At 36.9% G+C, this 144,179-nt stretch overlaps 1 protein-coding gene across 1 annotated transcript; it reads right to left on the bottom strand.

Moving 5' to 3' along the window:
- Nucleotides 1-31,440: 31,440 nt before the first annotated feature.
- Nucleotides 31,441-142,691, bottom strand: Zbbx (zinc finger B-box domain containing). Its single transcript, XM_052180958.1, has 19 exons — nucleotides 142,624-142,691; nucleotides 138,982-139,095; nucleotides 135,336-135,426; nucleotides 129,106-129,154; nucleotides 127,321-127,430; nucleotides 124,097-124,192; nucleotides 95,732-95,881; nucleotides 88,116-88,290; nucleotides 77,588-77,708; nucleotides 72,466-72,575; nucleotides 72,024-72,124; nucleotides 70,396-70,475; nucleotides 68,413-68,552; nucleotides 64,860-65,149; nucleotides 55,863-56,013; nucleotides 46,876-46,983; nucleotides 41,324-41,581; nucleotides 33,250-33,385; nucleotides 31,441-31,567 (listed from the first exon to the last, which is right to left on the bottom strand). Exons 1-19 carry the CDS (start codon nucleotides 142,689-142,691, stop codon nucleotides 31,441-31,443), a joined length of 2,475 nt encoding a protein of 824 aa, XP_052036918.1.
- Between the last annotated feature and the right edge of the window lie 1,488 nt (nucleotides 142,692-144,179).

Below are 144,179 nucleotides of genomic sequence, written 5' to 3'. Positions count from 1 at the left end.
ACCATAAAGAAGGGGCCAAGGGAATAAATGTGTTAGGGATTAGATATCATGCTTTGTGAGGATCTATAATGAGATAGACCTAAGAGATGAAAGCAAACATATTCCCAAACCTGCATAAAATAAGCATGTCTTAAGCCACTTTAGAAAGCTCTATCTGAAACAGAGAACTTGTTTTTCTGAATGAGTGAATTACTTAGAATACCTAATTATCCTACTATGTAGGCAGAGCTATAACATTTGTAACATTCAATCATCCACAAAACTTGTCAGTGCAACTCATGCGTCTTAAACACCATTAAATGACCTGGAGATTTTCAGATATCATGGGCCTGTGCTTTGTACAGGACAGAGCAGTGTATCATGGTGGTCTCATCACATTTAAGCTATTGAACAAATGTTAAAAGCATTTTATTTCTATTTTGTGGAAGACCAATATGGTGATATAATGTTGTCATGTGTATTGGAACCCTGGAGTTCTAAGTCTTAGTGTTTGAAATGAAGAGTTTGAGTCAGGTGTCCCTTTGGGAAAACAAAAATCTTTAATAATGCAGAACATAAGAGGCAAGTTTTATCTGCACATGACTTAACTATGCTACTGAAGTAGAAAATGGAATGCCAATGAGTTAGGTTTCTAACACCAGTCACTCTTTGAGGCTGAGAGTAGAGCCTAGCTAGCCTGTGTTAAGGTAGTAGTTTTGAAGAGAGGCACCCCCCAAGTCTCCTGCTTTTGAATGTTTTACCCCCCAGTTGGTGGCTTTGTTTGGAGGCTTAGGTGTAGCATTGTCTAAGGAACTATGTCACAGGAAGCATGCTATGAGAATTTTAAAACTTGAACCATTTATAGTTTCCTCTCTGTGATTCTGCTTGAATTTCAAAATAGAACCTCTCAGCTGCAGCTCCAAATTTCATACCTGATGCCTCTGTTCTTCTCTGTTATTCTGCTCTAACTCTCTGGAATCTCATGAGCTCAAATAAAATTTCTTTATAAGTCACCTTTGCCATGATCTTTTACCAAAGCAACAAAAAGTAATATCAATCTGTATGCTATGACGATCTTTAGGCTGTCAATGATCTTCTCTGTTCAGGACCTGGGTTTTCCAAGAGATAAGTCCAGTAATAAAATTCCAAAGGCCAGTATTCGTGTGAAATCATTGGAACACTTTCCTAACTTGTCCTAGAGATGCAATGTGCTAACTGTAATATCCCTTTTATGGCTCAGATGCCTCTGAAATATTCAGAGCCTACTCAGTTCTACAGTCAGAACTATGTGCAGTCTTTGAAAAGTAATTTTAAGCTTGAGTTTTGAAATGAGTGATTACATTGAATCTCCTTCAGGCAAAAACTAGAATCTTACTTAGTTTTTATGTCCTCATTAGGCTAATAGCCATAGAATTAAGGAAGTTAGCTAAGTGTGTGGTTATGGGGAGCAAATGAAGGCATAATGAAGTCTCTTCACAGCGACTCTTCAGTGTCTTGTCATGGCATGTTATATTATGTAATGGGTTTAAACACATTCAGACCCCAATTGATGATAGAAGAGCTTATAAATCTTTTTGGGAACAGGGCCTCCTTAGCAGTCATAGACTACTAGGGTTGTGCTCTGAAACTTGTATTATGCCCGGTTCTTGTCTGCCTCTGTTCTGCCCTGTACTTTGAAGTGAGAAGAGTCTTGTTCATACCCTCTCTACTCTGTGAATTCCATCATAAATTTTTAGTCATAACAAATAGTAACCCTGAAACTATGGGCCAAAATAAAACTCCTCCTGTTTTAAGTACTTTCTGCTAGGAATTTGGACCAGAAATAAGAAAAGTCACAGGTCAAATTCTAAGTTCTATATGGCACATTCCATATTTCAAATTTTGACCAAAATGCATTTATGATATTTATTAGTTTAAGAGTTTCACTATATTAGCCAGGCTAGCCTATAGCTCACTATAGAGCTCAAGATACCCCACAATCTTTATGTTACAAAGATAATATATCCTTTTGGATATATTAAACCCATTGGGATAATAAAACCCATTACAGCCTTGCTTTTCACCTATAGATATAACACAATCACCTTCTCAGATAGATATTACCTTGACCAAGAGGCCAGGATCTAGCTGATCAGAAGAGTGCAATGATATCTACATATATAATAATGGCAACATATATTGTAGAAAGGAGGAGAAGGTCCTAGGACTTTCACTTGGGATGAAACGATTTTCCTCTTGCTCTCTTCATGTTACCAAAGTTCTGAAATGTTACAGTATATACAGTATATCAGCTAAAGTAACTCCACTTTGACCAAAGCAACCATCTTAGAAGCTTGAGGCCAGCTCTATTAGCAACTTGAGTTGCTAAAACAATTCCAAGGAGTGAATCTTGTTAAAAATTTTCAAGAAATACTATTAAAGCCCCTTTACCTTTACCCAGGAATGTATAACTGCTATAAAACAATTAGCCAACTGTTTGTTCTAGCTTCTGTGAATTTGCTTAATTGCTGCATGTATAAAACTTGGGATTTTATCTCATGTCTGCAGAAGAATTACTTTGTGAAAGTAATTGTGTGATTGTGAGTTTTGCCTTTAAAAGCCTCGCTATATTCAGTCTGTGTAGCAGTTCCTGCAGTCTTATTAATACCTGAAAGTCCTGGTGGTCTTTCCAGTTGTCTTGAACTTTATAACAACAAAACATGGAAGAGTATACCAATATGAAGAACTCCAGGATGCAGCTACCATAAGGGCTTCATTCACGACTCTATGAGACTTTGCTGTGATGAGGCTGATTTCAGGTTATCCACACATTTCTATAAAAAAAAAAAAACCCTCACCCATAATCTGTAAGTAACCTCAATAAACTTTTGTTGCTGTTGTTCAGAAAGTTGGACTTGGATGGAACTCCTATTTTAATCTGACATTGGAACCTTATGTGAGAGCAGACCTTTGTTCATGTAGCTCCAGGAAAAGTTAATGCAGTATCTTGAAACAAGTACATAAAAGACTGATACCATGGCTGACAACATGAAAGGAATAGGAGTGGTATAACTCCTACATGAATGAGGCACCACTTTTAGATTTCCCGAGAAAACCACCTAAATTTTAGAAATTGTATCTGGAAGAACATTTTTTTTCTTCAGCAAAAATAATATCTTTGGACAAGGCCAAGAAGAAAGTCAAAATCATCAAGCCTGAGTTAACATGCTAAAAGGAACACATTTTTCTATGTTAACAAATAAAGGGGAAAAACATATTTGACTCCAGATATCAAAATACAGACAGCCAGTAGCAGCAGGAGATATGCCAAAAGAGCTGTTTAAATAAACTCTGAAGATGTGGAGATGATACAATGCTGTGTCTATGGAATTGTGAAAACTTACATGTCAAAAGAAACAGTAAATTACTGCTCAAGGAGGTAGGCTTTTAGCTGATCTCCTTTTCCTCAGATACTACAAATCCAATCACTCTCCAACTCCTGGGTTGTCCACAGCTCTGTAACTTGCTGAGGCCTTCCATTGCTCCCAGCTCACATGTCCAAAATATCTTCTTTTTTCACTCACTCCTTCCTTCCCATCCATTTGTCCCAAATAGTGACTACTGTAGGTGAATACCTTGCAAATAACCAGAGAAGCCTGCCAGAGAAGCAAGAAAGCTAACTAAGCAGGGAGGCAAACTGCAGAATTTACTTTTCCTCTTCTCCAAATGAAATCCCCCAGACTCATTCCCAGATCTGTAGCAGACTACATGATGTGGTCTTACCTCACTCTTTACCTCACTCTGTATGTTCTTTCCTAGGAGACTAAACAGATCTTGTTGGAGCATGCTGTATTGTTTCCTCTTACTGAAGATTATGGGTCAACTTAACCCCAACCTCATCCCTAACTCCAGCTTTCAGCTAATTTCTTTTCCTAAACATTTTTTCCAATACACATTCTAACCAGAAATCCCTGGGGCCATACATGGCAGCAACCTGGAAGAATTACCTACCCAGCATTATACAGCCAACATGCACTCCTGTGTACCCAATAGAACAATAGACATCAATGAATAGAACACCAACCCAACAAACAGGAAACCAGATACCAACACCCATAATAACAATGACCCAGGTGCTAAAGAGATGGCTCAGTAGTTAAGAGAACTGACAGCTCTTCCAGCGGTCCTGAGTTCAATTCCCAGCCACCACATGGTGGCTCACAACCATCTGTAATGGGATCTTATACCCTCTTCTGGTGTGTCTGAAGATAGCAACAGTGTACTCATATACAGAAAATAAATGTATATGCTCCTCTGTTGTTTGTCTTTCATAGATTTAATTGATTTATTCATTCTTCTTTGAGGAGTTCTGTCATATTCCTAAAGGCATTATCAATTAAGATTCTTGTCTTATGCTACATGTTATGTGTCTAGGGGTGTACTATAGTAGTGTTGTTAGGCTCTATAGAAGAAATATTTCCCTTGGTATTATTGTAATTTTAATGCTGGAGTCTAGGATTCTGGGCTTGGATCATTGTTTTTTGTTTGTTTGATTTTGTCTTCTTTTTAAATTTAGAGGAGGAAAATGAATAAAGCATTTCAAGACCTGAAAGTAGAAATAGAATCAGTAAAGAGAACTCAAAATGAAGGAAGTATACAAATGAAAATTTTAGAAACTTAAAATCAGGAATCTCACACACAAGCCTCACCAAAAGAATACAAGAGAAAGATGAAAGAACTTCAGACACTGAAGACATTGAAGAATGAATAATGCCATCAAAGAAAATGGTAAGTCTAAAAGCCTCTAGGCACAAAATATCCAGGAACATGGAACACTATAAAAAGACAAAATCTATGAATAACTGGAAAAAAGGAAGGAGAAGAAACCCATGTCAAAAGCACATACAATTTTTTTTAAGATAGAGAAGAAAATATCCCTTACCTGAAGAATGAGATGCCTATCAAGGTGCAAGAAGCAAAAGAAACACCTAATATAATGAACCAAAAAAGAAATTCCCTCCACACATAATAATCAAAACACTGAAGTTATAGAAAAAAAGAAGAATATTTAAAGCTGCAAGGAAAAAAGAATAAGTAATATATAAATGCAGACCACTAAGAATAACACACAACTCTTCAAGGTAGAGTCTAAAAGCCAGAGGCATCGATAATGTTCTACAAATTTTATGAGGTTACATATGCCAGCCAAGACTAATATTATAACTAGCAAAAATTTTAATTATGAGAAATCAAAAAAGGAAAACACTTCATGATAACATCAAACTTAAGAACTATCTATCTACAAATCTAGTTCTACAGAAAGAGCTGAAGGGAAAACATCATTGAGCATCCTGAAACATCAGGAAAAGGCAAATAAATGCAACCTTGAGATACCACCTCACACCAGTTAGAAGGGCTAATATCAAAAACTCAGGTGAAAGTGGATGCTAGCAAGGATGTGTGGAAAGTGGAACACGCCTTCATTGTTGGAGGGATTGTGAGCTAGTAAAACCACTCTAGAAATCAGTTTGGTGGCTCCTCAGAAAATTGGACATAGTACTACCTGAGGACTCAGCTATACCACTCCTGGGCATATACCCAAAAGATGTTTATATAACATTTAACATATAACAAAGACACTTGCTCCACTGTGTTCATAGCAGTCTTATTTATGATAGCCAGAAGCTGCAAAGAACCCAGATGTCCTTCAACAGTGGAATGGATACAGAAAATGTGGTACATTTATACAAAGGAGTACTACTCAGCTATTCAAATTAATGACTTCATGAAATTCTTAGGCAAATGAATAGGACTTGTAAATATCCTCAGTGATGTAACCCAGTAACAAGAAAAACACACATGGTATGTACTCATTGATATAAGTGGATATTAGCCCAAAAGCTTGAATATCCAAAATAAAATTAATAGACCACATAAAGCTCTAGAAAAAGGAAGAACAAAGTATAGATGCTTCAGTCCTTCTTAGAAGGTGAACAAAATACACCTGGAAGGAAATATGGAGACAAAGTGTGAAGCAAAGACTGAAAGAAAGGCCATCCAGAGAGTGTCCCACCTGGGGATCAATCCTATAAACAGTCTCCAAATCCAGATACTATTGTGGATGCCAAGAAGTGCTTGCTGACAGAAGCCTGATATAGCTGTCTCCTGAGAGCTTTGCTATAGCCTGAAAAATACAGAGGCAGATGTTTGCAGACAACCATTGGCCTGAGTATAGGGTCCCCAATGGAGGAGTGAGAGAAAGGACTGCAGGAGCTGAAGGGGTGTGCAACCCCATAAGAAAAACAACAATGACAACGAAGAAGACCCCTGCCCCAGAGCTCCCAGAAACTCAAACATTAACCAAAGTGTACACATGGTTCCAGATGCATATTTAGTAGAGGATGGCCTTGTTGGACATCTATGGAAGGAGAGGCCTTCTTTTCTGTGAAGTCTCAATTCCCGAGTATAGGGGAATGCCAAGACAGGGAGGTGGGAGTGGTTGGGTGGATGGGGGAACACCAGCATAGAAGTAGGGGGAGGAGGCATAGGATAGAAAGTTTCCAGGAGAACCAGGAAAGTTGATAACATTTGAAATGTTAATAAAGAAAATATCCAATAAAAATTAAAATAAAATAGTTGAAAGGGGAAAAAGGAAAACACAAAAAATAAATAATTTTAGACCAGCAAATAAAAACAGGGAGGAAAAACCCCAAACTGAAAAAAATAAAAGCTAAAATAATGGAAATTAATGTACACTGCTTATTGATGAATCTTGATATTAATAATGTCAATCCACAAATAAAAAAGATCACAGACTAAGAACTTAATGAATTCCTGACTTTTAATACCTGAGTAGTACTCTATTGTGTAAATGTACTATACTTCCTGTATCCATTAATTCACTGAGGGTCTTTCCTGCTTCTGACTATTATAATTAAGGCTGCTATAAAATAGTGGAGCTTGCGGCCTTATTCCATTTTGGAACATCTTCTGAGTATATGCCCAGGAGTGGTATAGCTGGGTCCTCAGGTAATACTATGTCCAATTTACTGAGGAACAGCCAGACCGATTTCCAGAGTAGAATCCAGCTTGCAATCCCACTAACAATGGAAGAGGGTTCCTATGTTTCCACATCTCCAGAATTCGGTACCTGAATTTTTTTTTTTATGCACTAAATGTAAGGGCACCCTTATTCGTCAAAGAAACTTTACTAAAGCTCAAAGCACACATTGCACCTAACACAATAATTGTGGGTGACTTCAACACTCCATTCTCCTCAATGGACAAATCAGGAAAGCAGAAACTAAACAGGGACATAGTAAAACTAGTTGAAGCTTTGGACCAATTGGATTTGACTGATATTTATAGAACATTTCACCCTAAAGCAAAAGAATATATATTTTTCTCAGCACCTCATGGTACCTTCTCCAAAATTGACCATTTAATTGGTCACAAGACAGACCTCAACAAATACAAGAAGAGCAAACTAATCCCATGGCTCCTATCAGATCACTATGGAGTAAGAGTGGTTTTCAATTGCTGAATAGTACTCCACTCAGTATATATATATATATATATATATCACATTTTCTGTATCCATTCCTCCATTGAAGGATATCTGGGTTCTTTCCAGCTTCTAGCTATTATAAACAAGGCTGCTACGAACATAGTGGACCATGTGTCTTTATTGCATGCTGGGGAATCCTCTGGGTATATGCCCAAGAGAGGTATAGCAGGGTCCTCCGGAAGTGTCATGCCCAATTTTCTTAGGAACCCCCAGACTGATTTCCATAGTGGTTGTACCATCTTACAATCCCACCAGCAGTAAAGGAGTGTTCCTCTTTCTCCACATCCTTGCCAACACCTGCTGTCTCCTGAGTTTTTAACCTTAGCCATTCTGACTGGTGTGAAGTGAAATCTCAGGGTTGTTTTGGTCTGCATTTACCTAATGGCTAATGATGATGAGCATTTCTTTTTTTATATAGTTTTATTTTCTATATTCTTTGTTTACATTCCAAATGATTTCCCCATCCCCGGATTCCCCCTCCCCATATGTCCCATAAACCTTCTTCTCTCCATCCATTCTCCAATCACCTCCCTCTTTTTCTCTGTCCTTATATTCCCCTCCAAGGCTAGATCAATACTTTCCAGGATCAGGACCCTCTCCATTCTTCTTCATGGGAGTCCTTTGTTATGTGATTTGTGCCTTGGGTATTCAGGGCTTCTGGGCTAATTAATATCCACTTATCAGAGATTGCATTCCATGTTTATTCTTTTGTGATTGGGTAACCTCACTTAGGATGATATTTTCCAGATCAAACCATTTGCCTAAAAATTTTGTGAACTCATTGTTTCTAATTGCTGAGTAGTATTCCATTGTGTAAATATACCACATTTTCTGTATCCATTCCTCCTTCGAGGGGCATCTGGCTTCTTTCCAGCTTCTGGCTATTATAAATAAGGCTGCTATGAACATAATGGAGCATGTGTCTTTATTGAATGCCAGGGAATCCTTTGGGTATATGCCCAGGAGAGGTATAGCAGGATCCTCTGAAAGTCTCATGTCCAGTTTTCTGAGGAACATCCAGACTGATTTCCACACTGGTTGTACCATCTTACAGCCCCACCAGCAGTGGAGGAGTGTTCCTCTTTCACATCCTCGCCAACACCTGCTGTCTGCTGAGTTTTTGACCTTAGCCATTCTGACTGGTGTAAGGTGAAATCTCAGGGTTGTTTTGATCTGCATTTCCCTAATGACTAATGATGTTGAGCATTTCCTAAGGTGCCTCTCGGCCATCCGAATTTCTTCAGGTGAAAATTCTTTGTTAAGATCTGTACCCCATTTTTTAATAGGGTTATTTGGTTCCCTGGGGTCTAACTTCTTGAGTTCTTTGTATATATTGGATATTAGCCCTCTTTCAGATGTACGGTTGGTGAATATCCTTTCCCAATTTGATGGTTGTCATTTTGTCCTTTTAACAGTGTCATATGCCTTACAGAAATTTTGTAATTTTGAGGTCCCATTTGTCAATTCTTGATCTTAGAGCATAAGCTATTAGTGATCTGTTCAGGAACTTTTCCCCTGTGCCCATGTCCTCAAGGGTCTTCCCCAGTTTCTTTTCTATTAGTTTCAGTGTGTCTGGTTTTACATGGAGGTCCTTGATCCACTTGGAGTGAAGTTTAGTACATGGAGATAGGAATGGATCAATTCGCATTCTTCTGCATGCTGACCTCCAATTGAACCAGCACCATTTGTTGAAAAGGCTTTTTTCCACTGGATGTTTTCGGATCCTTTGTCAAAGATCAAGTGACCATAGGTGTGTGGATTCATTTCTGGATCTTCAATTATATTACATTGGTCCACTTGTCTGTCACTATGCCAATACCATGCAGTTTTTAACACTATTGCTCTGTAGTATTGCTTGAAGTCAGGGATACTGATTCCCCCAGAATTTCTTTTGTTGTTGAGAATAGTTTTAGCTTTCCTGGGCTTTTTGTTATTCCAGATGAATTTGAGAATTGCTTTTTCTAACTCTGTGAAGAACTGAGTTGGGATTTTGATGGGGATTGCATTGAATCTGTAGATCGCTTTTAGCAAGATGGCCATTTTAACTATATTAATCCTGCCGATCCACGAGCATAGCAGATTTTTCCATTTTCTGAGGTCTTCTTCGATTTCCTTCTTCAGAGACCTGAAGTTCTTGTCATATAGATCTTTCACTTCTTTCGTTTGTGTTACACCAAGATACTTTATATTGTTTGTGGCTATTGTGAAGGGTGTCATTTCCCTAACTTCTTTCTTAGCCTGCTTATCCTTTGAGTATAGGAAGGCAACTGATTTTCTTGAGTTGATTTTATAACCAGCCACTTTGCTGGAGTTGTTTATCAGCTGTAGGAGTTCTCTGGTGGAGATTTTCTGGTCACTTAAGTAGACTATCATGTCATCTGCAAATAGTGATAATTTGACTTCTTCCTTTCCAATTTATATCCCCTTGACCTCCTTATGTTGTCTAATTGCTCTAGCTAGAATTTCAAGTACTATATTGAATGGAGAGAGATGACTGCCTTGTCTAGTCCCTGATTTTAGTGGAATTGCTTCAAGTTTCTCTCTGTTTCATTTGATGTTGGCTACTGGTTTGCTGTATATTGCTTTAACGATGTTTAGGTATGGGCCTGAGTTCCTGTTCTTTCTAAAACGTTTAGCATGAAAGGATGCTGAATTTTGTCAAATGCTTTTTCTGCATCTATGAGATGATCATATGGTTTTTTTCTTTGAGTTTGTTTATGTAGTGGATAGCATTGATGGATTTCCTTATATTGAACCATCCCTGCATTCCTGGAATGAAGCCTACTTGATCAGCATAATTGTGGCTTCATAGAACAAGTTAGATAAAGTTCCTTCTGTTTCTATTTTGTGGGATAGTTTGAAGAGTATTGGTATTAGGTCTTCTATGAAGGTCTGATAGAATTCTGCACTGAAGCCATCTGATCCCGTGCTTTTTTTGGTTGGGAGACTTTCTATGACCCTTTTTATATCTCCGGGTGTTATGGGACTGCTTAGAAGACTTATTTGATCCTGATTTAGTTTTGGTGTTGGATATCTGTCTTGGAAACTGTCCATTTCCTCCAGATTCTCCAGTTGTGTTGAGTATAGGCTTTTGTAGTAGGATCTAATGATTTTTTGAATTTCCTCAGTTTCTGTTGTTTTATCTCCCTTTTCATTTCTAAGCTTGTTAATCTGGATACTGTCTTTGTGCCCCTTGGTTAGTCTGGCTAAGGGTTTATCTATCTTGTTGATTTTTCTCAAAGAACCAGCTCCTGGTTTTGTTGATTCTTTATATTGTTCTCTTTCTCACTAGTTGATTGATTTCGGCCCTGAGTTTGATGATTTCCTGCCATCTACTCCTCCTGGGTGAAATAGCTTCTTTTTGTTCCAGGGCTTTCAGGTGTGTCATTAAGCTGTTAGTGTATGCTCTCTCCATTTTCTTTTTGGAGGCACTCAGGGCTATGAGTTTTCCTCTTAGCACTGCTTTCATTGTGTCCCATAGATTTGGGTATGTTGTGTCTTCATTTTCATTAAATCCTAAAAAGTCTTTAATTTCCTTATGTCTTCCTTGACCAAGGTATCATTGAGTAGAATATTGTTTAGTTTCCACGTGTTTGTGGGTTTTCAGTTGTATTTGTTGCTATTGAAGACCACTTTTACTCCATATTGATCTGATAGGAGGCATGGGATTAGTTCGATCTTATATTTGTTGAGGTCTATCTTGTGACCAATTATATGATCGATTTTGGAGAAGGTACCATGAGGTGCTGAGAAAAAGGTATATTCTTTTGCTTCAGGATAGAATGTTGATATACATCTGTTAAATCTAATTGGTCCAAAGCTTCAATTAGTTTCACTGTGTCCTTGTTCAGTTTCTGTTTTCCTGATCGGTCCATTAAGGAAAGTGCAGTGTTAAAGTCACCCCCAATTATTGTGTTAGGTGCAATGTGTGCTTTGAGGTTTAATAAAGTTTCTTTTATGAATGAGGGTGCCCTTGCATTTGGAGCATAGATGTTCAGGATTGAGAACTCTTCTTGTTGTATTTTTCCTTTGACCAGCAAGAAGTGTCCCTCAGAGTCTCTTTTAATGACTTTGGGTTAAAAGTCAATTTTATCTGATATTAGAATGGCTACTCCAGCTTGTTTCCTGAGACCATTTGCTTGTAAAATTGTCTTCTAGCCTTTTACTCTAAGGTAGTGTTTGTCTTTGACCCTGAGGTATGTTTCCTGTAAGCAGCAAAATGTAGGGTCCTGTTTATGTATCCAGTCAGTTAGTCTATGTCTTTTTATTGGGGCATTGAGTCCATTGATGTTAAGAGATATAAAGGAATAGTGATTATTACTTCCTGTCATTTTTTATGTTATTTTTTAAATTTGATTGGTTAACTTATTTTGGGTTTGATGAAAGAAGATTACTATCTTGCCTTTTCCAGGGTGAAGTTTCTCTCCTTGTATTGCTATTTTCTTCCTATTATCCTTTGTAGGGCTGGGTTTGTGGATAGATATTGGGTAAACTTGGTTTTTTCATGGAATATCTTAGTTTCTCCATCTATGGTGATAGAGAGTTTTGCTGGATATAGTAGTTTTGGCTGGCATTTGTGTTCTCTTAGAGTCTGCATGAGATCTGCCCAGGATCTTCTAGCTTTCATAGTCTCAGGTGAGAAGGCTGGTGTGATTCTGATAGGCCTTCCTTTATATGTTACTTAGCCTTTTTTTCTTACAGCCTTTAATATTCTTTCTTTGTTTAGTAAATTTGGTGTTTTGATTATTATGTGATGGGAGGTAGTTCTGTTCTGGTCCAGTCTGTTTGGAGTTCTGTAGGCTTCTTGTATATTCATGGGCATCTCTCTCTTTAGGTTAGGGAAGTTTTCTTTCATAATTTTATTGAATATATTTGCTGGCTCCTTAAGTTGTAAATCTTCACTCTCATCTATGCCTATAATCCTTAGGTTTGGTCTTCTTATTGTGTCCTGGATTTCCTGGATGTTTTGGGTTACAAGCTTTTTGCATTTTGCATTTTCTTTAACTGTTGAGTCCATGGTTTCTATGGTATCTTCAGCATCTGAGATTCTTTCTTCTATCTCTTGTATTCTGTTGTTATTTGCATCTATGTCCCCTGATTTCTTCCCAAGATTTTCTATCTCCAAAGTTGTCTCCCTTTGAGGTTTCTTAGTTGTTTCTACTTCTGATTTTAGATCCTGGATTGTTTTGCTTAGCTCCTTCACTTGCTTGTTTTTGCTTTCCTGTAATTCTTTAAGAGATTTTTGTGTTTCGTCTTTCATGATCTCAGCCTGTTGACCAAAGTTCTCCTGTATTTCTTTAAGTGATTTTTGCGTTTCCTCCTTATTGGCTTTTGTATTCTCCTGAATTTCTTTCAATGATATTTGTGTTTCCCTTGTAAGGGCTTCTAACTTTTGATCCACTTTCTCCTGAATTTCTTTAAGTATGTCCTTCATGTGTTCCTCTACCATCATCATGACCAGCGATTATAAAACCAAATCTTGTTTTTCTGGTGTGATGGGGTATCCAGGACATGCTGTTAAAGGAGAATTGGGTTCAGATGCTGCCATATTATCTTGATTTCTGTTAGTGACATCTTTTGCCATCTAGTTCTCACAGGTGTTAGTTGGTCTTATCAATGCTGGACTCACCAGTGCAAGCTGCCTCTTCCCAGGTGGTCTCTGGTGCACAGCTGACCTCCTGCACTGCCTGGAGACAGGGGGCTGTGGCCCAGGCTCTTCAGATTCCTGAAGGCTCCTGCCCAGGGCCTGCTGGATTCACCAGAGCACACTGACTCTTACCAGCTGGCCTACCGGGTGCCCCTCTGGCTTCTTGAGGGACTTGGACATGTGGTGTTGCAGCCCAGGCTGTTCTGGATCCTGAAGCAGAGATCTGAAGGCTCCTGCCGGAGGCCTCAGGACTGGAACCTAAGCTCTGTGCCACAGGAGCATGCTGTGTGCTCCCAGTCTGCCTCAGGGTGCAAACCAGTCCTCTTGCACTTCCAGGAGACTGAGTGCTGTGGCCCAGGCTCTTCAGATCTGGAAGCAGATACCCCAGATGTTGAGCATTTCTTAAGGTGCTTCTCGGCCATTTCTTCAGGCGAAAATTCTTTAGGTCTGTACCCCATTTTTTAATAGGGTTATTTGGTTCCCTGGGGTCTAACTTCTTGAGTTCTTTGTATATATTGGATATTAGCTCTCTATCAGATGTAGGGTTGGTGAAAATCTTTTCCCAATTTGTTGGTTGCCATTTTGTCCTTTTGATGGTGTCCTTTGCCTTACAGAAACTTTGTAATTTTATGAGATCCTATTTGTCAATTCTTGATCTTATAGCTTGATCTTGGTGTTCTGGTCAGAAACTTTTCCCCTGTGCCTATGTCCTCAAGTGTTTTCTCCAGTTTCTTTTATATTAGTTTCAGTGTTTCTGGTTTTACATGGAGGTCCTTGGTCCACTTGGAGTTGAGCTTAGTACAAGGAGATAAGAATGGATCAATTCGAACTAATCCCATGCCTCCTATCTGATCACTATGGAGTAAAAGTGGTCTTCAATAGCAACAGAAACAACAGAAAACCCACATACACGTGGAAACTGAACAATACTCTACTCAATGATACCTTGGTCAAGAAAGAAATAAAGAAAGAAATTAAAGACTTTTTAGAACACAATGAAAATGAAAACACAACATACCCAAATCTATGGGACACAATGAAAGCAGTGCTAAGAGGAAAACTCATAGCCCTGAGTGCCTCCAAAAAGAAAATGGAGAGAGCATACATTACCAGCTTAATGACACACCTGAAAGCCCTTGAACAAAAAGAAGCTATTTCTGCATGCTGACCTCCAGTTGAGCCAGCACCATTTGCTGAAAATGCTATCTTTTTTTCCACTGGAAGTTTTCAGCTCCTTTGTCGAAGATCACGTGACCTTAGGTGTGTGGATTCATTTCTGGGTCTTCAATTCTATTCCATTGGTCCACCTGCCTGTCCCTGTGCCAATACCATGCAGTTTTTAACACTATTGCTCTGTAGTATTGCTTGAGGTCTGGGATACTAATACCCCCAGATGTTCTTTTACTCTTGAGAAGCTGGAAAGAACCCAGGTTTCCCTCAATAGAGAAATAGATTTAAAAAAAAGTGGTATATTTACTCAATGGAGTACTATTCAGCAATTAGAAACAATGACTTCATGAAATTCTTGGACAAATGGATGGAGCTATGAAGAACATCATACTAAGTGAGGTAACCCAGTCTCAAAAGATCAATGATGGTATGCACTCACTGATAAGTGGATATTAGCTTAGAAACTTTGAATACCCAAGACATAATCCACCTATTAAATGAGGTCCAAAAAGAATGGAGGAGTGGCCCCTGGTTCTGGAAATACTCAGTGCAACATTATAGTGGAATACCAGAACAGGGAAGTGGGAAGGGGTAGATGGAGGAACAGGAGGAGGGAAGAGGGCTTATGGGACTTGCGGGGATTGGGGACTCAGAAAGGGGGAAATCATTTGAAATGTAAATAAAAAACATATCAATAAAGAAAACAAAACAAAACAAAACAAAAAAATAGCACAGGACCAGACAGTTTCAGTGCAGAATTCTATCAGACCTTCAAAGAAGACCTAACACCAATACTCTTCAACTATTCCACAAAATAGAAACAGAAGGAACACTACCCAATTCCTTTTATGAAGTCACAATTATGCTGAATTTTTTATCATATCCCTTTTGACTTGTGAGAGGTAGAATCTAAGGGGATTTTTGATTTGCAATTCCGTGATGACTAAGGATGTTGAACATTTCTTTAGGTGCTTCTCAGCCATTTGGTATTGAGAATTTTTTGTTTACCTTAGTTCCCCATTTTTTAATAGGGTGATTTGTTTCTCTGTAGTCTAACTTCTTGATTTCTTTGTATATATTGAATATTAGCCCTCTATTGGGTGTAGGGTTAGTAAAGATCTTTTCCCAATCTGCTTGTTACTGTTTTGTCTCAAGTGTCCTTTGCCTTACAGAGGTCTGATTTGTAAATTCTTGATCTAAGAGCATAAGCATTGGTGATCTGTTCAGGGAATTTTCCCCAGTACCGATGTGCATTAGGCTCATCCACACTTTCTTTTCTATTAGTTTCAGTATATCTGGTTTTATGTGGAGTTTCTTGATCCACTTACTTGAGTTTAGTAGAAGGAGATAAGAATGGGTCTATTTGCATTTTTCTATATACTGACCACCAATTGAACCTGCACCATTTGTTGAAAATGCCTTTTTTCCACTGGATAGTTTTAGCTCCTTTGTCAAAGATCAAGTAACCATAGGTGTGTGGGTTCACTTCTGGGTCTTCAATTCTATTGCATTGATCTACCTGCCTGTCACTGTACCAATACTATGCAGTATTTATCATGATTGCTCTATAGTACAGCTTAAAGTCAGAGATGGTGATTAAACCAGAAGTTCTTTTGTTGTAGAGAATAGTTTTCACTGTCCTAGGTGAAATTCTTAGGCAAATGGATAGAACTACAAAATATCATTCTGAGTGAGGTAACCCATTTGCAAAAGACCATAAATGGTATGCACTCATCGATAAGTTAATATCAGCCCAGAAGCCCAGAATACCTAAGATAAAGTTAACAGACCACATGAAGCTCAAGAAGAAGGAAGATCAAAGTGTGGATACTTCAGTGCTTCTTAGAAGGGGGAACAAATTACCCATGGGAGAAGATACAGATACAAAGTGTGGTGCAGAGACTGAAGAAAAGGCCATCCAGAGTCGGTCCCACCTGGGGATCCATCCCATGTACAGTTACCAAATCTAGACAATATCTTGCATGCCAATAAGTACTTGCTGACAGGAGCCTGATATTGCTGTCTATGAGAGGCTCTGCCAGTGCCTGAAAACTATAGAGGTGGATCCTCACAGCCAACCAGTGGACTGAGCACAGGGTCTCCAATAGAGTATCTAGAGAGAGGACTGAAGGAGTTGAAGGGGTTTGCAGTCCAACAGGAGGAACAATAATATGAAACAAATAGTACCTCCATAGCTCCCAAAGACAAAACCACCAACCAGAGAGTACACATGAAGGGACCCATGGCTCCAGCTCCATATGTAGCAGAGGATGGTCTTGTCAGGCATCAATGAAAGAATAGGCCCTTGGTCCTGTGAAGGCTCAATGCCCCAGTATAGGGGAATACAAGGACAGGGAAGGAGGTGTGGGTGGGTGGATAAGCAGGAGAAGGGAAGATGGGATAGGAGGTTTTCAGAGGGTAAACCAGAAAATAGAGTAACATTTGAAATGTAAATAATAAAAATTTCTTGTAAAAAAAAAATCACAGACTAATGGAAAATATTTAAAAACAGGTTCTATACTTCTGCTACATCTATAAAACACACATTAACATCACGGATAAATATCACCCAAAGGTAAAATTATAGAAAAATGATATAAACAAATGGACCTATGAAGCAAGCTAATTTAGTAATACTCACAAATATTTGACAAAATAGACTTCAAATCACAACTAATAAAACATAGGAAAGTACATTATATTCTCATCGGAGGTCAAATTTCTCCAGGAGGATAATTTAGTTCTGAACATCACTGTACCAACACAAAGCCACCCAAGTTTATAAAAGAAGCACTACTACAACTTAAATCAAATATTGGCCCTCCTACAGTGATAATGGGTAATCCACTCCCACTGATAAACAAGCCACTTTAATAACCCACTCCCACTGAGAAACAAGCCATAATACAAAAACTAAACAGAGAAAGACTGGAAATAATATCATTCAAACTATCCAACCACCACTGGTTAAAGCTGGCTTTTAATAGCATAAACAACTGAGTGCTCAATAATAGCATAAAGAACAGGAAGCTTACAAACTCATAGAAACTAAACAACTTACTCCTCGAGTAAAAAAGGTCAAGACAAAAAATTAAGACATTAAAGACTTTTTAGAACTTAATGAGAATGAGTTACATATCTGAACGAAACAACATATACAAACTTGTGGGACAGTGCAGGCTTAGATTTTTTCCAAACCTACTTTTAATAATGGTTATTAAATTCTTTAACCTCCCTTCTAGCCCACTACCCACCAGAAAAGTGGAAAGGAAAGGTTAATAGAACAAAAGAGGATGTGCATCTGGTTAGAAATAGTTATTTGGAGCATCTCAATCTTCATTTGTCAGGACAGTAGCAATCCAGTTCATAGCAGAAAACATGAAGCTCTGCCAATCATCCCAAATCCACAGGAAGAAACCAACAGAATACCACAAGAAGCTCATTGGTGATTTTCATTTCTATGAAGTCATAAAACATGATCACCAGCAAAGAATAGTAAGACATATTGAAACCAAATAGCATCATCCACTGTCTATTGGGTGATATTATACACAGTCCAAACATCTCATGTTCTCTCAGGCATCTGCTCTAGCAAAACTAGCATGCTCTTTTTGTAGGCTGCTTCCAGAAAAGCACCAAGTGTCTATTGTCAGAAAAACATGCTCTCATAACAGTTTTCAGAAAAAAAATCACATGACACAACTGGGTTTCCAAAGAAACCAAGCATTTCCACTTAAGGACACAATGAGGGTAGGCAAGTTCACAGCAATAAGTGCCTACATTAAAATTTTGGAGACATCTCATACTTTAAGTTACCATCACAAATCATACCTAGAAGGAGTTGATGGCAAGAAATAATCAAACGTAGGACTGAAAATAACAAAAAAAAAAAAAAAGAGAAACAAAGAATACAATACAATTTAAAGGATCAATTAAACAAACAGTTGTTTATTTGATAAAATCAATAATGGTGAAAAGTTCTTACCCAAATTAACTAAAAGGCAGAGAGGGCAGATCCAAATTAACAAAGTTAGAGATGTAAATGAAAATGGGGAATAACTATAGACACTGAAGAAATCTAGTAAATTTTAAAGACATCCTTTAAAAACCTGTACTACACCTAATTGAAAAATCTAAAGAATGGAAAATATTCTTGATGCATACTACCTAACAAAGTTAAATTACAGTTGTGCTTAAATAGGCATCATGGATACAATAGCCTTCACCATTACTTAAAATTTTCTTGTGGCAATTGTCTCTAAGGAAGTGAAAGACTTGCTCTATTAAAATTCAAATATTTTGAAGGAAGAAGTTGAAGAAGCTTCCCAAAGTTGGATAGTTCTCCCTTAACCATGAATTGGTAGAACTGATAGAGAATAAATGGCTATGCTACCAAAAACAGTAAACAGATTTGATACAATCTTTATCAATATTCCAACAGTTTTTCACAGGTCTTGGCAAGACAATTTTCAACTTCATACGAAAATACAAGAAACCCAGAATAGCTGAAATAATCCTGAATAAGCAGAGAGCTTCTAGATGTATTACTATCCCTGATTCCAAATTGTACTACAGAGATAATACAAACCAAATGGACTTGACACAGAAACAGAAATGTTGATCAAGACAATCAAATTGAAGAATAGTACAAAAACCCATTCACTTACTGACTCCTGATTTTTTATGAAGAAGCCAAAATTATGCACTAGAAAAAAATACAGCATTAACAAACAGTTCTGCAGTTCTATTGGTGAAGCCTAGTTCTGAGGAAGGCCCCAGCATATTGGAAATGCCAATACCATGGGATGACCACCAATAACATCAGTGACAATGGAGTAGATCAACTTGAGCTACAGAGGGCAGAACTGGAGAAGTGACACCAGCCAGCACTTTGGAGGAGCCCAGAAGATCATGTGTGGATCCCAGACACTGAAACAAGCTGTAACATTGAAGTTGCCTTGGAGACCCCAAGATGTTTGAGATGCTAGATCTGTGTGCTATCTGTTGAGGAAAGCTACTAACAGGGAGTGGAACCAGCCCTGAAGAAAGAAGAGTTTTGCAGTCAACAAAGAATGAAAAGGAGTTGGAGATCTGAAGAACATGTTTTCATCAGATATGGAGATGCAAAGGTTGGAGTTTGCCCAGCTGGCTTCTTGTTTTTCTTTGGGGATTGGATGAATCTCAGAAGAGACTTTGAACTTGGACTTTTAAAACTATTGAAACAGAACTCTGCCTCCCACCAGTCACGAGAGACTCGCCTCCATCTTGGTTCTCAGACTCCAAAGAGATCAGACAGACTGCGGTATACAAATATAACCCGAGGCCAACATCACGGAGGTGTAAGCCCGACAAGCGTTGGCCTGCACCCAGGCCCTGAGCTGTTTGGGGGCCATCGGGGTGCCAACGCAGCCAAGAGGTTTTCCCCCCACTCCCTGACACCCACCTCCTGCCCAGAGCGCATGCCACCATTTTGCCTACAGGATGCCAGACAGCTCTAGCAGGCAAAGCCTGCTAACAGGCATAGCCCAGGGCTAACATAGCAGGGGTCTAGGCCCCAACAGGCCCTGGACTGATACCAAGAACTGGGCTGCTTGGTGGGCCATCTGTGTGTCAACCCGGCCAGGAGGTTGTTAGCCCAGCAGACTCTCCCAGAACTTTCAGGGAGCGTGCACACACTCCCCCCATCCTGGCCACCTGACAGACCCAATTAACAGTCATAGACTGAGGGGAACTTTGCTCAGACCTTGGACTCCCAGGCTTTTGCCTAGACTCAGGGCCTGAGCAGCTAGGCTAGCCTTGTGTAAACCAACACAGTTGGGAGATCAGATCACAGTTGTTAGCCCAGCAGAGTGATCAGCACGCAGAAAAGATTCCCGCAGCATACACCCTTCAGCACTCCCTGAAGGAGCAAAGAGGGACCATCTGGTTCACAGACACAATTTGGGGCAAAGCACACTAGGGCTGCAGGGGAACCAAGAGGAGGACAGCACATCAGCAATCTGCTACAGGGGAAACCCAGCCTTCCAGTGTTGCAGAAATAGCTCCAGAGCCCCTCAAGAGGCTCAAACACCAGCCAGAGACAAGACCAAATAACTCCAGAGAACAAGATGGCAAAGGGCAAATGCAGGAACACTACTAACAGAAATCTAGGCAATATGGCAGCATCTGAACCAAACTCTCCAAAATCAGCAAGTCCTGGTTATGCCAACACACCAGAGAAACAAGATTTGGATTTAAAATCACTGGTCATGATGCTGCTAGAAGAACACAAAAAGGACATAAATGAATCTCTTAAAGAAATACAGGGGAACATGAATAAGCTATAAACCAGTATAATGGAAACACAAAAATCACTTAGAGAAATGCAGGAGAATAAGGCTCAAGAGATAGAAGCTAATAAAGAAGAAATGCAAAAAAAAAAAAAAAAAAAAAAAAAAAAAAAAAAAAAACTTAAAGAAATGCAGGAGAACTTGAGTCAAGGGGAAGAAGTCATGAAAGAGGAAACACAAAAATCTCTTTAAAAAATTACAGGAAAACACAAACAAACAAATGATGGAACTAGCAAAACCATCCTGGATCTAAAAACAGAAGTAGAAACAACTAAGAAATCACAAAGGGAGACAATTTTGGAGATTGAAAACCTTGAGAAGAAATCAGGGGACATAGATGCAAATATCAACAACAAAATACAAGAGATGGAAGAAAGAATCTCAGATGCTGAAGATACCATAGAAACCATTGACTCAACAGTCAAAGAAAATGCAAAATGCAAACAGCTTGTATCCCAGAACATCCAGGAAATCCAGGATAAAATGAGAAGAACAAACCTAAGGATTATAGGAATAGATGACAGTGAAGATTTACAACAGAAAGGGCCAGCAAATATCTTTAACAAAATTATGGAAGAAAACTTTCCCAACTTAAAGAGAGAGATGCCTATGAATATACAAGAAGCCTACAGAACTTCAAACAGACTGAACCTGAGCAGAAATACCTCTCACCACATAATAATTAAAACCCCAAATGCACTAAACAAAGAAAGAATATTAAAGGCAGTAAAAGAAAAAGGCCAAGTAACATATAAAGGAAGACCTATCAGAATCACACCAGAATTCTCCCCAGAGACCATGAAAGCTAGAAGATCCTGGGCAGATCTCATGCAGACTCTAAGAGAACACAAATGCCAGCCAAGACTACTATACACAGCAAAACTCTCAATCACAATAGATGGAGAAACCAAGACATTCGATGACAAAACCAAATTTACACAATATCATTCCACAAACCTAGCTCTGCAAAGAATAATAAGAGGAAAATTCCAATACATGGAGGGAAACTACACCCTGGAAAAAGCGAGATAGTAACCTTCCTTCATCAAACCCAAAAGAAGATAACCACTCAAATATAAAAATAACAGCAAAAATGACAGGAAGCAATGATCACTATTCCTTAATATCTCTTAACATCAATGGACTCAATTCCCCAATAAAAAGACATAGACTAACAGACTGGATAAGGAAACAGGACCCTACATTTTGCTGCATACAGGAAACACACCTAAATTTCAAAGACAAAAACTAACTTAGAGTAAAAGGCTGGAAGACAATTTTACAAATCAATGGTCTCAGGAAACGTGCCAGAGTAGCCATTCTAAGATCAGATAAAATTGACTTTCAACCTAAATTCATCAAAAGAGACACTGAGGGACACTTCTTGCTGGTCAAAGGAAAAATCCACCAAGAACAACTTTGAATTCTGAACATATATGCGCCAAATGCAAGGGCACCCTCTTTCATAAAAGAAACTTTACTAAAGCTCAAAGCACACATTTCACCTAACATAATAATTGTGGGGGACTTCAACACTCCACTCTCTTCAATGGACTGATCAGGAAAACAGAAACTAAACAGGGACACAGGAAAACTAATTGAAGCTTTGGACCAATTGGATTTGACTGATATTTATAGAACATTTCACCCTAAAGCAAAAGAATATATCTTTTTCTCAGCAATTCATGGTACCTTCTCCAAAATCGACCATATAATTGGTCACAAGACAAACCTCAACAAATACAAGAAGATCGAACTAATCCCATGCCTCCAATCAGATCACTATGGTGTAAGAGTAGTTTTTAATAGCAACAAAAACAACAGAAAGCCCACATACACATGGAGGCTGAACAATACTCTACTCAATGACACTTTGGCCAAAGAAGAAAGAAAGAAAGAAATCAGAGACTTTTTAGAATTTAATGAAAATGAAGGCACAACATACCCAAATCTTTGGGATACAATGAAAGCAGTGCTAAGAGGAAAACTCATAGCCCTGAGTGCCTCAAAAAAGAAAATGGAGAGAGCATACACTAGCAGCTTAAGGACCCACCTGAAAGCCCTGGAACAAAAAGAAGCCAATTCCCCCAGGAGGATTAGAAGACAGGAAATCATCAAACTCAGGGCTGAAATCAATCAAGTTGAAACAAAGAGAAACATACAAAGAATCAGGGAGTCCAGGAGCTGGTTCTTTGAGAAAATCAACAAGATAGATTAAACCATTAGCCAGACTGACCAAAGGGCACAGAGAAATTATCCAAATTAACAAAATTAGAAATGAAAAGGGGGATATAACAACAGTAACTGAGGAAATCCAAAAAATCATCAGATCCTACTACAAAAGCCTATACTCAACACAACTGGAGAATCTGGAGGAAATAGACAATTTCCTTGACAGATACCAAATACCAAAATTAAATCAGGACCAAATTGATCATCTAAACAGTCCCAAAACCCCTAAAGAAATAGAAGGGGTCATAGAAAATCTTCCAACCAACAAAAGCACAGGACTAGATGGTTTCAGTGCAGAATTCTAACAGACCTTCAAAGAAGACCTAACAACAATACTCTGCAAACTATTCCACAAAATAGAAACAGAAGGAACACTACCCAATTCCTTCTACGAAGTCACAATAATGCTGATACCAAAACCACACAAAGATCCAACAAAGAAAGAGAACTTCAGACCAATTTCCCTTATGAACATTGATGCAAAAATACTCAATAAAATTCTTGCCAACCGAATCCAAGAACACACCAAAACGATCATCCACTATCATCAAGTAGGCTTTATCCCAGGGACACAAGGTTGGTTCAATATAGGGAAATCCATCAATACATTCCACTACATAAACAAACTCAAAGAACAAAACCACATGGTCATTTCATTGGATGTTGAAAAAGCATTTGACAAAATTTAGCATCCTTTCATGCTTAAAGTCTTGGAAAGAACAGGAATTCAAGGCCCATACCTAAACATAGTAAAAGCAATATACAGCAAACTAGTAGCCAGCATCAAACTAAATGGAGAGAAACTTGAAGCAATCCCCCTAAAATCAGGGATTAGACAGGGCTGCCCACTTTCTCTTTATCTTTTCAATATTGTACTTGAGGTACTAGCTCGGGCAATTAGACAACATAAGAAGGTCAATGGGATACAAATTGGAAAGGAAGAAGTCAAACTATCATTATTTGCAGATGATATGATAGTTTATCTAAGTGACCCAAAAAACTCCACTAGAGAACTCCTACAGCTGATAAACAACTTCAGCAAAGTGGAGGGTTATAAAATCAACTCAAGGAAATCATAGCCGTCCTATACTCAAAGGATAAGCAGGCTAAGAAAGAAATTAGGGAAATGACCCCCTTCACAATAGCCATAAACAGTATAAAGTTCCTTAGGGTGACTCTTAACAAATATGTGAAAGATCTGTATGACAAGAACTTCAAGACTATGAAGAAGGAAATGGAAGAAAACCTCAAAAAAATGGAAAAACCTCCCATGCTCATGGATCGGCAGGATCAATATAGTTAAAATGGCCTTTTTGCCAAAAGCAATATACAGAATCAATGCAATACCCATCAAAATCCCAACTCAATTCTTCACAGAGTTAGAAAGAGCAATCCTCAACTTCATCTGGAATAACAAAAAACCCAGGATAGCTAAAACTATTTTCAACAATAAAAGAAATTCTGGGGGAATCAGTACCCCTGACCTCAAGCAATACTACAGAGCAATAGTGTTAAAAACTGCATGGTATTGGTACAGTGACAGGCAGGTGGATCAATGGAACAGGATTGAAGATCCAGAAATGATCCCACACACCTATGGCCACTTGATCCTCGACAAAGGGGCAGAAAACATCCAATGGAAAAAAGATAGCCTTTTCAACAAATGGTGCTGGTTCAACTGGAGGTCAGCATGCAGAAGAATGCGAATTGATCCATCCTTGTCTCATTGTACTAAGCTCAACTCCAAATGGATCAAGGACCTCCACATAAAGCCAGACACTTTGAAGCTAATAGAAAAGAAACTGGGGAAGACCCTTGAGGACATCGGTACAGGGAGAAAGTTCCTGAACAGAACACCAATAGCTTATGCTCTAAGATCAAGAATTGGCAAATACCAAAAGGTGAATCATGGTATGCACTCACTAATAAGTGGATATTAACCTAGAAAACTGGAATACCCAAAACATAATCCACACATCAAATGAGGTACAAGAAGAAAGGAGGAGTGGCCCCTGGCTCTGGAAAGACTCAGTGAAACAGTATTCAGCAAAACCAGAACGGGGAAGTGGGAAGGGGTGGGTGGGAGGACAGGGGAAGAGAAGGGGGCTTGCGGGACTTTCGGGGAGTGGGGGGGCTAGAAGAGGGGAAATCATTTGAAATGTAAATAAATTATATCGAATAATAAAAAAAAAAGAAAAAGAAAAAAAAAAAGAAAAAAAAAAGAATTGGCAAATAGGACCTCATAAAATTACAAAGATTCTGTAAGGCAAAGGACACCATCAAACGGGCAAATCGGCAACCAACAAATTGGGAAAAGATCTTCACCAACCCTACCTCACATAGAGGGCTAATATCCAATATATATATAAAGAACTCAAGAATTTAGACTCCAGAAAAACAAATAACCCTATTAAAAAATGGAGTACAGAGTTAAACAAAGAATTTTCACCTGAAGAACTTCAGATGGAGGAGAAGCATCTTAAAAAATGCTCAACTTCATTAGTCATTAGGGAAATGCAAATCAAAACAACCCTGAGATTTCACCTTACACCAGTCAGAATGGCTAAGATTAAAAGTTCAGGAGACAGCAGATATGGCGAGGATGTGGAGAAAGAGGAACACTCCTCCACTGCTGGTGGGGTTGCAAATTGGTACAACCACTCTGGAAATCAGTCTGGCGTTTCCTACGAAAACTGGACACCTCACTTCCAGTAAACCCTGCTATACCACTCATGGGCATATACCCAGAAGATTCCACAGCATGTAATAAGGATACATGTTCCACTACGTTCATAGCAGCCTTATCTATAATTTCCAGAAGCTGGAAATAACCCAGGTATCCCTCAACAGAAGAGTGGATGCAAAAAATGTGGTATATATACACAATGGAGTACTATTCAGCTATTAGAAACAATGAATTCATGAAATTCTTAGGCACATGGATGGACCTAGAGAACATCATACTAAGTGAGGTAATCCAGACTCAAAACATGAATCATGGTATGCACTCACTAATAAGTGGATATTAACCTAGAAACCTGAAATACCAAAAACATAATCCACACATCAAATGAGGTACAAAAAGAACGGAGGAGTGGCCCCTTGTTCTGGAAAGACTCAGTGAAGCAGTGTAGGGCAAAATCAGAACAGGGAAGTGGGAAGGGTTGGATGGGAAAACAAGGGTAGGGAAGGGGGCTGATGGGACTTTTTCGGGAAGTGGGGGTCTAGAAAAGGGGAAATCATTTGAAATGTAAATAAAAAATATATCGAATAAAAAAAAACTATTGAAACTTCTGTAGATTACAGGGACTTTTGAAGTTGGACTAAATGTATTTTGCATTATGATAAGGTATGGCCCACATAAACTCGTGTTTGAACAAGCCAATGAGATCCAGGGAGAGGAATGTGATGGTTTGTATATGCTTGGCCCAGGGAGTGGCCCTATTAGGAAGCGTGACCTTGTCGGAGTAGGTGTGTCACTGTGGGTATGGGCTTAAGACCCTCACCCTAGCTGCCTGAAAGTCAGTCTTCCACTAGCAGCCTTCAGATAAAAATGTAGAATTTTCAGCTTTGCCTGTACCATTCCTGCCTGGAAACTGCTAAGCTCCCACCTTGATGACAATGGACTGAACCTCTAAGCCTGTAAGCCAGCTCCAATTAAATGTTGTCTTTTATAAGACTTGCATTGGTCATGGTGTCTGTTCACAGCAGTAAAACCCTACCTAACACAGTTAGTTTGTAGAAAGAAGCAGCCATATTTGAAAGTGAACTCTAATTGAGGGACAAAGTGACAAATCAGTGAAATATTTAATACGATTAATCAGAGAAAGTTTATGCTCAACCCACATAAGAACAGCACAAGAGAGGACACTTAAAAAAGAAAGAGAGAAAAAGTATAGTTATTTGTATTTATGGCAGTATTATGATGGCAGGTTGCAGAGAACAAGTTAGAGGTGAAGACAGAATGAGCTAGAGAATGAGAGGGAACCAGAAAATTACAGCATACTGCCAACCTTAGTAAGAGGAAAAACAGAGCAAGTTAGGCAAAAGCATAAGGAAGTTATATTGAATCAGTCAACTTGGAAGATTAGATTGTATGGAGGCTAGAAGCCCAGGGATAGTTAGAACAGAGATAGAAGCACTCTGTCCACAGCTCAAACTATGTGTTTGCATTTCATCTCATTCCTACATCTGAGTGCCAAGGACCAGCCTCAGCTTGGAAAGGTGTTCAGAGAGGAGGCGTGTTTGCCAGCTAAGAAACAAATGACTGAATATCAAATCATGTGTTACAAGCTGGTGGCCTATGTTCTGCCAGAGACAGGATTTCCAGACTATACTCTGTTCTGCTTTCTCTGGGGAATCTCTAGACCTCTCTGGGTTCTGCTCTGCTTCAGACAGCTTTCTCTTGCTATTCTAAAATCTCTCTGAATAGTTTACTTTCAGATCAAAAGCCCAGTTTTTTATGCTACGTATCAATACAGTCATTAACCTTGGTCCCCTTTTATTATCCCACAAATTGGCATCCCATGCCTCTAGCTTCTTGATTTTCAAAAAAAAACATAGCATCATAGCAAGCGCAACTGAAGATAATAAGATATCCAAGAAATTAACATTCCTACTACACCTGGACCTAAAGTAGCTCTGTCTCAGGCTGACCTAGAACATAAGAGTCTACCTGCCTTGGTAACCATAAAAATAAAAAAAATAAAAAACTTAGTTGGTTGGGATCTTGACTTGAAATCACCACTCTCTAAATCCCTTAATCTCCTTCCTTAGTATCCTCCTGACAAGGTAGCTCAATGGACAACTGCTTCTTTTCCTTTAAGTCTGTGAAACTCCTTGCACAATTCATATCGTATCCTTATATTTTGCATACTTGAGAAATTATATATTTTCAAATTCAGGTTTTCAACATCCTTTCCCATAGCATTCAGGGCTGTCCTGAAGGCCACAGATTTTTATCATTTTGTTGAGACATGGATATGTCCTTTTTGATCATCATGGAGTCCTTAACCTTGGCAGAAAGGGCATTCCTTGAAGAAGGAACATAAACATATGTACACTGTTTTAGGAACAAGCCTTATGCCCATAGCAACCATCAATATTCATGGAGGCCTGTGCCCTGCTGGACCAGTTCCAAGGAAAGGAAATCATGTCACACTGCTCCTTACATGGCCAACTTGGTTTCAGGATTTGAGGAAATAAAGGAGACATTTACAGACAGTTTCTGAGAAAATTGACAATCAGTCTATATCAAGAAGCAGCTATACTGCTCACTCTGAGCTCTAAGGCATATACTAAAAGAAACCTCGCCAGACCACAAAACACTCTATCACCTATGTTCATAGATTCTTTATTCTATAAGAGGTAAAAAGTATAAGCAATCTAGGTATTCCTCAACTGAAGAATGGATAAAGTGGATATGATACATTTTCATATTAGAGTCTTTCTTACTTGGTAGGGTCTGTTATAACTTTAGCCATCTTGTATTTGTTTGCCATGTTGCTTATAAGATAAAATTAACTTCCTCTGTTCTAGGGTTTTAGGAGTTAGTACTTTAACTGACACTAAAGAATGTTACTAATGAGGCAAAAAGTTATTGCTGAATTACTTATGCTCTGTTATATTAATATTCTGAAATTCCCCTGTGCATTACCTGTCCACCAACCTCTTACTTCTTAGAACCAATCACCGTAACTTTAGTTGATAATACTTTGCCTAGTTAGCAAAAAAAATGTTATACCACTTTCTTGCCTGTCTTTTAAACATTTGAAACTGGTTTTTCCTGTAAAACACCTGGACTGAGAATAGACTGGCACCACATTTAGGCTCCTGGGTCCTTTTTGTGGTCCTGATTGTTCAGTTTGAATAAAGCATTCGATAAACTTTTTTTAATTGAATATATTCTTCATTTACATTTCAAATGTTATACCCCTTCCCTGTTTTCCCCCTCCCCCCAAAACCCAACCCATCCTCCTACCCCCAGCCTCCAAGAAAATGCTCCTGCACCCAACCCACTTCCATGACCCACTCCCCTGGATTTCCCCACACTGGAGCTTCTATTGAGCCTTCACAGGACCAATAAACTTTTATCATATCTGAAACTGGTGTTTGAGTGGTCAGTGAATAGCTAATCCTAGGCTCTATCATTACTCAGTATTAAAAACAGTGACATCATATGATTTGCAAGCAAATAGAACTAGAGAAGATCCTGAGTGAGGTAATCCAAGCCCAGAAAAACAATTCTGGGCTTGCAAAAACATATTCACTTGCAAATGTATATTAGCCATAAAGTAAAGTATAACCATGCTACAGTCCACAGACCCCCAAACAGCTAAGTAACAAGGGGTGGGGGTCAAGGGGGCACTTGAATTTCATTGAGAAGAGGAAGAAAAGTAGACTTAATGGGTAATGTCAAGGAAGCGGACCAGGTGGGGGAGAAGTGGAGGATATGAACGGGAGGGATCAAGTGGTGATAGGACTGAGGAAAAAATACTGAGAGAGAGAACTGAAATTTGAGGTGCAGAAGCATCTATGTTTAGGATGAACTAGAAACCAAGGGCAATGGTATCTCCCCCAAACCAATGATGATGATCCTAGCTAAGACTTCTAGCCATGGGTAAACAGGGCCTGAACTGGCCATCTCCTGTAACCAGGCAAGAATTCCAGTGGCGGGACTGAGACACCAACTAAGCCACAAACCCTTCAACCTACAATTTTCCTGCCTACAAGATATGATGGAGTCAATTTGTGACTAGTCCAGCTTTAGATCCATGGCATATGAGGAGAGGGAGTCTATTCCTCACACAACCCAGAGGTGAGGGTGAGGCACTGGGAGAAGATGAAGGAGGGGAAACTAAACATAGAATATAAAATAAATAAAATTAAAATTATTTTTTCATTTAAAAATCTATTTTAAATAAAAGTAAAAGAAATTAATCTCTCAACAAAATGAAATAAAGTGAGATTACTTTTTAAAATTTTGTATAACCACATTCATTTGAAAGTGTCTTTTTTTCTTCTGCAAAATATGTGGATTTCCTGATTGCTTATTCTCTATGCATTTTAATCATATTTAGTTACATATCTTTTAGTATTAATAGAAATTATGTAATCTTTACCATTACTTTATAGCCTACATGTGAGGATCTGTGTGGATTCCAGTTTATTGGTCCTAGAGTGAAATGGCAATGAAAAAAATGACACTGTGATCCTAACAGTACTATACCAGGATATCCAGGATCACAGAATAACAAAATAATTTGAACCTTTAGCTTGATATATTTGGTAGAAATACAACCAAATATCAACATTTATTTTCCTAAGACAACAAAATCCAAACTTCAGGGGAAACGCCTCTAAAACTGCTGAAAGTGCCAACCACTACACTACCATCTACGTTTATTCATACAACTTCTTAAATATGTCAATTGCAGTACTATGTAAAATCTTAATCACCCCTCCCCCCAAAAAACAAGATCTGCAACTAAAGAATGCCAGCAAGAAGTAAGCTACAGTAGTGATTGACCGCCTTTCACACAAAGTACATTTGGTTGTGTGTGTGTGTGTGTGTGTGTGTGTGTGTGTGTATGAAGGAGAGAGATGGACAGACAGACAGACAGACAGACAGAGATAGAAAGACAGAGAGAAGGAAACAAAGAGAGAGACAGAGACAGAGACAGAGACAGAGAGGTGGGGCAGTAAAAGGAGGATCAATTTATACAGTTGTACTATTAACTCCAAATTTCTGATGGGCAGGTTGGAGGTCCACAGAAGAACTAAGGGTGAATCTCTTGCCAAAGAGCATGAAGGTAGAATTTTATCTCCTTTAGAGGAAATTATTTATTCTTAAATTATGTATAAAGCTCACCCACATTATCCAGAATAATTTCCTTTACTCAATATCTAATCATGAAAGTGCTACTTTCATCAAAAATTAGTTTCCCATAAACATCTGTAATAGTGTCTGAACTCTGCAGACTAGCTGAGCTGGCACATAATATCTTCCAGTTTGTTGACCATCCCAAAGTAAAATGCTTTAAGATCTCTTTTTGAAAATTTATGGGAACTGACAAATAGTTTATCCACTTTATTTTAGGTCTTCCTTTTCCCCATTTGCATCAACTTTGAGAAGTTGCCACAGCTCCCATTATGCAATGTCAAAAAGCACTGTAATTTTAAGCTCAGTTGGTGACACTGTTATGACATGACCATAGAGAATACACTTTTTGACATAATCATGTCAAGCATAATTGAGTAAGGAACATCAATTAGCTTAAACACAGCCTGTTCTGTCCTATGGTAAGTTTCATTGACATAGTTTTACCCATTACCAATGTAATTCATAATGTATGTGAGTTTATGACATAAAATATGGTATCTAGGAAAAAAAAGAACTTAAGCTTATAACATCACTAATCTTTATTAGTTTACAGGCTTAGAAACAAAAGTGTCATTAATAATATCCAATACTTGCACAAATTAATCACTCAGTTGTTTGGTTTATTCTGAGTACAGAATGGAAAAGTAATGAACTGTTAAACCTTCTTTGCCCATGGAAGTGTAATGACATGTTGCTTGTCAAGAAAATCTTCCTCTTCCTCATCTGTACTGTAATCCCCAAGTGACAGCAAAGACTGCATTTCAGTATTTCTTCCAGAAGAGCTAAAAATGCATTAGAAGATCAATACACAGCACATGGCACCAAGTTTTAGCTTCATTTGTCTTATAATCTATATTATTTATGCTGAAGTCATTGGAAGCAGGCTGAATGTGGCCATAAGTTCTGATGCTCCTGGGATATACTAAACCACTTCATGATGAGAAATTCTCCCATTTTCCTCTTTCTGAGAAACAAAGCTACAATCATACCAAAGGAAGAGGAATTTTATGGGCTTCAATGGTTTCCTTCCCTGATGACTTTCAATGAACTTCTAAAACCTGGAAAGCCTTGGGTCATTATTAAGATTATTCATTGTGATATTGGCTGCTTAAAAATATCTTAGACAACAGAAATTCAGATAAATGATTTCTTTATGTACAGTAAATTAGGAGAATGTGTATAGTCACCCAAGATCAACCAAAGCTAAACTTTAATGACCCTAACTATTTGCCTGGAGTTTTGGTTTATTTTTTTGTTTACTAGCTTGTTTGTTTGTTTGTTTAATTGATTGATTGGATGTTTGATTTTGTTTTGGATTTTTATCTATAGGGAATGTGGACCACCCAAAAGTTTAATACATGGATACCTGACATTTAGAAATAAATATAGCTTGGGTAAACAAAATTCTCTATATCATTTAGATATTTTGGCCCAATTTCTAGCTCATGAATATTAGAAAATATGAACATATTCACCCTGTGATGGATATGGCCCTTTGATAGATTATTTCATCAAATCCAAAACAACCCTAGAATTATCAGCAATCCCTAGAATTATCTGTAAGCCAGCTGGAAAGAGAATACAAGTGCAAAGTGGGTTTTATGCTTCCCATTTACCTGTAAATCCTGCTTCATATCATATATCACCCTGTGTTTTTAGCATGAAATTTCTTTTGTGAAATATGAACACACATGTTGATTTAGTTTGGACTTTAGTAACTTTTAGGGGAGGAAAGAGAAATTCAACACTCTTCCTTTTTTTAAAGTGTAATTTGTATTGAAATGCAAATACTTAAAGAGCTCAGACTTGAAATGATTTTCCCTTTCTGAAAAATTTGAGTTACATAATCTTAATTTCCATTGAGCATGAGACTTCAAACTAATCTGAGAGACTTATAATTACAGAGTTCTTTGTTTTGAATTTATTTTCTTATTTCTAAAGCTGCCAGTGCCACCAATAGCCAAATTTATCTCTTTGTTGTAGCATTTGCCAACTTGAGCTATGTGTCTTTTAAATTGATGCCCACGTTCAAAGAAGTATAAAATTCTGCAAATTAAAATACTAGTAAAAATTCTAGAATAAATTTTAAGAAAAAAACTTCTCAATTTTTTTAATATTTATATTGGGTAAGAGTCTACTTGTATGAACAGAAAATTTATGAGATTAATTAATTCAACTAAGACAACTGTCGTTCAATATAATACTGGAGGATTATTATTTTTCACTCCGATTTAATGACACACACTATTTAGCAGAGAAATATCTTCAAATTAAAGTAATAAGTTTTTATGTCTTTTACTAAATCACAATACTAGGTCAGCACAAAATAAAAACATTTACAAAATAAAATTGTCATAAATTTCACACACATAGGCAATTTTCGTTTATATGATAAAAACAGATTGGAGGTCACCTAAGCCTGCTATTGGCCATCTTTCTGCAAAAAGCTGTAGGCTTAACTTACCTAGACTCAGCTCCATAGGGATCACTTTCACATGACATCTCAAGGAGGTCTTTGGACATCTGACTTAAGGTCAGAAAATTGTCATTGAATGCCTGTAACTCTTCTGAGGGTAGGCTGTGAGGTTCTTCTGAAGGATCTGAAACAGGTGATTCCATAGATCACTACCACATTCATTCATGAACCAGGTGAACATATATGGTGCTGAATTTGCTCAAACTGAATAAGCTGCATAAAGAGGTTCCAACCAGATTTGCCACCACCCACTGTTGTTATGCCATGACTGTCTTTCTTTTCTGCCTTCTTTGCTTAGGGGAAATGATGATCTGTATTTGAAATAAAGGCCTGTAAAACTTAAGTCTCCCTTTTCATCATCTGGCCTATGGATCAGCAGCCTAGGTGTAGACAAACAATGCACAGAAAAGAAACAGAATATTTAGGCAAATTTATACAAACTACTGTAGATCTAAGTATGGAAATTAATTAAGTATAAGCTTTCCTATGTTAGATCTCAAGGCATATTTTTACTGGCATCAATGTAACTGTCTTTTTTATATAGCTTCTCACATAGCCTAGACTGACTGAATATGTAGCCAAGAATGATCTTAAATTTCACAGTCTTTCATCACTACTAGCTGAATACTGTGATTACAGATGCAAATGACTGTGCCCTGTTTATAAGGCTCTGTAGCTTAAATCTAGAGTTTTGCGTTTTTATCTCTCTAGCAATTGAACTATATCCCCAACACATAAAGTCATCTAAATTATGATACTATATATTATAATTTGTTTAAGCTGTCACCATAACTGGGTGCTATACCCCTCCCTTTGACAAAAGTGTCAAATAAGTTAACTTCCTGGTTGAAATGAATAAACACTAACAGTGTTCTCACACTGAACTGAAAAAATATTTAGTTTTGATGATTAATAGCAACTTCCAGTTTTTCAGCAAGCAGATTTCCCCACTGAAACTAATTTACATTGTTCCCAATGAAAGACAGACCTCAATATATTTACAGATTAAAACTTCCTTTAAATTATTTAGCTCAGTGATTTTCAAATTATGGTACACTTAGATAAATTAAGTTTGAGATGAAGTTCTTTACCCACAATCCCAAAGCAATTAGAGAGTCACCTAATCTCATTTATATTTGAGGACTCTTGATAAGGTTTGCTGTGAAACAAAAAAAAAAAATTCCTAAAAATTTGGGTTATATTAAAAATAAAACTATCACTACCCTCACTTGTGAGATAGGAAAAATGAAGACCCATAGAAATATAGTCACACATCATACACTGAAAAGGCATATTTTCATTGAAGGCCAAAAATCCTTTAACTCAATGGTACTACAAGTTACTATGCTACAACTTATTCTAAGCTGTGAGCTGTTCTCTTCTCCTGCATCTAGACTTTAAGCTAAAAGAATACCACCAAATTCCAGAAGTCAGTACCAAATAAAAGACTGCTATTGTTGCAAAACTGAGGATGTTAGGTGTACTTCATATCTCATGATGAGCCCAAAATGCATAAAGTCAACATGACAAGGATACAAAGATGGTATGTGCCAAGCAGCCTTGCCCATAAAAGAGGATCCAAGAATCAAAAGTATGATCAATAATAAACGAAAGATTAACCTGAAGTCAAGTATTGCATTATATGCCTGTAATCCCAACTCTAGGAGTTTGGAGATAGAGGCAGGAAGATCCTTAGTTCTAGACATAATTAGACTATGCAGCAATCCTCAGACCAATCTGAACTATATGGCAAGACCTTGTCTCAATACTAACAATAATTAAAAATGAATTGGCAAAAAAACACATTAAGATAAAAAAAATGTGTCACACAAGTCCCTTGCCTACAAAAGAAGTAACTAAAACTATATTTAACAACAATAAAACTAATCTTAAACATCCAAAATAAGAAAAGAAATTAAATGGCCACTTATTTTTCAATTAGATCTTATACCAGAAAAATAGTGACCTCTAGCAAAAACTTGTGGACAGTACTATTAAACACATGTTCTGGAATAGAGAAGCACCTTCATCATGTTAATTGCCTGCCTCTGAGCACTGCAGCACACATGTGTGAGAGGTGTTCTTGTACGGGGATGTACACACTGATATACTTTTTGGCAAAGTCACAACGTTTGTAACTAACTATCAAATGGATCAAAACCACACAAGTACACAAACAGCATTCTTTGCTCTGCTCTCTGGTCCCCACCCTTTTTCTTCCTTTCCTCTCCTTTGCCCTCTCTCCCTCTTTTCCACTCTGTCTTAGAAGAGCCATATACACATGAGTTTGTTGCATTTTTCTTCTACTCTTTTACACATTTCTGAAAGTTTGAAATTACCACCCCCCAAAAAAAAATGTCAGTAATAGCAGAAGAAAAGTACAATGATATTGCTAGAGAATTCGTTTTAAAAATCCTGACGTAGACTTACAGCTTCAAGAACAGCATAATAAATACAGGTAGAAATAAAAGCATTCAGATCGACCATGATGGTGATTCTTGACTGTCAACTTGACTACATCTGGAATTAACTAGAGCTCAAGCAGCTGTGTATACCTGTGAGGGAATTTTCTTGATTAGATCATTTGTGTTGATAATATCTTCCTACCTTCTGGGCCACACTTCTGGTGGCTGCCTATATCAAAGAGAGACTTTTGTATTTTTCTTGTTTGCCCTCATGCTCAGCAAAAACAATCCCTTCCTTAACTAACACTAAAGCTGACTTAATTGTGATTTTGGCCTCTTCTGAAGACCAGCTGAGACATTCAACCTCATGAACTGAACAACAATCAGAATTTCAGACTTTCTGTTGGGAGACTGCTATTGTGAGAACCCCAGATAGTACTGTAGCTAAGGGACAGACTGGAAAGGCATTGCTAAAAGAGCATCCAGCTTAAGAAAATAGGGTCCTATCAGCATAAAACAGAATGTAACAGAATCCAGTTAAAAAATGCAAAAGTAGAGATTTTTGCTTGAAAATGAGGAATTTATTCTATAGTCAGAAAGGACAGCTGCCACTGTAAGAAATAGTTGAAAAGAATTTCCCTGATCCTGTCACTAAGTGGCCAAGAACTTAAGACAAGATAGGCCTGGTGGAAATATGATCATAATACAATGTGTCAAAAAACTTGAATAAACAAACCAAAAATACTTCTCCCAGGAAAGAAATGTGAGGGGAAAAATGGTGATGTCTCAAAATTAAGACAACAAAGGATTAAATCACAGAAGAATATAGGACCAGGAATGTTTCTGTAGAAGTTTTAAAAGAAACTGGAGCCACTTCAATTAATATAGTCACAAATCTCTTCCTTCCGGGGGGGGGGGGAACCAACAACAACACACAACTGGACTGTCAGGCCCAACCAAACAATGGTAAAAACAGACAGAAGATAGTGAACAGATGTCTGCTATTGTACAAAGGAAAGAGAATTCAGATCTACTAATTACCTACATTCAGGACATTCATTATAACTGACATGTCTTAGGGGCTGGTCAAGCTGGCTATCCAGGCAAACCTCTTGCCCAGCAAGCCTGACAGTGTGAGTGTGATCTGCAGATCTGTGTAAAGGTATGAGAAAGGTGTCTTGGCAAAGTTGTCCTCTGCCCTTTGCTCTTGCCATGTCATACCTGCCACCCTCCTTCCCCACACATCATTCATATATCCATACGCACACACAATATGCAGAGATATATTTAAAAGATATTTTAAAGACAGATCATGTCAAGAATACCATTATCAAACTTTTAAGATGAATGAAAACCTGAAGATGGGTCTTTGTGTATGAACAGAGAACTTAATGCACAGCAATTTTGAGCAAGAACGAATCAAGAATAAAATATTAAGATAAATTGTAACTCACTGACATGTACTTACTACTCTTGATTGGCATGTGTAATAGCTTTTCCATAGCCACTATGCCTCAAGAACTCCATGTCAAGATCCAGGTCAGAATCCAGTGTCTTTCAGACTCGATATCTAGATAACAGGTGTGCCTTCCATTTCTGGATTGCAGTTCGTTCCAGAATTGCCAATCAAATTGACAACCAGAAAATGCCATCATGGCAAGTGATTTAAGAAAGTGAGCCGGGCAGTGGTGGCACACGCCTTTAATCCCAGCACTTGGAAGGCAGAAGCAGATAGATTTCTGAGTTGGAGGCCAGCCTGGTTTACAGAGTCAGTTCCAGGACAGCTAGGGCTATACAGAGAAACCCTGTCTCAAAAAACCAAACCAACCAAACAAACAAAGTGAGCAAAAGAAATGGTCTTCATTGTTTATTTTCATAATGAATTAATGCCAAAAATTTAAAGCAAAAAGAAACACTTTCAATTTCCTAGGTTTTTGTTTTGTTTTGTTTTGTTTTGTTGAATTTTAAGAAATACACACAAAATTTAGAATGAACTGTCAATATTTTACTGTTTCTGGTCTAAACTGTAGAAATTTTATATAGTTAATTTGGCAGTCATATTCTGGTGAAAATAATTTACAAGAATGTATATCTTCATTCTATTATGCTTCTAAATGTTTATGCCTGTCTAGCTACAATCTAAAAGTACTATGCAAAGTAGCAGAAATCTGTTTTTATGATGTTACAGTACAACTCCTTCCTTTTAATCTGTACATCCATCTTTGGGTAGGTGTTTACTTCAAGATTGAATTATTCCCTTTTGAAAGGAGGGAAAATCAAATTGTTGGAAGATGATTTTGTGCACTGTGTATTCTGATGCTGATTGCTGTACCCAGAGACCTGGTTGCAGCCTGAAAATTGTCATTGTCATTATTGAAGCATCTCCTGTCCTAGTGTTGTATATAAATTGTTCTCCTTCACCTCTGACTGGCTAATAAAGATCAGATCAGCCTATAGCTGTGAAAGAGAGTTAAGGTAGAACAGCCTATCCAATGAGGGGGCCCCAAGTGGAGGAGTCACCCTGGGGGTCAGTATGGGGGAGTTGCTATCAGGGCAGGGAAGGATCAGGAGCAGCCTAGGCAAGAATAAGATGGCAGATAACAGATAACGGGGCACATGTTTGGGAAGTTGCCAACATAGTCAGGTTAGAATAGATGAGTATTTTGCCCAGCTATAGTGCCAAATGTTATTACAAAATATAATGGGTCTCAATGTCATTATTGTTGAATAAGGGAGTCATAAAAAAGCCCCAAATAACACTTTTAGATCAAAGCATAGGGGAAAGTTACAAGACTCAGGATGAGAACCTCACAAGACTTGTGAGATCTCTCCACACTACATAAACAGTAAGAAGAAACATTTTCAGCAGGTGGGAATGGGAGCAGAAGACTTCCTCAGAGAAGCTACCTAAAAGCTCAGCAGAGAATTACAGCAACAGAACTCGAGTAAACATTCATTCTTGCTAGACTGGGTTTTACCATGTACAAAAGTCACCGATACTTCTAAAACCCAATTAACCTCCGTATTTCCACAAGCAAGACATCTATGGTCTGTCACTAACTTCTTTCTGGGGTGAGTATATATACACCCCAAGGTAGATGTTTTAAGATTAGTAAGATTTTGTGATGTTCTGGAATTTTTGTTGTTTGTTTGTTTGTTTGCTTGCTAGATTTTGTTCTCTTAGTGTGGTTGGTTGTGTTCGTTTGTTTGTGTTTTTGCTTTTGTTTTTTTATTGCCTGAAGTTTTCAAAATTGAGTTCAATCATTCTTAGAAAAGTAGCAAAAGTGTCTAAACCTATTAAGAGAGAAAGAGAACTACTAATAGCAAAGGAACATGATGGAAGGGTTGGGACAAGAGTGGAATACCCAAACCCAGATAATTTTCCAGCCTCTTCATGTAGAGTTCATTTCAAACTATGAATAACTTTAAGAGCTTTGCCTCCCAGATGTTTTGTTAGCACAGTAGCACTGTTCAAGAATATAGCAGTCATTTGTCATGCTCTTTGAAGCTATTCAGGCTGGAAATAGAATCAGCAAATAAAATTCCATCCTAAACTGTAGTCTGTTACCTAGCAGCTTGGGCACTGGGGCATTGCCTTAGCCCATGGTCCCTTGTTAGATAATGAAGATACACTCACTCAGTGTGCATTTGGAGAAGATGTCAATGGATCTGTCCTTCGAGGTTGGGAAGAGCTGCTTTAAAAGTCTTAACAGTTCAATTCCTCCCATCCCCTCAAGAAACTGGGCAGAAGAGTTTACAAAGCTAAAGACATTAATCCTTCATTGCGATTGAAGGAAAGACAATAAAAAGGATTTTGCTTTTGAATTTTTTTCATTATATTTTATTTGCGTGTGCGCGCACACACACACACACACAACATGCATATGCATGCCAGTACATGAAGGAGGATGTCAGATAGAAACCAGGGGAATTCTAACATGTCTGTCCCTGTGATTAATTTCCTTCTTTCTTCCTTTTTTGTTTGTTTGAATTTTGTTTTTTGTTTTGTTGTTGTTGTTGTTGTTGTTCTTATTCTTGTTGCTGTTTGATGTAAGGTTTCTTTGTATAGCTCTTGCTATCATGGAACTCTGTAGTTCATACTGACCTGGAATTCAAAGAGATGGCCTGCTCCTGCCTCCCAAATGTTGAGATTAAAGGTATCACTACAGTCCTGCTGGAGTAAAATACTAGTTTCCAATATTGGCCAAATGACTTTATATGCTGCAACAATCTGCTGGGCCCAAACATGAAGGTTCTTATGTCACAAGTTATTTGTGTGTTGTTTACATTGAGAAGGACCATATAAAATACTTAAAATATGTGGTTCTAAGTATTTCTGTGTAGTATTGGGGATATCTAAGGAGATAAGACATAAGGGAAAAGAAGGCCTTTGTGTTTGTTTGTAGAGTAAGACATAAAGATGAGTGGAAGCCTATCTCTGATATTGCCTGGAAGGCCAAATCCCAAAGGCTTAATTGCACAAAGACTTAGAACCAAACATGACTGGCAAAAAAAAAGAAAAAGAAAGAAGGAAAGAAAGAAAGAAGGAAAGAAAGAAAGAAAGAAAGAAAGAAAGAAAGAAAGAAAGAAGAAAGAAAGAAAGAAAGAAAGAAAGAAAGAAAGAGAGAGAGAGAGAGAGAGAGAGAGAGAAAGAAAGGAAGGAAGGAAGGAGGGAAGGAAGGAAGGAAGGAAGGAAGCAAGGAAGGAAAGAAAGAAAGGAAGGAAGGAAGGAAGGAAGAAAGAAAGGAAGGAAGGAAGGAAGGAAGGAAGGAAGGAAGGAAGAAGAAGAAAGAAAGAAAGAAAGAAAGAAAGAAAGAAAGAAAGAAAGAAAGAAAGAAAGAAAGAAAGAAAGGAGGGAGGGAGGGAGGAAGGAAGGAAGGAAGGAACAAAGAAACAAATAATCAAAGAAAAAGAAAAAAGAAAGAAAAGGAAAGGAAAGAAAAAAGAAAAGAAAAGAGCCAAAAGAAAAACAATAAAAATCAACCAATGGAATCATTCTGAATGACATTCTGCTGTACTCATAGACTGGTACTCATAGATGGCCCAAGTGCTATCAGAGAGGCTTCATCCAAAACCAATAGAAACAGATGCAGAGAACCACAGCCAAGTATTAGGCAGAGCTCTGAGAATCCTGCAGAAAGGGCAAGAACACTACGTGAAAAACCACAGAATCAACCACCTTGGGCTCACAGGGGCTTGAAAGACTGAACAGACAACCAGGGAGTTTTCATACAAGCATGGGTCTGACTTCAGCCCTCTGCATACATGTTACAGTTGTGTACCTTGGTCTCCCTGAGGGACTCCTAGCAGTGGAAACAGGGCTGTCTTACTCTGACTCTTGCTTCCTTTTGTAATCATTTCCCTCTACTGATTGTCTCATTTTTCCTTATTAGGAGGAAATGGGGCTAATCTTATTGAAACTGGATATGCCATATTTGATTGATAACTATGGGAAGCCTGCCCTTTTCTGAAGAGAAACAGGAGTGTATTAGGCATGGAGGAGGTCCGAGAAAGGAAGACTGGGAGGGTAGAAGGGAAGGAAAACTACAGTCTGCAGTCAGGATGTAATATATGAGGAGAGGAATAAATAAAAATACTAAGAAAAAAATAAAGCAGAGTACAGAGCTAACATTTAGTAAGCAAAATCTAACATTTACCTGCAGGGCTTCTCATTATATTTAACTCTTTCTCCAAAGTGTCTAAGGCTTGTTGATCAGCAGTGTTACCTCCAAAAAGCTCATTCTTGTCAGTGACATCAATGTATTCAATTTCTGAAATTTCAGAAGCAGCTCTGGATGGAAATTGAGCAGCTGCACTTTTTGATCGGGTGTAAGAGGAAAAAAGGCAGCTGGTGTCTCTTTGATCGGTGTTGGAAACAGGAATATTCGCTGTTGAAGGTCTCTGTGATTTCTGGCCTACAATAAGAAAAGAAAGTAAACAACTGCTTTAAGATCTGAAGTGGAAACCTGGTAGCATAGTACATGCATTTTACCCCATAATCCCAGTACTCTGGAGGCTGAGGCAGGTGGATTCTCTGTACCTTGGAGGCCAGCCTTGGCTGAACATCCAGGGCTAAAGAGAAACCCTGTCTTAAAACAAAAGAAATAAAAAAGGAAAAGAAAAGAAAAAAGAAAAGAAAAAAGAAAGGAAGAAAGAAAGAAAGAAAGAAAGAAAGAAAGAAAGAAGGAAGGAAGGAAGGAAGGAAGGAAGGAAGGAAGGAAGGAAGGAAGGAAGGAAGGAAGGAAGGAAGGAAAGAAAGAAAGAAAGAAAGAAAGAAAGAAAGAAAGAAAGAAAGAAAGAAAGAAAGAAAGAAAGGAAAGAAGGAAGGATGGAAGAAAGGACAAAACAAACAAAAAGAGATCTTATGAGTGTATGTTTAGGGGTGTATATACTTGTTTGTTTGTTTAATTGACTGTGTGCATACATGCTCAAAGGTTTGCAAACATGCACACATGTTAATGGAGACTGGAGTTCTCATGGTGAGGAACATCATTGAACTCCTTTGAGAGAAATTGTCTCTTTAGCCTAGGTTTACTGATTAGACTCCCATGTTTGGCCCATGAGCCCCAATGTTCATCCTAGAGTCCTTATCCCAGTAATGGATTCAAAAGCACACTTCATCATGCATGACATTTTTTTAATGGGATCTACGAATCAAACTCAGGTCCCGGTACTTGGAAGACAATCACTTTACTGAATGAGCCATCCTCTGTGCCCCACCCCACAGTGCACATTAACAAGACTAGTTGCTTCCCTCCTGAATACAAACCAATAGAGTTCACCAAATGATATTGGTGGGAAAGGCATGTTTTGATTGTCACTTATTTGAAGTATCCACAATTAATTAATCTCAAATTTTATCTTTGGTGACAGAAAAAAACTCCTCTGAGTCATTTTTCTGCACTCAGGAAAAGAGAATCTAAATTTAATAGCAGCTAAGATAAAATATCATATGACAGGCCAGCTTCAGACTAGCACAAAGGCTTTATTCTAGTCTACCTAAAGCCTGATGCCCATACAGGCTCCTAAAATTCTAGGAAAATACCACATTCTGCCTTGTAAAGGAGATAAAATGAGATACACATGGTATATTCCTTGACTCATCAGGATTTATTATTTATGTATTCATTTAATTATTTAATTATTCAATTATTTATTCAATTATTTATTTATTTATTTATTAATATGAAGAAAGATAGGTTAGTGTTGAGGGCTAGGCCAGGTTAGGACTTTCCCTGAGGACCTGATACATATAGAAGGAACTTAGTTCCCTATTTAAAACCAGATATAGGCCTGGCAATGCCTATGATGTCCTGGGGCCAATAACTTGTGGGAAGTGCAATTTTAGATCCTGAACACTTTGCATTTCTCATTGTATGAACATGCTGTGCTGATTTTGTCTCATTTTTCTTTTCAGAAGACCTGTACAAAAATACAATACACTGTATTTTTAATTTTTTTATTGGAAATAGTTTCTTCTTTCATACAATGCATAGTAACCACAGTTTCCCTCTCCCCAGTCTCCCTATCTCCCTTGACACCTCCCCTTTCTCCCTACACCACCTCCTTGTCCCTTTCAGAAAAGCGCAAGTTTCCAAAGATGACAGCCAAACAGGACAAATCAAGATACAAAAATACAAGGCAAAAGTCCTCATTTTGAGGTTGAAAAAGACAAAACAATAGGAGAAAGGAATCCCAAGAGCAAGCAAAAGAGTCATATACATGTGCTCCTGTTGCTAGGAGCCCCCAAAAAGCACCAAACTAGCAGCCATAATATAGGTGCAGAGAATCTGGGTAGACCCATGCAGGTTCCATGCTTGCTGCTTCAGTGTCTGAGTGCCCATGTGAGCACTGGTTACATTGCAACCTGGTGCCTTAAAGCCAGCTCTCCTACCACCAACCATAACAGGACTTTACCACCTGACAGTTCTCAGGCTTCAGTCCTTATCTAACCTTTCATGTTTTGTTTGTTTTTGTTTTGCTTTTCATCCAGACCCTAAAGTTTCTTAGTATGTAGATGAAGTATCTCCCAGCATCCCTACCCTGGTCACACAAACCTTGCCCCAGAGACCCTGGGCACCACTTGGGTGTGTTCATTGCCTGTGTTCATGCACACCAAGATCCTGCACTGCACCCACTGACACCCAGCTAAGTGTGCAACAGTCATGGCTATACTGAGAGAGAAATGGACACTGGGTGAGCAGCACAACCTCAAGAAGTTCTAAGGACAGAGTGGGATTCTGCAAAGCATCCTGAACCAAAGGCAGAACCATTTGCTTAGGCTAAAAATAAAAGTATTGCCTGCCTAAGAACAGAGAGGAGCCAGTGAGAGAACCGGGTGGGAGGAGATACTGTGAGAAGAGGTGTGGAAGAACTTCAGGTACAGTTATTCATCAGAAGGAAGATTATTGTGTAGAGGGTACCTTCTAATGCTAGTTGTGGTATGCTTTTAGGCAATTAAATGTCAAGATCTTTGCTCACATTAAAATATAAACCCCATAAATGATAAAATATATAAATTATTTTTTACAGAAAATATGATTAATTCACTCACTGATTTTAAATAATACAACTGGTTAGAAAGTTAGGAGAGTTTTACACAGTGTAAAAGTGAAACTGGAGCACAAGCCAAAGTTGGAGAGCTAGCAAAGGCTCAGCTGGGGAGTAAAAGTTGGAGTAGTTACATTTGGGCTGAGTTTTCAAAGGGGAAGCACCATTTACAAATGAATTGTTCTTAGCCAGTGCATCAACTTCTTGCTGTCCAGCTGAAGATATTCTACAGTGTTAAATTTACAAACACATGAAATGTTGAGGGAGGTTGAATGAAAAATACACTTGCCTCTAAACATGTATATATTTTATGCTTTGTACATCCACAGATTTTAAGGACCTTTCAGAAATTATCATTCCTACATACACTGGCATCAGTTCAGAGTATAAAATTTCTATAGCTTGCTGCACTGCCAAGAATATTTAATTTTATTTTAAGCCACTACCTCTGTCCAGAATCCATTTCCCAACTCTCCTAACTGGCCACTTTTATTACCTTTTAAAGACTCAACTAAATGTCCTATAATCTCTAACATCTGACATATCCATTTTATCATTACTACCCCCAAAAAATAGCACACACAGACCTATATTGTAGCTGATATATAACAAATTAATTTGTATGTTCTTATGTTTAGCAATTTCCTCAAAATAAGATTTTGGAAGAATCTACAGTAACACCACAGAGAAAGATTGACAACTGTAGATTATTGGGTGTTTTGCTTATTCCTGTAAGGATCAACATTTCTAATGAGGAGATCAACACATTTGCATTATAACGTGTTTTCTATCTGATGTTGACATTGGCATCTGAAAACCTCTGGATAGATTTCTGGTCAGGTTTCTTTTTTATCTCCAGTGGCTGGCAGTGGCTGGCCTAGAATATGTGTTGCAACAAAGGGCTTTCATAGTAAATTACTCACTGATGCATCTGCCCTAGATAGATACTTAAAAGCATCTGGGTTTTGCTGAGGAAGATTTGTCTTTGTATCTGAGTTCTCACAGGATGTGTATAAATTTATTTTTAACAATACACAGTGACTTGAGAAGCACAGCTCTTTCTCCCTGACCAGGAGGCAGGAAGCAGCAAACTTGAGGTTGCTTTTAAATTTGATGTGACAGTAAGTATCTAATTACTGTACTCCAAAAACATTATCATAAATGGATGGTCTGATACTAAAAATATTATTTCTGATGGTGAATCAACAGAAATTAATGTAGAAAAGTTCCAAGCTAGCCAAGGAGGCTTATTCATTTAGGGCAAAAGAGACTTATAAATCATATGTATATGAGCAAATCATATGTAATTAAATTTCTGCTTTGAAGAAAGGCTTTAAACCAAAGTAAAAAGCACAGTTTGTCATGTATTGCTCCTAAGTTTCAATCTCCCTGAGACAAGGGAAAATACTCATGCATCCTTTTATCCCCAGACTCTACATGGTGGTATCATGCTATACACACCCCACACCCATTTTGAGCTGATTTAATTCTTTTACCTACATATTGCATCTTCAGGTGAAACACAAAATAAAAGCAGATATACTATAGCATATATGATGGGATAAAAGAAATATTCAAATCCATCAGGGAAAAAAGCTGTGATAGATACCTAACAGTATTTTATCTGTGTACACATAACTCACAAAACTTAAATAAGTGCATTTTCAATCTTTAGAAAATGAAGTTCCCAGAATGAAAACATTCGATTGAAGATTAAATGATATTGATCCTGGATCTAAGTTGCAATCTCAGTGTAGTTTGTTGATTTCACAATTGGATACAGATAATCATAATAAGATCTCTAAGTCTCCATTGGATCTCTCCTCTCAGAGCTTCGAGAATCCAAGAGAGGAAGAGGCAGAAAGAGGCAGAGGGTATGTGGGACACAGGAGAGCATGACCCACTGAATCAACTAAGTAAAGCACGTATGGGCAAACAGAGTCTGAAGCACCAAACATGGAGGCTGCAAGGGTCTGCATCAAATCCTCTTCATATATGTTGTGGCTGTTGTTAGCGTGATGTTTCTGTCGAACAGTGAGAGTGGGTTTGTCTTGGACTCTTTTGCCTGCTTTTGAGATTCTCCTCCTGTAGGACTGTCTTGTTCAGCCTCAGCGTGAAGGCTTTTGCCTCATCTTATTTTATGTTTTGTCTGTTTGTTTGATGGCTCTTAGAGGCCTGTTCTTTTCTGAGAGGATACAGAGGGTTATAGATCCTGGAGAGATGAGACTGGGGGGTGCGGGATGGAGACAGGGAGCTTGGAGGAGAAAAGGGAAGGGAAACTGTGCTCAGGTATATTGTTTGAGAGGAGAATCTATTTTCATTTAAAAGAAAAATCAAGTAAAACAACATGAAATAGAGCACAAAAACATACCTAATATATAAGGAACTTATATAGATATTCTTTAGGATTGCTCAAAAATGTACCATATTCTGAGTTACACTTTTTGATATACTTCACCAATATGTTGCTATGGAAAATAACTAGGATTATAATTTATTATTGAGAAAAATAATGAGTTTATTTGGCAGCTTGATTATCTTTCTTTATTTTGTAGACCACAGTAAAACTGCACAAAATTTTCAGATGACTAATAGTTTGGTAAGAATGTAAAAAAAGGAAGCCAGCAACATGACACTTCTGTCTTCCCATTGACTGTACCTGTCTTTTGCTGTTGCATATTTGGAAGTGGATTTTCATCACTCTGCTGATCACTACCAGCATACCCACTTAAGCTGTTCACTGGGATCCACATTTTGTCTTCTGAAAATGAAAAATGACAATGCAATTTAAAGTATAAAGTAAGCTAAGTCCCATAATTTTCAGGGAACACAGGAGAAGAGGACATGGAGAGAATGTTACAGACAGAAGTCACAGAGAAGGACAATGAAATGCTCTTGCCCATATGACGCACCCATTGTAGTCATGGACTCTCAAGAGCTGCAGTTGTCTACACGAAGTTCAACAAGACTTCACAGGTTACCAGGGAGTCATGGATAAAGCAGGCAGTCATTCCTACTCTTTCCTGGAAATCTACTGATTAATGCTTGGATAATGTCGTTCATCTTTCATTTGTATGACCCTACAAGGCTTCAATGGATAGGAACCAACCCACAGGTACAGAGATAGTTCTATTAAAGTCAGTTGGGTCACAAAACAAAGTGAAAATACACAAACTTAGAAAAGAAATTCATGAAGAAAAAGGGTGTCCAACTTAGTTTTATGTCCGCTAGACACAATATAAAGTCATTTAGGAATAGGTAATTTTTAATTGAGAAAATACCTCAATAAGGTTGGCCTATTTTCTTGATTAATAATTGATGTGGGAAGGCCTAACTGACTTTGTGTAGTATCAAACCTGGGCTCATAGTCTTGAGTTATGTAAGAAAGCAGGGCAAACAAGCTTTCCATAAGTAACATGCCAATAAGCTACATTGTTCCATGGCTTCTGCTCCAGTTCCTGCCTCCAGATTACTGCCTTGATTTCCTGCCATGATTTCCTTCAGTGATATGGAAGTATAAAATGAAATAAATATGTTGCTCCCTGGGATTCTTTTGGCCATGATGCTTTGTTGTTCTATCTAAGTCAAAAACGATCAATACAGGTAAAAAGAAGACCCCACAATACCACTCCTGGGCATATACCCAGAGGATTCCTCAGTATGTAATAAGGACACATGCTCCACTATGTTCATAGCAGCCCTATTTATAATAGCTAGAAGACAGAAAGAACCCAGATGTCCCTCAACATAGGAATGGATACAGAAAATGTGGTATATTTACACTATGGAACACTACTCAGCTATTAAAAACAATGAATTCATCAAATTCTTAGGCAAATGGGTGGAAATGGAAAACATCATCCTAAGTGAGGTAACCCAATCACAAAAGAGCACACATGGAATGCAGTCACTGATAAGTGGATATTAGCCCAGTAGCTTGGAATACCCAAGACACAATTCACATATCAAATGATGTCCAAGAAGAAGGAAGGAGAGGCCCCTGGCCCTGGAAAGCCTCGATGCAGCAGTGTAGGAAAATACCAGTACAGGAAAGTGGGAGGGGGTTTACTGGGGAATAGGGGGAGGCAAGAGGGCTTATGGGACTTTCAGGGAGGGGAGAACTGAGAAAGGGGAAATCATTTGAAATGTAAATAAAGAATATGTGTAATAAAAAAGAAAAGAAGAAGATAAAATGGAATAGTCAGAAAGAGTAATCAGAATATGTATATGATATTTATTGTTAATGAAAAAACAACTTAAAAAATCATACCTCAACATATTGGAAAATCACATAAATCTATTGTCCATTTTTTTTAATTCTACTGTTTCCAAACAATATTAATCTGAATTGAGGAACATTTACTGAAAAGAGCTATATTATAAAATGCAATCTAAATTGTGAGATAAAACCCACTGAACTCCTATGTCCTAATTATAATAAAAAAGTACGATAAATGTCATAAGTATATACAGATGTTTATAGAAATAAAAATTACTCCTAAAGTATATGACATTATACACTAACATATAATGATTTGCTTCCAGTTTTCATCTGTGCCCAGAGCTCTCACCCTGTGCCACAGCTCTCCATATCCAAATACCGCTGGGAGAAAGCTGTTCTACCAGGAGTGCTGACACACTTGTGTGCAAAGGTAAGACCATAACTTCTGCGCTGAGGGACCTGCCCAGAACCTTCAGGACACAGGAACCAAGGATCAGTCTGGGACAGGATCCTTCCAGTTTCCATCTGTGCCTGGAGCTGACTCTGTGACACAGCTCTCCATAACCACCAGGAAAGAGTTGATCTCCCAGGAGAGCTGACACACCTGTGAGCACAGGTAACACCACTACTTCTGTTCAAATTCCCGGGCCAAGAGGGACCTTTTCAGAGCCAACAAGACACAGGAACCAAGGAAAAAACAAGGACAGCACCCTTCTGATTTCCTTCTGAGCCTAGGAGCTGACCCTGTGCCACAGATTTCCATACTCAAACTTCTCCCAGAAAGATCTAGTCTCTGAGGACTGCTGACACACAGGTTTGCAGGAGGGCCAAGCTACAGTCAGAGACAGAAAGACCAGATAACATCAGAGATAACCAGATGGCAGGAGGCAAGGGCAACAACATAAGCAAAAGAAATCAAGGCTACTTGGCATCATTAGATCCCAGTTCTCCCACCAATGCAAGCTGTGTATAACTTCACAGCAGAAAAGCAAGACTCTGATTTAAAATCTCATCTCATGTTGATGATAGAGGGCTTTAAGCAGCACTTAAATAACTGCCTTAAAGAAATGCAGAAGAACACAGGTAAACAGGTAGAAGCCCTTAAAGAGGAAACACAAAACTCCCTTAAAAATTACAGAAAAACACAAACAAACTGGTGAAGAAATTGAACAAAACCATCCAGGATCTAAAAATAGACATAGAAACAATAAAGAAATCACAAAGAGAAATAACCCTGGAGATAGAAAACCCATGAAAGGGATCAAGATGCAAGCATCCCCAAATACAAGAGATAGAAGAAAGAATCTCAGGTGCATAAGAAACACAACAGTCAAAGAAAATGCAAAATGCAAAAATCTCCTAAATTAAAACATCCAGGAAATCCAGGACAGAATGAGAAGAGCAAACCAAAACACAGATAAATCAATGCAAAGATGATGTAAACAAAATCTAAATGGAGAAACAATGCAACTAACAGAAGTTATGAACCAAATGGATTTAACAAATATCTATAGAACATCCTAAAACAAAAGAATATATGTTCTTCTCAGCACCTCATGGGACCTTCTCCAAAACTGACCATATATAATCAGTTACCCATACTATCAAATTCACCAAAGAAGAGTATCTGGCTGGAAATAATCAAACTTGGGGCTGAAATCAACCAAGCAGAAACAAAAAGAACTATACAAAGAATCAACAAAAGCAGGAGCTGATTCTTTGAGAAAATCAACAAGACAAAATCCTAGCCAGACTAACCAGAGGGCACAGAGACAGTATCCAAATTAACCAAAAATAAATAAATAAATAAATAAATAAATAAATAAATAAATAAATAAATAAATCAGATTGAAAAGGATATAACATAAACCAGGAAAATTCAAAAATCAAATCATCAGATCCTACTACAAAACCCTATACTCAACAAAACTGAAAAATCTGGACAGATACCAGGTACCAAGGATCAGATATATGTCTTAACGAAATAGGACAGTCATTAAAAGTCTCCCAACCAAAAAAATCCCAGGACCAGATGCATTTAGTGTAGAATTCTATCAGACCTTCCAAGGAGACCTAATACCAATACTCTTCAAACTATTCCGTGAAATAGAAACAGAAAAAACACTACCCAATTCATTCTATGAAGCCACATTTATGCTAATAACAAAATCACACAAAGACCGAACAAAGAAAGAGATCTTCAGACCAATTTCCTTTATGAATATCCATGGAAAAATACCCAATACAATTCTTGTAAACCATATCCAAGATCACATAAAAATTGTCATTCATCGTAGTCAAGTGGGCTTCATTCCAAGGATGCAGGGATGGTACAATATACAGAAATCGATTAATGCAATCCACTACATAGTCAAACTCAAGAAACAAACCACATGATCATTTCAACAGGTGCTGAAAAAGCATTTGACAAAATTCAACATCCCTTCATGTTAAAAGTCTTGGAAAAATCCAGAATTAAAGGCCCATACATAACCATGGTAGAAGCAATAGTCAGCAAACCAGGAGCCAACATCAAACTAAAGGGAGAGAAACTTGAAGCAACCCCACTAAAATCAGGGACTAGACAAGGCTGTCCACTCTCTTCCCTACCTATTAATTATAGTACTCAAAGTCCTAGCCAGAGCAAATAGGCAACAAAAGGAGGTCAAAAGGAAACAAATTGGAAAGGAAGGAGCTAAAAATATCACTATTTGCAGATGATATGATAGTATACTTAAGTGAACCCAAAAATTCCACCAGAGAATGTTTAAACCTGATAAACATCTTCAGCAAAGTGGGTGGATATAGAAGTCAGTCAAACAAATCACTAGCCTTTCTCTACTCAAAGGAAAAATGGGCTGAGAATGAATTTAGGGAAATGACACACCTTCAGAATATCCACAAACATTACAAAATACCTTACTGCTGCTATAACCAAACAAGTGAAACATCTGTATGACAAGAACTTCAACTCTCTCAAAAAAGAATTTTAAGTAGAACTCACAAGATGGAAAGATCTCCCATGCTATTGGATTGGCAGGATTAATATAGCAAAAGTGGCCATCTTCCTGAAAGGAATCTACAGATTCAATGCAATACTCATCAAAACTCCAACTCAATTCTTTATAGACTTAGAAAGAGAAACTGTCAAATTCATTTGGGATAACAAAAAAAAAAAAAAAAAAAAAAAAAAAAAAAAAAAAAACAGGATAGCAAAAACTGTTCTCAACAAGTAAAGAACCTCTGGGGGAATCACCATTCCTGACTTCAAGTTGTACTACAGAGCAACAGTGATAAAAACTGCGTGATACTGGTATAGTGACAAGTAAATCAATAGAACAAAATTGAAGATTCAGAAATGAACCCACACATTTAATGTCATTTGGTTTTTAACAATGAAGCTAAATCCATCCAGTGGAAAAAAAGACAGAATTTCTGGCATTTTCAACAAATGGTTGTGGTTCAATTGGCGATCAATATATAGAAGAATGCAAATTGGTTCATTCTTATCTCCGCATAAAAATCTCAAGTCTAAGTGGATCAAGGATCTCGACATTAAACAGGATACACTGAATCCAACAGAAGAGAAAAAGGGGAAAAGTTTTGAACACATGTGCACAATGGCTTATGCTCTAAGATCAATAATCTACAAATGGGACCTCATAAAATTGCAAAGCTTCTGTAAGGCAAAGGACACTGTCAATAGGACAAAAGGCAACCAACAGATAGGGAAAAGATCTTTACCAATCCTACATCTGATAGAGGGCTAATATCTAATATATACAAAGAAATCAATAAGTTAGACACTAGAGAACCAAATAACACTATTAAAAAAATGGGGAACAGAACTAAACACAGAATTCTCAATTGAAGAAACTCAGATGACTGAGAGACACTTAAGGAAAATTTCAAAGTCCTTAGGAAAGAGACCTGGAAAGTGGATAACATAATTTTTAGGCAAATGGTTTGATCTGGAAAATATCATCCTAAGTGAGGTAACCCAATCACAAAAGAATACACATGGAATGCAATCTCTGTTAAGTGGATATTAATTAGCCCAGAAGCCCTGAATACCCAAGGCACAAATTGCATAACAAATGACTTCCATGAAGAAGTATGGAGAGGGTCCTGATCCTGGAAAGGATTGATCTAGCATTGGAGGGGAATAGGACAGAGAAAAAGGAGGGAGGTGATTGGAGAATAGATGGTGAGAAGAAGGTTTATGGGACATATGGGGAGGGGGGATCCGGGAAAGGGGAAATCATCTGGAATGTAAACAAAGAATATAGAAAATAAAAATATTTTAAAAAAGACTTAAAAAATAAAAAAGAAATGTAAATAAAGAAAATATCCAAGAAAAAAGGAAGAAAAAGATACAATAATTTATAAACAATACTATTTCTATGTTTGTGCTACTAAGGTAGATCTCATGGCTTTACATTTACTACTGATTGACATGCAAAGCCCCCCAAATTCATTTAAATATATGAGGAGTGAATAATGTATATGATGTCAAGACTAAGTGCTACAAAGAAAATAACAAAACTCAAGAAACTGAGAATCTGATTTAACGTAAAACGACTGAATTAGGGGAAAACAATCTCCCTACAATGAAAAGCCCTGGAGCTGATGAGATGTATAAATCAAAGAAAAATAGGCATAAGTGCCTGTCACTAAATGGCTGAGGTTCTGTATATGTATCCCTAGCCCTTGTGTAAAATGCCAGAAAGAGAATGAACCCCAAGGATCAGAAGTCACCTAGTCTAGTTAATCTATGGGCCCCAGATCCAATGAGGGTCTTGTCTAAAAGAAAAAAGATGGACAACAAATAGAGAAAACACCTAATGCTGATCTTAGCTTTAACATTCACACAGGTACCTACCTGTACATGCCTTCATTGCATGTACACACACACACACACACACACACACACATGCACACGCACATGCACGCACACACAAATAAGTAACAAATAAATAACTACGTACATGAAAAGTAAAATAATAATAATAATAATAACCAATAATTCTCAAACATTTTCCCAAAACTTGAGAAACACAAATTATTCTATTATGCCTTGTATTATACAGCAATTTCTTCTTTAACTGGAATACTCCCTCCACAAAGGTTTGGAGAAGTTCACAAAAATTATGAAGGCAAAACAAAAAAACAAAAACCTTTACATATCTTGGAAAGCTGAAATTACAAGGTTCCTGAGCACCCCTCCCTACTTGAAAGGTCTAGTAGCCAAGAGGGCATTTCTGGACTCCTGATCCGTATGAATCACTGGAGAGCTACTCTGGTTTAGCGATTGCAGATCATCATTCATGCTAGGGTGATGACATTCAGTGATGACAAATCCATACATTGTCATATAATCACCTTAAAAAAAGAATTGTTTTCCTTTATAAACAATATGTTTACAGTGATTTTCGAAGTGTGTCCTCTAGAGTTTTGTAAGTTTATGACAGATATAAGGAGTAGATGAGCAGAGGGTGGCTCAGATATTCTAGTCTTATATTCTTATACTTTATCTTAAAAACATACAATCTTGAACATGATAAAACTTGAGACACTATGCTAAGTGAAATATGCTGCTCCTCTTACATAAATGAGTTAAATAGAATATGAAAAATAATAAAAGGATATAGAAGAATGCTAGTAACTGGGCGCTGAAGAGAGAGGATAATGAGTTAACATTTAATGATAACAGAGTCTTAATCTAGCAAGATATGCTCTAGAGATGAATGGCACTCAATTTATATAAGAATATGAAAATAAATAGTACCACTATGTCATACATTTAACAACACTCAAAAGTAAATCCAAGTTATATTTGTTTTAGCATAATACAAATGATATAAAGATTACAGAAAAATTGAAATCACAGATAAATCTTAGAAATTTAGGATACCCTCGTATTTTTTAAATTTGTTTTAAAGACAAATTTTAAGGAACTATCTTATAATTCTTAGCTAGTGAAGTAATTCAAAAAGATTTACTAATTTGTGAACTTTCGAATATTATTATTGTCTTTTTCTTACTTTCTGATAGCTTCAAATATGGCAACTCATATGACTTCAGTACTTTCAGATAAACAAAGAGAAATTTTTTGTCACTGAATAGAAATTCCCAACAGTAAAATAACTTCTGGGGGAATCAGTATCCCAGACCTAAAGCAATACTACAGAGCAATAGTGTTAAAAACTGCATGGTATTGGCACAGTGACAGGCAGGTGGACCAACGGAATAGAATTGAAGACCCCCAGAAATGAGTCCACACACCTATGGTCACTTGATCTTCAACAAAGGAGCTGAAAACATCCAGTGGAAAAAAGATAGCCTTTTCAACAAATGGTGCTGGTTGAACTGGAGGTCAGCATGCAGGAGAATGGAAATTGATCCATTCTTATCTCCTTATATTAAACTCAACTCCAAGTGGATCAAGGACCTCCACATAAAACCAGACACACTGAAACTAATAGAAAAGAAACTGGGGAAAACCCTTCAAGACAGGGGAAAAAGGGGTAAAGTTCCTGAACAGAACACCAATAGCTTATGCTCTAAGATCAAAAATTAACAAATAGGACCTCATAAAATTACAAAGTTTCTGTAAGGCAAACGACACTGTCAAAAGGACAAATCGGCAACCAACAAATTGGGAAAAGATTTTCACCAACCTTACGTCTGATAGAGGGCTAATATCCAATATATACAAAGAACTCAAGAAGTTAGACCCCAGGGAACCAAATAACCCTATTAAAAAATGGGCTACAGATCTAAACAAAAAATTTTCATCTGAAGAAATTTGGATGGCCAAGAAGCTCCTTAAGAAATGTTCAACAACATTAGTCATTAGGGAAATGTAAATCAAAACAACCCTGAAATTTCACCTCACACCAGTCAGAATGGCTAAGGTTAAAAACTCAGGAGACAGTAGATGTTGGTGAGGATGTGGAGAAAGAGGAACACTCCTCCACTGCTGGTGGGGCTGTAAGATGGTTGGATCTGGAAAATATCATCCTAAGTGAGGTAACGCAGTCTCTGATAAGTGGATATTAATTAGCCCAGAAGCTCTGAATACCCAGGGAACAATTAGCATAACAAATGACTCCCATGAAGAAGTAAGGAGAGGGTCCTGAACCTGGAAAGGCTTGATTTAGCAGTGGAGGGAAGTATCAGGACAGAGAAAAAGGAGGGAGGTGATTGGAGAATGGATGGAGATAAGAAAGCCTTGGGACATATGGGGAGGGGAGAACTGGGAAAGGGGAAATCATTTGTAATGTAAACAAAGAATATAAAAAATAAAAATATAGAATTAAAAAAAGTAATTCCCATGTTATTTTAAATGGTAGCAGCTTTTATAATTGCTATATGATTTGCCTAGGGTAGTCCAAAGATCATGATTCCTGATTAGAAGTTACCTGTGGATGTTATCTCAGAACATGAATGGCTGCCTTTTATGCTTGAGGAAGGGAGGGCATCCAGCCTTTCATTTTTATTAGCAGGAAAGAACTTCTTAGGTCCTTGAAAGCGTTCATTTACAGGTTTTTTTCTGAGGGCTACTTTTCGTAACTGGAAAACAACATTTAACACTTGTTTATTTTCTAGCTCATTAAAACAAATCATGCAATCATTCATTCATTAAGCAACTTACTATGATTTTGACACCAGTTTTCTATTAACTATTATATTGTAATAGGGAGACAAAAATAATAAAAATTTATGTCCAATAAATACAAAAACTAATTATAAACTGAAATTTGTTATTAATCCAAGTAGGTTGAAAGTTCGAAAACTAAAAGTTTTTCTTTTTGTACTCATGCCTTTATCTTCTTCCCTTATTTCAGAGGTTTTGCACCCTTTTTTTTGAAGTTTACTTTTTTTTATTTGATATATTTTTTATTTACATTTCAAATGATTTTCTAGACACCCCACTCCCCGAAAGTCCCATCAACCCCCTTCCCTCCCCCTGTTTTCCCACCCAACCCTTCCCACTTCCCTGTTCTGGTTTTGCTGAATACTGTTTCACTGAGTCTTTCCAGAACCAGGGGCCACTCCTTCATTCTTCTTGTACCTCATTTGATGTGTGGATTATGTTTTTGGTATTCCAGTTTTCTAGGTTAATATCCACTTATTAGTGAGTGCATACCATGATTCATCTTTTGAGTCTGGGTTACCTCACTTAGTATGATGTTCTCCAGCTCCATCTATTTGCCTAAGAATTTCATGAATTCATTGTTTCTAATGGCTGAATAGTACTCCATTGTGTAGATATACCAGATTTTTTGCATCCACTCTTCTGTTAAGGGATACCTGGGTTCTTTCCAGCTTCTGGCAATTATAAATAGGGCTGCTATGAACATAGTGGAACATGTATCCTTATTACATGGTGGGGAATCTTCTGGGTATATGCCCAGGAGTGGTATAGCAGGATCTTCTGGAAGTGAGGTGCCCAGTTTTCGGAAGAACCACCAGACTGATTTCCAGAGTGGTTGTACCAATTTGCAACCCCACCAGCAGTGGAGGAGTGTTCCTCCTTCTCCACATCCTCACCAACATCTGCTCTCTCCTGAATTTTAAATCTTAGCCATTCTGCCTGGTGTAAGGTGAAATCTCAGGGTTGTTTTGATTTGCATTTCCCTAATGACTAATGAAGTTGAGCATTTTTTAAGATGCTTCTCTGCACCCGAAGTTCTTCAGGTGAAAATTCTTTGTTTAACTCTGTACTCCATTTTTAATAGGGTTATTTGGTTTTCTAGAGTCTAACTTCTTGAGTTCTTTATATATATTGGATATTAGCCCTCTATCTGATGTAGGGTTGGTGAAGATCTTTTCCCAATTTGTTGGTTGCTGATTTGCCCTTCCTAATTGCTGCAACCCTTATGTTGGGATGACCTCCAAACCATAAAATTACTTTGTTGTTGTTTCATAACTATAATTTTCCTATGATTATCAACTGCAATTTATATCTGGTATGCAGGATATCTAATGTACTGACCCCATTAAAAGGCCATTAGATTCCCAAAGGAGTCACAACCACAGTTTTTCAATCACTGCATTAGTATATTTTCATATGAACTATGTTGAAATGAGAAAACTCATACATTTGCCTCTGAACTATTACTTGTGTTTATTAACATAGTCTCAAAGATGAAGTAAGAGGCCAATGAGAATAAATCTGATGTGATGATGCATATAGATGAAATCCACATTACCCAGTTAAATAGCTGAAAACAAATAGGCCAAAAACAGGCAAAATGAAGAGAAATAACTTGTGACAATCATGTAGTCATAACCTAGAAAATCTAGACTGTGTCCATTGGAATTAATACCTATTCCAAAAGCCAACTCAACATTCAAATTATGATTGTGATTAAAAGGCAAAACTAAAACATGAGCTAGACTCGTTGGCTTATACTTGTATTCTTAGCAGTTAGAAAACACTGGAAGAGAAGGATTTCTGTGAGCTCAAGAGCATCTTGGGTTACACAGTGTCTTAGAGTTTTAACTTTCACAGCCACATCAATGTTCACCATCGAGGAAGTCAAGACAGAAAGCCAAGCAGAGCAGGAAAGAAACTCAACCTGGAGGCCAGAGCTGATGCAGAGTCACTGAGGGGAGCTGCTCACTAGCTTTCTCTCTAAGGCTTGTTAAGCCTCTTCTCTTATAGAATCCAGGACCACAAGCCATGGATAGCACCACTCACAATGAGCTGAGCTCCCCCTCCCCATCAATCACTACTTAAGAAAATGTCTTATAGGAGGGCTTATGGAAGGAAAACTGGGAAGGGGGATAACATGTGAAACATAAATAAATGAAGTAACCAATAAAAAATGAAAAAGAAAAAGAAAAGAAAGAGAAAATGCCTTAAAGTTTAAATGTATGAAGGCATTTTTCTCAATTGCGGTTACCTCTTTCTAGATAACTATCTTAATTCAAGTTGATATAAGAAAAGCCGTCACATATACTTAGCTAGGTCCATTCTTTAAAGTATGAATCGTAGGAAGAAACAATAATTGATAAGGATGACCTTTAGATAAATTTAGATACAGAGAGTGAGTGATTATTAGTATTTAACAATTCCATGATCAACAGAATACTTGTTCCAAAAGATGAAATAACATGAAGTGACTCTTATAACTCCAAACAAACATACAGATGACATTTAAACATCCTAAAATAAGACTAGTAACCAGTAATGTATGCCATTCAGGAATCCCACTCCACTCTCCAGGAACTTTCTTATAGCTCTCCCAATTATTGATTAGCTCTAATATTCACAGATCATGCCATTACCAATCCAAAAAATCATTTTTAAACTCTGAGTTTATATTATGGAAATTTATAATGGTGATACTTTGTTTTGTACTAATTTTTTCTCAAATCCACAAAGTTCACTATAGACAATTTCAGAACCAGAATAACCTAAGAATTTCATGAATTCATTGTTTCTAATGGCTGAATAGTACTCCATTGTGTATATATACCACATTTTTTGCATCCATTCTTCTGTTAAGGGATACCTGAGTTCTTTCCAGCTTCTGGCTATTATAAATAGGGCTGCTATGAACATAGTGCATTAGAAATAATGAATTCATGAAATTCTTAGGCAAATGGATGGAGCTGGAGAACATCATACTAAGTGAGGTAACACAGTCTCAAAAGATCAATAATGGTATGCACTCACTAATAAGTGAATATTAACCTAGAAAACTGGAATAACCAATACATAATTCACACATCAAATGAGGTACAAGAAGAATGGAGGAGTGGCCCCTTGTTCTGGAAAGACTCAGTGTAGCAGTATAGGGCAAAACCAGAATGAGGAAGTGGGAAGGGGTGGGTGGAAGAACAGGGTGAGGGAATGGGGCTGATGGGACTTTCAGGGAATGGGGGGCCAGAAAAGGGCAAATCATTTGAAATGTAAATAAAAAATAAAAAATAAAAGAACCAAGGACCTCAAACTAGTTAATTTTCATTCTCAGTATAACTCAAAAACATAATCCAATAGGAAGTGTTACTTTACAAAGACAGAAGCCCAAAATGAACAATCTTATACTTAATTTGACTTTTAGGAAACATCAGAGCCAAAATTATTCTTGATTATTGAATTTGAATTTTATTTTTGAATATAATAGATTTATACATGATTTCTGGGAAGGAAATTATCACTTTGCTAAAGGGGAGCTTATAGTTCAACCCCTTGAATATCTGAAAGCAAAAATCCATTCTTCGAACGGTGAAATATCAACATTTCTGATGTCTAATTTCAAAACCTTTCATTACTAAATAGACTCTTGTTGCTGTCTTCCTGTTACTCAAGTTCTATGTACTTATAATCCAACTCACTACTTAGACTACCCTAGACAGTTCCTGAATGAAGATACTAAATCTCCTGGCCTCTCAGAAACCACTACTAGCAGATGATGATTTCTGTGAAACAATTGCAGTTTATTCCTACATGGAGCACATTCCATGTTGTTACCTTGTTGACAAACTTCTAGGAATAACGGTTTTTTAACTCACCATGAAAATATGAGTTCAAAAGCATATTGTTCCATAAATGAGCATTTTACTTTACATGACATTGGCTTAGACTTTTTCCCTTAAAGATTGTGGATAGTCACTGCTTACTTGAGTTGTTAAAGGATGATTAGTTTAAACTGTGCCCAAATCAAGATAGCTGGAGTAGCAGATTCTTTGAGATAGATGGATAACACTAAATATTTCTCAGAGACATCTGTAAATTTGCTGAACATATTTTCTTGAAATTCAGTAACATCTTTTTGAGCAACTAGGTATGAGGCACTTTTGCTCTGTGATGAAAAATGTTACCACATATGTACACATATGACCTGACATAGATCCCATACATGTCCTCTGCTTAACATTTCAGTCTGTGAGCCCATGTGAGCCCCACTATGTTGATTGAGTGGGATGTCCTCCAACCCCTCTGATTCCTACAATGTTTTTTTCTCTCTTTCTCTTCTACTAGGTTTCCAGATCTCCAAGGGGATAGGCCCAAATGAAGACCTCCAAGTTATAATCTTTCTGCATAATGGTTGTCTGTTGGTCTGGGAAGCCCTCCCATATCCTGCCAGAGGAAGTCTCTCTGATGTTGAATGCATGGTGGTTTTTGCTGGACTCCTAATAATGGAAGCAGGTTTTTCTCCAACTCATTTGTAGGCTCTTGAGATTATTTTGCTCCTATTGGTTTGCCATGTTCATTCTTGATAAGAGGGGACTGGATTTGGGAAAAGAGGTGGGGATAGCCAAACTGGGACGAGTATAGCAATAATTAATCATGTTTTATTTTGTTATTGATATACTCTATAGAGTATGCTTTTATTATAACTTATTACTCTTATAGTGTATCTATACAAATTTATTAAAGATATTAAATATTTGCAAAGAATGACATTTTCTCTATGATTTTTTCATAATTAAACTTCAATATGTGTTGAGTTAAATTAATAAGTATAGTTTTGATTCATCTTAATACAATTATTTTTTTCATTATAAGAGTTACCTGAAACTATGGGTTTTTTTTTCAAAATTCCCTTCATTAAAGTAATAAAAGATACACTTTATTGTTTAACAAAAATATTTTAAACTTCTCAAAAATTCTACTATTCTGTTGTGCATGTGGGTTCTTCAAAGCCACTTGATTGACTTTTTATAAATAAATTACCAGAGTTTATTCACCATTATTTTCTAATTTCAGAGTTTACATACTGAAAATAGTATTTTTCAGATTTCTTCACTAAAGGTAAACTGACCTCAGGAGGTAATTGAAGAATATTATTCTTTTTCCTTTGCAAAAGAGATTGAATACTTTAATTACCTACCAGAGCCTTTCAAATACAGAGGCACATGTTCACAGTCAACCATTGGACTGAGCAGGGGCTCTCCAATGGAGGAGTTAGAGAAAGGACTATAGGAGCTGAAGGGATTTGCAACCCATAGGAAGAAAAACAATATCAACCAACTAGACCCTCTAGAGTTCCCAGGGATTAAGCCATCAACCAAGGGGTACACATGGCTCCAGCTGCATATGTAACAGAGGATTGCCTTGTCAGGTATCAATGGGAAGAGAGGTCCTTGGTCCTATGAAGGCTGAATAGATGTCCCAGCATAGGGGAATCGAAGCGGGGGAGGTGGGAGTTAGGTGGGTAGAGGAACACCCTCATAGATGTAGGGGGAGGGAGGATGGGATAGCGGCTTTCTGGAAGGGGGGAACTGGGAAAGGGGATAACATTTGAAATGTAAATTAAGAATACATTCAAAAAAAAGGGGAAACAAAATAAAAATTCTTTATTTATTAAATTTGACTGAAAATCATTCATGCCAAGTTTTTCATACTTGGGTTTATGAAGGGAAAACAATATGTTGAAAAACAAACGCATTTACTATTAGTTCAAAAATATTCATTGGGTCTTCATTATTTTGTTGCCATAATAGATTATCATGTACAGGATAATTTGCAAAGAAAGTAAATTTCCTTTCATTCTGAATAATTAAAAGTTTATGATCTGGGGTCCATGTCTTCTCAGTGCCTTCTTGCTCTACCATCTGATGGATGAATGTGGATGAAGAGGAAACACCAGAGACTTAAATGTGCCAAAACATACTGTTGTAACAAACTCTGTCAAATACCAATACCCTTTCTACAATAACAACAGTAAGTCATTCATAAGGAAAGCACACATGACCCGATCAAAACATTGTACAATCTACTTCTTGACCTTAATACTCCTTACACTGAGGATTATGTTTCCAACATAGAAACTTTGGAAAACACAATTCAATGATGGCAAATGACATCTGTCTCTTTAGATTTCTAAATTCATTCACACTAAACTTTGATAAGTCATGTTTATAGAAAATCTATGCCACTTTTCCACATTTTGAATTATTTGAATAATACATCAATCTAATAACAGTTTAAAATTATATTATGTTTCATTTTGATTCAATGTATCAAGGTTTGTACTTTTTCTTCCAGCCCATACTTCTACAATTGTGTCTTATTAATCTTTTTATATAAATAACAGCTTCTAGCATTGGTATAACTTAATTTTTATGTCATATCTTTCTTATCATCACTATTTCTTTATAAGAACATTAAATTTTCCTTATTATTGAGTTTTCATTACTTTTGTGCCAAACCTGTGATTTATTGCTTTTTACTTTGTTTCTTCCATTCATGATAATATGTTCTCTAGTGCTCAGAGTGGCTTTATACCCTAGTAAACTTAAACCTAAGTTTAAAAGTGTTGTATTTAATGAATGTGTTCAATGCACCTGAGCCATCAAAATTATACTTTATCTGTATTTTAAAAACTAGACACAACTGGGTATACAACTAAATATTCCAAGACCACAAACAATAAACTTCAAAATTGAAATATGGCTTTAATAAATGTATGTTCCTTTAATGGAATAATAAAAGGCAGAATTTGTAAGCAGAACCATGGTAAGAGCCCATCTGTATACATTTTCTAGTGATTAAATTTCTTCCTGAGAAGAAAGAAGAGACAAAGAGACAAAGAGAAAGAAAACTTGGTTGTCTAAAAATTCAACCATCTGTGAAACTTTTATGGTCTTAAGGATCCTGACAGAAGGTACCAGACAAATTTACTCTAAGGACTGGCCTTTTTTTTTTTTTTCCTTCTCAGATACACTTGATCTCAGAGCTCCACCATCCACATCAGTTCTGTGAGCCATTTTTCACTGAGAATCATGAAGATAGATCAGGATAGATTCACTGCCCAGAGAAGAACCAGCATTCCCTAAGTGTAGGATTCGTCCCCTTTATGAAAAGATACATCAAATCATCATCATGATGCCCTGTTGAATGTGGAAAAATGAATTCTCCTTTTTGCTTTACTGAAAATAAACATCATAATCTACTGCTTTCTTCACTGTGGCAGAAGAAAGATAAGCTCACTTGAAGTGAGACCTTATATTGGAAAACTTGCTGGGTAATTTGTGTGAGTTTAATTCCGAAAAGGAAATGGGTTTGTATTCCCCATGTACATCCGGTCATTCCTAGGGACTACCAACATTAGTTTATATGTTTGCTTGGAAATTGCAGTCAAGAATATACACCCAGCTTGGTAGGTACATATAGACCTGTGCAAAATTATAACTTCAATGTTCTATTTATTATGTCTGATATTTTATAGACCTGGCTCAAATCTCCTAGACCAGTTTTTCTATCATCTTTCTACATATCAGGTTATTTCTCTTAATACCAGATTCATTTTTCAGTATCTGAGCAGATGTTTAGGAATTTGGGATTTTGAAGAAGTCTCAGTTCAAGTTTCATATTTCAAAGCCACTACTTTTTTGATAGGACAGTGCAAAAAAAAACCAACAAAATAGTCTGCACCAAACCAAATGATAATGCACTCATTGCATTCTCCCATGGATTTTGGCTCTTGTTTCAGTTTAGTCTGCATACAATGACTTTATAATTAAATTTAAAGAACTGGAAAAATGGCGGCTTATCTAATTCCCAAGGATTTTATTATCAATAATCATAACTATAGAAGACTTCTACAATGTAGAATAAAGATTCAAAATATTTTAAAATTTGGCACAAGTACAAGAATAAGCTGCTTTGTTTGCTGCACTATTTCCTCCTCTATATTCTAGAAATCATGGCTTGCTTTACCTATATTACAGACAGTGGTCATTTTCTCTGTATCTGAATCACTTTCAATAATAAACATATTGATGTATATACATATATATATGTTTGTTCATGTATTTTATTTCTCATAATATTTGTTATTTTATTAATTATAGCAGTTTAAAAGATATTATCCATATAAGGAGTATTAAATGGAATATTCCTCACATTATATAAGTATTTGATAATGACAGGAACTCTTTGGGGCTGTAGGTTAGAATTTATACCAGAGAAGTATTAATTAAATTCTATACTATTTTACATAATCTATCACCAAATAGAGATATTAATATTGGAACAAAAGTAAAAGTTGAACAGCTTAAACTCTATTCAATATAAATGATGGTTGGTGTGCTTTAAAGTGAAGGTTTTATATATATACACACACACACACACACACAAATGCATTACATTCTATTCTCCATAAGTAAATTTTATTTACAAAAACACCATTATTTTTTATAGGTCTATATGGTGGCTCTGTAGTATCATTTGTCTCAGAAAAATGCACATTAAAAATGACATTTATCTTATAAGAATGTGTTATATATAAACCTCTAGTGTCTGTTTCCATATTAGTCATTCTATAGCTATCACCTTAAGAGGCAGCACCTTTTAACTTCAGTAGAAAATAACCTTTTAGTATGTACTATGCCAAAACATCATTTGCTCAGTAACACCCTTATAAACTATTAAAGCAATAAATGTAATAGGTATTTACCAGTGGTGGCTTTGCAGTTTTTGAATCTTCCAAGTTTGGCTTCTCATTTGGATTGCTGCATTCCAATGATGTGTTGGTGTCTTGAGATGAACTCCCCTCTATGAAAGATGTAGATATATCTACAATTGGCAAGGAATCCTTGCTCTCAAGTGATATGCAGGAAACCACAGGTTCTTTGTCATTTCTTGGGTCTATATTTTTCTCTGTTTCATTTTTCTCAAAAGAGGTGATTTCTCGTATTTTTTTTAATTCATCAGAATAAATACAAGACTCCACAGTGTTGCCAAAATCTGTGTTTGAAAAAAATCACATAAAAGATTAATTGATTATATTATTCAAATGCCAAAAGTTCAGTGGTTAGGGACTCCAGTGGTTAAAAATGTTTTACATATAAATCTTGTTTTCTCAAATCCTGTAACCACATTTCCATATTCTACATTATCAGTTCAAATTGCATTAAGGCAAGGCAAAGGGAGTCAACTAGATAAAACTGCATTAATGAGGGAGAAAAAGAAAGTGTGGCAGGAATATCTGCTGTACCAAGTTGCAAAATGAGCAAGGCAGTATTAGTCATCACCTCATTCTTGTGCCCCAAGTCTCCTCATTTAGATCATTGGTTTTTACTGGGCTGCAGACTGGAATCATCTGCCATTCTTTAAAATTGTCAGTGTATATCTGGACCTCAACCAATTAGACCCTGAAGTGAAACTCAGGCAACACCATCTGTCATTCTTTCCCATCAAGCTCTGTATGTGAATAATCTGAAGGCAACATGGCAACACACTGGGCAAGATGCCCCAAGGATTCAAAACACTTTAAGGATTTCACCAGCAAATTACTTTCGCTTTAAAGCACACCAACCATCATTTGTATTGATAGAGTTTAAGCTGTTCAACTCTTACTTTTGTTCCAAAATTAATACCCCTATTTTGTGATAGATTATGTAAAATAATATAGAATTTAATTAATACTTCTCTGGTATAAATTCTAACCTACAGCCGCAAAGAATTGCCTGTCATTACCAAATACTTATATAATATGAGGAATATTCCATATAATATTCCTTATATGGATATTATCTTTTAAACTGCCATAATTAATAAAATAAATACTATGAGAAATAAAATAAACATATATAAGAGATGTACTTCTAAAAGAACATCAGACAGGCTATAAACATGTGTAATATCAATAATAACCCTATGTTTATTTCATAGAAAGATCCACATATAAAAATATAAATGATAAAAAAGATGGCATGTGCATTGAAAAGTTTATAGATAATTTCAATACTGTGTTGCAAGATACTACTGCTGAAAACCTTTAAGTAATGATCTGTAATAAATCCTGTTGGGTATACAATGATAGAAGTAAGGCAATGGGAAAAATACTTTGGAAAATATATCTGTGAATGTGCATTATCCAAAATATAAAAAAGAACTCTTAAAATTCTGTAATAACAAAGCATAAATATTTCATTAAAATGACACAGAGATGATATACCAGAGTGCTTACTGTGTTTATACATAAATATACTTTAAAATCCCATAATCACCCCAGCCATGCCACACATATACATGCAGAGGGGAAGAGGGAGGAGGAGAAGAAGAGGTAGGGAGGGAGGAAAAGAGAGAAAGAGACAGAGACAGGGAGCCACAGAGAGACCACATGTTCATACTCATAAACCCCAAATCATATACAATTAGCAAGTAAATATATCAAGAATATTAAATATCAGATTTCACTCTGGAGCTGGACACTGAAACTACATCAAGGGCCAGTGAACACTGCAGCCAACGGAATTCTCATTTCCTGTGAAAATTCAAAATATCTCAGTACTTTTGTAGAAATGTTGTGGCTTAAATATGAACTGTAATCTACAGGCTAACATACTTGGACACTTTGTCTCCAGCTGATTTGGGAAGGTTATAAAACTTTTGGAAGGTAGAGCCTTGAAGGAGGCAGAACAGCTTAGGGATGGGATTTGGAATTCTGTAGCCTGGCCTCACTTCTTGTTTTCCATCTCTGCTCCTAGAATATCGATTGAATGTAAGCATTTCTGCTCCCCTGATTGCTAGGGATCCTGCCATCATGCCTTCCTTGACAGTGCATCATTTCTGTAACTCTAATCTAAAATAAATCCTATATTCCCAACCTTCTTTGAGTATTTAATCACAGTAACAGAATAATGGGTTTTAGTAGAAGCTATATTCATAATTGTTAGACCTAAGACACAAAAGAATATTCTTTTATAGATAATTGGAAAACTAAATGAAGTTCATTCATACAGAGCAATATTACTTAGCATTAAAATAAAATGAGCCTTGTGCTGTGGAAGGTGGATAGGAAAGAGAGCAATGGAAATGCCAATGCAAAGGCAATCCTTGAGTTCTTTGTAATTTCTGCTCAACTTTCACATAACGGAAAAGCATCTCTAAACAGTAAACATGTTTAAATATTCTCGAAGTAACAGACAACTATTTGAGTTCACAATTTTCTCAAACATGACTGAAAGGTGTCTTTTAGTTTGGCAAAACAATACCAACTAAATGTGCGTTCAAAGTGATAAGTTCCAAGCTATGTATACAGTTCCTATGGGTAATACCAGTTGAAAATGTCAGAACCAGTAGGATTGCCACAAGGTCACCACTGTTCTTCATCTTCTGCTCACAAGTCAGGTTATCATCAGATTTAAATCAGTTACTTAGAAAAATGCCCATAGGTATGGCTCAAATTATTCACAAAGATATCCCTACTGGTTTCCTGAAAACTCTTAGGATTACAAAATAGAGTATCTGCAAAGAAGCTTAAAAATGATCCAGTAACTAAATTATAGATTAGTAAGAGAAAGTCAGAGGAAGATGATGAAATTTCAAGGTGACTGTGGTTGAAGAGCAGATATGAAAATTGACTATTGGGTCAGGGTACTTCAGCTTGACTCTCTAGATAGTTATCTTAAATCTTAAACCAGAAAAGGCCAAACTTTCCATTTAACATTCAGATCTACAAAGCTCAAAAGATTAGAAGGGAGGACAGCACAGAAGTAAAAACAGTAAATTCACATTAAATGTGAATATTGCAGGGAGCTGTTTAATTGCACATGAAGGTAAAAGACACTCATCAAGTTTTCCCCACAAAAACATTCTCTATATGACATCAAAATGCTACTTTATCCTATAATAAATTTTAGAGAGCACTACACTGACTGTATATGCTTATAAATACAATGCTGTTATCCGCTAATCAAAAATATTGGATAACATTTGAAATGCAAATAAATAAAATATCCAATAAAAAATTATAGTAGACTTTGAAGGCATATTACATTTAATGCATCCTCTAGAATTTGGTGGATTAAAAAAAGTCACTGATAAAAATGATTATTTTCAAGAGAATTATATTTTCCATCAATTTTTTTCCAACTACTCATTTTTTCTGATTTTATAATGAACAGAATGATAAGCAACATGTTCCTCAACCATTAAAGCTATTGCTTTTATTGAATTGTTAACATTTATTATTAAAATACATTAAGCAAAGAGCTGAATGTTACCTTTTAAGTCATGCTTGTGGTACCCGGTATTTGTTCTCAAGCAGAAACTTAAGAGGTCTGCTTTTTCCTTGTTGAAAATAAGATGGTGATGGATATCATTGTCACATGGGAAGCAAGTCTGATAATCCGGAAATGTAGAACTTTCATGTTGGGGACAAGCACAAAGAATGTGTTGAAAGCAATGGTCCCTGAAAGTTTTGGTTTATTAATTACATAAGGTTATAATTTAATACTAGTTTTAAATATTTTATAAACATATTCTACACAATATAAGCAAGTGCTATTATGGGAAGGACATATGACATAATTAATTGCAAGTATGTTGCAAAATCTCAATAGAAATTTCCTATGTAATTATATATCACTATGTTTGATTTATTAGATTTTTCAAGAACATATTTATGTCATAGAATTACAATCATTGTATCTCAGGAAAGAGGCTGTGCTCCATTCATTGGTGGAGGTTTAAAGTAATCTGTAATACTGCATTTCAGTTGCCAACAATGCAAATTATCTGTGTGCACAGCTGTACCATCACATTCACTCCAGATTAAGCAACACATGATTTCTATGTAAATGATATAATCACTCATGGATTATAGTTAAACAAAACCATCTCTTGTGACTCAAAGGAAAAAGACATATTATAGTATTGTAGTTACCTGCAAACAAAGGTGTAAGACTAACGGCAAATCATAATGGGAATTTTCTTTACCTCCTCAAAACACTTTACACAGGGCTCAAAGAAAGCATTGGACAATATATATTAAAAAAAATAATAATAATAGAGGGGTGCAGTGATGATTCGGTTACCAAGACTTGTGCCCAAGTCTTGTTACCAAGTCTTGTGACTGGAGTTCAATCCCCAAAACTAACAAGGTACAGGAGAGAATGCACTCCTTTAAGTTGTCCTCTGATCTTTACATGCATGTATATGCCAACACACACACACACATACACACAAACACACAGATACACACACTCTGTCTCTCTCTTTCTCTCTCTGATACACAGATCAATAAATAACTAAATAATCTCTTTTAAGTACCAAGCAGAAATCTCATTCATTTCCTTAAGAAGAAAAAATAACCTCTTAACTACTCATCAGAAAGTTGCCTCCCAACAAAATGTTGCCTCCATTTGTACCTCTGCTGTTCAGTATTTGAGACCCTAGGTCCATAGAGAACGCTACCTGGGATTCTAGGACATCACTTAGAGAGCTGCTGTGATATATGTGGGAAGGGAGAAGCTGGTCTGAACTAAGCTTTAGTAGAAGGGGTGCTCAGTAGAAGCTGGATACCACTATTGCATCATATCGCGAATTTGGTATTAAAACAAAAAATACTACAGTTCACAGAAAGAGATAATTTTTAACATTACTAAGAGAAAAAAATAGTTTTGATTAGTCATATGAAAATGACAAAAGGCATAACATTTACAAAGTGAACTACTGTACTTCTTATTGCCAATCACGTATTAGTGTTTGCCTAAAAAGCAGTATTATATTAGTGAAGCTCTTGAACCTGGTAATTTATGTAAGTTCTTATTTTAGAGCTCAAAAGAAAGTACAGCCAAAGAGGATTTTTAAAGAAAATTGGGTTGTTATATATTATATCCAATTTGGAAAACTATTTTAAAAGATAGCAATCACTAAATTCCTAAGAATATATAAAGTAATAAAAAATATTAGACAAAATTGGAACTTCGTTGTTTTATAAATGGCTAAATTAAAATAATTATAAATTGTTATATGTCTCAAGTAAAGTTAACATTAATAAACATTTACATACCACACATTATCCAGCTAGAGACATTTGCATGGCTGGCAGGACTTTAGTTTTCTTATTATTACTTTTGACTACACTTAGATCAGAGCTACCCTTTTGCCTCATGTGTGTATCCAAATGCTCTTTCATTCTACCACAGCCCAGACTGTTGTGATTGGTGTTTAAAATGGAAACAAGTGGAATGGATAGAACTTACCTTAGTTGACTCTCTGAGTCAGCCAATTCGACTCTGTAAGGCACAGCATTTCCTGGGTCTTCAAATTCTTCTCCATGAGTCTTATTAAATGCATGTTACATAATGTTAATATGTTCAGTTAATTCATTATACACTAGCCAGTTAATTGTGGGTGATATATATGTGTGTGTGTGTGTGTGTGTATAATTTTTATATATTTGTATATTTACTTATATTTAGATATTTTCATTTCTACATCTATATATATTACATATAAATATAGTTTATATAGTTTAATATATATCAAAATATATATAATAAGCTATATGTATCATTTATTCCTACAAATGACTCGCTAGTTATATCTTAAATATTCTAGGGAAATGAAATTCACCTGTTTCTCCTTTAAATAATTTAATGTTTTAGTCAATTTTTTAATTATTTTTTTATTTTCTATATTCTTTTTTACATTCCAAATGATTTCCCCTTTCCCAGTTCCCCCCCATATGTCCCATAAGCCTTCTTCTCTCCACCCATTCTCCAATTTTTATAATTGTCACATTTGTGATTAATAATAGCAATTTATGTAGCAACTTCAATCATAGTAGATTAGTGGCAATCACTTTTCCATTTTTCTTATTCTCATGTCTCCAACTTATTCTAAAAATAAAAATTTTATTGAATGGCATGTGTGCATGTGCCTGTGTGTGTGTGAGTGTATGTGTGTGTGTATGTGTATGTGTACGTGTGTGTGTGTGTGTGTGTGACTAATACCTCCCACTATTTAAATGATAAATAAAGCATTAATAGAAGAAAAAAAAAGCAGTAGCAGCTACCAATTCAGTGGCCATAGAAGAAGCAAGAGATAGGGGCTCTGCATTCTCATAATTTTCTGAAATGTCAATCCAAAATGTCAGAATGATTTGAAGAAAATGGTAATTCAACTATTAGGTTACTAGGAAGCCAAATTCAGAAACTGGATCTGAGTCACTCGGTCTGAGCTTTGCTTAGCTGTCTCTGGTTCCATTATGTCTTCAAAAGTTGTACTGACATTATTTTTAAAACTCATACATTATAAATAATATATTTTTCCTTAAAGAAAAACAATATTAATGATATTCCAGAAATTACATTTTACACCTACATATATTTAAATAAGATGCCATGTAACAAAACTGGCCCATTTATGAAAGTGTCGAAGGATAACATAGCAGAACACTTATAGTACTTCCATAAGGCATGCCTCTGAAAACTGGCAATATTAAGTTAGTGTGTACATGGCATTCTCTATAATAAAACACATAGTTTTTCTATTTATTTACAAGCTGTAATCTAAACATGAATGTCATCTTAAATTCTTATGGTGTTTTAAAGAAACCTTTTTTTTTTTTTTTTTTTTTTTTTTTTTTTTTTTTTTTTTTTTGGTTTTCTGAGACAGGGTTTCTCTGGATAGTCCTGGCTGTCCTGGAACTCAGCCTGTAGACCAGGCTGGCCTTGAACTCAGAAATCCTCCTGCGTCTGCTGATTAAAGGCATGTGCCTCCACTGCCGGCATTAAAGAAATCTTAATGACAAAAACAGTAAGTCATCGTGTCATCGTTATTACAAATTTTCTATGATAAAACATTGGAATGGTCATAATATACTTACACCATCCAGTTCTACTATTGTTAGAGATGGAGGAGGTCTCTCTATATTCAACTTTTCTGCTGGCATAAAAAGGGGTGGAGATTTTACTGTGATCTCTTCAACTAGGAAATAAAATTAGAAAATAATATTACCAAAGAATATGTCTGATAATTTGTTGTCTTGATATAATACTACCAACAATGAAAGATAAAGTCTTTCATCAATCTACACAAAGATGCAAACACTGTAGATTTTTTTCAGCTCAAACAATACACACATTTGATTGCACTAATCTCTTACTAGAAGCTGTTTAAATTAAAGCAATGTAAATGAAAGAAACTAGAGTTTCATAGTCTTTATCAGAATAATACATGGACCAAAATTAAAAGCATGTGTTGATTACTGCTTGGATATATGATTTTAAACAATAAGTGTTAAAAGATCTAATCAAAACTCAACTGACCATCACTATCAGACTCATTTTCATTGTGAGTGGACTGTGCCTCTGCAGTAGCTTCATGTGGATGTGTGAATGTACTTGGTAGCATGGTACGAAGTTGTTCCTGTGGAGTTCTATAAGACAACAAAGATGCAATTAAAAGAAAAAATCATCTTAATTGAACATTCCCAGACTAGATGTTTTACTTACCATGTGAGTGAGAATTCAAAATACTGAAATTTTGACCATAATATTAACTCACAGGTTATGGTGATTAATATAATTTTAACGTGATACAGGCTTTTAAAACAATTTCACATCACATAAGATGTTTGTCAGCTGCATACTGTGTTTTGCTTAAGATGAAGACCAATGTCATGATTCAAGTCAGTATTCTCTTAAAAGCCACATGGAATCCAAAGAACATGCCGTGCCGTTGACAAGGCTAATTTACAAGCATATGGTTTATCTTACACACTTGGCACTGTATTTTGATGAGTTCTAAGGCAACCTGAAAGCATTTATCTAAACTTTCAACACATTGGTGGAGTGATAAAATAGGGTCGCATTAAAAGGATGTGAGATGTTATATCTGTGGCATCTGTTACCTAATTAACATCAATGGTGGATGCAGAGTGGGATGCTTCAAATGGGAAGCATGAAGCTTGGGAATTCTGAGACTTCAAGAGTGTGTATTTAATTGTGACCACAGATTTGTGAGGAGAGAGTTCATTTTTGAATCAAATGAAAATAGCTGCACAGTCTCCAGAGATCATGCAAGCTCACATGGTTGCCAGTGTAAAAGACAAGATTGATGCTGTCAGTGCCAACATAAAACTGAAGATTTACCCATTTTATTCTACTTTTGGTACATTCAAAAGTAGTAGAACCTAGATTACATAATCTCTACTAGGATGATCATAAATAAGATGATATTGGGAGGAGAAGAGAGGGGAGAACCTACTAGTTTTAGGCAGAGTATCTAGCAAGAGCAGTAATCTGAGCACCCTGCTTCCACAAGCATATATTCCCAGCCAGGGTCTCACTTAACCATGCCTCTTTTCCTACTAGTAATTATACCAGCTGCATTTTGTAATATGTGGCACAAATCATATAAGTACAAAATATTGTGTGTTACTGAGCTTTACATCTTAAAACATTCTATGAAAGAGTAACTACTTCCAATCAGAATTTAACTAAGTAATATACAAAAAAATATTAAGTAATATGAAAGATCAAAGGGAAATAGATATTTGGTCATCAGAAACTGCTTCATAGTTTATATTATTTTATTGTGCTATGGATCTCTGTATATATACATAAGTACAAATAAGCTATTGCCAAATAATTCATGAAGCAAAACATATTACTTGATTATTTTCATCTTTCTTTTATAAGTAAAGACTTATAGAATTCGGGTATCAGGATTGAAGACTAGTGACCCTACACACCTATTTATGCTATCTTAAACACAAGAAAAGTTATAACAACAAAGTATAAGAGACTTGCCTATAAATAATCAAATAGCTAATCATTTATGAAGTCTTAACTTTGGTTATCCCATCCCCCAAACAAAACCATACTACATAAGTAAAGGTGAAAACACCTTCTACATTAGTAATTGCTTCTCGTTTTCTTGTCTTTGAAATATTTCATTCAGTGTCTCTCTGTGTATTCATGTGTGTGCTGTATAAACACATATATGCATCTGTATGCTCATGTGTATGCAGATGGTTGTGAAAAGGTTGGTCACTCATTGGTGATGATATTTCAACTGCCCTCCTCTTTATTTTACATAGTGCTCACTGGTCCTGACCTAGTCCAGTATAAGCTAGCTTGTCTGGCCAATGAGTTCCAAAGATCAGCTTCTATCCTCCTAACTGGAACTAGGATTACAAATATTTGCTACTATCCACAGCATTTTTCTATGTGTGTTCTCAGGATTAAATTGAGTTTCTTGTGGCTGTAACACAGACTAGTTTATTGATCCCTTATACTCAGTCTTGCTGACATAAATCCATTTAAATATAAAATAAATCTCTCCGGGAGCTTCTGCCAGAGAGCTACAAGTCCCAGAAAAGTACCTGCTGTTCTTATTTTGCCTAATGGACATAGAATTTGTCTGCATTCTAAACACTGATCTCTGTACCTGTAGGTTAATGCAGCCATCAATCCTCATCCAAAACCCTTTGCATAGTAGCCAACAACTAAAACAAAGACTCAAAAGGTCTAACTATAGAGCAAACAGGCCTGTGAAGTGCTCATGCATAAGTGGAATAGCTACAAGATGCCCGCTCTTCCCAAGGCTAAGGGAACACTTTGAAGCTGACGTAAATCCATTTGAATTTGCACTTTGAAACACCAGAATTTAGAGAAAACTTAGAAGAAACAACATATTCTGAGTAATACAGGATCGCTACATACATAAACACTTAAGAACTGTGCTTGTTTCCAAAAGACTGTATAAGATAAAACCAACCTGTCAGGTGGGAAGGCGAATGGTAAGGGAAAGGAGTGCAAGAGAAAGTTAAAAGTTGGTGGCAATTCTTGCTACTCGGGGAAGATGAGTTGGTTTTATTCTGGAAGATTGACTATGCTCCATTAGATGGTCCTACACCCACAGCATCATTGGGTCATCAATAATTAAAACGAAACCCAGAGATTAAAACCTTTTCTTGAATAATTCCAATTTTTAAATGAAAGAGAACTAGAAAATCATCAGTGGATCATGCAAAGTAGCATGATGACTAGGCTCAGAAAGTAGTTGCAGACAAAATATCACTCACAAGAAATATCTTTGAAAATGTCCCAAATAGTGATCACGAAGCATGGGCCTTGTAATCATTATTTGCCTGCAGGATGAAGAGTTTCTTGAGAATTTTACTTTTCAAAATGTGTATCAAAGACCAGCATTATAGTACCCATGTCACTTAGGAGGCACTTGGGACTATTGAAAATCTGTACTTAGAGTAAGCTTACTTTGTTAAGATTGTCATCACCACAAACACTTGCATCCTCTAGAAAATTAGAAGGAACAATGAAATATAGACACCTCTGAGATGTAACAATTGAGCTTGTACAATCACAAGTCACAAACTCTATGAAACTCTGTATTGATAAATTGCCAATGAAGAAAACATGTCCTCATTGGTAATATTGGTTTCATATTGCAAGTTTGATTTTTGAACAAATTAAAAAAAACCATGAATCTGATAATAGGATTCCATGACTTGAAATTGGAAATAGAAACTCTAAAGATAACACAAACTGAGGCAATCCTAAAGATAAAAAATAAAAAAAAAAATAAATAAAAATTAAAAAAAAAAACTAGGAAAGAGATTAAGAACTACAGAGGCAAGAATTTTGATGCCCAGAGTAGGTGAATGTCACGGTAGTGAGGCAGGAGTGGATTGGTGTGTGGAGAAGCCTTCTCATAGAAGCAGGAGGATTAGAGGGATGGGAATAGCTAACATCAAATTAAATGGAGAGAAACTTAAAGCAATTCCACTAAAATCAGGAACTAAACAAGGATGTAAGTCTCTCCTTATCTGTTCAACATAGAGCTTGAATTTCTAGTTAGAGCAACTAAAGCGAAGCAACCAAAGGAGATCAAGGGAATACAAATTGGAAAGGAAGAAGTCAAAATATATCTACTCACAGATAATAGGACAGTGTTCACTAAGGACTCTAAAAATTCTACCAGAGAACTTCTACAGCTGATAACACCGGCAACAAAGTGGATGGATACAAAGTTAATTAAAACAAATGAAACAAAATAAACAAAACAGTAGACCTCCTTTATACAAATGATAAATGGGCCACAAAAGAAATTAGGGAAACAACACACTTTAAAATAGCCAGAAATATTTAAAGTATCTTGGCATAACTCTAACCAAGCAAGTAAAAGACATATATGATAAGAACTTTAAATCCATCAAGAAAGAAATTGAGGATGTTATCAGAAGATGGGAAGATATCTCATGCTCATATATCTGCAAGATTAGCATAGTGAAAATGGCCATCTTACCAAAAGTAATGTACAGATTCAATGCAATTCCCATCAACATTCCACACAATTCTTTACAGAAGTCAAAACAATTCCCAACTTCATATGGAAAAACAAAAAACTCACACTAGGTAAAACAACCCTAAACAATAAAACAACTTCTGGAGGTATTGCCATCTTTGACCTCAAACGACAACAGAGCAATTGTAATAAAACTGCATGGTATTGGTATAAGTACAGAGCAACTCCATGATATTATGGATATCACATGTAAACCCACAGAGTCAACAAAGTTGGGGCCATGGGGGCTCTTAGAGCCTGGACACTGCAGCCAGGAAGCATGCAGGAGCTGCACCTAGACACCCTACTCATATGGAGCAGATGTACAGCTTTGCCTTCAGGTGGGCTCTAATTACTGGACCAGGGACAGTTTCTGATTCTGTTCCTTGCCATTGGATTACCGTTCCCCCTACTTATACTGCCTGGTTAGGCCTCTGGAAAATGATGTGCCTAGACCTACTGGGACCAGATGTGCAGGGTAAGGTGGTACCCAAGCCAGGCTCCCCTTCTTTGAAGAGAATGGGAAGAGGTAATGGAGAGGTGATATGTAAGGGAAGGACTGAGGAGAGAGAAGGGAGGGAGGGCTGTGTCTGAGATGTAAAATGAATTAAAAAATAAACATAAAAAATTAAAAAATAAGAATGAAATTAGAATTAAAGTATAAAATTAAACATCTAATTAATTTTAAATTAATTTAACTTTAAAAATGTTTTAATTTAATACATTTGTAAAATAAAGCCTCAAATATCTATACTAAAATACAGCAGAGCCATTTTAAAGTAAATCCTTGTTTATTGCACACTTTTGTTATTATCCCTTAAATTCCATACTTAATTTTTGTCTTTCCACAGGAACACATGAAGATTATATTTCTCAAGATTAAAATATACCATATATGTGTGTATATAAATACAAGTAATTAAAATTGTTGCTAATATAGTCAAAACTTCATAGGAATTTTAAATTGCTTTAAATTTAGTCATACAAATATGAAATATACTTAAAAAACTTCCCGACAAAATGAAGTAAAAATAACCTCCATTTCCTAAGAAATAGTAATATTAAAATTCTACTGAATACCTTCTGTACTTTTTGAGCCATAACTTTTCCATATACGACAGACTGTCTTCTGTGAACTCGATATTAATTGGTTCTGTCCAAATTTTCAAATTAGTTTGTACTTCACATTCTTCCACAGAGTCTACAAAAATAAACACTACACATAATTAATGTAGCCATGCCTCTGAACTCTCATATATTCTCCTTAGATGAAGGAAAGTGTCAATTGTTTATGGAGAATAGTTCTTGGCATTTATTCCTGTAAATGTAATTTTTATCATATTATGTTATGATATTAATATAATATACCAGGTCTACGATGTAAATAATTCTAAAGGTTTTTTTTAATTGCTTTTAATAAAGGCTTCTGTGGACAATTTATTCAAAATCTATTGAAATGAAATGATTTTTATGAGTCAGGCTTTCCAAATGCAACATTATCTTAAATGAGAAGGATAAATCCAGAGTGCCTGGACATGCTGCACGCCCAGCATACGCAGACACATCTAAGGTGCAGATTATAGCCATCTCTAGTAATATTTACACATTTATCCACTCTCACCTCCAGATACTGCCCTCTAGATTGCAAACACCGCCAGAATAAAATGCTCCAAGAAAAACAGGAAAAGGAAGTAGTGAAGCTTAAAAACATTTTTTCTTTTTTTTCTTGGATATATTCTTTATTTACATTTCAAATGTTATCCCCTTTCCCAGTTTCCCCCTTCCAGATAGCCCCTATCCCATCCTCCCTTCCCCTACTTCTATAGGGTGTTCCCTCACCCACCCCACTTCCGCCTCCCCGCCCTCAATGCCCCTACATTGGGGCATCTATGGGGCCTTCCTAGGACCAAGGACTTCTCCCATGGATGCCAGACAAGCCAATCCTCTGCTACATATTCAGCCATGTGTACCCCCTGGTTGATGGCTTAGAAATTCTAACGCCAAGCTAGTCCTAACCTCATATTGCAGACTTTAGTGACTAGCATTCAGCAATAGCCAAATGCCAGCAGCTAAATAAACCAGTGGAGGAACTCAGCTCCCATCCGTCCGAGAGTATTGAGTAAAACAGGTAGCAGAAATTTGAAGAGTAAAAACCCGTTATCTGCTACATAAAAGAAGAGAAAGAGTTAAGGCTATGAGTGTGAATTGTGAATATGACCATGAAGGGTGGTGCAAGAGGTGAGCTGAAGTAAAAGAATTGGAGCAGAAAAGCTAAGAGGTAGACTAAGGGGAAATTAGGTTGTTTGTTTTGCTTTGCTTTACTTTGTTTTGTTTTCAGAGAGAGGAAGCAGCAAATGGGCACTGTACTTGAGTACTGTACTGTACTCTAAAATCTGGATAAAGATGTGAGAAGTGCAGGACCTTGCCTCAGCAAGACCCTACCACTACCCTCTCCAGGCCAGTAGGGACACAAAGTAGGACTCTGGCGATGGCTTTAAAGTCTGTGGGTCTCAGGGCTTTCTAGATCTCTGACTATACTGAAATGCTGACAATATCTTCTAAAAAGTCCTAAATAACTTTCTTGCTCTGTCTGAGGGTGAAAGACTGCTGGTTTAGGTGATTAACACCTGTAGCCTAACAGGGGAGGATTAAGCAATGTGACCTTTGTTCTATCTCAGCAGGAACTGCTAGGCTCTAACTTTCAGACTGCTAATCTGGTTGGAGAAAGAATGTGGGACACTTAGAGAAGAGGTTATAGAGTGTATTACTAAGTTGTAAAAAGTTTCCAGTGAAACCTATCTAAGGGGAAAAGAGGAAAGATCCTAAGTGGGGAAAAATTCTTCTAAGTGGGAAAGGGGAAAAAATTCTACTCTAAATGGAGAAAGGCAAAAAATTCTTCTCTCTCCTCCTCCTTTTTCCTCCCTCTCTCTCCCCCCCTCTCTCTCACTCTCCCTCCCTCATCACTTTGTCCTCAGTACTTACACATCTTTCAGAAATACATGATCACATGTTACAAAGTTCACCACAAGTTCACACAAAAAATCAAATCATAAATAGAATTAGAAGTTTACAATAGAGAATGTTTACATACATTTCCATTAGGAGTAATTATCTGGCTAAACATCCATCACCTGTCTTCATTCCACAGGTTCACTGAAGATGTAAAACCTTAGGTATTAAGTTATTTAAGTTATTAGTGAAGTTTTTGTATAAATAAACCCAGTCAATATTTTATCTTCTGTGCTAACAGTTATAATAAATCATTAGTTCCCTTTTATGACCTTTGGTTAATTGTTTTACAACATCTTGGACTGTAGGAGATAGTCTGGTTACCATCTAAGCAATGAACTGGTTACACTTGGGAGACTGGCAGAGTTCTCATTGTAGTTTTGACTATCAGAAAAGGATCTAATAGCAGACTCACTATAAAAAAGCTTAATAATCACAGATATAATTTTAGGAATTCTTATAGGATCATCATTATTAAGACTTAAGAAGTCACCTATTTGTCTAAATAGATCACTACAATACTGTACATCTTTGTGGATCTGCAGAAATCTGCTCCAAAGGAATATGCTATTACTTAGTGATTATTAGATATGCTTAATAATAACAGAAAAAGCATTGTTGGGGTTTTGTCTAAGCTCCACCCCACACCTACCTGGCAATGGCCAGGTATGCCCCGCCCCAGAGATCTGGCCCACTATAAGAGGGGCTACTTGCCCCTCCTCTCTCTCTTTGCTCACCGCTCTCCCACATACTCTCACCTCTCTGCCCCTGGGGCTCTTCCCCCCTCCACGTGGTCATGGCCGGCCTCCACACTCTCTCTCTCTCTCTCTCTCTCTCTCTCTCTCTCTCTCTCTCTCTCCCACTAACTCCCATCCCCTATTCTGAATAAACTCTATTCTATACCATGTCCGTGTGTGTGTGGTCCCTCATGGGCAAAGGTGCCCAGGCAAGGGCCCGCCTGGACACCTTCCCCCATGCCGCCTAGCCACACTCACCTAACCCCTTTACTCCCACCTTTAAGCCTCCTCCTCATCCTACTGAATCCTTACCCCCTTTAAGCCTCATCATCCTGCTGAATCCTTCATCCAGAAGTAACCCTGAATCCTTCATTAAATCCTTCAAGCATATTAATAGCAGGAATCTTTACTAAAATGAATCTCTTACAACCATGCTTAATAAGGGCACACATGTTGAAGATTATATAATAATCCAAAGCAGGCCATCTCAGGAAGATCACCTGCTAGTTATTAGCTTGTTCCATTATGGCTCCTGAAAAGGACTAAAACAAGTAACCTGTGTTTCACTTTTCTCCATTCACCAATGGCACAATCTCAGAAAGTAAAGGTGAGACCTGGTCTTCCTGTGTAGAAGGAGGTGTGTTTCCCTAATTACCTTGTTTAAATAGTTAGTCTTTGAAGCCATCAAAAATCCACAAAATATGACAGCTAAGGCCATTTCAATATCAAAGGGATGTTGTCCCTGAGAAGGCTGAGATGTCCCAATATAGGGGAATACCAGGCCAGGGAAGCAGGAGTGAGTGGATTAGTGAGCAGGGTGAGGGGATGGGATAGAGCATTTTCAGAGGGGAAACCAGGAAAGGGAATAACATTAGAAATGTAAAGAAACAATGGAGCATGTGTCTTTATTGCATGCCGGGGAATCCTTTGGGTATATGCCCAGGAGAGGTATAGCAGGGTCCTCTGGAAGTATCATGTCCAGTTTTCGGAGGAACCGCCAGACTGATTTCCAAAGTGGTTGTACCATCTTACAGTCCTACCAGCAGTGAAGGAGTGTTCCTCTTTCTCCACATCCTCACCAACATCTGCTGTCTCCTGAGTTTTTGACCTTAGCCATTCTGACTGGTGTGAGGTGAAATCTCAGGGTTGTTTTGATTTGCATTTCCCTAATGATTAATGATGTTGAGCACTTCTCAAGGTGCCTCTCAGCCATCCGAATTTCTTCAGGTGAGAATCTTTGTTTAGATCTGTACCCCATTTTTTAATAGGGTTATTTGGTTCCCTGGGATCCAACTTCTTGAGTTCTTTGCATATATTGGATATTAGTCCTCTATCAGATGTGGGGTTGGTGAATAACCTTTCCCAATTTGATGGTTGCCATTTTGTCCTTTCAACAGTGTCCTTTGCCTTACAGAAACTTTGTAAGAGCAGCCTTATTTATAATAGCCAGAAGCTGGAAAGAACCCAGATGCCCCTCAAAGGAGGAATGGAGACAGAAAATGTGGTATATTTACACAATGGAATACTACTCAGCAATTAGAAACAATGAATTCATAAAATTTTTAGGCAAATGGTTTGTTCTGGAAAATATCATCCTACGTGAGGAAACCCAGTCACAAAAGAATACACATGAAATGCAATCTCTGATAAGTGGATATTAATTAGCTCAGAAGCCCTGAATACCCAAGGCACAAATCGCATAACAAATGACTCCCATGTAGAAGTATGGAGAGGGTCCTGATCCTGGAAAGGATTGATCTAGCATTGGAGGGGAATATAAGGACAGAGAAGAAAAGGAGGGAGGTAATAGGAGAATGGATGGAGAGAAGGTTTATGGGACATATGGGGAGGGGGGATCAGGGAAAGGGGAAATCATTTGGAATGTAAACAAAGAATATAGAAAATAAAAATATTAATAAAAAAAGAAATGTAAAGAAAGAATATATCTAATAAAAAAAAGTTTAAAAAAATCATTTGGCTAGAAACAGAGACATGTCTTTTCCTGACAATACCCCCTTCTTGGCTCAAAGAAAATTTGAACATCTTTACCTCCAGGTAAGCTTTTCACGGAAAGGCAGCCAGTAGGCAGAAATTGCCCATTTCATGTACAGACAATACTGTGGTTACCCTACCCCCACCCCTTCCAAAAGACACATTTTTCAGAATAGTCAGCTATTTACTTTGCTGAGACAGGGTCAACGGCCCTTCAAATTTCTGTTTTATAGGTCTGTCGGATGATCCTAGGCCAAAAGGATAAAGACTGATGAGCCAACATTTTGAGAAATGAGGGACTGTACAGGTAATCAGCTATTTCTGCAAATGGTTAAATTGTGAAACCTATGCTTTGTGCTCCTATATTTTCAGATAATATTTAGTCATTCTCAGATTTCTGATGGTGTTGACGACTAGTTTCAGTCTCACAATTAAACTCAAGTTGTTTAACACAGAGTTTATAGAGTAGATGACATGATTTTCAAATGATGCTACAGGCTAAGATTCTAAACATAATCCAGGGATAGAATCATAATTTTTTTTAGTTAGGAAATATGGTAATTAACAAATTGATAGATTAGATGTCATTTGTACCTCATACTGTGTAATTTACTTAATTGTTATGGTTTTTTTTCACTTTATACATGGGAGAAAACCTTTGTTTGTTTGTTTGTTTGCTTGTTTGTTTGTTTGTTTGGCCAAAAAAGGTGATATGTAGAGAGGGATGTGATTTCCCTAATTGGTTCTTGATTGTGTCAAAAGGCGGAAGCCAATTGATGGGCAAAAGGAAAGCAGTAGGATTTCTGGTTCCCCGGAGAAGAGAATGGGACATAGAGAAAGGGGACCAGGCTTTGGGACAAGGAGAAAGCTTCAGTTATATGGGTCTTGGGGACCCAGCCTGCAGGAGCAGGAGCTAAGGAGGTTGGAGGGAGCTGGCTGATAGGATTATGACAGGAAATTCTTCACTTAGCCACCAAGTTAGTTGGCTAGTTTTAAAATAATAAAACTGTCTATTGTTTTCTCCCTGCAGAGCTAAAGTGGGCAGGAGGAGAAAGGGCAGCTGGTACAGATGTTGGAGGCTTGGCAAAACTAGCCTTGAGGGGCTGGAAGAGTGATCACAGCTCCCAGGAGAAACAGGCAGCTGACCCTCCCTCCGCAGAGCTGAGTGAGACCAACATCACCTCCTCGTGGAGCCTAGCCTGGAGAGTGGGAAGAACTCTGGAGAAAGCATGATTTTTTTAAAATTACATGCAACATTCATGTGCTTATCAGAGTCTTTGATAACTGATCCAAACATCTAACTGTTAGGAGAAGAATCTTCAGTATCCATTCAGCAAGACCCTTTGCTCATCAATTGAAGGGCATAAACATGCATGACGAGCTATGGCTTATAGGCAGAAAGACTTCATGAGCTAGCAATAGGGCTTTATTTACCATATTGCTTCTGGCTCAACAACCTTCTCTTCTGAGAATTTGCATCAAATTCTCTACCACTCATTCTTTTGAGAACATGATCATTTTTCTTAACATGCAGCACAAAATCCTAAAGTAAATGGATGCCTAAAGAATCTGAGGAACACCCAGGAGACCAGAGTAGAGGAGACCAAGCAAGCCAGTGGGAAAATGTCAGCAGGGAGGTCAGAGAAGAGCTTTAACTCACATAATGGCCTCTGGCCAGCTAAAGCACCTAACATTCACACAAGAAAACAACAAGAAAAAAGTCTCTTGTTGACTAAAATGAATTAATAAATAAATCAGTGATAAAAATCAAGAGAACTGGGAAATTAAAAGCAGACTGCTCTGCTAAATGGCCACGGAGCACAAGGATGCTTAATGTAATTTATAATAAAAGGTGCCTATACTAAGGACCTATCTCCACTATTTGAGCACAATCTTAAGAGCCTGAAAATATGAAGTGTTGGTGACAATGGAATCAACAGAAAACTCTTATATACTTCAGATGGAGTATAAAATGTTAAAAATACTTTTCTTAATAATTCATTTTTATCTGGTTTAGTTGAGGGCATATATACCTGTCAAATCAGGTATTTGCTCTTAAGTAATAACAGCCTTGGAAATGTGTATAGGACATACTTCAAGACCTACACAAAAAATGTATAGTAGTATTATTTGACATATTCAAAATGAGAAATAAATTAAAGAAAAAAATCTGCATTTAAACTGAGAAATAGTGGCATATTCACAGAATAAAAGATTAGCAAACATTGAAAGTAGGTGAATTAAAACCGTAAACATTTTCATGCATGAATCCCACATAAATAATTCTGAGCCATATGAGATATAAAAGAATATAAGTAACATAATTCCATAGTCACACACATGAAATTGTTGCACAATAAGAATATATTTTTGAATAAATTTCAGGGAAACCAAGGGAATTCAAAAAGATAAAACATGGGTCAGTGAGAACCTGGAGAGCTGGGGAAAACAGAGAGCAGTCATAGGAAGTGGGAGAATCATGGATGTCTACTAGTTTTTTTTTTCTCCAAGAGCTATATAAAGTTCACAATCTTTCTGTTATAACCATTTTAATATAAACTATGAGAGTTAATATGAAATTAAAATATTTACAACCACATATCATACTACTAATAAAATGTTTCATTTTCTATAGTCAATCAAAATTAAATATATCAAAAACAGTCCTTATTATGACTATTTCAACTCAGGAGATTCATTGTGAGGAAAAATGAGAATAAGGGATAAACACAGTCACTCCACACAAAACATTTCAATTTTTGTTTCCAAAATTCCATCAGATTATCATAGCATCTTTCCCCATCTACCCATTCTAAATGCACATTAATCTTTGCTGGAATATCACAGTAGAACTGAAAATTAAAATAAAACAGAAAATAAAAACAATTTCTCTTTTCAAAACTCTCAGTTAAATATATTTTCTTCCTCAAACTCTATAAAGCCATATAATCCCCATAAAATCTCTTTCTTCATTGGGATTCCAATTTCTCTATGAAAACGATATTAGACAGAAGACATGTGCCACATGCCACCATTTATTTGTGGGTTCCAATCAGTCTCATCTTTGTGGTATAGCAATGTCAGAACTACTTCTGTCACTGTGCTCTAACAAAGCCAGAGAAGTGGCCATTCTCTCACTTTAACGATGACAAGCTCCAAAATATCATAGTATAGATTGTCTTCCTATTATAGTGGAAACATGACAGGAGTTTCATAGATCATAACAGCAGCCTGAAGGAAAAATACCCAAACTTGTGAGATACTGTGTCCTAACGAGGATCATGTTGTACCTTGTGTCAATTGTTGCAGGTAAATATTAAGATAGGGATTTCTAGAAAATGTGGCACATAGTAAGAAAAAAATGAATTCCATGGGTTTAGCTGCTGTAATAAATCAGGATTACATAGGACATACACTATAGGCAGAATAAAATACTTATATCTGAAATATGTATTTTTCCCATGAGGATAAATCACTGTGGCTTTAAGATTAAAAACATGTTCACTATAACAATTTTATGTATCACTAAATTACCTTAATGATGTTTATATAATGGCCAATCACAGGTTATTGGTAGATAGAAGGAAAGCCATGTATGCAGCAATGCTACAAACCCTGAGACATAGTGTAATTAGGTGGTGAAGGAATATCCTATCCCTGACTTCCTTCAATGATAAACAGTTAAGTGTAAGAGAAATAAACCCTGCCAGGCGGTGGTGATACATTCCTATAATCCAAGTACTCTGGGAGGCAGAGGCAGGTGGATTTCTGACTTTGAGGCCAGCCTGGTCTACAGACTGAGTTCCAGGACAGCCAGGGCTATACAGAGAAACCATGTCTGGGGAAAAAACAAGAAAATCAAAACAAACAAACAAACAAACAAAAAAAGGAGAAATAAACCCTTTCCACGCCAACTTACTTTTGGTCATGGTGTTTCATTGCAGTAATAGTAACCCTAAGTAATAGTAACCCTAAAACTTACTCAATGTGAGCAGAACTCATACAACACATGGAGTAAAAGCATGAATTATACCTCTATTTCTTATTATAACTAGTGAAAGAGATAAAAAATGCACTTACTGAGTCAAAAAATTACCCCACTAGAGCTAGTAGTCTAAATGTGACATGTTGGTTTTCTATCATTGAATTTGTGTTCATGAATACAAGGTTTTTTTGCAGCACAGAAACTCATTCAATCATGTGTTGTCTCTAACTTTTCATTCTCTATTTAGAGGACCAGCTACATGAACTTGCTTTCAACACATGTTTATCAAGTTCTGTAGTAGATCAAGAGTGTCTCTTCAGTTGTAAATGCTGTGGTACCTTTTCAGTTAAAACCATAGCATCTAACAAACAACTGTGGTTATTCTGATAAACTTTATGATGATCTGAATCATATTTGAACCCTGGATTTTGCACTGAATGAGGATTGATAACAATATTTTCCTAATTCCCAAAATTCTAAGATTTGCAGTATAAGATACTTTCAGTATTTATGTCTAAGGAAATAAGTCACTTTTGCATCCATAATTCCAATGTTCCCAATATGAGAAAAAATTAAAACAAGGCTTCATCTTTTACTTTATGTGCAATAAACAATTATAAACTCAAAGTTAAAATTAAACAATGATTCTGAGGTTCTAAGCATTGCCTTTTGTTTCACTGTCTATCATGATTAAGTTCCGCTCTCATCCAGGCTCTTTTCGGGTTACTATTACTGTGGTGAAACACCATGACTAAAAGTGAGTTGAAGTGGAAAGAGTTTATTTCACTTACACTTTACTGATGATTTTTGAAGGAAGTCAGAGAAAGGACACAAACAGGAAAAGAACCTGGAAACCTGAAATGGTGAAGAGGCCCTGAAAGAACATTGCTGAGTTGTTTGTTCCTTGTGACTTGCTCAGCCTTAGTATAAAACCATCTTAAAAATAGCCCCATTCACAATGGGCTGAACCTTCCTAGATCAATCACTAATTTAATAAATGCCCTGTACACTTGTCTTACATGACAATCTAATGGAGGCATTTGCTCAACTGAGTTTTTTTTTTCCTCTCAAAAAATTATGGTTTGTGTCAATTTGACACAAAAACTAGCCATCACGGTTTGTATGGATATGTCCGAAAGAAACCCATTATTTTATATTTGAACCAAAAAGTGAGACTAAAATCTTGCAGAGAAATAGCTTTTATAAATGGTGCTGTTTTGAAGGCAGTGCAGTTTGGGAGACTGAAGTCTCACCAGAAGAAGTTATTCTCAGGAAGGCATGCTGTGTGGTTTATACTAGCACCTACTTCTTGTCTTGGCTCTCATGTCTGTTTTACAGTGATGTAAGAAATGAGGAGTCCAGCCATCTGCTCCTGCTACCTTGGAGCCACCTGCTGCTATATTTCTCCTACCTTGATGGGCTGTATTGTCTCCAACTGTGAGCCAAAATAAATTCTCCTTTAGGTTGCTTTGTAGGAGATTCATCCACACTGAAAAGAAACTTACTGATCTAAGGCATACAAAGTGGACTTTGCTTACCTGCCCCATAGATTCTGTCAACCTGATACATTGCAACAGTAGATCTCAAATGAAATAGTTGTCTAACCAGTGTTTCCTTTTAGGAAAAGAAAAGTTTAGTCTTCAGTGTCCCATTCATCCCAAGATCTGAATTTACATATAAACAAGGGTAATATCCTCCCATGATCAACTTCATATTTTATAAATATTCAACAACTCACCACTGACTGTGTGTACATAAAGCTCCCCTGAGAAGCTGTAGCAAGTTGCTCTTTATTGTTTTTAAGCATTGCATTTGTAGTGTTAGGAGTGAAAAGAAATGAAGATACCTTTATTTTGTGAAATGATTATCTGACCGATGTCCATACCTGGTTTTTTTGCATGTGCTTCCTCCTCCTTGTTTTCCTCCTGATGGCCAGATCTCCACTCTGTTAAGGCTTCTTGGAAGGACTGGGCAGATGCTTCTTCATCAAAAGGCATTTCCCACATGGCCTTGCACCTTGGATTTTCACCTTCTCCTCCTTCTGTGGCTCTAGTTTCTACCTAGCCAATTAAAAGGATGATAAAATGATGCATTAAACTCAGAAGAATATTATTTTAATATAACACACACTTAAATACTCTTGTTTTCTTAAAACTTTATTAGCAGTTATAAATGGTCTGCTCAGAAGTTAACACTGTAAGAACCTTTAAATCCAATGACTTTATTTTATCTATGCTCATCCCCTCTATAGATGTTCTTGTTACATACATATTATCTATCCTTTCTTCTTCCCCAATCCTCTGATCCTTGCAACCTTCCCACATTACAGCAGTTGTCTGTTAGGAGATAGCATCTCATTCTCTATGTAGCCAAGACTGGTCTGAAACTGGAGTCCTTTGGACTCCTGAATTCCAGGATTATAGGCATGAAATCACACAAGTTGACATGAATGTAGATGTATATGTCTGTAATTTTATGTGTTCTAATATAAACCTTATGCTGTCGGTGTGTGGAAAACCTTTTGATCCTCTGAAATACAAAATTTCTATCAGTATCTACAAAGCTTCTGAAGACTCTTGTCCTTCCTTGTCTTATACACTCACCTCCTCATCTCTTTTTCATTCACTGTTCCAGCTAGCCTTAGGATCTTGGCTAAATGAGAACTATAAACTATGAACATTTCCTCATCAGGACTTAGTACTAGTTGTGAGTTTTTTGCATAGCTTTTCACAGCCATTTTGCTCACGCCATTCAGTTTCTCCAGTATCACCATCTTACAGAGTTCTACGGTGGGAGTATCGAAAATAACTAACTATTCTTCGGCCTCTTTTCTCTTTTCTTACTTGATAGTTTTCTCCTTAGGTTATTTCTGAATCAGTTTACTCTACAGACCCTATAGAATAAATCTTGGATGAATACTGTTTTATATCATTTTATTAGTACCTCAAATTTCCAACACAATTCTTCATAAAGTTAGAGAAAAATTTGCAAATTCATCAAGAATAATCAAAAACCCAAGATAGTAAAAACTATTCTAAACAACAGAAGAACTTCTGGCAGAATCACCATCCCTGACCTCAAGCTGTACTACAAAACAATTGTGACTAAACTGCATGATATTGGTACAATAACATACAGGTAGATCAATGGAATAGAATTGAAGAACCAGAAATTAATCCACACACCTATGGTAATTTGATCTTTGACAAAGAAGATAAAACCATCCAGTGGAAAAAAGATAGCATTTTCAAGAAATGGTGTTGGTTCAACTAGAAGTTAGCACATAAAAGAATGCAAATCCATTCATTCTTATGTCCTTGTAGAAACCTCAGGTGGATCAAGGACCTCCACATAAAACTAGATACACTGAAACTAATAGAAAAGAAAGTGAGGAAGAGCATCAAGCACATGGGCACAGGGGAAATTTTTGTGAACAGAACACCAATAGCTTATGCTCTAAGATCAAGAATTGGCAAATGGGACCTCATAAAACTGCAAAGCTTCTGTAAGGCAAAGAACACTTTCAATAGGACAAAACAGCAACCAACAAATTGGGAAAAGATTTTTACCAACCCTACATCAAACAAAGGGCTAATATCCAATATATAGAAAGAACTCGAGAAGTTAGAGTGCAGAAAACTAAATGACACTATTTAAAAATGTGGTACAGAGCTAAACAAAGAATTCTCAACTGAGGATTACAAAATTGCTGAGAAGCACCTAAAGAAATGTACAACATCCTTAGTTATCAGGGAAATGCAAATCAAAAGAACCTTGAGATTACCCATCACACCAATCAGAATGGCTAAGATAAAAAACTCAGGATACAGCAGGTGCTGGTGAGGATGTGGAGAAAGAGGAACACAACTCCAATGTTGGTGGGATTGCAAGTTGGTACAACCACTCTGGAAATCAATTTGGCGGTTCCTCAGAAAACTGGACATAACACTACCTGAGGGCCAGCTATACCACTCCTGGGCATATACCCAGAAGATTCTCCAACATGGAAAAAGGACACATGCTCCACTATGTTCATTGTAGCTTTATTTATAAGAGCAAGAAGCGGGAAAGAACAGAGATGTCCCTCAACAGAGGAATGGATACAGAAAATGTGGTGTACTACTCAGCTATTAAAAACAATGAATTCATGAAATTCTTAGGCAAATGGATACAACTAGAAAATATCATCCTGAGTGAGGTAACCCAATCACAAAAGAACACATATGGCATGCACTCAATGTTAAGTGGATATTAGCCCAGAAGCTCAGAATACCCAAGATACAATTCACAGACCACATGAAGCTCAAGAAGAAAGACCAATGGGTGGATACTTCTGTACTTCTTAGAAGTGGGAACAACATACCCATGGGAGGAGATGCAGAGACAAAGTGTAGAGTATAGACTGAAGAAAAGGCAGTCCAGAGACTGTCCCACCTGGGGATCCACCCCATATACAGTTACCAAACCCAGACACTATTGTGGATGCCAACAAGTACTTGTGGACAGGAGCAGTATATAACTGTCTCTTGAGAGGTTTTGCCAGTGCCTGAGAAATACCTAGGTGGATGCTCTCAGCCAACTATTGAACTGAGCACAGGGTCTCTGTACTGCCTAGATTTGTGTGCCAAATTGACATAAGCTGAAATTATCACAGAGAAAGGATACTCACTTGAAGAAATGCCTCCATGAGATCCAGCTGCAAGGCATTTTCTCAATTAGTGATCCAGAGGGAGAGCCCATTGTGGGTGGTGCCATCTTTCGGCTGCTAGTTTTGGGTTTTATGGGAAAGCAAGCTGAGCAAGCCAGGGGAAGCAAGCCAGTAAGAAACATCCCTCCATGGCCTCTGCATCAGCTCCTGCTTCCTGACTTGCTTGAGTTCCAGTCATCACTTCCTATGGTGATCAACAGCAATGTGGAAGTGTTAACTGAATAAACCCTTTCCTTCCCAACTTGCTTCTTGATAATGATGTTTTGTGAAGGAATAGCAACCCTGACTAAGACAGTACCCAATGGAGGAGATAGAGAAAGGAGCCCAGTAGCTGAAGTGTTTTGCTGGCCCATTGGAGGAACAACAATATGAACCAACCAGTACCCCCCCAAAGCTCCCAGGGACTAAACCACCAACCAAAGAGTACACGTGTCTCCAGCTGCATATGTGGCAGAGGATGGCCTTGTCGAACATCAGTGGAAGGAGAGGCCCTTGGTTCTGTGAAGGCTCAATGCCCCAGTGTAGAAGCATACCAGGACAGGGAAGCAGGAGTGTGTGGGTGAGCACTGGGAGGGGGAATGGAATAGGGGGTTTTCGGAGGGGAACTCAGGAATGGGAATAACATTTGAAATGTAAATAAAGAATATATCTAATAAAACAACAACAACAACAACAAAGAATATGGTAACTTCCCTTAGCAAGTAAGTAAAATGATCAGTTTTATCAAAGTGGAGAAAGCAATGCAACACAAAGTGTTGGTTCTTTGAGAAAATCATTAACATTGATAAACCCTTAGATAAATTAACTAAAAAAATTAGAGAGAAGATCCAAGTTAATAATATAGTAATGAAAAGGTAGGCCTAACAACAGACACTAAGGAAATTCAGAGAGAAGGACATGCTTTAAAAATTGGCACTCTGCCAAGTTAGAATATCTAAAAGAAATAGATAATTTTCTTGATGTATGTGACTTTGCAAAGTTAAAGCAAGACCAAATGAGTGATTTCAACAGACTCATAATCCCCAGCTAAATAAAGGTAGCCATTAAAAGCTTCCTAATCACAAGAAGCCCAGGGACAAGTGGTTTCAGCAGAGAATTCTATCAGACATTCAAAAAAGAATTAATACTAATACTCCTCAAATTGTTTCACAATAGAGATAGGAAAAACTGCCTAATTATTTTTATGAGGCCACAAGTACTCTGATACCTAAACCATATGAAGACCTAACAAAGAAAAAGATTTACAAACCAATTTTCCTTACAAACAACAACAAAAAAATCTTAAAAAAAAATATACTTACAAAACAAATAAAAATCAATCAAGTCATCAAGGATACCATAAGCTTACCCGGACCTATAGAAGATCACAGAGACTGAACCACCAACCAAAGAACATATATGAGCTGGACCTAGTTCCCCTACGCATATGTAGCAGTTGCACAACTTGGTCTTCATGTAGATTCCCTAATAACTGGAGTGGAGATTGTCTCTGACTCTATTGCCTCTTTGGATCTCTTTCCCCTAGCTGGACTGCCTTTTGGGGCCTCACTGCGAGAGGATGAGCTTAGTCCTGCTGTGACTTGATGTCTGGTAGTAATTCTAACCAAGTAAGATTGTGTATTAAAACTGTAAGACATTAAAGAAGATATGAGAAAATGGAAAGATCATCTATTCTCATAAATCAGTAAGATTAATATATCAAAAATGTCCATGCTACTGAAGGCAATCTACAGAGTCAATGTAATTTCCATCAAAATTCTGACACAATTCTTCACAGAACTTGAAAGAACAGTTTTCGGTTTCATATGAAAACACCCACAAAAAAAAAAAATCAAGGCTATAAAAATAAGCAAACAAACAAGCAAACAAAACCACAAAAAAACCTGACTAATAAAAGAACTAGAGGTATTAGCATCCAAGATCTCTCAAACTCTACTGTTGAGGTACAGTAATAAAAGCAATATGGTAATGGTATAAAACATACAGGTTAGTTTTCATTATAAACTGATGACACAGTAATTTCATATACCTGGAAACCTAGGATTTTTTATGAAGAAGCTAGAAACACACACTAAAGATAGAATCTTCATAAATGGTGTTGTTAAACCTGGATGGCTACATGTGTAAGATTCTAAATAGACTCATATTTATTACAATGCACAAAATTTGCCCTAATAGATCAAGAACCTCAGCATAAGGACAGATACCTGAATCTGATAGAAGAGAATACAAGGAAAAGCCTTGAGTTCACCAGCATAGACTCTCTTAACAAGACACTAATAGTGGAGGGCCCTAAGATCAAGAATCTTTAAATGGAACCTAATAACAATGAAAATTTTTGTGTGTGTGGCAAAAAAGCATACAAACAAAAAAAAATGCTGTCACTCAGACAAAAAGGCAGGCTAAAGAATGGGAAAGACTTTTTTATGAATCATACATCCCATAGAAGGCTAGTATCTAAAATATATAAAGAATTTTAAAAATTGATAATCAAGAAAAATAATAACCTATATTAATAGTACTAATAGTGTTCTACTTAATAGAGAACTCTCAAAAGATGAAATATACAAATGGCTGAGAAAAACTTGAAGTTTAACATTCCGAGTCATCATGGGAAGCCAAGCCCAAATTACTTTGAGATTTCATCTTATAAAAGTCAAAAGATTAAAATCAGAAAAAACAAGTGACAGCTCATGCTAGTAAGGATGTGAGAAAAAGGGAGCATCAGTTGATGGTGACAGTGGAAACTTGTTCAGATACTATGGAAATTAGAGTGGCATTTCCTCAGGAAGATGAGAATCAATCTACCTCAAGATCCAGCTACAACGCCCATGGACATAAATCCAAAATATGCTTCATCCTACCATTGAGACAATTGTTCAACCATGTTCATTGCTGCTTTACTCAAAACAGTCAGAAATTGGAAACAGTCTAGATGTCTATCAATAGATGAATGAATAATGAAAATGACATGTTTATGCTAATACAATTGAAAATTATTCAGCTGTTAAAATAATGAATCATTCACGGATAAATGGATGGCACTTGAAAAGAATTTTCTCTTGAGTGAGATCACCAAGACCCCAAAGGGCAAATTTGTATTCTCTTACATGAGGATTATCTCTTTTAGGTCATCAATAAGCATGCTATTGTCTTCTTAACAACAGAAGTTAATGTTAGTAAAGGACTATGGGGCAGGGAAGAAAGTACTAAGGTATGAAAAATAGAATGCAGTCTTAGAAAATAGGAAGGGACTAGAAATGGAGGGTTAAATAGAGAGTAAAGGGGAAAAGGGGGGAGAGTCAGTTTAACAAGAGGGGCTGTTTGAGGAGTCCTATGGAAACCTAAAACAGTAGAAGCTTCTTAAAATGTATACATTAATCAATTAACTCTAAGTGGAATCACCAAATAACAGAGGAGATAAAACCCCAATTGGTTCTCTCTTGGCACCCAAGTGAAAGCTCCTGGGCCAGGAGGATGTTTGTCAAGAGGGCTTCATGCAATCTCTTAAAGAGCTCAGACTACTGTCAAATCTATTGGTAGCTCTGCACAAACTTCTATCAGATATAATCATTTCCATCCAATTTCGATTTCCAAAGACACATTGTTTTGACTCCCAATTCTTTACTTTTTCTTCTTTTTTTTTCCTTTTCTATTTATCTGTTTCCTTTATCCTGTTCAAATATTTGTTATATTGGCCTGCATATTCTCTAGGGAAGAAGAGAAAAAAGGCATAAAATTGCATGTGGTAGGAAATGTAGAGAAGTTGGGGAGAGATGATCATGGGAGAGTAGTCATCAGAATATACTGTAATTCATCCAGTGATGCTTCACAGTACATTTTCTGCAGGTCTATGAAAACAATACATGTAAATGTCACCACTTTTTGGGTACATTCAAACCTGGCTCCTATGCTGGAAGAAACCATGCTGCAATTGAACACTCATTTACATATTCAAAGTTGAAGAGACCTCAACACAACTTAATCCTCAAGTTAACAAAGCTTTGTGTCTAGCCAAGTAATTCAGTCAATCAGCTACTGCAAAAAGACCAGTACCACACAGGGAAAGAGGATTATAACATTAATCAGAATGTGGAGATTGTTTCTTGCCAAAGAGTCAATAGAAAGGGATGCTTTCCCTGGAAACTTCCCACTTTGGGGAAGATTTTTTCTCCTCTCCCACCCCCCTTCACTTCTTTTCAATAAATCTACCATTCTGTAAAAGAAAATAATATATATGAATGTTCTACACTATCTATACACAGATATATGTGCATACACACACACCCTAACGCTAAATATAACCCTAACATGTATATACATTTGTGTGTGTGCAGATAAAAGTTTATGTAGCACACTGTGTGATCAAGAGTTAATCTAAATAACTGCCAGAATTTTGTATCCATCTTCCTTTATACACTGCTGAAACTGCCTGTTACCTAAACTTTTATATTTTGAGCATGTACAAGTTCTAACTAATGCACAATTGTTATGTTGCATCCTGGATTTTACTTGAATGCTTCTCTCCAGTAGTCATACAATTCCTGACATGGTCAAAATGCACAAAAGTCATATTGTCAAAATTGTTTTTCAACAAAAAAAAACAATTTTCAGTGGAATCAAAGTAATCTTGGAATTATTTTTATAGTCTAAATATATTCAATTACTAAAACAAATATTAACTAACAATATGATAAAATAATGTTCCCAAATGTGGATCTGTGATAAAAGATAAAAATGGCAGTCACTATGAGTAGAACAGAAAATATCCTCCTTTGTCTGCTTCAGTTTACCTCAGAGCTGTTCTGAAGAAGGAGGGCTTTGGGTTTCTGGTGACTTTTACTGGATGCTTCTGCAGGGTTGGTCCCTTCATTGGGTGGATTTACTTCCTTTATAAATTGATGAGCAGCATCTAATACGTTGGATAAGATTTGGGATTTTGGCTATTAAAAAAAAGGAAAGTAGTGTCAAGAATCTTAACTCTGGTGTCTCAGTAATTTACAAACAACAAATCAAGTTTTCAAGATTGTATGACTCATTAAATTTAACACAATTTATATACTTTTGTTTTTTATTAATTTTTCAGATCATAATATAATTATATTATTTCCCTCTCCCCATACCACCCTTCAAACCTTCCCAGATGCTACCATTCATGATTTTTTTCATTTAATGTTGTTACATAATTACAAGTACATATATATGAATATATAATATATAATATATATAATATATACATATAATATATAATCAATATATACACATGTATATATGTATATGTATGTATATATATATATATGTATGTATATACTTATTCCTAAATACAGCCTTCTCAGTCTTTGTAATGTTATTTGCTTTCAAGGCTAAAAATTTGGTATTAAATAACCAACAGGTGTGGTTTTATTTCTCTTTTTCTATTTTCATTATTATTTTTATTTATTATTTAATTTTTTTTACAGTCTAGACTTTATACCCCTCCCAGTCCACCCTCTGACTGTTCCATTTTCCACACCCTCCATCTCCAAGATGTCCCTACCTCCTCCCCCACCAGACCTTTCCACTCCTGTGGTCCGCGTCTCTCTATGGTTAGGTGCATTTTTCTATGAGTCCAGACCCAGAAGTCCTCTGCTGTATATGTGTTGGGGGCCTCATATCAGCTGGTATGTGCTGCCTGGTTGGTGTCTCAGTGTCTGAGAGATCCCAGGATTCCAGATTAGTTGAGACTGCTTGTCTTCCTATAGGGTCACCCTCCTCCTCAGTTTCTTCCAGCTTTTCCCTAACTCAACAACAAGGGTCAACAGTTTCTGCCCATTGGCTGGATGCAAATATTTGCATCTGAGTCTCTCAGCTGCTTGTTGGGCGTTTTGGAGGGCAGTCATGATAGGCATCTGTTTGTAATCACACCATAGCATCAGTAATAATGCCAGGCTGTGGGGCCTCTCCCTGAGCTGGATCCCAATTTGGGCCTGTCATTGGACCTCCTTTTCCTCAGGCTTTTTTCCATTTTTTTTCTGCAGTTCTTTCAGACAGGAAAAATTCTGGGTTAGAGTTTTTGACTATGGATGGGATGACAACCCCATCCCTCCACTTGATCAATTTCTTCCATGCTCAGTATTCTTTACTTCCCTGTATTTCTTTGCACATGATTGAAGTCTAGTGGGCTTTCTCCCCATGTACTTTGACTTGCTAGTTTGGTTTTAAGTTTTAAGCTCAACTTTAGGCATTCATGTTGGTGAGACTTTAGGCCTGCAGCTTTTGACACTGCTAGGAGATACAAATCCTTAGGAAGCTCTCTGATTCTCTGGCTCTCCCCAATCTCCTTCAATGTTCCCTGAGCCTCTGGTACAGAAGTTGTTTTTATAGGTACATGTACTGGAGCTAGACTTCATACTTCTATCTACATTTTGAATGGGTGCGGTTTCTTGTAATGGTCCCTGTCGAAAAGAGGAGTTTCCTTGATAAGGAGTGAAGACCACACTTATGTGTGGATATTGAATACATAAATTATTGTTGTGGAAAATGCTGGCTTACTAACATGGCAATTGCAAGTTCTCTTCCAAGATCTATGACTTCACAGACACTGAGTAGTTGGATAGGATTCCAGTATCCAGAATGATTTCCCTTTGGTTAGGCATACCTTATGTTCCAACTAGAGAGCTGTTGTTACCACCAGGATATGAGTGCCACTACTGCATCCTTACTGTTATAGTACCAAGCTGGCTATTATGGTGGCTTATGGTAATCATAGCTGGGTAGCACTGTTGGTTGCATCTGTCCTTTGGAAACTAGCGTGGGACTTTCTGATATCAATCATCCCAACAGTGGCCACTGTCAACTGAGGGAAAGAATTGAGCCTCGTGCTTTCCTACGTATCTTTAAAAGATTTTATCATTTAGTCCTCAAGAAAACTCTAAAATGTATTATTTTTCTCCATTTTAGTAATAAAGTAATTCAAACTCAGAAACTTAAAATAACTAGCCTTTAGTCACACACTCAGTAGCAAGCAGAGCAGGGAGGTGTATACCTGGAGAGTCACAGCTTTTCACAACGCTACCCTGAAAAGGATTGCTATGTTACTTTATGGACTTCACAAACAAAAGCAAGCCAATCAAACAACAAACAAAAAAACCTAAATACATCATATCTATCAAGATTGTAGGTGAGGTGTATACTTGTTTCAAAACATCTTTAGGAAACACACACTGTCCTGAGATTAACTGCAGGATATACTCTGTCTGGACTTCACTAAAACTCCAAGTCATTCTTCATTTTCTTTATGCTAAAGAGCCTACAGGAAATCATTTCCTATTGTATCTTTTGTCTTCATCAGCTTTGCCTGGATGAGGTCTTCTGGAATCACTCCCTGCTTTTCCAAAGGGCACTGGACCCTCTCCCTTCCACTTTATGTCACCTTAAGCTAATTATCATCATTAGTATAAGGATTATACATCATCATTTGATGTACAACCATCTTACTATATTAAGAAGTTCACAAGCCAGGCAGTGGTGGTGCATGCCTTTAATCCCAGAACTTGGGAGGCAGAGGCAGGGGGATTTCTGAGTTTGAGGCCAGTCTGGTCTACAGAGTGAGTTCCAGGAACAGCCAGGGCTGGATAGAGAAACCTTGTCTAGAAAAATCGTAAAACAAACAAAAAAGTTCACAAAAAGAAAAGTATGCCTTGTAAAATGCTATATGTCTATCAGAGTGTCTACTAAGTAGCATATGATTAAAATGAAGTATGAAACAGGCAATGAGCTGCAGAAAGTTTTAGAACAAGTTAAAAAGTTAAAAAATAACTTGCTCCCCCCCCCCCTTGAAGGGGATAGAAAATCCACAAGAAGACTAACAGAGTCAACGTACCTGGACTTTAAGGGCTCTCAGATACTAAACCACCAACCAAAGAGCATACAAGGTTAAGACATATGCAGCAGATGTGCAGCTCGGTACTCATGTGGGTACCCTCAACAGCTGAAGTGAGACTATTCCTAAAGCAATTACCTGTCTGTGGAGTCCATTCCCCTAACTGGATGCCTTGTCTGAACTCAGTGGGAGAGGATGTGCCTAAGCCTGCAGAGACTTGATGCACCAGGGTGGGGGGATATCCAGGAGGACCCCATCTTTTCAGAGAAGGGGAGAAGGGTGAGAGGAGGGACTCTATGAGGGAAGGCTGGGCAGTGGAGGCAGTGATTGGGATGTAAAATGAATAAATTAATTAGTTAATGGAAAAAAAGAACTCCCTTTGTCTCCTTAAGGTACATCTCTGGTCAGAGGAGCATTGAGAAGGCTCCTGAAGGGTCCTACCAACAAATAGACTGCTCTGTTCCATGACTCTATAGAATTCTGGATCTAAATTTAAACTAATTTTCAAATGGAAAGCACCACGTCTCCAGAGGCTCTCTAAGAAACTTAGTGTCAGCCACACAAAAACATGAATCTTAGTTATCAGAAAATATCTCAAGAGAGGAAGAGTACTACAGGGTTAGAAGTTGCATTTTTTTTCTAATCTTCTGCCATGGCAGTATTCCTACTTAAACTTTTTCATCTATTAAACAGTTTAAATAGCTAAAATTACATCGGAATTTCTCAGAGATGACCTTTTGCAAATCTGTTAAGATGCATTGCATCTGAAATAGTAATAAATTAGCGATTACAAAATCTAGAAGTGTTATTTCACACTTAATTCATAGACTATTCATGAAAACATGACTGTGTTCCTTACACACAAATATTGGTGCTGGCACTGTGCACAGACCTGTCACAACCACTTCCTTCCCCTCCCCCCATACTGGTTACCTAATCTCTGCAGTCCTTTTTATTTATTTTTTATTCAATATATTTTTATTTACATTTCAAATGATTTCCCCTTTACTGGCATGCAGTCCTTTTTAAAATAAATATTCAAGCCAGTGCTAAAAATCAGCCTGAAAGTAGCAACTGTATTTTAGTCACTAATTGAACAAAAGCTTGATATTAAATTCTCCAGAATAAAAGCCTGTGAACTTCAAAAGCACTCAGATTGTTTGATATGCATATAATATTTATAACATCAAAAGTATAGTAAGTTTCATATAGTGAGTATCAAAATTATAGATACTTAAATAATGCCAAGAACCCAGATTCTCACTCTAGTATAAATCCTGCTATCAATGTTCTAATAGCATTTTATATCATTCTTATATAACATGTTAAAAATCAATATATTGCAAAAATATATTTTGAAGTTAATTTACTATTATATATTAGTCTTGTCTTTTAGAAGATGGCAAATTGCACACAGGCCTTACTACTAGGGTCTTTGAGAAGGGAACTTGGGAAACAGTTGTAAATGACCTAGAAATGAACCTATCCAAGGTAGGGAAATGCCTGTGAAATGAAAACTTTAAAATACTGAAGACAGAAATTGATGAAGATTCTTTATTCTAGAACATGGGAAGATGCCTTATGGGAAGATTGGCAGAATAAATATAAAAATGTTATAAAACCAGAAAAGTTCTACAGATTCAATGAAATCCCTATAAAAGTTTAAATGATAGTCTTTACAGAGGCAAAATATTTTTTTAGTGTTCATACAAAAGCTCAAAATACCCAGGAAGCCAAAGCATCCTAATCTACACAGTATTTTATTTCATTTCATATTCCAAAGTCATCATGGTTCTAGGCATAGGAAATGGTGTACAGATAGAATACAATAGAGGAACAACCCACACAGCTACAGCCACATGACTTAGACAGAGATACCAAAAACCTACATTTGAGAAAATGCAGTCTGTTAAATATTTCTGAAAAAAAATACGCAAACAAAAAACCTGGATATTCACATCCAGAAGAGTGAAACTGCATACCTCCCTTTAAAAACAAAGCAAAACAAAAACACAAGTGCTTTAATTTGTTCTTTGAGATTTTCATACTATGAAATTTCATTACATTTACCCACACACATCCCTGATAAACTCTCCAATATTGACAAGCACTCTAACCATTCTCTATTCTGTTTTCTTTTTTAAAAAAGAATAATCTATTGAGTCCATTTTGTGCTGTCCACATACTAATGTGGGTGGAGTCATTCACTGAAGCACGCTCACCTTAGCAGAGGCCACACCCTTAAATAAATATGATCCTGCCCACAGAAGCCATCAGCTATCAACAGTTCCTTGGTTGCTGCTCAACAGACTAAACTCTTGTTATTGTTTACAACAAAAACCAACCAAACAAAAAAGACCTATTGTAAATGAATCAAAGACCTTAATATAATACCAGAAAGGAATATGAAAAAACACTTTAAGTCTTTCTGGACAAACTACAGTAGCTCAGGAAATGGTACTAGAATAGCAAATGATACAGATGAATTACAAAGTATCTATCTGTACACCATAAAGAGATTTTAGTTAAATTAAAAACCACAAGTCAGAATGGGAAAAGAATCATTGTCAGATGTATATCTGACAGACACTTGACATCTAGTGTATATAAAGAAAGGCTAGCAAGGGTGTAAAAAAAAGGAACAATTGCTTCTGGTTAGTTGAACAAAAACTGACCAGATTTTATCATTTAAATCACAATGGGGGCATCATAAAATTTAAAAGTACAGCTACCATGTGACCCGACTATAACATATCTAGGTGAATATACTCCAGGAACTCTACATCAACATATATCAGAGACCATCACATCCATGTTTATGTGTTACAATGCATAGTAGCCATGTTGTAAAGCAGACCAAATAAATGACAAATGAATGGATAAAGAATATGTGGCATATGTATGTATATGTGTATGTGTGAGTTTGTGTATGTCTGTGTATGCAGTTTTGTTCAACCATAAAAACAATAAAATTGTTATTTTATGAAAAGTAGACATGAGTGTGTACCATCAAATCAAGTGACATAATCCTGACATAGGGATCATCATGTTTTTCACTGTTTGTGAATATGAGAGTTCTTGATATGTAAAATGATGTGTAAGGATCTGAAAGTGTGACAGAAAACTGAAGGAGAAAAGGGAAAATGGAAAGGAGAACAGGAAACAAAGAAGACTAAAAAGAGGAAATGATATTGTGTAGAATATGGACAAAATTGTCTTAGGAAATGCAGCAGTACACTCTATGGCTATATACCAAAAACAACCTTGAATAAGAGAAAAGGTAATTTTTACAGGACTACCTTTAGTTCCATAGAAACATGCTTTTCTTTGGAGTGAGGCTATGTAGGTATACTTTTCTTTATTATCATCCAAAGGAGATCACACAAAGAAAGAAAACAAATATTTATGATGCTCATTGTGAAACCAAGAAAAACTGACTTCAGAAAGCCCAGGTGAACTGACTGTGACAATATTTGGGATTCGATGGAATCTAAGTCTTCCTTCTTGCATCCCAATTCTTTCCCATTGACACAGGAAACACATTTGGTTTTTGTTTTTCTATAACTATTAAATTTATTACTAGCTGATTTTTAAGTGTTCCTCTTAAATAATGTGTACAAAACACTGCTTTTAAAAATAGAATCACTACGTAAAAACTAGGTAGCAAATTTTTGCTTTTAATTTATATTAACCTGTCTACTTTTTTTTGTATTTGACTAATCTGGTAAATATAAATTAGCATCCCTCATATTAAAGTACTAAAATATATGAATTCTCGATAGAAGAAACTACAGCTAACATTTAGAAACACATTTCTGAAAACTTTTGTGTTTAAAGGAGCACAATTAAACTTGTGACACAAATCATATTATCTTGCATTTAATAAAATCACTACCATTTTTTCTTTTATTTTATATATTCACTTTACATCTTCACACTGTCCCCAGTCATCCCCCCTCCACAATTCTCCTTCCACCCCCTTCCCCTTCTCTTTTGAGAGGGTGGATATACCCTCACCCTAACACATTAAATCCCTCAAGGCTAGGCTCTGCCTCTCCCACTGAGGCCAGACAAGGCAGTCCAGCTAGAAGAACATATCCTGCATACAAAGAACACCTTTTGGGATAGGCCTTACTCCAGTTGTTTAGGACCCACATGAAGACCAAGCTGCATATCATCTACATACGTGTGGGGAGGCCTAGGACCAGCCCACGTATGCTCTTTGGTTGGTGGTTCAATCTCTGAGGATTCCAAAGGTCTAGATTAATTGATCCTGTTGGTCTTCCTGTGGATATCAAGCTGAGTGAGGTAACCCAGTCCTAAAAGAACATGAATGCTATGTACTCAGTTATAATTGGATATTAGACATGAAATACAGGATACTCATGCTACACTCCAAAGACCCAAAGAAGCTAAAGAAGAAGGAAGGCTCAAGTGAGGAAATAAAATAGTTATTAAAAAGGCTGGGGAGGGGAATGGGAGGAGATCAGGATCAGGTAGAGGGAGGGACATGAGAGATAGCCATATGACCATGGCAATGATGGCAATATTCTACTGACAGGGATGGGGAGCATCTCTAGGACACGACACAGACATGAGATAATGAAGGTCCCTAAGAATCAATGTGGGTGTAATCTTAGTTGTGACACAGAACATTGAGGATATATAATCTGAAGAGGCCGTCTACTGTAGTCAGACAGCATCCCTTGTAATAGGGATATCAACCCACCCACAAAACTTCAACCCAAAATTTATCCTGTCTACAAGAAATGCATGGATGAGGGATAAAGCAGAGACTGAGGGAATGGGCAACCAATAACCAGTCAACTTGAGACCCAGCCCATGGGCAAGCACCAATCCCTGACACATGACAGAGGAGTGATTCTCTGTAATGCTTCCAAACAAAAGTATAGCATGGCTGTCCTCTGAGAGGCTCCACATAGTAGATGACTCAAATGGATGCATTTACCCACAGCCAAACAGTGACTGTAGATTGGAGACTCTTATGGATGAATAAGGGATAGGAACTCAATAGGAAGATCAGCAACTACCATCATAAGCACTAAATTGCCAGTTAACAAGAATATAAAAATGATTGTGTTTACAATAGATTAGGTATAATCTATTAGGCATAATACTGTATTGTATATTTGGAGATTGATTTCAAATTCAGAAACTGAATTCAAACATAATTTTGTTTATATCTTCTAAATATAAAGATTTAATTACAGCAGTGCTAACATGGAACAAAGTAACAAGACTGAGATTATATACATTTAACTCTGTAACTATAATCCATGCTATGAATGTTTAAATTCCAATAGAAACAGCCTTTAAAGAACATAGTAAATCATATGTTTCACTATAGGAAAGATGTTTTTAGAGCCACTAAATATGATTTACTGCCAGTATTTCAATGTTCTACCACATCCTTTCCTACTCCCCATGATGTGATGGTAGGATTTCATCTAGTAACTGCTCTAAATTCTCACCTCCACTTTCCTTCCCTTTAGAATGATATTATCTTTCAAATTATACTCAAGAAGAATTCATCACTCTGACAATACAGCATTAATCAAACTGAAGAGAACTGATATTTTGTAGTATTTTGGAGCGAATGGCAGTCATTTTGTAGAAGTTAAGGTCCAAGAGCAAAAGTTTTATTTTTTTAAAAACATGGCATGTTTGATGGCATCCTCTGTGCTGCAGGACAGTCCATTCCACTGTCAACTAAATCCTCCTCGGTGTTCAGTAATAAATACTAACGATCACACTGACACGACCATGTTTCTTTAAGTTTCAGCTCAAGAAAATTAATGTACAACCCACAACTTCTTACTTTGCAAGAACTGGGAATGCCGCCATTCTTGAACTTTTCTCCTTATGATTTGGTTTGGTGAAAAGAGTGGCACTATATATTAATGTCGGACTAGTTTTGAATTTCTGATCCTGTTAGCTCAGCCTTCAGAATGGCATATGCCACTACATCTACATCAATTCTCCTTCGAGAGTGTTACCTTTCTCTGGTTTTCCACTTGCAAAGTTTTAGAAATTATTTATTGTAAGCACAGCCTTCATTATAAACTGATTATTTTAAACTTGGCAGAATACTGATATACATTGAGATTAAGAGTTAAAGTAATTCAGACAAAGAACAAAAAGGTATTTTAAAACCTCAAAGGATATTGTAAATCCATTAGTTCCAATGACTAATAAATATTGATCATTTGAAATTAAGACTAACTATACAATATTTCTGCAAGAATAATTAGGTCTTCTTTGTTCTGTAAGAACTAAATTTACACACCAATAAATATATTGCAAATGTCTGTGTACCTACCAATGAAAAGTAATGCCTTCAAAAGATTTTTACAAATTCAACATATTTCTTAAGTTAAAATTATGCAAAAAACCATACTTTTATGTATCATAAGCAACTAAATAATTATGGAAAAGATAAAGTGCTACCTCCAACTTCCAGTTACTAAATGATACCTCTATTCTTAAATCAAACTAGTTTGTTCTTCTGATAAATTTGCCTTTACAGATCAACTTATTAGAAATATTATTCCCTAAAAGAATGCTTTTTCTTAACTGAATTCCTTTATCAGAATTTTAGGAGGAAATCAATAAATGATTAGTCAAAAGTTGCATCCATCTACTCTTTCTACTAAAAGAAAATACCTAATGCAAAGTGGGTCAAAGTTTCTACATATACATATGAAAATACAGAGAAAGTCAAATATTCAGAGTGAAACAAGTTGCAATGAAATGGTCCACAACAAAATCTGAATGTCTCAGGGATAAGAAGAGTGCTCATTGAGGAGAAGTGTGCTTACTCTACAAGCAAGAAGACCTGAAGTTCAAGTCTTCAGAGCCCACATAAAAAGACAAGTACCATAACAGCCATGACTTTAAACCTTGTGCTGAAGGAAGACAAGAATCCAGCCTCACTCTGGATTCAGTTAGATACTCTACTTCCAGAGAGTGTTTGCCACCACACACACACACACACACACACTGAAAATTCAACAAATAAAAACAGAAAATAATCTTCACTTGGAAGCAGTCAACTCATCATATTGCTAAAAAACGGGCAAGCGCATAAAAGTGTGTAACAGTCCAAATTGGAAAAACTTTTTGCACTAATGACAAACCAGATAGTAATCAAATCCTGGGAATACAAAAATCATGTGAAAATAGATCCAAATTTATCACCTTGAACAAAGCTCAAGTCTAAGTGAATCAAGGACCTCACCATAAAACCAGATACACTGAAGCTTATAGAAGAGAAAAATGAGAAATAGCCTCAGATGCATTGGCACAGGGTAAAATTTCCTGAACTGAAAAAACACCAACAGCTCAGTCTCTAAGATGAATAATAGATAAGGAGAAAGGGGGCAGCCTTGTCTGGTCCCTGATTTCAGTGGGATTGCTTCAAGTTTCTCTCCATTTAGTTTGATGCTGGCTACCGGTTTGCTGTATATTGCTTTTACTATGTTTAGGTATGGGCCTTGAATTCCTGTTCTCTCCAAGACTTTAAGCATGAAGGGATGCTGAATTTTGTCAAATGCTTTTTCAGCATCCAATGAAATGACCATGTGGTTTTGTTCTTTGAGTTTGTTTATGTAGTGGATTGTATTGATGGATTTCCGTATATTGAACCAACCCTGCATTCCCGGGATAAAGCCTACTTGATCATGGTGGATGATCGTTTTGATGTGTTCTTGGATTCGGTTGGCAAGAATTTAATGAGTATTTTTGCATCGATGTTCATAAGGGAAATTGGTCTGAAGTTCTCTTTCTTTGTTGGATCTTTTTGTGGCTTTGGTATCAGTGTAATTGTGGCTTCGTAGAAGGAATTGGGTAGTGTTCCTTCTGTTTCTATTTTGTGGAATAGTTTGAAGAGTATTGGTGTTAACTCTTCTTTGAAGGTCTGGTAGAATTCTGCACTGAAGCCATCTGGTCCTGTGCTTTTTTTGGTTGGAAGACTTTCTATGACTCCTTCTATTTCTTTAGGCATTATGGGACTGTTTAGGTGGTCTAGTTGGTCCTGATTTAATTTTGGTATTTGGTATCTGTCAAGGAAATTGTCCATTTCCTCCAGATTCTCCAGTTGTGTTGAGTACAGGCTCTTGTAGTAGATAAATGGGGCCTCATGAAAAGCTTCTGTAAGGCAAAGGACATTGTTAATACCACAAAAGGTAAGCTATGGATTGGAAAAGATCTTCACTAACCCTATATCTAATGAGGACTAATACTCAAAATATATGAAAAACTCCTATCTAAAAGAAATGCAGGGCCAAAAATGGAGTAGACACTGAAGGAAAGGCAGTGACCAGTCCAACATGGGATCAATCGCATTGGTAGACATCAAAGCTGACACTATTACTGTTGCTATGTTGTGCTTACAGATAAGAGCCTAGCATTGCTGTCCTGAGTGGCTCTACTAGTAGCTGACTGAGACAGATGCAGATCTTTATAGCCAACCATTAGACTGAGGTCAGGACCCCTATGGTAGAGTTAGGAGAAGGACTGACTATGCGGAAAGGGATTGCAACCCCATAGGAAAAAGAACAGTCTCAACTAACTTGGAGCTTCCAGAGACTAAGCCACCCACCAAAGAGCATACACTAGCTGGTCTGAGGTCCCTAGCACATCTGTACCAGAGGATTGCCTTGTTTGGCCTCAATTGGAGAGGATGAACCTAATCCTGCAGAGACCCTAAGGAAGGAAGATGCCTGGATGGGGGAAGAGAGCACCCTCTCAGAAAAAAAGGCATAGAGAATGGGAAGAAGAACTGGGGGACCAGGAGGTGGGGCAACATCCGGAATATAAATAAACAAAATAATTTAAAACAAACAAAAACAAAACAAAGTCATGTGCCTGAACTTTCCATCAACTTCAAATCTGAAGCAAAACTTAGACATTAGATACACCTTTCTTATAAAGTGCTGGCCGGTTTCTCTCATGTTTTACTAATTGCTGAAATATCTTTCCTTTATCTTCCATTTGACTAAGAAGATAGTCAAAATGATCAAGGGTCTTGACATTTGTGGTTTATTTATTTGTAATTTATTACCAATGTAGTCCATCAAACAGCAGATAAATGGTGCCAAATAAATATTATCCAGATTTGATATTTAATACAACCATAAAGTAACAGACCATATGAAATAAAGCATATATCATCCAGTTAAAATATTTTTTAAAGGACAAGATGGCATGTGAATCCAGTCTCTCTAAATATAATGTATTTTCAAACATGCAAGCATCTAGTCTCAGGAAAGAAAAACATGATTTGTGTCTAAATATTATACCTTTCATTTTTTATTGCATCAGAAATTTCTTCTTGAGCAATCTTTAAGGCAGGATAACCAAAGAAAGCAACACAGGGAATTCACACCTGCAATCTTGCTACCAATTTGCGGTTTCAATGCCATATAATTATGTACTATATTAATTATCTTAGCAAGTACTTGCTCTTGTTTTCAGCTAATATTACATGTATAATGAATGCATTCAGCTGAGTTAGCTGCTTTCAGTAATTACTCATATTTGAGCTACATGAAGAACAAATGATTTCATATTCAATTATTTGAATAGCAGAGCTTTAGACATAGCAGAATTAATTCACCAGCAAAGAGGGATCAAGAAATCTGTCATATTTGGGTGTTAAAGAAAGTATTCCTACTGCATCACCACTGAACAATTTTATTCTATAAAGAGTGATGAGCCTAAACTAATTTAACCAAAACCACTGTAAAGCTGTCAAACTTTGTGAAAAATCAGGAGACAATGCAGTCCTTATTTACACAGACTAAAGGCTCCCAAAATACCCAGCATTGCATTATCAAATAAAAGTTTAGATAGATGGTAAGACATAGAAGATTCCCCAAATAACATTTTATTATCCAAAAATTTGAATAAGGAGGAAATACAAATTGGTAAATATGTGAAAAATTAAAATCTGAAACTTTCATTTACTATTTTATAAAAATTTTGCAAAATGTCTTAATTTGCGCATGTGGAAACAGCCCTCAGTACAAGGCCTGCTGTCACTACAGACACTTCTGTGACTATCAAAACTATAGAATTGACTCATCTCTGAAAATATTTTTATTTATAATTTTCTGTTTGAAAATTTTATCTTCATACATATTTGCACAACTCATGTACCTGTTGACCTCAGAGGCTAGAAGAGGGTGTCATATTGCCTGAAATTGAAGTCATAGTCCATTATGAGCTGTCATGTGAGTACTGGACATCTGGCCTGGAACCTCTGGAAGAGCAGTCAAAACCAGTGGCTGAACTAATTTTCCAATTCCAAGACTTAACTCACCTCTGAACTTCATAGAATTTGATCTATGATTTCTGTCTCCTATCACACATTAGTATTCATTATTACATTTTGACTCTACATTTTACTGTTTTGGTTATCACATATTAATATACTTATGCAATGATTTGTCTTCTATGCATTTATTCAATACAACTTTTTCTCTAGCTCCCTGTTAAATGTCCTCTTCTCCAACACACACAGTTTAAGGGAATCAGGGTACTTTTACAATAATTAAGTTTATTGTTACAACTAAGGTTATGATAATGGACCCATGAATATGTCAATATCTATCAAACTTTATACATTATGTGATGATTTTGTATTATGATTTTCCCTCAAGAAAATTATAAAAAAATATTACTACTTATAAAGGTTATTTTAAATTCTTTGAATTTATAATTAATGTTACTTAGTGTCATAACCATTAAATGTAAATGGCATAAGGATAAGGTTAAAATTCTAGGAATACTTTATATGCATTAATAAAACTTACACATAGCACATGCTATAAGCAGAAAAAATTTTATACTCTCATTGAGTGAGCTTTTATACATAGTACTACGAATTTCTGAATTGGCATATATGACTTTATCTTAAGACCCTCTTAGCACAAACATGAAAGAACATGTTCTTCTCCCTTTGAGATTAACTTTCAACTTCTCTACATAAATCCATTCACTGCAGGGACCCTCTCTACTGTATTGGCTGTTCTACCTGTTACTCTTTTTATAATATATTCCCTAAGCCATCCAGGGTCTTGCTCTTCGATGATAATAGAAGCCCTGCTTTCTCTTCTGCCTACATTTCTAATTCCCTTCATTTCTCTTTCCCAAGTTTTCTTGTCTAAGTAAATGATTCACTTGACAAAGTCACTCTTTTGAAAATCTGAGGGTCTAACTTAGGATTCCTAGAACCCATGTGAAGAGCTAGGTACCATGATGTGTAACTGTAACTCCAACTCTCAGAAAATAAGAAGATTCCTAAGAGCTCATGAGCTATGTAGTGTGGCCTATCTGGTGAACTTATAGTCCTATGGGAGACTCTGTCTTAAAACAAGTTAGTCAATAACAAGTATATATGTGATTCTGGTTTCAGGCGACTAAAGAATATTACATGTTCAGGGCCAGCCTTAGCAATATAGAGAGACCATGTCATTCCCCTGCAACATATAAACACACAAGTAAAGCAAAAGAAACAAAACAAATAAAAACTCAAATTGAAAATTTTAAGCATTATTCACCATAGCCTCAAATATGAAGGCAACACAGATACCCATCAAACAATGAATACATGAAGAAACTCTGGGACAGGCATGTAACAGTGTTGCTACTTGTCCATAAAAGCAAGCAAAATACTGAAGCACAGTGACAACAAATGCTGAGAACATGACAGTAAGGTAAACTGATCACAAGTCACATATTACTGGAAATCAGGTTAATCTATAAGAGAAAAAATAGAGGAATCGGGAATGAATAGGGATGCCCAGAGTATTACTGTAGCAAGGAAGTATCATTTGACTTGATACACATGTTCAAAATTAATTCGACCAGTAATTTTCACACATAACAGCAAGAACACTAACATCCACTGAACTGTACTTCTTACGTGATTATATCTATAGTATCTTCTCTGTGAAATTATATCTTTTCTATGAAAAATAATCCTATCAATAATTCCCAGAGAAGTATTTTGATTGGTCTTCATATCAGTCGAATTTTGAAATTCTGAGGGTGTGTGATCAGACACTTAAATGAAACGCTGACCAGGCATTCTGCCTGAGTTAAACTGTCAGACTCCCACCGCTCACACCAAACTGGGCCGCAGTTAACTCAGAAACAGGCATATTGGCTTGCCAGCAGGACAGTTTCGGTGTTTGTTCTGGGAGGGGCCCTGTGTGGGGGTCTAGGCAGAAGCCGAGCTCTGGTATGTATAAGATGCCTGACTTTCACTTCTTATTTTCCAAGGAGCCAATATGCCCTCCAAGGCTTCTCAAACCCCACAGGAGCTGCAGTAGTTACAAAGCTCTCTGAAGGCAGGGAGCTCTATTTGCCCTCTGCCTGCAGTTTTTCCCTGCTAAAATAAAACTTGGCTTATACAAGTCATATTTGCTATAAATATGTTTCACAGGCACCTTTTCCTACTTCTCCAAGAACTACAAAGTGAACTAAAGGCTAAATTAACATACATGAGGGAAAATTTTTTTAATTTTTTGACTGTATAGCATGTTAACATTTATATTCTTTATTAAATTTTGATTAATAAATTCTTTAGAATTCAAAATATAGAGAGAAATAAACTTTTCCTATCGAAAATCCTAGTTTATGCTATTTCCAGGGATGTGATCATATCATTAGGAATCCATTCACATTTTTATTCTCTCAAAAATTGATTTCTAAGGGCCAGGTAGAGGAACTGAGAATTCAGTCACGAACAAATGTGATACATTTCTTATAGGAGTGGGAACTTTATCAGAAGACATGGAAGAGTGAGCAGCAAATAGTAATATAATTTTTAAGAATCCCTTAATTGAGTTTGCACAAAGTGATAACTGGATTAAAATGGAATGAACTTAGTTAGCTCTGTGGTGTTGGAATGAGTACCATTTGTACCCAAGCAATAGTAAAGAAATGACAGTACCCAGCTGTCAAATATATTTTTAAAAATTTACTTTTCCGCATAGTACAGCATTTATATTTATCAGTATTTCCAGAATCGTTTTGTGATTTGACTGTAAAATCAAGTGAGCATGTGGTAATTCCCTTTGAAGACTAACTTTTGGGTATCTGCCTCGGTCTACCTTATAGATAACTTTAGAAGAACACACTAAGTGAGTTTTACTCTGATCATTCATGGGTCCAGAGTGGAATTTGTTGCAATTTAGACTTCAGTCAACCATCTGGGTAACTCTACCCTCCAAAGGATATTAGGCAATTCTAGGAAACAACACTCAGTTCATTGTCTCAATAACCATGGCAGGACTGGTGGTTTATACTGTGTGTGTAATATAGCTTCTGCTCCTGTTTATGCCTTCACAATTGAATACGAACTTAACAGTTTAGGTGCACTCACCTTTATAAAATTCTATCATTGTCAGTTGAGCAGTGGAAGAGGCGGCAGCAGTAGCAGCAGTGGCTGGTCCAGTTGAAGGGCCAGCAGCAGTGGAACCAAGGTGACAGGGTCCAGGCAGGCCCTGCGCCCACGACCACTGGCCATCGCTTACCAGCCGGGCTGCAAGCAGCGGCAGATTTACGGTGCCTTTCACGGCACAGAAGCCACTTCAGAACTCTGCCTCCTGCCAGTCACAAGAGACTCGCCACCATCTTGGTTCTCAGACTCCAGAGAGATCAGACAGACTGAGGTATGCAAATATAACCCAAGGCCAACATCACGGGGGTATAAGTCCAACGGGCATTAGCCTGCACCCAGGCCCTGGGCTGTTCGGGGGGCCATCAGGGTGCCAACCCAGCCAGGAGGTTTTTTGCCCAGGCCCGGCACGAGCACTGCCATTTTGCCTACAGGACATCAGAGAGTTCTAGCAGGCAAAGCTGGCTAACAGGAATAGCCCGAGGCTAACGTAGCGGGGGTCTAGGCCCCAACAGGCCCTGGACTGACCCCAAGAACTGGGCTGCTCAGTGGTGATCTGTGTGTCAACCCGGCCAGGAGGTTGTTAGCCCAGCAGACTCTCCCAGCACTTTCAGGGAGCACGCGAGAAACTTTGCTCCGACCTTGGAATCCCAGGATTTTGCCTAGACTCAGGGCCTGAGCAGCTAGGCTAGCCTTGTGTGCACCAACCCGTTTGGGAGATCTGCTGCCCAGCAGAGTTATCAGCACTCAGAAAAGGTCGCCTTCAGCACTCTCTGAAGGAGCAAACAGGCACCATCTGGTTCACAGACACAATCTGGGGCAAAGCACACTAGGGCTGCAGGGGAACCAAGAGGAGGACAGCACATCAGCAATCTGCTACAGGGGAAAGCCAGCCATCCAGTGTTGCAGAAAGAGCCCCAGAGACCCTCAGGAGGCTCAAACACCAGCCAGAGACAAGACCAAATAACTCCAGAGAACAAGAAGGCAAAGGGCAAATGCAGGAAAACTACTAACAGAAATCTAGGCAATATGGCAGCATCTGAACCAAACTCTCCAACATCAGCAAGTCCTGGTTATGCCAACACACCAGAGAAACAAGTTTTGGACTTAAAATCACTGGTCATGATGCTGCTAGAAGAACACAAAAAGGACATAAATGAATCTCTTAAAGAAATACAGGGGAACATGAATAAGCTATAAACCAGTATAATGGAAAAACAAAAATCACTTAAAGAAATGCAGGAGAATAAGGATCAAGAGAAAGAAACCAAAAAAGAAGAAACGCAAAAAAAAAAAAAAAAAAAAAAAAAAAAAAAAAACCTTAAAGAAATGCAGGAGAACTTGAGTCAAGGGGCAGAAGTCATGAAAGAGGAAACACAAAAAATCTCTTTAAAAAATTACAGGAAAACACAAACAAACAAATGATGGAACTGAGCAAAACCATCCTGGATCTAAAAATAGAAGTAGAAACAACTAAGAAATCACAAAGGGAGACAACTTTGGAGATAGAAAACCTTGAGAAGAAATCAGGGGCCATAGATGCAAATATAAACAACAGAATACAAGAGATGGAAGAAAGAATCTCAGATGCGGAACATACCATAGAAACCATTGACTCAACAGTCAAAAAAAATACAAATTGCAAAAAGCTTGTATCCCAGAACATCCAGGAAATCCAGGATACAATGAGAAGACCAAACCTAAGGATTATAGGTATAGATGAGAGTGAAGATTTACAACTGAAAGGGCCAGCAAATATCTTCAACAAAATTATGGAAGAAAACTTTCCAAACGTAAAGAGAGAAATGCCTATGAATATACAAGAAGCCTACAGAACTCCAAACAGACTGGACCTGAACAGAAATACCTCTCGCCACATAATAATGAAACCCCAAATGCACTAAACAAAGAAAGAATATCAAAGGAAGTAAGAGAAAAAGGCCAAGTAACATATAAAGGAAGACCTATCAGAATCACACCAGAATTCAAACCAGAGACCATGAAAGCTAAAAGATCCTGGACAGATCTCATGCAGACTCTAAAAGAACACAAATGTCAGCCAAGACTACTATACCCAGCAAAACTCTCAATCACAATAGATGAAGAAACCAAGACATTCCATGAACCAAATTTAGACAATATCTTTCCACGAACCCAGCTCTGCAAAGAATGATAGGAGGAAATCTCCAATACAAGGAGGGAAACTACACCCTGGAAAAGCAAGATAGTAAGTAACCTTCCTTCATCAAACCCAAAAGAAGATAACCACTCAAATATAAAAGTAACATAAAAAATGACAGGAAGTAATAATCACTATTCCTTAATATCTCTTAACCTCAATGGCCTCAATTCCCCAATAAAAAGACATAGACTAACAGACTGGATAAGGAAACAGGACCCTACATTTTGCTGCATACAGGAAACACACCTAAATGTCAAAGACAAAAACTGCCTGAGAGTAAAAGGCTAGAAGACAATTTTACAAGCCAATGGTCTCAGGAAATGAGCTGGAGTAGCCATTCTCATATCAGATAAAATTGATGTTCAACCTAAAGTCATCAGAAGAGACACAGAAGGACACTTCTTGCTGGTCAAAGGAAAAATCCACCAAGAAGAACTTTGAATTCTGAACATCTATGTGCCAAATGCAAGGGCACCCTCATTTGTAAAAGAAACTTTACTAAAGCTCAAAGCACACATTGCACCTAACACAGTAATTGTGGGTTACCTCAACACTCCACTCTCCTCAATGGACTGATCAGGAAAACAGAAACTAAACAGGGACACAGTAAAACTAATTGAAGCTTTGGACCAATTGGATTTTACTGATATTTATAGAACATTTCACTCTATAGCAAAAGAATATACCTTTTTCTCAGCACCTCATGGTACCTTCTCCAAAATAGCCCATATAATTGGTCACAAGACAGACCTCGACAAATACAAGAAGATCGAAATAATCCCATGCCTCCTATCAGATCACTATGGTGTAAGAGTGGTTTTCAATAGCAACAAAAACAACAGAAAGCCCACATACACATGGAGGCTGAACAATACTCTACTCAATGACACCTTGGCCAAGGAAGAAATAAAGAAAGAAATCAGAGACTTTTTAGAATTTAATGAAAATGAAGGTACAACATACCAGAATGTTTGGGACACAATGAAAGCAGTGCTAAGAGGAAAACTCATAGCCCTGAGTGCCTCCAAAAAGACAATGGAGAGAGTATACACTAGAAGCTTAACTACAAACCTGAAAGCCCTGGAACAAAAAGAAGCCAATTCCTCCAGGAGGAGTAGAAGACAGGAAATCATCAAACTCAGGGCTGAAATCAATCAAGTGGAAACAAAGAGAACCATACAAAGAATCAACAAAACCAGGAGCTGGTTTTTTGAGAAAATCAACAAGATAGATAAACCCTTAGCCAGACTGACCAAAGGGCACAGAGAAAGTATCCAAATTAACAAAATTAGAAATGAAAAGAGGGATATAACAACAGAAACTGAAGAAATCCAAAAAATCATCAGATCCTACTACAAAAGCCTATACTCAACAAAACTAGAGAATCTGGAGGAAATGGAAACTTTCCTAGAAAGATACCAAATACCAAAATTAATCAGGACCAAATTGATCATCTAAAAAGTCCCACAACCCCTAAAGAAATAGAAGGGGTCATAGAAAGTCTTCCAACCAAAAAAAGCACAGGACCAAATGGTTTCAGTGCAGAATTCTATCAGACCTTCAAAGAAGACCTAACACCAATACTCTTCAAACTATTCCACAAAATAGAAACAGAAGGAACACTACCCAACTCCTTCTATGAAGCCACAATTCCGCTGATACCAAAACCACACAAAGATCCAACAAAGAGAGAGAACTTCAGATCAATTTCCCTTATGAACATCGATGCAAAAATACTCAATAAAATTCTTGCCAACCGAATCCAAGAACATATCAAAATGATCATCCACCATGATCAAGCAGGCTTTATCCCAGTGATGTAGGGTTGGTTCAATATACGGAAATCCATCAATGCAATCCACTACATAAACTCAAAGAAAAAAAAAACACATGGTCATTTCATTGGATGCTGAAAAAGCATTTGACAAAATTCACCATCCATTCATGCTTAAGTCTGGGAATGAACAGGAATTCAAGGCCCATACCTAAACATAATAAAAGCAATATAAAGCAGACCTGTAGCCAGCATCAAACTAAATGGAGAGAAACTTGAAGCAATCCCACTGAAATCAGGGACTAGAGAGTGCTGCCCCCTTTCTCCTTATCTTTTCAATATTGTACTTGAGGTACTAGCTCGAGCAATTAGACAACATAAGGAGGTAAAAGGGATACAAATTGGAAAGGAAGAAGTCAAACTATCATTATTTGCAGATGACATGATAGTCTACCTAAGTGACCAAAAAAACTCCACTAGAGAACTCCTACAGCTGATAAACAACTTCAGCAAAGTGGCAGGTTATAAAATCAACTCAAGCAAATCAGTAGCCTTCCTATACTCAAAGGATAAGCAGGCTGAGAAAGAAATTAGGGAAATGACACCCTTCACAATAGCCACAAACAGAATAAAGTACCTTGGGGTGACTCTTACCAAACAGGTGAAAGATCTGTATGACAAGAACTTCAAGACTCTGAAGAAGGAAATGGAAGAAGACCTCAAAAAATGGAAAAACCTCCCATGCTCATGGATCGGCAGGATTAGTATAGTTAAAATGGCCATTTTGCCAAAAGCAATATACAGATTCAATGCAATACCCATCAAAATCCCAACTCAATTCTTCTCAGTTAGAAAGAGCAATCCTCAAATTCATCTGGAATAACAAAAAACCCAGGATAGCTAAAACCATTCTCAACAATAAAAGAAATTCTGGGGGTATCAGTATCCTTGACCTCAAGCAATACTACAGAGCAATAGTGTTAAAAAAAAAACTGCATGGTATTGGTACAGTGACAGGCAGGCAGATCAATGGAACAGGATGGAAGATCCAGAAATGAATCCACACACCTATGGCCACTTGATCCTCGACAAAGGGGCTGAAAACACCCAATGGATAAAAGATAACCTTTTCAACAAATGGTGCTGGTTCAACTGGAGGTCAGCATTCAGAAGAATGGGAATTGATCCATCCTTGTCTCCTTGTACTAAGCTCAACTCCAAATGGATCAAGGGTCTCCACATAAAGCCAGACACTCTGAAGCTAATAGAAAAGAAACTGGGGAAGACCCTTGAGGACATCGGTAGAGGGGGAAAGTTCCTGAACAGAACACCAATAGCTTATGCTCTAAGATCAAGAATTGACAAATGGGACCTCATAAAATTACAAAGTTTCTGTAAGGCAAAGGACACCATCAAAAGGGCAAATAGGCAACCAACAAATTGGGAAAAGATCTTCACCAACCCTACATCAGATAGAGGGCTAATATCCAATATATATAAAGAACTCAAGAAGTTAGACTCCAGAAAACCAAATAACCCTATTAAAAATGGAGTACAGAGTTAAGCAAAGAATTTTCATCTGAAATTCTTCAGGAGCATCTTAAAAAATGCTCAACTTCATTAGTCATTAGGGAAATGCAAATCAAAACAACCCTGAAATTTCACCTTTTACCAGTCAGAATGGCTAAGATTAAAAATTCAGGAGACAGCATATGTTGGTGAGGATGTGGAGAAAGAGGAACACTCCTCCACTGCTGGTGGGGTTGCAAATTGGTACAACCACTCTGGAAATCAGTCTGGCGGTTCCTCCAAAAACTGGGCACCTCACTTCCAGAAGATCCTGCTATACCACTTCTGGGCATATACCCAGAAGATTCCCCAGCATGTAATAAGGATACATGTTCCACTATGTTCATAGCAGCCCTTTTTATAATTGCCAGAAGCTGGAAGAACCCAGGTATCCCTCAACAGAAGTGTGGATGCAAAAAATGTGGTATATATATACAATAGAGTACTATTCAGCCATTAGAAACAATGAATTCATGAAATTCTTAGGCAAATGGATGGAGCTGGAGAACACCATACTGAGGTAACCCAGACTCAAAAGGTGAATCATGGTATGCACTCACTAATAAGTGGATATTAACCTAGAAAACTGGAATACCCAAAACATAATCCACACATCAAATGAGGTACAAGAAGAAAGGAGGAGTGGCCCCTTTTTCTGGAAAGACTCAGTGAAGCAGCATAGGGCAAAACCAGAACAGGGAAGTGGGAAAGGTTGGGTGGGAAAACAGGGGGAGGGAAGGGGACTGATGGGACTTTCGGGGAGTGGGGGTCTAGAAAAGGGGAAATCATTAGAAATGTAAATAAAAATATATCGAATAAAAAAAAGTAAAAAAAAAAATTCTATCATTCCCTTATCCAAAGCCAATAACAAGCTATAAGTTTATAGCGCATTCTATATCTGCATCTCAAGTTCTCCTCAAAAATAATTATAGAATTTGTTTTCTGGAGTTTTACAAAAGAACATTGAGGAAACACCAACTTAGGGCAAGATAGGAATGACAAGCATGGCAAGAAAAAAATGCTGATCTTAGAGCAGGAATTGTAATGGTCACAAGAATTGGTCAAAGAAATTGAAACAAAAAAGGCTGTTTGAAATATTTCGGGGGGGGGATAGGTTAGGATTATACTATGGTCTGTAGGTCTCCCTCCAGAATCCATTCAGATGTGAACCCCACTTGTGATGTGCTGAGATGTGGTACCAAGTGAGATCATGACATTATGATTAAGACCAATCAAATCATTTTATCAATAATTTCTCTTGGAATTTTGTCTCCGTCTCTGTAGCCATGTGATGCTCTGTACAACCTCAAGTCTCTGTACTATCTTGCCTGCCACATGTCCTCTTTTCCAGATTCAGTCCCTCAAGTGTATCCCTTGTAACCTCAAAAAGTGTGATCTGAGTATAGTGTTTATTGCCTATAAGTTATACAGTTTCTGAGGAATATTGTAATATTAGAAGAATACAAACAAACAAACCAGGCCACCCCTTAAAAGTAGTGCTAGAATTGCTAGATACTAAAAGAAAGGAAAATTATTGGACAGAGTCTCAGTACTGGCTCGTCTGCATCAGTTCCTATATTCTAACCTGCTTGCGTTCCAGTGCTAAACTTCTTAAGTGATAAATAGCAATTTGGAAGTATAAGCTGAATAAACCCTTTCCTCCCCAACTTGCTTCTTGGTCATGATGTTTGTGCAGGAATAGAAACCCTGACTATGACAATAATTAATCACTGTACCAAAATATATCATTTTAAGCCTTATGGGACAGTGGTAATGGGAGCCTAAATTTGGGAAATGGACAATGTCAACTTAAAAATGTAACTTAAAATGTAATGAAGTTAATAAGCATAAATTGTATTCTGGTACCAGGATTCATTTACTCCGCAATTATTTCCATGTATAATAATATATACAAACATATGTTCCCAGTTCCACTCCTGCGCATATAAACACACCTTCCCTGGAAGATAAGAGGCCTTATACCAGACAATATGAATTTCTACCTTGCATAGTCTCTGCTTTTTTTTAACCACCCCTATTCTGAGGTTTCAACTTTGCATTTAAGAGAATCTCCATTCTAATTAAGAAAAGCTACTTACTATAATCTATCTATTAATGATTTACTTAATCCAACCTCCCCTGTGAGTGTTTTACTTCACAGTAGAATGCCTCTTCTGTTTTCGGTAGCCTTCTATTTCTCTGGTTAGTGTTTTCCTGTTTCTGAGCATTTATGTTAAAAGGAACTATGAATGCTTGATATATTAAGACCTTATTTTTCTTTTTTTTCATTTTTATTGGTTATTTTATTTATTTACATTTCAAATGTTATCCCTCTTCCCTGCTTCCCCTCCACAAGCCCCTTACCCCTTCCTTTTCCCCTTGCCTCTATGAAGGTGATTCCTAACTCACCCACCCACTCCTACCTCAGTGCCCTAGAAATCCCCTACCCTGGGTCATCAAACCTCAACAGGACCAAAGAGCTCCCCTCCCATTGTTACCAGATAGGCAATCCTCTGCTACCTATGTAGCTGGAGCCATGGGTCCCCTACCATGTACTCTTCAGGAGGACCCATGGCTACAGTCTGAGGAAAAATATTTTCATGTTTCAGTATTCACAATTTTTCTAACTAAAGAAATACAACTCTTGTATTGTAGTTTGCAACTGCTCCCATACCTTTATACTTTATTCTGCACATAATTAACTATTTAATAGGGCTTGAAAGAGGCATGGAAACTTGACATGTTTCAATCATAAATAAATCATAAATTAAATGGAATATCTCTTAACATTAGTGTTAGTCAGCATGGGAACAGTTTAAACATCTTGCTCTTAGTATTGTAGGAACTTTCATTTTTTTAAAGTAATACTACATAGTATTTACAAACACATGTAATGACTGGATCACAAGATAGATTGATCCATAGACCAATGATTTATATAGTTTAAAAGTACCAAATTTGCTCATGTATTATAAAACCACAATGATTGCCATAGATGAAAGAATATAAAATATATTAAATAACCATTATCCATGAATACTTACATACAAATGTTATTTCAATAGTAATACTTAAATTTTCATGTCATTTATCTGCCCCAATTCTCAGATTAGGTATAAATTCAGTGGTCAATGAAATCTCTTGACTGTAATCACTACCAAAATAATAGATACAAAAAACAAAATTTTTTTCCTGAATGAGATCTACAAAGTAAAGATATCAAAATTACTGACTAATTGGTAGACAAGGACAAGAACCAGGGGGGAAACATGAATGCACAAGAAATAACTAGGGAAGCGAGAGGGAAGGAGACAGAGACAGAGAGACAAAGAGAGACAAAAACAGAGAGATAGAGAAGATAGAGGGAGGAAGGAAAGAGAGAAAAAGAGAGAGGAAGGAAGGGAGGTAGGAAAAAGAAAGAAAGAAAGAAAGAAAGAAAGAAAGAAAGAAAGAAAGAAAGAAAGAAAGAAAGAAAGAAAGAAAGAAAGAAAGAAAGGAAGGAAGAAAGAAAGAAAGAAAGAAAGAAAGAAAGAAAGAAAGAAAGAAAGAAAGAAAGAAAGAAAGAAAGAAAGAAAGAAAGAAAGAAAGAAAGAAAGAAAACAGGCAAGCGGACAGAAGGCAGGCCAGCATGCAGGCTTCCCAAGATTTGCCCCATGACAGCACCATTATCCACACACTTGCAGGCAATGGGCATTATAAAACATAAAGGCAAAAGAGGCAGTGTTCTCAGTATTATACGGCATTTGTAATGCTTCAAAACCTTCGAAGGAGTCGGGGTGGTTTCTCAGACTCTTCAGTTCATATACAGATTAAATTCATCCATGCTACCTTTGCGAAACAAATGTGTTTTCTCAATTTTAAATTCCTAAGGAGCTTAAATATCAATTTTCTATTTGTGACTTAACAACATTTCCTCATCTGTAGTCAAAACTAGAAAGTGCTATGGCAGCAGTATTTCATGTGTGTTCACACACACACACACACACACAGAGAGAGAGAGAGAGAGAGAGAGAGAGAGAGAGAGAGAGAGAGAGAGGGAGGGAGAGAGAGAGAGAGAGAGAGAGAGAGGGAGGGAGGGAGGGAGGGAGGGAGAGAGAGAGAGAGAGAGAGAGAGAGAGAGAGAGAGAGAGAGAGAGAGAAGTCAAAGAAATAACACGGTGGAAAAAGCCAGTGGTGTGTCCATTGGCTTAGACTGGGTAATATATCTCAAGGCAGGGGTTACATGGAACCACAAAATGAGCTTGCATATGTGCAACTGATGTCTATAAATGATATATTAATAAATGTCTATAAACGATATATTAATAAAAATTCAAAAAAAGCCCAGAGATCACTGGAAGGGCTCTCTGCAAAAGCACAATGGAGCCCACAGGAAATTTACATTTCAAAATAAGTATATTCTAGTTTTAAAAATGTATAATAGTTAATATGTACATAATAAATGCCTTCTCACTTTCTTGATTCTACTTTTAGAAGTTCACAGGATTTGAATCTAAAAAGATCAGATTAATCTAAATCAAGTTATAGAATACACTTCAATGATTCTGATAGGGAAATATGGACCAAAAATAAAGCTCAGTGTTGAGAAGCTACTCTCTAATTTCGGTTGTTTTGATGAGCATGATTTGACTCATACTATATCCACATATCTACAGAAGTCATATCAAAGTCCTGTGAAGGGTGTGTGGGGATCAGACAGACAGAGGGGAAACAGGAAGAGAAGACAAAGGAAAGGAGAAGTCAATTTGGGCACATCATGGAAAAATTAAAGAAGATTTAAAAATAAAATTAAAAAAAAGAATCTCAAGCACTAAGATTAAAGGAAGAAGCTGTGGTTCGATTTCCTCTTTACCAGCATTTCAAAGCTTCCTAATATTTCAATTCACTGAGTGAATTATGTTGACTGAAGAAACCATCCAGGGGAAACTTTCTATTAGCAACTTACAGTGAGGTCATTGGATGTTTATATTCATCATGAGGAATTCTATAATAGTTACATTTTAACAGTTAGACTCCCTTTCATAGATTAATTCTGATTTCTAGAGGTATTTAGTTAATTTACCCCAAGGTAACGGATGTTTTGTTTTCCATGTTATTCTGTCCTTTTGGATTGCAAGCTCCAAATACTGCATGATAATTCAAAAGTAATGTACAGGGAATGAGAAAGTAGTGCCTTAAGTAGTATGCTTACCTATGAAGCCAAAGACCCAGAACTCATATAAAGCCAGCATGGTGGAATACATTTGTAAATTGGGTGCTGTGGTAGTGGTGGATAGAAAAAGAACCCCGTGACTCCTGAGTCAGGCAGCCTAGCCTAAGCAGCAAGCTTAAATTCTTTAGGCACAAAACACTGTTGAAGCTTCATCAAGAATGGTGGCTTCAGCTAGCCTACACACACACACACACACACACACACACACACACACATATACACACACATACACACACAAACACACACATACACACACACACACATACAGAGAGAGAGTGAGAGAGAGAGAAAGAGAGAGAGAGAGATGAGAGGACATATGGATTTGAAGTAGATTGGAATCTCACAAATACATTTCTAAACACAAATCTGGTCATTTCCCTTTTTATTCTCTATGGGTTAATAGTAACTTTACCTATTACATCATATGTTTGATTCTCATTTTCACTAAAGATTCTTTCGATCAGGATGCTAGAAATATCAACGTCACTATCTAGCATAGACCCAGCTTCCTAGACAGCACTCCCTCCAACAAGTAAAGAATTAATTTATGACAAATGATTACAACATTAATAATAGCTAGTGTAATGCCATCTCTAGATCTTACCATGCCATTTTACATGTAAAAGCTTTAAAGGTGCTTATTGGGGCTAAAGTTGAGGTGCTTTGCAAAGTAATCAATATATTTAAAACAAAAAATAAAAAATAAAAAAAATTACCATAGGGAGCGAAAAGGATGCCATGGAGAGATGAACGTATTTAAATGACAGTGCAGGAAGACGAACAAATGTTTACATAACATGAAAGGAAACAAATTTCTATTCATAAACTTGCTAGAAATAGTACTTAAAATAAATCAACTCCTAACCTAGTACTGTGATAGATAAAAATATTGTCTAATCTTAATATTGCAATCAAACTAGGTACTTGAGGGCCTTTATTAAAAGACTTTAAATACCGAATAGAATCTAGATTAGCACTTAGTGAAATAATTTTAAGATACATGTCAAGGATGAATGTACATAGCAGGATTTTAGAAATTAATTTACTTTTTCTGAATTCTAATTAATAAGATATGTTTAAATGCATGTTGTGTTATGTGGTAACATCTTCAGAAAAGATGCTGAAGAGGCCGACCTGTAAAAGAGTTGTTCTGTGGAACTTCAGCGCCCCCTTCTGGTGCATTTTAGCAAAGCATCCTGAACAATAGTCTTCGCCACATTCCAGGCATACCTTTAAAGACACAAACGTGTGTACATTTGATACTGCACAATGAGAGCGTGACTTTTGAACAAGATTTGCACAATGGTGTTATTGTCTTCATATTTATTCCTCAAACTACACATGTCATTGGAATGAAAAAACACTGAATTACTAATGTTTAGCATGCAATGGCTACTCTCAGAGCAAATACGTAAAATAGAAGTGATGAGTTGGGTTACACATATTATATGCATGTAAACATGAACAACTTCATGATGACAATAAGACAATAAAGACACTCCTTGAGCTGGTGTAAGTAAAACAACATTACAAGTTAAAATCTCTCGCTTTAAGATATGTTTTACTTTTATAGATATTAACACTAGCTGAAAACAATGTCTAATGTCTAAGAATTTCAACATGTTTCCATGAATGAACACCTTCCTTGAATATCCTTTGTATTTCCTTATAGTATAGTTACAAAAAAGTTGTTGGATTTGTCCACAAAGAACACAAAAAACCAAGATGTACGGCTAGTGATAAGTAAGATGGTCTCAGGTCCTTAAGACACTCAGCACGGAACTCCATCTGGTTTGAAAATGTGATGTTTGAATTGAGCAAAGTTTGTGCATGTAGTATACCGATACCCATGATGTTGGTAGGAATCCCTTCAGATAGAGAGAGGGGGGAACAAAACTTTACTATGATTGAAGGTGCTATTGAGGAGCTATAGTTTCACGTCAATACCTTAACAGCACAGTGAACTATAGTGTAAATGACTTAGATACTTCCTCTGTTTCAGTTTGGCCCAGGCTGAGAACCATGACTGAAAACATGAAAGAGAAGGTAGTGTGTGTGAGAACAGCGAGTGTGTCAGATGGTCTATGTCGAGAAGGGACTGATATTGCTGAAAGTGGCCAGTAATCGAGTGAACGGCAGTGTTTATCATGGTTCAGGTGTGGAGTTTTCCTGGATATTATCGTGGCTTCCCCATTAGCTTGTATGTTCAGGCAGATCAAGTGTGATCCACCAAAGGAATCCATGCTTGAAAAACTAAAAAAAAAAAAAAAAAAAAAAAATCCCTACGAAAATAAAACTGATAATTTAGATGACTGTATGTTCTATTAATAATTAAATATATTTTCAATAGTGAGTAGAAAATAAAGCTGGATTTTTTAAATTTTTTTCATTGGATATTTTTTTATTTACATTTCAAATGTTCAAACCCTTTCCTGGTTTCCCCTTTTCTGGAAGCCCCCTATCCCATCATCCCTTCCCCTGCTTCTATGGAGTGTTCCTCCACCCACCTAACTTCCACCTTCTCCTGTACCCCCTAAAGTCTAAGTAGTCACAACAAAAAGTCTTTAATTGTGCAATTTTGACATGTCACATAGGTATTAAAGATATAGTTATGTGGTAGCATTATTATACTAATGACTATTTCAAAATGTATTCTGCCCAATTTTCTCAAATATACCTCCTAATATTTCACTGAATTTCTCATAAACCTTTGGCAGTTTCTACTACATAATATGCAGAAAACTTAAAATCGTTTGCAGCATATAATTCTAAGCCAAGTGTTTATTAACAGATGCTTAAAGAAAGCAGCCTAACAGATACTTGTAGACTGAACGATCAAAGCTACTGTTGCCAAGTTAACTCACATATTTTGTTATACAAGCATATTTAGATTTAAATAGGTTAAAATGACTGCCAAGTGAAAAATCTGTTTTAGGCAATTTTTGCAACTGGCAGAAACTTACTAACCCATAGATAAGGATTCCATTCTGCTGCATAGCTTCCTCAGACACCGGGGTGCAGTTTTAAAAACTATCTGGTTGATTTGGCAAATTCCAAATTAGCTGTATTAGTTTTCACAACTCATTTAAATCTAATTAAATCATGTACATATGCCAATTAATATGTTACTTGACTTTCTAATTTTAGCATGAAGAAATATCCTAAAGCCACTGATGTGTCATTTTAAATTATACATTTAGAAGTATTGGATTTTGCCAATATTGGCAAATGCATAAATTCTAAAGGTGATAAGCTAGTGACAAAATCATTTTAGTTACTGTCTCCTTTGTATGTGTCAGATGCAATGGTAAGCATTTTATTAAATTTAATCATCCACACCTTTGTGGCATAAGCCACAGGTAGGAAATCATCTACAGAAAGACTCAGTAATTTAGTAAGGTCATGTACTTTACAGGAGAGGTGACATGAAAAATTGCAAACTGAAAACCACTTAATCTTATCAAGGTAAAACAGGGAGGATAGGAAACTAATAAAAGGAAACATATGGGAAGTGGTGACTGAGGTGCCCAACTTTTCAAAATTATGACAGGACATTGTGTTTACTTTAGAGATATTGCTGCATTCATGTGTGCTGCTAAGCATGATTGAAAAGAAAAAGGATCCAGCCTGGGTACATTATTTGGTTGCTGGCTCAGTCTCTGAGAGCTCCCAGAGGTCTAGGTTAATTGACTCTGTTGGTCCTCCTGTGTCATTACCATCCTGTCATCAATCAGTCCCCTAAATGTTCCATAAGGATCCCCAACCTCTATCCACTGTTTGCCTGTTTATATCTGGATCGGTTTCAGTCAGCTTCTGTTTAGAACCTCTCAGAGGGCAGGCAAACTAGGCTCTTGTCTCCTGGTACTTGTGCAGCTCAGGCTCCACGTGGTTCCCCAACAACTGGAGTAGATTCTCCCCCAAAAGCTGTAGCCTGACTGTGGGATCTGTTCCCCAACAGGATTACCTTGTCCGGCTTCAATTGGAGAAGATGTATCTAATCCTGCAGAGATGCTCCAGGGTGAGGGAATACCTGGGATCACCCTCCCAGAGAAGAAGGGGATGGGTAAATATGGAGATAGACTCTGGGAAGGGGCACTGGGAGGGGGCCAGCATTTGGGAAGTAAACAAATTTTTTAAAAAATTAAATACAGGAAGGAAAAGAAAGCAGGTGTGATTTTAAATGATGTTATTAAGTAAGAGTGAGAGGATGATGTTTAATGAATATATGGAGATGTTAAACTTACATGCTATCACATAGAGAAACAGTATAGCGTTGTACTAGGGCGTTCAGGAGGGAGAGGTTTGCCTAAGGAGCTGTGAGAGGTCTATCTTCTTGCACCATAGTGTGGTGTACTTACAAGGAGGGCAGCTTTGGTCTCACACTGTCCGCAAACTTTCCTTTTAGTCTTAGGGTTTTCACTTCCAGTAGAATGTGCCATTTTGTAACTAACTTGTTGTTTTGCTGGAGCTAGAAGGAAAAGATATCAGGTTCATCAGTCCAAACTATGGTGTTTGCTTTCTTGATTAGCAGTGTAATGAAACTATGAACATTTCTAAATTCTCACACAGCACTTAAGTAGTAGCAGCATAAGAACAGGATACAGGCAAGTCTGGTGTGTTTGTTCATTGTAGAACCTGTCACAACCCCTGCAGGCTGTCACGAGTCAGGGCCACATACATCCAACTTCTGTGTACTTTGCTTTGACCCCACTGACCTGAACATCCATCACTACACAGTCCTGAGAATATTCTCTTGATAGATTTCTATTATTATTATTATCATTATCATTATTATTATTATCATTATAGATATTTGGTTTATTTACATTTCAAATAGTATCCCCTTTCCTCATTACCCCTCTGAAAACCCCCTATTCAATCCCCCCTCCCCTTCATTATCAACTCCTGCTCCCACTTTCCTGGCCTAGCATGCACCTACACTGGGGCATCAAACCTTCACAAGACCAATATCCTCTCCTCTCATTGATGTCTGAAAAGGCCATCCTCTGCTACATATGAAGCTGGAGCCATGGGTCCCTCCATGTGTACTCTTTGGCTGGTGGTTTAGTCCCTGGGAGCTCTGGGGGTACTGGTTGGTACATATGATTGTTCCTCCTATGAGGCTGCAAACCTCTTCAACTCCTCTTCAGTCCTTTCTCTAGCTCCTCCTATGCTCAGATTTCTTATGTATTCTCCTTTCCCTAAATACAAGTGAAGTCCATTTAGAAAACTTCTAAACAGACCATGGTGTACCTTTGTAATACTTAAATACTTTCCTTGTTTCTACAACTAAATACGCCTGCCTAAAGCAATTTAAGGAATGGAGCGTTGTTTTTGACTTTCCATTCTAGGTAATAGAGTTGTGGTAGGGAAGTCATGGTAGAAGCGTGAGAAACGACTTCTCATGATCTGTTCAGTCAGGAAGCAGAGAGAGAAAGACACATGCAGCTGCCAGCTGCCTCTGTCCACGGTTTCAGTCCATGACACTAGACTACAGAATGGAGCCATCCATATTCGGTGTGTGTCTTCCTAAATCAATCTAAATAATCCAATCTGAATAATCCATCAATGCTATGTCCAGCCTTGGTGAATATATTTCTATGGAAGTCTAAATTGCATCAACTAGACAATGGAGATGAACTCATGATATGTTTGTATAAATAATGCATTGTATAGGGTTCTAGAATTTATTCCATCAAATTATGCTAATATCCATGTATAAATAAGTTTAACTTTGAGAAAAATACTGTGTTTGCTTTGAGGTCACTGTAAATTCAAATACTTTTTAAAGATGTAAAGCAATTTTTAAATATTTGTTCATGTCCTAGAGTGGTATCATAATTTATAATTTTATACTGCTAAAATTGCTCCTTGGTTTAAGGATTATATTGAAATTTATAAAGAATAGTTTTTGCTTTTGGAGAGAATTATTAGTTTAATGATATTCTAAATGGCATTTTGATGCAAAACATTGAAAAAACTTATTTTGAAAGCCAAAATATCATCATCTGGTAACCGAAGAGCTTTATCCTACATGAATTATTTCAGCTTATAGAAAATCTATGTGAAGATTCTATATGAATATATATGCAATGTGAAGAACCTTAATTTTAGCATATCATATAATACAGAAAGGTGCTCACCTTGAATCTCTTCCTTAAGCAACTTCAATTTCACTTTTCCAGCGGAGAGCTGCATTAAGGAAGGATACAGATGTTATTTTTCAGCTATGCACTCTTATCCAAAGAAAGTGTAATTATTAACAGAATGTTAGATATACCTTGAGTGCATCTTACATATATAAGATGTATTATTTGAAATAATATAAAATTTAAAAGATAAAAGAATATATTAACTTAACTTTTCATTAAGAAAGGAAAATTGAATTAATAAACATCATACATACAAATCACTTTGGGTTTTGTTGTTTTGGATACAGGGTCTCACTAGGTAGCCCAGCTTAACCTCTGACTCATGATCCTGCTAAATAAACTGATATTAGAATCATGAGCCACCATCTCAGTTTTTAGATTAAATTTTTCAAAATATACCAGGAATATTTTTCTTATTAAATAAAGTTTCAGAAGCCCATTTTCATGCAAGTATATAAACAGTTTGAGTATAGCAAAAATTATTATATGTCAGTATGAATTGGTTTTAAGAAAATATTATCATTTATATTGTGAAGGTTTGGAAGTCCCTTCCTCTTTCTGAAACACAAGAGTCTAGTATTTGTACAGACTGAATACACACTAAATTCTGGCTGAATCATTTTGTTCTCATATCTGCAGAAGCCAATAGTGTTATCTTATTTCTACAATTTAGAGAACCACATTTAAGCATTGTGGCCTTACCTATCATATGTATTATTTATGATCCCTGAATTGTCTGTGATTGGTTAAATATACTTGTGAAAGTAAAAGCAAATACTGGGTATTTAAATATAAACAATCCCTTGAAACCTTTGGATCTTAACATAGTAGGCAGCAGAAGAAACCTGATAACTGAACACACTCGCCTGCGTCTTATTAAAAACCAGCATTTAAAGTACACAAGTGAGCACAGAGGCTGGTGTGCATTTACATAGACACTGCCAATTCATGCCCAGCTTTCAATTTGCAATTTGCATGCTCAATTGCCCAATTTGTACATGAAGATATGAGAACAATGGCTGCCTCTATATCTATGGCTGCACCAACTGCAGTCATCTTTGAAAATTTAGGCCTAATTATTCTCTGTGGTTTTGCTTCAATGAGGCACTTATTGTTCGTATTCTTTGAAGTAGCGGTTCAGATGTTTTCTCTACCAAACACAGCAGAAAGGAAAATAGAATTGAAATCATCAACTTTTACATGAATCACACTTTTATTTTTTAAGTTGGCAGTGTTATACAAGTTACAGATAAATTTAACGTCACTTTTTATAACCGAATTATCCAGTATGATTACCTTAATGATATAACTGAATTGCAATGAGATCAGCCTGGCTATGAGCTCCTTAGGAAGAGCAGATATGTCAGGAAGTAAAAGTAATTATTAAGGAAATTTTATAATTTATTTTTATTACTATGAGTAATATTTGTTCTATAAATGTATTCATATTTACTTCAAATTATCCTAATTACATAAAAATAGTTGAGTGAATGAGCTACAAGCTCCCAGTTTCAAGCTAATTGAGTTTTGTCATTAAATCTGATTTTTATGTTTGAAAAATAATTGAGTGATAAAATAGCATTACTGGATGGATACTAATGCACACATGCATGTTTACATGCTTCTGAATATCTGAAACAAGAATTTAATACACTTACTGCTGGGCCAGAAGGCATTGAACAAGAGCTTCCCAATGCCAGGGCAGTTTAAGTGGCCCTGCCATCCATAACAACTGAGCAATTGGGTTAGACTAAGCTACAGTCTGTTGTCAGCAGGCATCACAAATACCTGCAACCTGGCACAACCGCTGTTGTGTATCCAGAGTGCCCTCGGAGCCACTTTTTCAATGATATTCACGCTCAACCCCCACCTCCTAAAAATTTGCCATCTCTGCATGCTTAGTATCCATATATGCAGACCCTGTCACTGTTCCATACAATCCTACGTAAAATTTCACTTAATTATTTGTACTTGATATCTCTCCTAAAAATGTTTCACCATGAAGTTCACATTAACTGAAGCTCACTTTGGCAGTCAAAACTTCTTGTGAAATATATCCACAGAAACTAGTTCCTTTTTGATGGTTTTGTTCTTGGTTTTGTTTTTGGCAGGCTGATCTCCAATTCACTGGGGAGCTGAGGATTGCCCTGACCTGATCTACCTGCTCCCTCTCATGTGAGATGAGTGCCGTCAGGCCATTTATGAGATGGGGGGACTAAGCCCTGAGTTACCTGCATGTTAAGTAGGCACTCTCCAAGTGAACCATTTCCCAGATGCTAGTTTCTGATTTCCTCCCATTTACTCACTGCAATGGAGTGGGGTGCAGAGGATATGCAACTTTTACTCAGGGAACTGTTATACTGTCATCATTCAGCAATTCACATCCACTGAAGATCTCTGCTCTCTCTCTATTTTATCAGTGTACAAAAGGTTTCCCTTCCACTAAATATCAGAAACCTACTCTATCCATTGCTCATTAATAACTCTAAATACTTCAATGCCCACATACCTGACATCCAGCACGGAAGATCCTCCTACACTCCGGCCCCTAAGTTCCTCTAGCTGCCCCACCATTGTAACCAAATCTTGCAGCTAGACATCATTCTAAATATCCATTCCTTCAAAATCCCAAACACAGATGTTCTCAGTGTCAAGCATGATCACTTTTCCAACTCTCAGCTCTCCCTTTCTGCCTATTATTGTGATGAAATAATGCTAGGGGGTTTCCTGGAAACCCATGCTGAATAACCCCCAAGGACACCTAGGAATTCCTAGGGCTCAGTTCAACCCTTTGCTGCTCAGCCCCAGACATGGTTCCCACAGTCGCTACTATGCTACTATCCTGTTTCCTATGCTTCTTCCTTGACAGCCAGTGCTGTCACCTTCAACTCAGTGAGGATATTGAAAGCCTGTTACAGTGTTGCCTGTCAGACCCAAGCTTTAGTATTGTATTTACTGCCATCTGTGTTATTTTCTTCTGTTTTGCTTGCCAGGGGCAATGCATTTTCCCTGCCCCAGTAAAGATGTCTTTAATGAACCACCTCAAAACCTCAGCCCTAACCACTAGCATGTTCTGTCTCATCTGCATCTTCAATTTCTGGGGTCCTGTTTCCACCCCTCAGCCAATAAACTGAAGACAGTCCACCAACCTAGTCAAGAGAACTTAACTCTGTCCTTGAGCCTATTGAACCTTTGTCTGTTCTTGCTCTTGTCTTCACTGCTTTGTTCATTATCTCCCATACTTTCGTTTTTAAGTACTTGGAATACATTGTTGCATTGTTCTAATGATAGCTAACTAATTAAACTCCAGACCTTTAATATTCTCCTGTTCCAAAAATATGCACTGCAACAATTCAAAGTGGGTTCATCTGTAGCATCCTTTACCTTGTTTAGAATTCTAACTGTTACAAATGTCTTATGAATGCATGGCAGAAATTCAAAGTGATTGAGTTGCATAAGAGTGCAGTGATGACGACTAAATGTGAGAACTTTATAAAACCCATACAGAGCTTCTCAACATCAGCACGATTGACACCAAGGGGTTCTGCAGTGCAGTGTAGCAAGACCAGCAGCTGCTTTGGTTCTAGCCTGCTCTCTTATACATCTTCACCAGAACCAAGCAGAAAACCTCTCAATGGTGACTTCAGACATTGCCAGAGGTCTCCAGGGAAACAAAATAGTTTGGTTGAGAACGACTGCTATGAACTGAACTTTCTTTATAACACAACAGTTTGGGTGTCATTAGCATATCCAAGTGTTCTAATTCTTTCTCCCTTTTAATCATCTGTGAAATCCTAAGACTTTGACTCCATTCCTGCCCTTCTTTTATATCAAGGCTCGCCTCACTGGAAGAAAACTGAGAGACTGTTTTAGAACAAAGCTAACAACCTGATGCTTCACATTGAGCCAGCTTATATCTCTGACATGAAATTACTTCATCTGTGTAGCCACAATTATAAATTGAATCTGTGAGACAGAAGTGCCTGCTGCAGGAACAACAACAACAAAAACAAAAACAAAAAACAAAGAGAAGTCCATGGCCATCATAAAATATACTGAGTAAATATGAAATTTTGAGGGATACCATACACTGCACACAGACTTTCCTTGGGTTTAAGTCTTTGTCACTCTCTCATTTATGTAAATTTGTAGGGATATGTTTACTCACCTTTACATATCACAGGTGGATTCACACAAAGTCCTAAATTTATACCACAAGCGTTTCTTCCTTCTTCCCTCAGGTTCCCTCTTATTCTATACAACCTACATTATCTATTGTGTGCTTTGCTTAATTCTTTCCTCACTGTGATTTGCTGCAATGCTTTTCTTCACATTTCTCCTGTCTCCATTTCAATTCGGATTTCTTTCCTGTGAGATCTCCGCTCTTTTTATCACCTTCTATTCCTTCTGAGCCACTGTAACCCTCTAAGCCTCTGAGCCCACTGATCTCTAGAGCAGCAAGCACTCACAAAGTGACTGGTAAGAGAAGAGAAACCTACTTCTTCTGTTTACCTTTCCCTTAATTTCCACAATTAATATTATACTGTATGTGCTGTAAATTGGTATGCACATAATAGATGTATATATGTAGGAAGTCCATCTTCAAAGTCTATTAACTTCCACTGCATTTCATTTTCAAAACTATGTCCTAGAAAAACCATTGTAAACCATTCTTCTATCACTGCAGTCCTACTGGTCAAGTTCTGTAGGGGAAGAGAACCCAAGTCATCAGGTGAAATGCATCAAGGTACTTGAGACTGGGATCAGAAGCTTCTACCTCCTTATAGCCTTTAATTTTATGATAGCTACCTCCCACACTTCGCACTTTTGCCCTCTTTTGTAATTAGGATTTTTGTGGAAACAAAGATTTTTATTTATTCTTCAAATATTTCCTTACATAAACTCGTTAACTAAACTATTACTTTGCAGGTATACATTATTCATATAAAAGTATGTATGACAAATGTTTTATATTGACTCTTAATAAAAATATTTGATGTACCTTGCTTTTTTCTATGGTAAATGAGGATTTCTTTAAAAACAAGAAGTAATACCACTCAAAGTTCAAAATAGCACTTTACAGAGACCATTGCACACAGGTCTATGATGATATGTTTGGAAACCAAAACTAGCAGTTTTTCTGTGCTGTTCAGTGTTGTTTTGTTTTGCTTTGTTCTTTTCTTTTTGACTCGGGACCTCACACTACAACCAAGGCTGGACTCACACTCAAGCCAGACCCCTTGTTCAAGCCAGCCCCCTCATTCCAGCTTATTAAGTGATGGGAATGCAAGTATGAGCTACCATGACTGCTCACAGCAAATTTTTTAAACATATTTACAGTAAAATATCTGAAATGCAGCACAGGACAGTACTGTCGGGGGGGGGGGGGGGGAGGGAATAATGACCAGTTAAAAGTGGCTTATACATTTTTAACCGCAGAATGAAAGAAACCTGCCTCATGAAAGGGAGGACACTGTGTAATGAAATGCTTTTCCTGAAGCCAAAAAGTACAGAAGTGCCGAGTAAGATATTTGTAGGTACCAAATGACCCAATGAAAGTTTAATGATAGGTGTATAAAAATAAAATGCTGTGCAAGTTAAAATTCACGAAGTCACGAATCCTGTACCGAAGAAGTCCAGAGAAAAAGTTTTCCTTATATAAAGACACCTACCTGCCTGCAATCATAAATGCACAACAATGCACAACAGAGATAAAGTAAATCCGTAGCGTGGGAAGTGCCATGCAAATATTTCCTTGAACATCTTTATTCATGAGACCAAGAGTGTATAAATTATTATTATTCAAGAGGAATACAGCAATATTAAGGAAATAGGAAATAACATGAAGTCAGGACTGAAGCCTAGAATCTGTTATATCATGTAATAATAGTATTCATGGTAATATAGAATACTGCCATTGTATTTTATATCCTTTAATCCACAAATGAATAGAAAATAGTATCTGAAATTCAGAGAGTGGGGACACACAATTTTCCTCAAAGTAATTTTTAAAAACCTTCTGAAACAGTTTATGTATATAATTTTTTTCTGCATGAAAGACAAAGGATATCTGAATAATTAAAGCCTCATAGTAACCTGAAGACAGGGAGCCTAAAATGAGGTCACTAAAGCAAGAGGAGCAGGTGCCTGAGTAGAGAAGAGAGGCAAAGCCTGAAAACACACTCAGTGCGCTTTTGTTTGGCAAATGGGATCGTCCTCACCTTGGTAGTGTTTTCTTTACTTTGTGATGCTATGCCTGATGGGATACGCAATTTACTCACATTTCCGGATTTCCAGTGATAACCACTTGCCCTTTAACAGATAGAACACAAAATGTAATTATTGAAAACAGTCCCCCTGTTAGTGAAAACAAATATATTAACCTGTGTTTAGGAAATATGAATTCAGATATTAGCGTGCTAAACCACTACAACCTGGACATAAGATGCTCATCTCCAGAGTAACACGTTACATCTCCTCCCGTACATCCGTGGCATATGGAGTGATGATTCAGAGAGAAATGTGCAAATACAGAGTTCCATTGCCTGGCATTTGCAATGACTGACTTTTACCAATTTATAGAAAAATTTACCCATTATCCTATTGTGCAATTTTTAAAACTAGGTATCCACAAATAAAAACGGGAGAAAAACCAAATTGGTTTACCCTAATATATAGCAGATATGCTGGGTGATGGATCTTTGAAAGACATCTATCAAGTTTCCACATAGAAAATAACAGATTACAAAGAAGGCAAGTTATAATTTTATAGTTTTAAAACGGGGATTTGTACACATACACACACACACACACACACACACATACACACACACACCATTTTTGAGGGTACAAAAAGAATCAAACTTCATTGGATAACGTGCCCCATCTCACACAGATAATGAATAGTAAACCCCAAATTGTAACTGTGGACCTCGCTTTTCCTGGTCAATTTGTGGCAAGTCTTTACTTTCTCTGAGAGACTCACTGTCTCTGAGACTTTAGAACAGAATGTTACTACTCTGAAATTTCATTCAAGTTAAAGAATGCTTTAAAAGGCCATCTAGTAAAGGCTCCACAGCTACAGAAAATACAATCTAGGGGAGGTGGGGTGGGGGGGTGACTCAACAGACTCCCATATTCAAATGAAAATGGCCATCCATTAAAAAGGCCAAATTAGAAATCTTAAGGTAGGGAAGTCAGCAGCCAGTCAGGCTGTTAATTTCATAAAGATTCCAGTTTGACTCACATAATTCTTTAAGAGGTAGAAAGAGAAAGAGGGAAGAAGGAAGAGAGAGAGGGAAGAAGAAAGGAAGGGACAGAGAGACCAGGGACAAAAAAGAAAAGAAAAAGGAAAAAGTCACACATGGCAGTACACACTTGTCGTTCCAATGCTAGGGGGTTCTCTGACTCCTTGGTGACATCAAGGCCAGTGAAAAAGAACACGTGATCCACCCCTGAGAACTGATACCCAGGACTTTCCTACAGCTAACACATGGTCAAACAGAAAGGCAAACACACACACACACACACACACACACACACTTTTTCATCCACTCACACATACATATAACCAGAATTCATAGAAAAAATAAATTAAAAGAAAAATGTCATCAATGAACTGGAAAGAAATGGTTATTGATCATTATTATTAAAACAAAAACACTGGTCTGGGACTCTTCATGACAAACAGTTTGAAATGTTTTGATTAATTCAACGCTCTACTTGCATTTCTGGTTACATAAATGCCATGCAATATATACAAAGAACTTAAGAGGTTAGACTTCAAAGAACCAAATAATTCTATTAAAAATAGGGTACAAAGCTATATAAAGAATTCTCAACTGAAGAGTAACAAATAACTGGGAAGCACCTAAAGAAATGTTCAACATCTTTAGTCATCAGGGAGATGCAAATAAAAACAACCCTGAGATTCTACCTCACACCAGTCAGAATGGCTAAAATAAAAAACTCAGGTAACAGCAGATGCTGGAGAGGATGAGGAGAAAGAGGAACATTCCTCCATTGCTAGTGGCATTGCAAGCTGGTAAAACCACTCTGGAAATGAGTTTGGTGGCTCCTCAGAAAATTGGACACAGCACTACCTGAGGACCAGGCTACACTACTCCTGGGTATATATCCAGAAGATGCTCCAATGTCTAATAAGGACACATGCTCCACTATGTTCATAGCAACCTTACTTATAATAGCCAGAAACTGGAAAAAACCCAGATGTCCTTCAACAGAAGAATGGATACAGAAAATGTGGTACATCTAAACAATGGTGTACTACTCACCTATTAAATACAATGAATTCATGAAATTCTTAGGCAAATGGATGGAAATAGAAAATATCACCCTGAGTGAGGTAACCCAGTCAAAAAAGAACACACTTATTATGCATTCACTGATAAATGGGCATTAGCATAAAAGCTTGGAATACCCAAAAAATAAATAAATAAAAATAAATAAATAAATAGATAAATAAATAAAAACCAATTCACAGACCACATGAAGCTCAAGAAGAAGGAAGACCAAAGTGTGGATACTTTGGTAGATACTTCTGAGAAGGTGAAACAAAATGGGAAGAGATACAGGGACAAAGTGTGGAGCAGAGAAGGAAAGGCCATACAGATACTACCCCACCTGGGGATCCATCCCATATACAGACACCAAACCCAGACACTATTGTGGATGCCAAGAAGTGCTTGCTGACAGGAACCTGATAGAGCTGTATCCTGAGAGGCTCTGGATAGGGGGGTTACAGAGGTGAAACCAAGAAAGGGGATAACATTTGAAATGTAAATAAATAATATATCCAATAATAAATAAAAAAATTAAAAAGGTCATACAAATTTCTTTAAAAAAGTAAAACTAAAAATATTAATGAAACTATAATAAATACATTTGATTATATATCAATGGCTAATGATGGTTCTTGGATATTAGATGGTTATCATTTTGAAGACCAAACAGAACTAAATTTAATACACAAAGATCATGGTGCATTTAATATAAGAAAATATACATGAAATGCATTGTTTCATGCCTTGTGGGAGAGCTAAAGTAAAATAACTTATATATTAACTCACTCATAAAGACACCAAACACACCATATATTCCCACAAAAATTTGTATAAATATTAGATATTTGTGGGAAAAAATTAATCATTAAATGGTTCCAGGAAATGGATTGGTTGTGAGCCTAAACTTAAAGAAAAAAAGATGTTTTTAATCATGTAACTGTCAGTTTCTTTTCACAAATCTACTTTACTAATTAGTGTTATAAGAAAATGAAACTTGCACAGGGAACTATGCAAGCATAATACTAAGGAGATTTCATCAATAAAATAAAACAAATTCAACTCCTGTTTGCTTAAGGTATTTTACATATACCTACAGGCTTAAATAATTCTGATGTAGTACATGCACACAGTTGTTCCTTGAGAGTTACACTATGCAACAATGCCCTAAACATAGGCCTTGGCTGCAATGGTTTCAAAGCAAAGAGTCAAGTTTGCATTGATTTCCTGTACATTACAGGCCTTATGTGACTGGGGATTATAACATAAGAGGGAATCATGAAAAGAAAACAGATAGACAACTTAAGAGTAAATAGAAGCCCTGGCAATTTTTTAAACTACTGTGCTACATGCAAGTGACAGGGAAAAAAAAGTAAAGGAATTCAATATTCCATACTCTTCAGAAACTGTTAAGGGTCATCAATCTACCACGTCTTCACTAGAACAACCAAAGTTATACAGAACAGTTTTTTTCTATAAATCAGTTAAATTAACATAATGTTTAAATCAGCATAATATTAGGAAGGTTGCATTTACTCTTCTAAAGCTCTCTGACATGTTCACTCACATAATTTCTTCCCTTCCCTTGTTCCATGTGGACTGGAATTCTCGTAATTTCTTTTCCATCTTTTGGTTCTCCAGTTCTAGCTGAATTTTCTCCATTTGTAGTTCCTGCACACGTCTAAAGATGCAAAATTTGAATAGTCATTTAGAGCCAGCAAACAACCCTCAAAGCAAGCAAATTTTATGGAAGTGTCTGCTCTTAAGTTGCAATTATTAGCAAGGCTTAAAGGATAGTATGGTTCATCCACTGCCTATGCACTTTTTGAAGTTTATTTTTAAGAGTCAGTATTTGCCTGCTATTAATATTCTCTTTAAACAATGTGTCTCTTCATGTCTAAAAGTTTAAAAGCATTATTAGTTTACATTATTACATAGAAGCCATGTTTTATATATACACAAATATCTGTGGTAAATAGAAGAAAGTTTCAAGTTGTTTTACTCGTTTTGTTGTTCACATAGATCATAGCACTGTAATTTAAAGTACTATTATTCCTCATTCATATAATTAAGTCATTCATATAATGCAGGGACTGAGATTAAACAGGAAGCTTTGTAGCTGCTAGGTGAGCACTTTACCACTAAGTTATTTTATATCCTAAGCCTGAAACAAGTATTTCTTTCTACATAAACTCATTCTGTTGGACCAGCAACTTCAAACCTACCTTCCTTCCTTCCTTCCTTCCTTCCTTCCTTCCTTCCTTCCTTCCTTCCTTCCTTCCTTCCTTCCTCCCTCCCTCCCTCCCTCCCTTCCTTCCTTCCTTCCTTTCTTCTTTTTTGTCTTTTGTTTTTTGAAACAGAATCTCTCAGATACCTGTAACTCACCGAGTAGGACCCACTAGCTTTCCAGAGAAGCCCAGGGCTCTGTCTGTCTCTGCTTTGCCCAGCACTGGAATTATAAGCATGTAACACTGTACCCAGTTTTGTTATGTGGCTTCTCAGGACTGACTCAGTCCATCATGCTTGCATTAACTGAGCCATCTCCACAACCTTAAATGATTTTCTTCATAATGCCCTTCATAATTGTGAATATTATGGCCTGATCCAAACTATAGAATCATGAAGAAAAGGAAGAAGATGAATGTGCAGAGGTGACAAACCTTCATTAAAGAACAGATGCACCAAGCTTTTATCCTCAAATGGAAACAATCCACAGCGATATCTCAAAGTGACAGGCAAAAACTGACAAAGGGTCCCGATGACTTTAAGTACAGATTGAGAAACATGCAACTTTAATGACAACCAAAAGATGTGGCTCATGCTACTGCACACAGAGTTGTGAGTGATAAAAGGAGGCACGACACAGTTCAGAAAGGATACAGACTAATGGGAAATTTACTCAGGCATGGTATGACATGTTACTGAGGGAAGGAACTGCTGGACTGCCCAGGTCTCCAGTCAGAGGATATACAGTGCCATAAGACTAAAGACATTTCTTGGGAAAAGAAAAAATTGAGCTAAGATCTACAGAATTAAAGAAAAGTGTGGGCAGAGAAAAGAGAACATGTGAGCCAAGGAGCTGAAAGTTCCTTCTGCAACTCACTTAGGTGCAAAATGGGGAAACATCAAGAAATAGGCCTGTTGGGTGGCTGTTGGCCTGATCACAAAGAATCCCAGGAGTGTCCTTAGGAATTGAGAGTGGCTTTCTGTGAACAGTGAGGATCACATCAGGATTACAAAACACTTCATCAGACTTGTGTTTATAAAGGTCACTCTGTTGTACCATGAAAGCTCAAGTTAGAAGTAGAAAGACTTGGAAACTAGAAAGACAGCTAAACCATAGTATGAGTAACAAAAACTGTAGTGACTATGCTAATGTGAGGAGAGACAATTTGGAAAAAAATAAGAGCACCCATTAAGAATAAGAAAACAGAACCAACTAGCCTTGTAGACTGAAAGGTAACAGATGACACAAAGGTACAAAGGGGAAATCTAAAATAATCTCAGACATGAGACTAGAACAGCTGGGATTACACAGTTGTGATTTCCTAACTAGAACAGGGCTAAGATTCAAAATTAGTCTCCTGGTGATACCATGCTCAATGTTCCTAGAGTTTACAGAACTTCACATACTGTTTCCAAAGGAAGCATTGAAAAGGACAAATGTGAGTGTCCTTTAATTTTTGTGGAAGACACAGTATTTCCAAAGTCCCAACTATAGTTGATAAATTGGGCAAAGCTGAAAATAAAAAGGACTATTTCTGAAAAGTTGGCATGTTTTGTTCTTGGTTTTACAGGTGTCAAAAAAAAATTAGTCTTTCAGGAAGAGCCTTAAGCAGACCGCCGTGGCTGACCCCGGAGAGACCATATGAACGCAGCCATGATGGAAGACAGAAACAAGTCTAAATGCGATGGATGCTGGGGAGATGGTGGGGGTGAGCCAGCATTAGAGTGTGAGACAATACAGAGACCATGGTTAAGGGTGACACAGGATGGATGCTTAAAGCAAGAAAACATGAACAGAGAAGCCCAGTGCCATAATTGTTGTGTTTCTTCCTTCATTCTCTTGGGAGTTTATGGATAACATAGGGGTCTGTGAGCCATAAGGCAAAAAGCAGTGCCTTTTTCATTTTGAAGGTAGGTATCAATTTTACCATGGCATACCCATTAGTTATTATTTAGGCTTGTCCCAGGTTAACTAATTCTTAAAAAACAAACAAAATAGTTTATGTTTTATGACCTCTGCTAAAGTTTCATCTAACAGCTACAAAAGTAACTCTATCCCTCCTATAGAACTTGGGTATCTGCTTTCCTGTGCTGACACAGATTATGCTCCCCCAGGCCCCTGGGCTTACACGTCAGACCACATATCACACTACACTATAGTTGTACGTCATCGTACCTATGGCAAGCCATTTGAAGAGAATTCTGGTTTCCTCCCTTTGTAGTCACCACTTGCTTTCAGAGTATGTTTATGAATGATAGGCATCTGCTAACTGAATAGTATGCAGGTATAGATACAGAGAAGAAACATCACTGCAATAAAATAATAAACATCTCCTTTCCTTATTCTAAAAAATCAAAACACTGGCACTAAAAATTTGATGGCTTCCATAGCCAACAAAACAATACATCTAAATATGGTAGTACCATGTGTTTGCATGTCATTTTCCTCTTTCTTCAATGGTTTTATACCGAGTGACTTAGTAGTGAACAAAGTGTGCCTTTTAAAAAGCTCTGTAGGCACCATATAATTACAAAACCATTGATCTGAACTAGGAAACTCAGAAATAGGAATTTTAAATGGGCAGCATTTCCCCAGCACATTATGGCTGAGTATTTGCGAAGACTTCCAGTATCCATGTTCATAGATCTCTGACACTAATCGACCCTTTAATCTCATTTTAAATTCTTAATGCTAAAATAGTTTAAAAATATAACCTTCTCTTATACCACTTCAATAGTTAATAAATCAGTTATTGTTAAATATTTTAGTACTAACATCAAAACTATGAAAGAGCTAGAATTTAAAAACTAGTATATTATTAAATGAATTTATTATAGATTAAAACAGCAATGTAAAATAATAGAAGTAAAACCTTGTGAATTTAATTTTTACCTATCCCCTGTTTTTTAAAAAAAAAATATTTGTATACCAGACAGAAACTTTAGCAAATATTTTACTTTAAATAAAAATGTATATACTTACTTATATTTTAGTTTTACAGAACTTCCAGGTTTCCCCCAGGGAATGACTACAAAATCTTTGGTATTCATGATTATTTGTCTCTTAATGTTGTCTTTAAATTATTGTAACTTTGGAAAATCTCTGAAAAACAACAAAAAATAAACATCCCAAAGTTAAAGCACTTGTAAATTCTAAACCACACACACAGACTGGGAAAACATCTATGTTTTTTGCTTTGTTTGTGCGGTGCTGCAGATTGATGCCAAGGCTTTGGAGACACTAAGCATGTGCTTACTGATCCATGAGCCCAAACCCCAGGAAAATGTTGACAATCAAAATCTTTAGGGTGAGAGAGCTTCAAAGGTTGAACAGCTAATACAAACATTTATGTCTGCTACATATACACTACATGAATTTACATATATTATAGGTATACATGTATTTTCATATACTATAGGTACATAAATATAACAATTGACAAAACTGAAATTTCATTGGTATCGATGTAAACAAAAGACTAAGACAGGCATGATGGCAGACATCTGAAGTCGACCTCAAAATCAACCTGGTTAACATTAAAAGCCCCTGTATCTCAAAAAATAAAAGTAAAGAAAGGCAGAAAGTATTAGTTAAAAGTAAAGAATTCATTCTTTTCGATAAATAAAACATACATTCTGGTTCTTTCTACATTTAGGTAATTAAAAAAGTGGTATATATCAGAACAACATTAGGTCCAAAAAAGAAGCTATATTTGACCACAGTCCCTTAAAATTATATCATTTATTGATGCCATAGCTGTTCATTGTATGTTTCCACAATGAACAATAACTTAAATATGCATTTCTTGAAATGTATTCTCATCTTCACAATGCATAACTCTATCAGAGAATCTTATTTAAAAATAAAAGAAAATGCTTAACATTCTGAAAAATTTAAAAAACCCTTTAACCACAACCCACATATCATTTTTATATATACATTATTATGTAACAAAAATTAAGGTATATAATAATTTCCTAAAGGCATTCTGAGATATATATATATATCATAAATATTCTGATATTCTCATCTATAAATATGTGAATCTTTAGTAGCACTCTTTTTTACTAGACATTAAACTACTTCAAAAAATAATTTTCCAATGAGAAACAAATACAAAAATTTCTTTCCTGACTCAGAGTTAGCCAGAAAATTCAATTATTCAGAGCATACTTTTTTGACTATCTTAAATACTTCTGATTTGCAATAACTTACTCCATAATGCTGAACTACAGATTTCCATACACCACTATTGTTTCACAGCAATAAAAATTGTTATTATCAAGCCTAGAAATGTGTCTGATTGGAAGACTACTTGCCTAACATGCACAAAGCTCTGAATTTGAGCCCAAGAACTATATAAAGCAGATGAAGTCATGTAAACACTCAGGAGGTGGAACCAAGAAAGTCAGAAGTTCAAGGTCATCCACATCTTCACAGTTTTTTCAAGGCTAGCCCATGCTAAGATATTGTCTCTAAGAAATTATGTTCCAGGATCCCAGTACATATATACCAAGACTGATACATTCATGATACTG

This window comes from Apodemus sylvaticus, chromosome 4 (assembly GCF_947179515.1).
Source record: "Apodemus sylvaticus chromosome 4, mApoSyl1.1, whole genome shotgun sequence".
NCBI lineage: Eukaryota > Metazoa > Chordata > Mammalia > Rodentia > Muridae > Apodemus > Apodemus sylvaticus.
Note: the sequence above shows the minus strand (reverse complement) of the source record. Positions and strands in the feature narration are given on the sequence as shown.

Bases quoted from the DNA above. Each gene is read 5' to 3' on its own strand.
- Zbbx (XM_052180958.1), bottom strand. From the start codon at position 142,691: ATGAATACCAAAGATTTTGTAGTCATTCCCTGGGGGAAACCTGGAAGT. The intron at 129,155-135,335 runs GTGAGGACGATC...TCCTTAATGCAG, and splicing joins GTAAAGAAAACACTACCAAG to CTCTCCGCTGGAAAAGTGAA. The intron at 88,291-95,731 runs GTAAACTGAAGC...TTAATTGGCTAG, and splicing joins TTCTTCAGAACAGCTCTGAG to GTAGAAACTAGAGCCACAGA.